Here is a 144,179-nt window from a genome sequence, read left to right on the forward strand (position 1 = left end):
GGAGGAAACCAGAGCACTCGGAGGAAACCCATACAGACATGGGGAGAACATGCAAACTCCACACAGATAGTGACCCAAGCTGGGAATTGAACCCGGATTCCTGGCGCTGTGACTTGCAGTGGTAATTGAATCAGAAGAAGTCAACGATTTCAATGGAAAATTGCATTGGGCTCTTGTGGAAGATACATTTACAAGGCTGTGGGGAATGTGACTGACTGGTTTACTCCACAAAACGCTGGCGATGGACCAAATTATCTCCTTCTGCGATGTTACCAACTTTAGGAAGGGGGGTGGGATCTTACCAAAAAATTCCTAAGTCTCGAATAGCGTGAACATGGGAAAGTTTCAGATCCATTTTGTCAGCAAAGACGCAAGTCCAATTTTACGCCGATCTGTTAAAAAAAATGCAAAATCTGTTTTCCATCAGCAGGGAGGACGAGGTGATGTTTAAACTCACCAGAAAGGTGAAAGCTCACAGTAGAGGGCACTATTGCGCAGGTTTAGGTCTCTCTATCACTGCCTTCCCTCCTGGGATCACTGGCTGATCGCACCTCCTATCCCCTCCCCCCCACTATCGCTAGCCTCCAATGGCCGATCGCACCCAACCCCACCCCACTGCCGCTGACATCCACGGCCGACAGCTCCCCCCACCAGGCACTGCCTGGCCCAATCAATTGCCAGCTCTCGGTCAATTGCTGGTTGCTGAGTGCGCAGCATCCCTCTGCCTGCCTCCCCTTAGGTCCCACCCCCTTGGCACTGTTCAGTGCATGGTGGGTACTGCCATGGTGCCAGGCTGGCAACACCCTAGGGATACTGCCCTCTGCCCCCAACCTTCCTAGGGCCTCAATGGCCTCCAGTCTTACCGATGAGGCCATCACAACAGATCCCTGTTGATGGGAACAATATTTGAGCCTCACTGGTGAGAACTTTCATCAATGAGGTCGCTGAAGCAAGCGTGGCCGGATGATAGCGCCCTGGGTTCATTTATTATATTTAAATCAAACTTAAATTTAATTAAAATATTGAAATCAGCTTCTTAGCAGATATCCAGGCCTTGTGAGATCGTGATAGGTGAAAAATTGGGTGCGAACCCGATTTTATGGGCATCTCGCGATCTTACTGGCTCATCCTGCCCCACCGACTGGCAGAACAAGGAAGCAAGATCACCCCCTACGACTATAAGTGGGCTGACAGGATATAAATGAGGCCCTAGAATTTAAAAAAAATCCTGGGAATTTCTGGAGTGATGGATGATCCAGTTCACTTCACTATCATTCTAATCAAAACTCAAACAGAGTTAAAAATCAGGGATGTCGAGTTTCATAAAACCAGTAGCCAATAATAGCTTACAAAATATTTTGACTATCTCAAGCATGCTGCAGTAAGTCTCCAGTTTATACCAAGTATGGCGTTTTAGCAAAAAATACAGCTTGCATTTCACCAAGTTCAGTAAGAGGTCAACAGAGAATTTCACATTATCAATCAAAAATGTAGCATTTTTGTTAATGTGCTTGTGTTGTGCCCAAAGTTCAATGTTTCCCTCGTTAGTCAAACATTTATCTGCAGTACCAGTCTATAAAGGTCCATTTGTCTAATTGAGACATTGCCATACAATGTTTGGACTAAAAGTCTAGTTGGCAGTCATTTTGGGCACAAGGGTCACAATTTGAGATGCTAGCGCCCGTTCACATTGGGGCAGACAGCGGGTAAACTTGGTGCTGAGTCCTTACTTAAGTGATTGCAACATTGGGTTAAGTGAGGTTCACAATGGTGGTTGCCTCAGCCCCTCTTAAAAGGGATGGGGGGGTAGGGAGGGTTATGGCAGGGGATGTACTCAGTAAAAGGAACTTGCTACAGGCTATCTATATTGAAAATGGTTACAAGTAGGAGTTGCAGCAATGGAGTATCATAGAGGAAAGCACACTCATTGGATACCTTATTGGTGGAGGGCCACAGAAGGGTAGATGTCAAGTTTCCAAGGAAGTGGCATGCAGCAGGGAATGAGGCCTCAAAGCTGGATTTCCATGGCTCAGAAGAAATAGGAGCAGGAGTAGACTGTGAGCAATAGGTAAAGATGTTGTTAACACATATACTTGTAGAGCATAGAGAAATAGCTTAAAGTTAAATAGATTGGATATAGTTAGGCATATTGATAATCCACTTTATGGAAACAACTGTGAGTTTAGTCACAAACATAGGACATAAGGTTCGATGCTGCTAACACAGCAATACTTAGGGATAATAAAAAGACTGCCTGTAATGTAGAGATAACATCAGAGATGTGATGTGCAGTGAAGCATACACCACATCCTGCAGGAATGTAAGAGGCCCACGTTATAAAAAGTAAATGGTCTGCAAGATGTGTTGTTTATACAACTAAGCATAAAAGGGGGAAGGGGTCACTGAGATAGTCGGGACAGCAGTGATTAAGTTGGCAAAGGATTGATTACTGCCAATCTGAACTGGACATGTAACAGTATTGGATAAGATGGATGAGTTTGCTAATGCACTCTTGTGATAACAGGAGACATTGTTAGATGGGAAGTAGAGGTGATAGGAACTTAGGGCACCTTGAGCCAATAGGAGAATGTCAACACACAGATGGGACAGGGACCACCAATTAGGAGAGAACATCACATTGCAAAGCCATCACAATGCTTGTAAAAAAGGTATAAAATGTGCTGCAAATCTATGTGAGGTGTGCCTATTTCGCTAGACACCCGGTCTTGCAAGAACGTCAAATAAAATCTTGCTCATTCAGAACTTGACTTGACTAAATTGTTTAACTGTGAGCTGTGTTTCTCACATAGACCATTCAGTCCTTCAAATTCACTCCGCCCACCATTCAGTGAAATAATGGCTGACCTTCTACGTCAACACCATTTTCCTACACTATCCCCGTATCCCGTGATATTTTTAATACGTTGAAAACCAACAGTCTTGAACATACTCAATGACGGAGCCTTCACTGTTCTTTGGGGTAGAGATTTCTAAAGAGTCACCATCCTCTGTGTGAAGAAATTCTCCCTCACCTCATTTCTAAATGGCCTGCCTCTTATTGTGAGAGTCAATCCCCTAGTTCTAGGCATCCCCAGAACATTAGCTGAGTTGGTAGATTAATAGTCTAGTGATAACACCACTAAGCCATCACCTCCCCTGGTCTGTGTTATAGTTCCTCATAGGACAATGCCTCCATCCCAGGAATTAGTTCAGTGAAACTCTGTTGCACTCCATCAATGGCAAGTATATATTTCCTCAGGTAAAGAGACACAAAATTGCACACAATACTTCAGGTGTAGTCTCACCAAGGCTCTATATAATTGCAGTAAGATATCTTTACTCCTATGCACTCAAATAAGCCTATGATAAGGCAGTAAATGCTACATTACCTTCTTAATTGCTTGCTGTGGCTGCACATTAGCTTTCAGCAATACACGAACAAGTTCCTTTGAAGTCCTTACCAGTCTTTAAGAATTACTCTGTTTTTCCGACAGAAGTGGATAACCTCTCATTTCTCCACAGTGTATTCCATCAACTAAACTCAGTAAGCTTTGCCAAAATCCCCCTCGAAGCATCTATACATCCTCTTCGCTCAGAGGTCAAAAACCCAGCACATGGTTCATTTTGCTTTATTGCAAGGTAATTATGAGTTTCTTCTCCCTCCCACCCCATTATATTTGCAAGAGCTCATCAGTCTATTTTCCACCTACTTCACAGGATTCCAAATATTGTTGAAAAGAGAGATGTGTGCTGAAGCTTGGACTCATCAGGACAAACACAAGAATGCCAAAAACAACCCATAACCATTTATAAACACAGGAGAAAAGGGTGCAGATAGGTTGGCGTGCTGACTGATTCTCCATGGCAATGCCTCAGCCAAAGCAGGAGGGAACTATAGGCTGTCCAAGTTGAGAATTATAAATAGAGACATCTAAATGAAATATATAGGAATACAGGGGCAGGAGAAGACAATTCAACCCATTATGACTGCTCTGCCATTTAATGCCATCATGGCCAAATATCCACTTTTGATGTCCCCCCCCAATTCCTCATATCTTTGTCATTTTCCATTTTAAGTGTACTTAATGGTGGGCGTTTCCTCACATCCCACCCCATGTTTTATGGCCGGTGGCAGGATTCGCTAGTTGTTGTCAATGAGGTTTCCTGTTGAATGTGCTGCCCATCACTGGGAAAACCAGAGCGAGGGTATGTTGTTGGTAGAAAGTGAAGATCTATTGTAATGTTCTATGGTTCTATCATGGATGAGAGGGGTGTGGACGGATATAGTCCAGGTGCAGGTCAGTGGGACTAGGCAAGAATAAGGTCAAAAGGGCCAAAAGGCCTGTTTCTGTGCTGTAATGTTCTATGGTTCTATCCCACTGGCATGAATGGCTGGAAAATTCTGGCCAATGACTGTGTTCCCACAGGCCACTGAGCTGGAGAATTTCAAAGATTCACAACCCTCTGAATAGAAAAATAAATCTCAACTCATTCCTAAGTGGCTTCCCTTTTAGTTTAAGCTAATATTTCTTGGTTCTAGACTCACCAGCCAGAGGAAAACATCTTATCTGCATCTACCCTGTCCTAAATATTTTGCAAGTTTCAATGAAATCATCACTCATTCTTCAAAACGAGAGAATGCAGACTGACTTTTCCTGAATCTCTTTTCATAGGATAAAGAAAATAAACAATAGGAGAGAACTTAAGATCTGAAGCAAGACAGAGCTATAATCCATCACACCAGAAATATGCCTTTTTAGCAATGCCTATCACACAATATGTAAACTCTGCCACACAGGAATGCTAAAACTTTGCCTTAGAAAGCCATGTGTTTGTATAGCATTCTTGTTCTCTACATGGTGATAAAACACAAAAAAAATGATGTACCCAAAGTACTTGTCCCTTTGCCAGAGCAAGCTTTGACAATAAGAATTCCTATTACTATGGAAGCCTGCAAGAAAATTACTTTCTTGCTGGGTGGTGAGCACCTTAATACAGGCAGAAATCATCACAGCATAATCTTCTTAGAATCATTACAGTGCAGAATGAGGCCACTTGGCCCATCAAGTCTGCACCAACCACAATCCCACCCAGGCCCTATCCCCATAATCCCACTTACATACCCTTCTAACCCCTTGACACTAAGAGTCAATTTAGCATGGCCCATCAACCTAACCCGCACATCTTCACAGTGTGGGGGAAACCAGAACACCCGGAGGAAACCCACACAGACACAGGGAGAATGTGCAAACTCCACACAGGCAGTAACCCGATGCTGGAATTGAACTCGGGATCCTGGCACTGTGAGGCAGCAGTGCTAACTACTGTGCCACCCATCTTGCTGCTTAGGAAAGGATTAAAGACAAGTGCTGATGGAACCATTGAGTTAGAACTTCTAGCAAGTTCAGTTCAGGAATAGGTCGCATGAAGTCAATGCAAATTAATACCATGTGGAGGAATGAGTGCAACTTAAAAAAAAATACCATTCGACAAAGGCAGAATTCTTTTGTAATCTGTAATGAAGCCAGTAGCTTTCCAATACACGGCTCAGCCAGTTGGGACAGTGATTCACTGAGTAAAACAAAATAGATCCAGTATAATTCCAGTTTATGGCAAGTTACTTGCAGGACAGTGGCAAGGGGACTACAAATGGCCTCGAGTACCCCTGGGCTCATAGGGAAGGAGGAAAAGGAAAAATAAAACAGAAAAGTTCCTGCTGCTGATAATTACCCAACACACCCAAACTCTAGTTTAGTGTATTTATTAGTGTCACAAGTAGGTTTACATTAACACTGCAATGAATTTACTGTGAAAATAGCCTAGTCTCCACATTCCAGTGCCTGTTCGGAGGGGGACTTTAGCCAATCCACCAAACCAGCACATCTTTGGGACTGTGGGAGAAAACCAGAGCACCCGGTGGAAGCCCACGTAGACACGAGGAGAATGTGCAGACTCCAAACAGAGTGGCCCAAGCTGGGAATCAAATTCGGGTCCCTGAAGCTGTGAGGCAGCAGCGTTAACCACTGTGCTGCCCTACAACATGCCAGGTAGGAAGAGTGGCATACTGGTTACATTGATTGGCATCCTCTCAGAGTTGATGTAGACATGAGATTATCTGACGACTGAACAAGTCAATTCTGGAAAGGCAATATTTGCCATGCTTGAAGTGGTCTCTTCCTGGTGGGTGCAGGGTGATCTCTGGGGCTTCCGAATCCACGGGAGGAATTTTCCCCTCTCTCCCTCCACCGGAATTGGTGGACAGATTATGCAAAGGTCTATTGACCTCGGGCAGAATTTTCCAGTTTTGGGATGAGTACAGCTGGAAAATCTTGCCCCACACGTCATGGTGACAAATTGCTGCCCACATCTGGTGTTGTCATTTGGTCATCTCGCGTTTCCCTGCAAGTAAGGTCGAAGGTTTTCACATCACGGAGTTTTGGGTGCCCAGCTGGTCTTAGAGCATGGGCTACCTCTTTGTACAGCATTTCCCCAAAGATTGGTCATCTTTCATCCTGTGTAACTGCCCAAAGCAACAAAGCCTTCTTTGCTTGATTAGCGCCAGAGAGCTTGGCACGTTTGCCCTGCAATGGATTGCTTCACTAGTGGCCATCTATGCAGTTGCATTAATTACTGCATTTGTAATCCAGAAACCCTGCTTTCTAACAAAAGACACCTGGAATAAAAACCACAGGAGACCACGTTCAAAAAAAAAGATTTTTTTTTGAAATGACTGTTTATTAAATTTGATTCATACAAGTCCATATGGAACCTTTAGAGAATCGCCTGACAGATTATTTCCCATACTAGAAAATAGACTGCAAATACTGTTATCCCACATAAATCTGAACTCAAACGATCATCTATTTGTGTAACATTTGGAAAGACATTAATAAATAGGTTACACTGGAAATTGTGCAGACAGTTTAAAACACAAATAAACTAAGTGATGAAAGAAATTGATCATATTTAAGCGCGCTGCATATTGGGTCACCCATGGTAGAGTGCCATTTTCTTGAGCTGGGAGAGCATGCCGCAAAAGGTGTAGTGCTCCTTTATCCATTCTGCCCAGGGAGGCAATTTAAATTAAAATCAACTCAATACTGCATACAAACCAATGCAAGATCAGTATCATCATACACGACACACCATATTCATAAGTCAAGTCTTCAACATAGCCCTTTAAGAGTAACATTTATAGACAGACGATGATAACTGTCAGTTAGTCCTGGCAATACATCATTGCACAAGATACAATTAACAAGTTATGGCACAGAATAAAGTTTTTGCATTAGAGTATTACAATAGACTGGAGGTACCTTTGTGTACAGAACAATGAAAAAAGGTCCCAAGATTGAATTCAAACCATGGCTCCACCAACTTGGGCACTCCCAACTCATCAGAGCCCTAATTAATACTTCCACATCACATTAAAGAGAAAAGATAAGAGAAGTTAAGAGATCCCAGATTCAGAGATCACCTGAAATCAGGAATAAAAGGCAGCAGACGAAGCTTGACAAGATTGTGCGTCTGGTCCCAACCAAAGGTTGATTTTAAATATATGATAAATTTCAGAAGCAACAATGAGCTACTTATAATGTTGGTCCCCACAATTTAGTGTTGTTCCACAGCAATGCTTGCAGACCAATATGAATTTTATATTGGAACCTTCCACAGATTAATTAAAATCACACTGGATTTTAAGATGCGGAAACAAAATTAAAGTGGGATAATGCACTGGTCTATCAGAAGGAGATGACAGTTTTAATGAAAGATGTACACACGAGGCTTTGTTAAGGCAAAGAGCTCTTATCTCACGTCGCTTTAGCTGTCCGAGATTCTAGCCGGCAGTTGCTTCCTGTCCTTGTAGGCCAAGTGGTATTACTGTTGACACAGTAACAGCATTAAGAAGTCAGTCTCAAGTTGCTTTACAATAGGGAGCAGTAGGTGTTACATCCTCCACGCTGTGATGTGGCGTCATTTAATTTCAGAGATTTATTCTGTCCCTCGGCCTCCCATAGCCCTGGCGTTTGGAGAATTTTTTCCACCACCTCTTCAAATGCACACTCCACTCCATCACAGGTTTTAGCACTGGCCTCTGAGAGAGAAAGAAAACATAAATGAGGGATCTCACAATCAAGAACCAAATCTATTAAGAAAGATGGTTTTTATTACAGGCACCAAAACATCAAGTCTTTTCTAAGCAGTCTGCAAGGCATACTGTTCATCTATTCCCTAGCAATGGAAAAGCAGGAAGAGGACTGTAGTCTGTAGGTCTTAATTCAGAAAAATTAGGCTCCTTAAGGTGAAACAAGTAATGTCCAAGAGCTCACAATTGCCCAAGAGTCACCATTATCCTTGCCATTCTTAAAAGTTTATTTATTAGTGTCACAAGTAGGCATTCACTAACACTACAATGAAGTTACTGTGAAAAGCCCCAAGTCGCCAACTCTGGCACCTGCTTGGGTACATTGAAGGAGAATTTAGCATGGCCAAATGCACTTAACCAGCACCTCTTTAGACTGTGGGAGGAAGGTGGAGCACCTGGAGGAAACCCACACAGACACAGGAAGAATGTGCAGACTCCACACAAACAATGACCCATGTCAGGAATTGAACCCTGGGCCCCTCTTGCTGCGAGGCAGCAGTGCTGTGCCACTGTGCTGCCCCATTCTCATGCTCGACTTGGGAAGGAGGTAGAAGAAATAACAGATTAACCAAACAAGAAACACACCCCAGCCCAAAGAACACTGTTCACATTGCTCCGTACAATCTGAATCAGGCTTAACCAATATGCATTCCAAGGCTGAATGTGGCCCTGAAAGCCCCAGGGAGTGTTTTCAAAGTGTCATTCAAACAGGTCAACTTGGGTAGCACAGTGGTTAGTCCTGCTGCCAAATGACACTAGAGACCCAGGTTCAATTCTGGCCTTGGTTCTGTGCAGAGTTTGTGCGTTCTCCCTACGTCTGCATAGGTTTCCTCCCATATTCCAAAGATTAGGTGAATTGGCCATGCTAAATTGCCCCTTAGCATCCCAAGATGTATAGGTTAGATGGATTAGCCATGTTAAATATGTTGGTTTACAGGGTGGAGGGTGGGGGAGTGGGCCTGGGTGGGATTCTCAGTTGGGGAGGCAGTGCAGACTTGATGGGCCGAGTGGCCTCTTCTGCACTGTTGGGATTCTATGATTGCAAGAATCTTTCCCCATGTTCATTAATGAGCCTATCAGCAGCAAGTATGGGAGGCAAACAATCTATGATTGGAGGGGACACCAGCTATGGCGAATTCAGGCACTGGGAGGCTGTGAGGGGTGAGGGAGGAGAACAAGGGAGCGGCAATGCCAGGATGTGAGTGCCAGATGGACCAGAGTGAAGCATTAGGCAACAGGAGCTGGGTCCACTGACATCTGAGTGGCTGGAACATGGAGCTGTACGGATGGGCATGGGGTCCGGCGGAGGGGGTATAGGGGTAGGAGGGCAGCCAGTCTCCAATAGCACCTGTGTTTCACACTGCATGCCCCCTCCCACTACCAACAGTTGTAACTCAGTCCCACAAATGCCACGGCCCCTCTTGCCAAGAGGGCGGATAGCTTTTTGGTGGAAGGGCTCCAAGCAAACTTCTCAAGTCAGAGGGCACAGGGAATACGATGCCCTGTAAAATCTAGCTCCAGGGCAACTTTGCACCCAGCTTGATCCTCCTATTCTTCCTTATTAAGACAGACTGTGCTCGCGTACAACCCAGGAAAATCATGTTAATGCCAGACAAATACAGGATTCAGTTTAACTTTAATGCCAACAATGGCCTTCTTCCACCTTCAAATAATGCAGTAGTCATCACCTGGGCTTTACATCTGAAGATCAGACTAGAGGGTGCCCGGACTCATGTGAAAAGTGACATTGAGACAGCATGGTAACACCGTTGTTAGCACTGTTTCTTCACAGCACCACGGACCTGGGTTCGATTCCTGGCTTGGGTGACTGTGTGTGGAGTTTGCGCATTCTCCCTGAATCTGACTGCATTCCCTCTGGGTGCTCTGGTTTCCTCCCATAGTCTGAAAGATGTGCTGGTTAGATGCATTGACCATACTAAATTCTCTGTGTACCTGAACAGGCGCCAGCACATGGCGACTAGGGGATTTTCACAGTAACTTGCAGCGTAAGAACATAAGAACATAAGAACATAAGAAATAGGAGCAGGAGTAGGCCATCCAGCCCTTCGAGCCTGCCCCGCCATTCAATAAGACCATGGCTGATCTGTCGTGGCTCAGTTCCACTTTCCCGCCCTCTCCCCATAACCCTTAATCCCCTCTCCTATCAAAAACCCATCAACCCGCGTCTTAAAAATATTTAGCGAGGCAGCCTCCACCACTTCAAGCCTACTTGTGTCACTTATAAATCAACTTATTTCAAGGGACTCAATGTCATGGGGACAATAGGAAAAAGTAAATTGGCAGCAAACAAAAAACTGCAATGGGGATGGGGAAAAAAATAAAAGCATAAAAACAACTTACCGATAAACAGCATTGAGTGTTTTCTGGCAAATCTCAGTCCTTCATTGCGGTCGATTTCACGGTTTTTCTTTAAAAAGAAAAGTTTTTTTTGGTCACTTTTATAACTATCGATGTACCATACATTTATCACGTGGCAATATGTTTACACCATTTTTAACACCGGGGATTCATTACAAATATTACAGAGCATCAAGACTTATAAATGAAAAAGGTACAATGGGAGAACAAGGACACACATTCTTTTGCTGCTATTATTTTCTGATCTTACTAAAGTAACCAATGTCATTCTGGCCAGCGTGGAAGACCTCATACCCAACTCTTATTTCATCAGATAAAGATAAAATACTGTGCAGATGCTAGAATCTCTGACGAAAGGCCATCCTGACTCAAAACGTTGGCGCGATTCTTTCTTTGCAGCTGCTGTCAGACCTGCCAAGATTTTCTAACATTTTCTGGTTTTTTTTTATTTCAGCAGATCAGGTACAAGATCACGATTAAAACCAAGTTTCTTACTTCTGCTCCCATTGCACTAATAGAACTTTCTAACTATCTTTACTTCTGTAAATCCACTCAGGTAATCATCCATTAGAGTTAGTAGGGTAGTAAATGAAAGTTCTGCAGATTTTCTCCAATCCCTTCAGCCGTCCATCGTCAAAGTTATCTGCAAATTAGCCTCGTTTAAAATTTTAGATACAAAAGCCAGCTCTGAAAACGAGAAAGCTGATCTTCTTTTAAAGAAAGCCTCAATTCTATTTCTTTCAAAGCTTCAATAATGCCATCCTATATTCATTCTACACTGCTCATTATAATCACTTCTTTAATCTTCGATCCCAATTAAATCCACAAATTTGCTATGCAAGAAACAAAACAATCAAGCTTTTCATTAAAAAAAAAATCGTTCATGGGATGCGGGCTTCTGCTTTCCTTGGCCAGCATTTATTGCCCATCCCCAACTGCCCTCACGGAGGAGGAGGAGAGTGAATTCTAGAACCATTGCAGTCCTGGAACTCCCTCTCTACAGTGTTCTAAGGGAGGGAGTTCCAGATTTTGACCCATCGAGTGTGAAGGATTGGCATTATATTTCCAAATTAGGATGGTGTGTGACTTGGGAGGGGAACTTGCAGGTGGTGGTTCTAGATATCTGCTATCCTTGTCCGACTGAATAGGAGCTGATTGCCTTTTGGAGGCTATTTACATTTCTTTTTCACAATAATTCTTTAAAACACGGGTTTTCAAACTTCTCAGATGACCACTTTAACCAAATAGTTTACCCTACAACTTAATCATTTGCAGGCTGTTCACCAGAGGTATAGATTATAGACTCCCTACAGTTCTCGAGGAGGCCATTTGGCCCATCAAGCCTGCACCGACAACAATCCCATCCAGGCCCAAACCCCGTGATCCCATGTATTTATTTACCCTGCTAGGCCCCCTGATGCTAAGGAGCAATTTAGCATGGCCAAATCAACCTAACCAGCATATCAGGAGCACCCCAAGGAAACCCACACAGACACGGGGAGTACATGCAAACTTCAAACAGACAGTCACCCAAGGCTGGAATTAAAACTGGGTCCCTGGCGCTGTGAGGTAGCAGTGCTAACCACTGTGCTGCCTAATCAACATCCTGGCACTCCCTTTATAATTAGCACAAGCGCTGCTCTGTCCTGTTGTGGACTTGGCACAGCAGCTGAAGTTCTCTCTGGCAGGTTCAGATTGGAGATTCTTGCTGGTAAGTTTATCAGCTACTGGTGTCCCTGGCCCTCTCTTTTGGATGGAAAAACGATGCACGGATTACATGCTGTTTGGCATTACACGTGTAGCATAGAAAGGGAGGAAGAATACTGGTGGCAATTGCACATCCAGGGCGCACTGGCCTGTTCGTTGCCTCATATGCCATACTGTGTTATTGCAGAGAAAATATATAATTATCCACCAGGGAATCTTTGCAAAAATCAGTTGTTTCGGTGACCCAATTTTTTTAAACATCCCACAACTCACCCGGGGAGGATTGTGATTCCCATTTTGAAAACCATTGCCTTTAAGGAAGAGTCATTGAAATGTTGGCTCTACTCTCTCCATAGATGCTGTCAAACCTACTGAGATTATCCAGTGCCTTTGTTTTTGTTTCAGATTCCAGCGGTCACAGTATTTTGCCTTTCCTCACTGTTTCTTCAGTTTCGATGACGACGATGAGAGGTCAATCCTCCCCCACACCCTCCCCCTCAGCACCCCCCAACATGTTCTTAAAGCTGAAGTTCACAAAACACCAAATTTAAAAATCAGGTTTTTGCCAAATAATGCAACATACGATTAAAAACTAATGATACATAAAAAAATGACATTCATGCTTTACAGTCCAGCATTTTGTTTATGCTTGTGCTGCAGATTGGACTGTGGGAAGGAACCGGAGCACTCAGAGGAAACCCATACAGACGGAGAACGAGCAGGCTCCACAGTGCTAACCACGATGCCACTGTGCCATTGGCTACTCTAAATTCCAAGTGCTCCAGTAGGACAGTGGTTAGCACTACTGTCTCACAGTGCCAGGGAACTGGGTTCAATTCCCGGCTTGGGTCACTGTTTATACAGAGTCTGCATGTTCTCTCTGTCTGCCTGGGTTTCCTCCGGGTGCTTTGGTTGTCTCCCACAGTCTGAAAGACGTGCTGGTTAGGTGCATTAGTCATGCTAAACTCCCCCTCAGTGTACCCGAACAGGTGCAACTAGTAACAGTAACTTCATTGCAGTGTTAATGTAAGCCTACTTGTAACACTAATAAATAAACTGTAAAAAAAAGTTTTAAAACATACCATATCAATCTTGTTTCCAACCAGCATCTTTACAATTCCATGCTTTGTGCTGAAGGTTTCCAATTCGCTCAGCCAATTGTCGAGTTTCCCAAAGGTTTCTCTCCTTGTGACATCGTACACTGTAACGAAATTCAAAATTAAACCTTCAGAAGGAACAGAATAAAGTGACTATGAGCCTAATACATCATTGCAATGCCTGAAAAGCTTCCCTTCAAAATTACTGAGCTAACATAATTACGGCTACTTTCAAAACAATGCGCAGAAATTATGCAAATATGTCCACAAATTTGCATTGCTCAATTAGTGTGAAGGGGAATGCTAAAAATAAATTTTACTTTTCGCAATCTAAAATTTTACAATAATCTAAAACTTTACACAAGTAAATATGGGGGGCACAGTCTCAAGTACGGAATTGATATTTTAGGACTGAGTTGATAGGGTGGCGTGGTAGCACAGTGGTTAGCACTACTGCCTCGATTTCCAGCTTGGGTCACTGTCTGTGTGGAGTTTGCACGTTCTCCCTGTGTCTGCGTGGGTTTCCTCTGTGTGCTCCGGTTTCTAGCAGTTGGCAGGTTTGATGAGGGTCCAAGTTCTTTCTGCTGCCACCAGCTTGATGGCAGACAGCACATACAGTTGTCTGGAGTTCTGTTTGAGATCAAACTCACCTGAAGAAGAAGCAGCGTGCCAAAAGCTCATGCTACCAAATAAATCTGTTGGACTTTAACCTGGTACTCTGAGACTTCTTACTGTGCTTACCCCAGTTCAAATCTGGCATCTCCACATTGTAAGTACTGGTGCAGCTTGTTGGGATGTGTTTGCGCGTGTGCATTGACACGTCTCCCACCATCACTCCTCAATGAGTATATTCCTGTGGCTGGAATCCCAGAACTTTAATTGGAGTCAGGATTCCTTTTGTTCTGGAAGACCGATTCTTTAAACAAGGCTCTCATGTTGAAATCATTGCATTAGAACAGAACAGTTAATGCTTCAGCCATCATCAGCACCATCATGGGAGATGCAGTCTTGCGAAGGCTTGCCTTTGTTGAAAGATGGCTGGAACAGGCCCATAATCTGTGGGGTCATTGTGCTAGCTGGGTTGGAATGTTTATGTTAGGCTAGGGGTGTTGCATTCTCGATGTTTGAACCCTTTGCCTTTGTTAACTTGGAAACTGCTGGATACCAGAAGTGACCAGCTGGAGATATCCCGTCAGCTCAGCAATTGTCCATTTTATAAAGTTATTTTTTGTGCTTTTCAAAGTAGTCCAGCTGATGAAAAATATATAGTTTTTTTTCTTGATTTCTTGACCATGACACTAGATAAGCATTTCAGGAAAAAAATAACTAGAAGAGCATGTTAATAGAATTAAAGTTAAGGATGGGGAAGGGAAGAAGGAGACTCAAATGGAGCATAAATGTTGTCATTGACTATTTGGGCCGAGTGGCCTGTTTCTGTGCTGTACATTCTATGCTATGTTGTAGACAGTGTCATTTTGGATACCAGTTTTACACAACCAGCATCAATATAAACGCAGTAACAGGGACATTTCAGTTGTCAGTTTCATTGCACTGGGCTAGGTTACACAGATTGCTATTGGCGACGAGGAATCCCAGCATTTGAAGCAAGAAGTCCTGATAGCCAGGAACTCTGACTTACAGCTTTTAAATGCCAGATTGCTCCAAAGTGTACATCATGAGTTACTGCTAGTGTTCATCTACTAAGTACACTGCACAGCAGTCTTCCCCTTAAACTAAAATTACAAAAGTGCACCAACCACACAGAAGAACATGGCAAACATGCCACTACACTAAACTTGGTATGGCTCCGTCAAGACTGCAATAAGCTACAAAGGGTCACAAACGAAGCCCAGTCCATCACTCAAAGAAGCCTCCCATCCATTGACACTGTTTACATTTCCCATTGCCTTGGAAAAGCAGCCAGCAAAATTAAGGATCCCACGCACCCAGAACATTCTCTCTTCCACCTTCTTCCATTGGGAAAAAGATAGAAAAGTCTGAGGACATGTAACAACTGACTCAAATACAGCTTCTTCCACGCTGCCATCAGACTTTTGAATGGATTTACCTTATATTAAGTTGATCTTTCTCTACACCCTAGCTATGACTGTAACACTACATTCTGCACACTCCCTTTCCTTCCCTATGAACGGTATGTTTTGTCTGTTTAGCACACAAGAAACAATACTTTTACAGTATACTAATACATGTGACAATAATAAATCAAATCGAAATCAACACTATTCAAGGTGGGGTTACTTGCAAAGCAGTTTGGGATTCAGAACTCTTTCTGTAGATTCAGCATCAAGAAGCAGAGCGGGAACAATTGGGGAATTTCACAGTAACTTCATTGCAGCATTAATGTAAGAACATAGAACATAAGAACATAAGAAATAGGAGCAGGAGTAGGCCATCTAGCCCTTCGAGCCTGCCCCGCCATTCAATAAGATCATGGCTGATCTGTCGTGGCTCAGTTCCACTTTCCCGCCCTCTCCCCATAACCCTTAATCCCCTCTCTTATCAAGAACCCATCAACCTGCTTCTTAAAAATATTTAGCGAGGCAGCCTCCACCACTTCAACAGGCAGAGAATTCCAGAGATTCACCACCCTTTGAGTGAAGAAGTTCCTCCTCAACTCCGTTCTAAACCGCCTCCCCTTTATCTTGAGGCTGTGCCCCCTAGTCCTACTGTCTTTTTTGAGCGGGAAGAGTCTCTCCACCTCTATCCTATCCATCCCATTCATCATCTTATACGTCTCAATGAGATCTCCCCTCATTCTTCTAAACTCTAACGAGTACAAGCCTAGTTTATTCAGCCTCTCCTCGTAGCTCAATCCCCTCAACTCCGGTATCAGCCTAGTAAACCTCCTCTGCACTCCCTCCAAGGCCAAAATATCCTTGCGCAGGTGCGGCGCCCAAAACTGCACACAGTACTCCAGCTGCGGCCTCACCAATGCCCTATACAGCTGCAGCAAGACCTCCCTACTTTTATATTCAATCCCCCTCGCTATGAAGGCCAGCATCCCATTCGCCTTCCTGACCACCTGCTGCACCTGCAAGCTGGGTTTTTGCGACTCATGCACAAGGACCCCGAGGTCCCTCTGCACCGTCGCCTGCTGCAGTTTTTCGCCACGTAAGTAATAGTCCTTCCTACCATTCTTCCTACCAAAGTGGACCACCTCACACTTGCCAACATTAAATTCCATTTGCCATTTCCTAGCCCATTCGCCCAGCCTATCTAGATCCTTCTGCAGACTCTCCACACCCTCCGCACAATTTGCCTTTCCCCCAATCTTGGTGTCATCAGCAAATTTCGACACCCTGCACTCGGTTCCCTCCTCCAGATCATCTATATAAATGGTAAATAGCTGAGGCCCCAGCACCGACCCCTGGGGCACCCCACTAGTCACCAACCGCCAATCCGAATAGCACCCATTGACCCCCACTCTCTGCCTCCTATTTGACAACCAATCCTCTATCCACGCTAACACCCTACCCCCAACTCCATGTCCCCTGACCTTCTGCAATAACCTCTTGTGAGGTACCTTGTCAAACGCCTTCTGAAAATCCAGAAAGACCACATCCACCGGCTCTCCTCTATCCACTGCCCTAGACACATCCTCATAGAACTCCAGTAAATTTGTCAGACACGACTTCCCTTTAATGAAACCGTGTTGCGTCTGCCCTATCAAGCAATTCCCTTCAAGATGCCTCGCAATTTCCTCCTTAATGACGGATTCCAACATTTTACCTACCACAGACGTTAAACTAACCGGCCTATAATTCCCTGCCTTTTGCCTGGCACCCTTCTTAAACAACGGCGTAACATTAGCCGTTTTCCAATCTTCCGGCACTTCCCCGGAATCCAGCGACGTCTGGAAAATAACCACCAAGGCATCCACTATAACCTCCGCCATTTCTTTCAGAACCCTCGGATGCATTCCATCCGGTCCTGGGGACTTGTCCACAATCAGCCTTACCTGCGACTAATAAATAAACTTTAATCCAGCCAAACAATCTTCCCTAGCAAGACGGAATTTTTGATGACATGGGACTTCCAATGGCAAGTGGATAACAGCAACTTCCTTACCTAAAATAACACCCTGAGCACCTCTGTAATAACTTGGTGTCAATGTCCGGAATCGCTCCTGTCCAGCCGTATCCTGTCAAAGCAATACACTATCTGATTATCAAAGCTGAAGACATTTCCAATCCCATTGTACAATCGTTGAAATAAAGCAAAGGTGTGGTAAGATCATGTTAGTGTGAGCAAATAATAAATCAAACACACACATGCCATTCAAAGGTGGACTTGACTAATCAAGACGATTCCTGCTTTAAAGCTTTTCATTTACAGTACTGAGACACGTATTTCAGAATTTAAACTGCTGAATGGGATTTTCAGCGCACCCAAATTTTTAACTAAACGCATAGCAACTTTCTCAAAGCGGCAATCAGACTGCCGCTATGTAGCAACTTACTTGCATTTACTTGTAAAGTGCCTGCCTTGGATAATCATCCTGACTCATGCAGTGGGGCACAACCCCGTCCCCGGTGGCAAAGGGCAAAAGAAGTGGAGCAAAGGACTTGTCCCCTTTTTATAGGACTAACTACGTTAAGCAGGTCAGTTTAAAGGTCCCATTGAAAGGGAGAAGGCATGTTTCTAAGGTAAATGACTGGAACGTGGGGATTCAGATTTGGACGTCAGCGGGGTGGAGATTCGGACAAGGGAATGGGAGTGTAAGGGGTGTCCCATGCGGGGCTCAGTCTGTATCTTTAAAATCATAGAATCCCTACAGTGCAGAAGAGGCCAGTCAGCCCATCAAGTCTGTAACAACTCTGACAGAGCATCTCACCCAAGCCTTCTCCCCCACCTTGTCCCCATAACCCCACACATTTACCATGGTTAATCCATCTAAACCAGACATCTTGGATTACTAAGGGGCAATTTAGCATGGCCAATTCACATAAATTATTCATCTTTAGTGTGTGGGAGGAAACCAGAGCACCCAGAGAAAACCCACACAGACACTGGGAGAATGTGCAAGCTCCACATAGACAGTTAACCAAGTCCAGAGTTGAACCCAGGTCCCTGGAGCTGTGAGGCCAAGTGTTAATCACTGTGCCAATTACTCTGAAGTTAGAAGTGCTTTTTTTCCCTTCTAGTTCTTTCAGAGTAACTATGAGGGTAAAACTAGCAGAATCATCTGAAGTCTGCGATTAAAAAAAAAAGTGTAATTATCCAGGGGAAGTCAGCACTTCTGGACAATTGCCAGGTAAACCCTTTCTGGGAAGTTCCCAGAGAGATTCCCTAATGCATCTTTTGGGGTGCCAAGTACAACATTGTGGAGCCTGGAAGTTAGAGCCCTTTAAATATTTTGGCCAGAAATCACACAAGTTTTAAGATGTCGATGGCCTTTTCACTAAGTGCTTAGAACAGCCTCAGTAAAGTTGGAAAGCGTGAAGGAGAGAGAGGGGAAGAAAGAGAAAAAGAGATCAGGAAATGATGCTTAAGAAGACAAACCTGGGAGTTCAATGCTTAATAGATGGAGGAAAAGCAAAGTGATGTTAAGGTGCATAGCTTTAAGATTTTAGTAAATCGCCAGTTTAGTAAAACATAAATGGGAGATAATCACATCTCTCCCATTTGATTTCACCATTACACATTTTCTTCAGCAAGATAGAGACAGGGTCTGGTGTAACTTACCCAATGTGAGCTACAGTAGCTGGAGAGATTCTGGGCCTGACTCACTTTGTGGAGTGATTTACTCACAGACACAAAAGTGAACCAAAGGCAAATTCATATTTTAATTCACAAAGGAGATCCTTCAATCTCCCCCATTCAATTATGTGAAAATAACCTGAAAGCAATGACCCAACAGTTACAATGCTCATAAGAGTTGGAAAGAAGAATTTGGAAAGCTAGCGTTACATTATTCATTCAAATGGCCAACCCCATGTGTTGCACACATCTTGTAGGGGCAATGGTTACAACATTAATAACAAGAGGCCCCAAAAAGAGAGCTGGCCTCATTATATAGGCAGCTTAAATGTGACAAAACAGATCACTTTAAGAATCACGTATCTGACTTACCCAGATTGCAAGCTTAACATTGTTTCCATCAGATTTCATGGTTTTCACTTTAAAGTCAACCCCTAAAAGGAAAGATTGCATTAAAATCACTTACCATCTACACACAGCAACACTGGTTTTCATACATCTTCTGAGGTATTATGGTAAAATAACAAAAATTAAATCTCACCAATAGTTGAACCAATTTCAGAGTCAAACGTTCCATCTGTGAACCTCAGTAGAAGGCTAAAAACAAAAAGGTTTTTATTAGTATTTATGAAAAGTGTTTTGCTGCATTTGTCAGCTGGAAGACCTAAAGCACCAATTTGAGATTTTTAAAAATCAGTGCAAGCTACTGGGCTATTGGCCGGCTGCAGGAAGGTGGGATTAGGAAGGGCACAATGGCTAGCATTGCTGCCTCACAGCGCCAGGGACCCAGGTTCAATTCCCAGCTTGGGACACTGCAGAGTCTGTACATTCTCCCCGTGTCCTCGTGGGTTTCCTCCGGATGTTCTGGTTTCCTCTCAGTCCGAAAGGCGTGTTGATTAGGTGCACTGGCCCTGCTAAATTCTCCCTCAGTGTACCCGAACAGACACTGGAGTGTGGCAACCAGGAGATTTTCACAGTAACTTCATTGTTGATATAAGCCTACTTATGACTAATAAATAAACTTTACTTTTTATTTTGGTATCCTTGCACTGGCATGGACAAGATGGGTCAAATGGCCTCCTTCTGTGCTGTAACTTTGGTTTTAAGCGACATCTACACTTAATACAAAGAGGACATTCTGTCACTGTAGAGATACATCCCAATTACTCAAGTTCAAGTTCAAGTTCAGAACATCAAGGCTTAAAGTCCACCACCACCCAAATTATCAGAGGTAGTGTCGGAGCTTAATCTGTTACACACTGCATCAGTTCTAAGACCTGCTTTGACTGATTCGGATTACTGTACTGATTGAAGCAATAATGTACAGAGTTGTCCACAGCAGAAACTTGAATCATTAATAGAACTGGAGGGTGCAGGGATGGCATATAAGTCAGGCGAGCTTGTCAACAATTAACAATGGTCTGGAGTGTTTCAGAAATATGTCAAAATCAGAGCCTTGTGGTAAAAGCAAGTTACTGCGGCTGCTGAAACCTGAAACAAAAATAGAAATATTGGAAAATCTCAGCTGTCCCAAAGGTCATCCAGACTCAATGTTGGCTCTACTCTCATCCCACAAATGCTGATAGACCTGCTGAGATTTTCCATCATTTTCTGCTTTTCTTTCAGATTCCAGCATCCACAGTAATTTGCTTTTATCTTAAGTGTTTAATTCACTTCCACTTCTCTTCCAGGTATGCCTCCCCTGAAGAAGTACTGTTCTTCTTTAATTCATTTGTGGGGCATGGGCATCGCTGACTGGCCAGCATTTATTGCCCTACTCTAATTGTCTTTTGGTGGGGGGGGGGGGGGGGGGGAGGGAACACAGTAGAGAGTCAACCACATTGCTGTGGCTCTGGAGTCACATATAGGCCAGACCAGATAAGGACAGCAGATTTCCTTCCCTAGGAGGACATTAGTGAACCAGATGGTTTTTCCAACAATCAACAATGGTTTCATGGTCATCAGTAGATTCTCAAATCCTGATTTTTTTTTTCCTGAATTCAAATTCCACCATCGCCCATCGCAGGACTCGAACCCAAATCAGCAGAACATTAGCTGTGTTTCTGGATTAATATACTAGTGATAACAACAATAGCTGAATCTCACAACAATTATTGCTGGTTTAGGCAAAAAGTGGCTTTTCAGAGTCTGGGTCAGTTCCACCAGGCTTTCCAGGATGAAGAAGGCCCTGTCGCAATGTAGGGATTTTACGCATACAAAGGAAAATAACAAGTTTAAATTCATCCGGTATCTTGTTTGTTGCAAGATAACATCAAAATCTCTCTTTGTAAGCATTCCAGGTTTCCACACTTTCCCCAAAATTGAAGTTACTGATTCTTAGATTGTAGGCAATTTCAATTTTTCCTTTGCTCTTATTTCTTAAATCATAGAATGCTACAGTGCAGGAGGCGGCCATTTGGCCCATTGGGTCTGCATCGACCACAATCGCACCCAGGCCATAACTCCATGCATCTACCCTACTTAGTCCCCCTGATACTAAGGGACAATTTTAGCATGGCCAATCCACCTAACCCACACATCCTTGGGCGGTGGGAGGAAACTGGAGCACCTGTAGGAAACCCACGCAGACACGGGGAGAACATGCAAACTCCACAGACAGTGACCCAAGCTGGGAATAAAACCCGGGTCCATGGCGCTTTGAGGCTGTAGTGCTAACCACTGGCTGTTGTGTCTGATTCTGTTATGTCTTTAAATTATTTCTTGGCTGGATTGGTGAGGTTTAAGAGAATTTTTTTTAAAGTTTTTTTTTAAATAGTAAACACCGACCTGCCTTTAAGCCTGAAGATTTAAAATTTAAATTCTGATTTGTCTTGGTTATGTTTTTGTTGGAGCACTCTCTTTTCCAAAAGCAGGTTTTCTCTCTCTCTCTCTCTCTCACTGGAGATACAGTACCCAGTGCTGCAGGCTGCTACATGTACATGCCCGCAGCTGGAAGAGACTGTCCAGATTGATAAGTAAAATTAGTTTTTGGTTCATTTCCTTTTTAAACATGATTTGCTTGTTTTCTAGGAAGTTTTGAGCCCAATTTCTTACATTAAAGTGGTATTGCCGCTCTTTTCATTGATGATTACTTTTCCTGCACTCCAATTTGTCGGGCCACCACGAGGTCACATCGAATTGCCCTTTTATTTTGTTCATTTGTGGGACATGGGCATCGCTGGCTGGGCCAGCATTTATTGCCTACCCGAGGACAGTTGGGAGTCAACCACATTGCTGTGGCCCTGGAGTCATATGTAGGAGGCCAGACTGGGTAAGGAAAGCAGATTTCTAGACTACTTTTACCAACATAAAAGTTAATATTCACCCCCAGCAAATACTACAAATCCATTTCCACAGCTAAATTTACCACACTGAGTGATGGTGCATGGTCCCCTAGTGGCAACGTGCAGAGTCTGCATGTTCTCCCCGTGTCTGCGTGGGTTTCGTCTGGGTACTCTGGTTTCCTCCCACAGTCTGAAAGACATGCTGGTTCAATACATTGGCCATGCTAAATTCTCCTTCAATGTACCCAACAGACACCGGAATATGGCAACTGGGCGATTTTCACAGTAACTTCATTGCAGTGTTAATGCAAGCCTACTTGTGACACTAATAAATAAACTAAGAAAAAAAAGAATCAACTTTTGACTCAGAAGTTCAGATTAGTTATTTCTTCTGTTTTCCATTGGAAAATGACACCTCATTGCAATTTTTACTTAAAATCTTTATTTAAGCACTTTGTTCTGACAATTCTTCTAAAAAATATCCTTGTCGCCAGTCTTATTACTTACTGTTTTTTGGGGGGTAGACAACGAGAAGAAAATAGGTTACCAAACTGTAGTAATTCAGCCAGTTCCCTGTCAACAACACCCTTTATTGTGAACCAAAGGAAAGAACCATGCGTATGGCTAACAATCAGATAATCTCCACCTCAGCATGTACAATAACGATCAGGGTAGAATAACAGGATTAAAAAAACCCCACTGGCTGCTTCCCATTGGGAGTTTGATTGATGATCCCTAATGGTTTTCGTAACACACACTGTGGATTTTTTTTAAACCACCAGGTCAGGAGTTTATTGAGACAAGTGTTGCTTCAGCACAGTCTAAGATGCCTTTAACCAATTTAATTATTGAACCAATAATTATTAACCAATTTAATTATTAAACCAATTAATTTGCCTTTAACCAATAACGTACATTAGAACATTTGGGTAACTGAGCAAAATGCCTAAAATGCCTTTATGATTGCGTGTAGGTGAAATGTTTGTGTGAAAGTGCTCTCTGTCACACCATCACCACCCTCATACGACATGTCAGGGTACTCATCCCTTTGCAAATGATGGATGCATTAGATTACAATACATAACGCAAACTTACTGTGCAAATGCCCATTTTACTTCTACGCAGGCATATTAACAGCCCTCTTTGTGCATTCCCTTTTTCCCCAATTTGGGTCCTTGTGGAATCACAGAATCCATACAGCGCGGGAGAAGGCCATTCGGCTTATCAATCCCATACCAACAACAATCCCACCCAGGCCTTATCCCCATAACCTCTGACTAAGAGGAATTTTAGTATGACCAATCAACCTAACTTTACCTGTACATCTTTGGATACTAAGAGGCAATCTACCTAACCTGCACATCTTTGGAGTGTGGGAGGAAACCGGAGCATCTGGAGGAAACCCACACAGACACAGGGAAGATGTGCAGACTCCACACAGACAGTCCCCGAGGCTGTAATTGAACCTGAGTCCCTGAGACAGCAGTGCTAAACACTGTGCCACCATGTTGCAGAAGAATGCAGAAGCCATAGCTCACCAGTAAAACACTCTGAGACCTTGGTACCTCTTTCACCTTTAACTGAAGGAAGTTAAAGAAAAAGGGTAAGCAAATAAGATGGCACAGGTCACCTTTAACAAAATCAGTGTCCAATAATGTAATGCTTTGACAAAGGATCATCTGGGCTCGAAACATCAGCTCTTTTCTCTCCTTACAGATGCTGTCAGACTTGCTCAGATTTTCCAGCATTTACTTTTTTGGTTTCAGATTCCAGCATCAGCAGTAATTTGCCTTTAACCAATAACGTACATTAGAACATTTGGGTAACTGAGCAAAATGCCTAAAATGCCTTTATGATTGCATGTAGGTGAAATGTTTGTGTGAAAGTGCTCTCTGTCACACCATCACCACCCTCATACGACATGTCAGGGTACTCATCCCTTTGCAAATGAGTAAGCTTCTTTTCTTTTGAATAATGAATACTAATCAAACAGCGCTTGCAAAAAAAAAGTACTTCCAGAATAAAAAATCCAAGGTTATCCTGAGGAACTCCATCCATGTAACTGAAGACATGAAATTGTCTACTGTTGCAGATTCAATCTTGCTACTCTCTCCCCATTGAGACTCTCTTGTCTACCTTCATGTAGATCTCAGAACTAGAAAACATACACCCTATCCATGAGATCTGTATGGGGTAGTGGCCCAGGGGTAGGGGGAGGGGTTGAGCACATTTAAGACAGGGATAGGTAGGTTCTTGACTGGTAAAGTGGTCAAGGGTTACCAGGAAAAAGCAGGTTGAGAAACTTATCAGCCACGATTGAATGGCAGAGCAGACTCGACGGGCCAAATGGCCCAATTCTGCTCCAGTATCTTACGGTTTTAAATGCCTCTGACGCTAATGAACAAAATACAAGAGAGGTTTCCTTCAGCTTTATAGTGTTCTGCAGATCTCGCTAAAGCCACAACCTGTCCTATCTTTTGGTCAAGATGTAGCTTACAGAATGGGAAGCTCGGACCTTATGTAGTTCTCACAGGTAATCTTGGGAATGCTCTAATGTCTAGTTTTTGCTTGTCCGTTGTTAGATTCCTATCTTTCTCAGTTGCAGGTCATTAGTTCAGCTGCAATAAAATAAAATATAAATTTCTGCAATCATTGTATAATTTACCAGAGAAGGCAATGGCAGCACAGTGGTTCACACTGCTGCCTCAGCGCCAGGGACCAGGATTCAATTCCAGTCTTGGATCACTGCTTGTGTGGAGTTTGCACATCCTCCCTGTATCTGCGTGGGTTTCCTCCAGACACTCCGATTTCCTCCCACAGTGCAAAGATATACAGGTTAGGTGAATTGGCCACTCTAAGTTCTCCCGAGTGTCAGTTTGGAGGGGTGGGGGTGGGGGGGGGGGGGGAGGAGGGGTGGAATTAGAGGGATAAATGTGTGGGGTTGCGGGGATGAGCAGGGGGTAGACCTGAGTAAGACGCTTTGTCGGAGAGTTGGTGCAGATCTGATGGGACAAGTGGCCTTCTTTTGCACTGCAGGGATTCTTTGCTTCTAATTGTCTTTCAGAACTCGGGTGGGAAGGCCAGGGAACCCCCAAGAGTACGTTATTAACCAGGAGCTCTCGACAAAGGAAGGTTTGAAAAAATATTTGCACAAAGGTGAACTCGAATATCTTATTAAAACAACAGGCTAAATGAAAACCAGCATCCCCCCCCCATCCCATTTTAATAATACCATTTAAGAATCTCCTTGTGAAGGCACTAATTCTTGCTGTACAGTCCCACAGCCAAACACCCGACTTTGTGAGCCTTCCATGAAATTATAGAAGGTATGGACTGTTCAACAGTGTTGGCACATCACAGCACCACCATTTGCTGCATGGACCATTCCCTGGATGTACCTGGGTGTTTTCTCTTCACCCAACTACCCTATACTGCCACTCAACTGGCATTAAAACTGAATTGGCAAGAAGCAACTGCTTATTGCCTTAGTATTGGAGGTTGAGGGGGTGGGGGTGGGTGGAGGTGATTGCACATTTGAAAAAAGCATCACCTGGAACTCCCTTCCTTTCTAAAAAGACAAGTTCCACAGCCAACAAGATGCTGTTCATTGAATCCCGATGGTGCAGAAGAGGCCATTCGGCCCATTGAATCTACACCCACTTTCTGACAGAGCATCTTACCCAGGCCCTCTCCCCTGCCCTATCCCGTAACCCCACAAATTTCCCCTGGTTAATCCATCTAACCTACACATCTTTGGAAACTAAGGAGCAATTTAGCGTGGCCCATTGTTGAAGCAAAGTCACTCATTATATGGAGAGACATGATAATCAATATGCGTACATCAAAAGTGATCAATTATCTGATAATTAGTTGAGCATTAATTATTGGCTAGGACATTGGACAACATTATGAAGCGAGCGAACAAGATGTTTCATTTGCTCTTAAGGTGGCAGACAAGATCTCAGTTTAATATCCCATTCAAAAGATTGCACCAACAGTGAAGCACTCCCAAGTGTCAACTGAAATGGGCACTCAACTCTTTAGAACGGAATTTGAAGCCATACTTTCTAATTCAAGAGCTGAGGGTGCTACCATGCTCCTAAAGATAGCTCCTTGGGAAATGTATCACAAATGTAGTTAGTGCTATTGAACAACTAACCAATAGATCAACGAAAGTTGCAAACTTCAGCTTTGACAAAGGATCATCTGGACTCGAAACATCAGCTCTTTTCTCTCCTTACAGATGCTGCCAGACTTGCTGAGATTTTCCAGTGTTCTCTCTTTTGGAACGGAAGTTGCGAGTTTCCCAATTATTTAGGGGTGTCACGGCGAGACAGTGGTTAACACTGCTGCCTCTCAGTGCTAGGGACCTGGGTTCAATTCCAGCCTTGGTAACTGTCAATGTGGAGTCTGCACCTTCTCCCCATGTCTGTGTGGGTTTCCTTCGGTTTCCTCCCACACTCCAAAGATCTGCAAATTAGGTTGACTGACCATGCTAAATTGCCCCTTTACGTCAGAGGAATTGACAAGGTGAATGCATGGGGTTGCTGGGGTGGTGCAGTCTCAATAAGCCGAATGGCCTCCTTCTGCACCATAGGGATTCTATGATCCAAACCGTTCATGCTCTGGGCATTTACTAGGATCAACTGCATGAGACAAGTTCTCTTCTACATCCAATGCATGTTATCGGAGTTTGTTCAATTCTTCTTTCGGTGTGGATGAAAAAGATAAATTAGCTCAAGATCCAAGTTAGCTAGATTCAACCTCTAATCAGACTGTTTAACATGGAGTAAATGCAGATATTCACCAATGCACTGTGCATTGAATGTAGACTCGGAGCTAAAAATGTAGTTTGTCAGTTATATTCCGACCAAAGTTAAATCTGGGACAACACATCCTGTCCCAGTGTAGATACAAACAGTGCTGGAACAATGTGTAAGTGGCAACTTGAGAATGTTACATTAGGAGCTCGACAAAAAAAGTTAAAATTAGCTTCATATAGAGATAACGTTAGAACCTAAACAATGCTTCCAGGCCTTTCCTGTCACTTGGGTTATGTAAGCAATTGGGCAATGTCAATGCTACAGTGGATTCTTTGAGGAGACTGACCCAAGTTCATTGTCGCAACAGTATGAAATCTGTTGCATTAAAATAAAATTAAAGCTGCTTCCCTTCTGTCCCAAATGGGATTAGATTCATTGGATTACAGTCTTGAATAACAACCTACTTCGCACCAAATCCTATAAAGGAAGGCAGACACAGATCCCCTTCCAACACACTAGCCAATGTTCAGAATGCATATGTAAGTTGTCATTGGAAAAGAATTTGGAATGACGCTGCAATATGTGCAAGGTTCACATCTGGAACAGTTTGTTCACAAACTCTTAGAATAGGAAAGAAAAGACACAAGGCTGGGAAATTTATCTTAGCAGAATTATCCAGAACCAATCGGAACAACCCACACCAACACCCTGCAAAATACATGGGGGGAGGGGAAGGAAGTGAGAAATGGGGAGGATTTTCCTTCACTCTTTGATAATTATGCTGCAATATCCTCTTGATCTATAAGTATTAAAAGTCTCCTCTAATGAATTTTCTTCCATGAAATTAGATCATTGATGCATGATTAATTTCAAAACTAATTCTTAATTAGTGAGCAGAAGCTAGTTTGTGGAACATTGCTTTCTAATCACAGAATCCCTACAATGCAGAAGATTCTGCACCAACTCTCTGACCCAGTATCTTATCCAGGCTGTCTTCCCTGCCCCATTCCTATAACTAAACACAAATATATTTCCCACAGCTACTCCATCTAACCTGCACATTTTGGGACATTAAGGGACAATTCAGCATGGCCAATCCACCTAACTTGCACATCTTTGGACTGTATGAGGAAACCAGAGCACCCAGAGGAAACCCACACAGATATGGGGAGAATGTGCAAACTCCATTCAGACAATGACCTGGGGCCAGAATTGAAGCCAGGTCCCTGGAGCTTTGAGGCCAGTGCTAACCAATGAGCCATCGTGCTGCCCAAGGCGAAGTCAAAATGAAGCAAGATATAAAAGCAACGGAGAAAAATGTAGCTTAGATTTAAGAAGATGTTAACTGTTGTGGGGCTGCTATGAAGAAAATTGAGAACATAGGAACAGGAGGAGGCCACTGAAACCAACAATCCTGTTCCACCACTCAGTGAGAATGCAGTTGATCTGTATCACAACTCCATCCTCCAGCTTTGGTTGTGTGGTGGCACTGTGGCACAGTGGTTAGCACTGCTGCCTCACGGGTTCCATTCCCAGCTTGGGTCACTGTCTGTGTGGAGTCTGCACATTCTGCCTGTGTCTGTGTGGGTTTCCTCTAGGTGCTCTGGTTTCCTCCTACAGTCCAAAAGACGTGCTGGTTAGGTGCAATGGCCATGCTAAATTCTCCCTCACTGTATCCAAACAGGCGTCAGAGTATGGCGACTAGGGGATTTTCAAAGTAACTTCACTGCAGTGTTAATGTAAGCCTACTTGTGACACTAATAAATAAAAAAGTACTCATTATTCACAAGCACAAATCTAGGGCAGGATTTTCCACGGGTCTCACAGCATGTTTCATGATGGTAAAGGCTGCCCGCCACTTGCCTCTGATCCCACTTTTGACAATGGGGTTTCCTGTTTTATGCAGCCCCTGCCACTGGGAAACCTGCGGTGGGGGAGTTTGTTATCAGTAGGATGAAAAGATCTACTAGTGAGAATGAAAATTCCATCCCTAATTTTGAATTCAATGTTAGTAATTAAGAACTGGCATATGCTGCTTCCTGCGGGAGTTTGCTATACTGCCTACTGTGTGAAAGAATATTTCCTAACTCCTCTCCTCGATGGTCTGGCTCTGATTTTGAGATTGTGTCCCCTTGTCTTAGGCTACCCATTAGCAATAAAAATTCTGAATGGTTCTAACCAATCAACTCCTCCAACAATTCCCCAAAACAATCAAATTAATTGTAATCTTGAAGGAAATGCAATAATTTCTCCACATAGTCTAACTTATGGCAACAATTGCATCATAAAATAATGGAATCCCTATAGTACAGAAGGAGGCTATTCAGCCCATCAAGTCAGCGCTGATCACAATCCCACCCAGGCGTTGTTCCTGTAACCCCACATATTTACCCTAGTAACCCCTCCAATACTAAGGGGCAATTCAGCATGGCCTATCAACCTAACCTTATATCTTTCGACTAACAGAGGAAACCCGAGCACACAGAGGAAACCCATGCAGACACAGGGAGAATGTGCAAAGTCACCCGAGGCCAGAATTGAACCCAGTCTCTGCCACTTTGAGTCAGCAGTGCTAACCACTGTGCCACCTCTAATGAATCTGCATTGCATTCTTTCAGAGGCCTCTATAATACTGAAGTGTGGTACCCATGGCTGTACACACAATTCCAGATAAAAACAAATTACTGCAAATGCTGGAATCTGAAACAAAACCAAACAGAAAATGTTAGAAAATTTCAGCAGGCCTGACAGCATCTGTGGAGGGAGAATAGAGCCAAAGTTTTGAGTCTGGATGACACTCCATCTGTATTCCAAATGTGGTCTAACCAGGGCTTTGTCCAGCTGCAACAATGCTTTCTGCCCCTTCTGTTATACACTCTAATTATAAGGCTAACATTCCATCAGTATTTTTGACTAGTTGTTGTATCTGACATTTTACAGGATTTAGGAAAGTTGTCCACTTGAGCTAGGATTAAGGAGGTGTCTGGATAATTATCTCTATGACAATAATGGATGGATGAATTACAAAGTGCCATTTTTGGTCATAAACAGTTTCATGATGTGCACTGTAATCTTGCTACATGCCACACTCCCTACCACACTCCTCTCCCACAGATCCCTGGATGGAGGCATTAATATTTACTGCTGTCTTGGTAGATACATCTCTCCCCTCTTGCTCCAATCATCATTTCCTACTCCTAACAGCTAATTTCTCATTATTGGTTATGGTCAAGGCGTGAGAAAGAGAGAGTGGATCTGAGGGCATAGCCTCACAGTAAAGGGATGATCCTTTAGAATTGAGATGAGAAGGAATTTCTTCAGCCAGAGGGTGATGAATCTGTAGAATTCATTGCCACAGAAGACTGTGAAGGCCAAGTTATTGCCACAGAAGACTGTGGAGGCCAAGTCATTGCATGTATTTATGGCAGAGACAGATAGGTTCTTGATTGGTAAAGGGATCAAACGTTACAAGTAAAAGACAGGAGAATTGGGGTTGAGAAACTTATCAGCCATGATCGAATGGTGGAGAAAAATCAATGGGCTGAATGACTTAATTCTGCTCCTATGTCTTATGGTCTTAAAAAAAAGTGATTTTGAACTTGAACTATTTCAAAATGATGGACCGTGTTCCAGGGACCTTGAAACTAAGTTATCCTGAATCTATATGTTCTTAACTTGCCCAAGTTCTCCTCAATTCCCTTCCAACACTTTAGAATCAATGTGTCCCTGACAACTGCCCTCTCAAATGAAACTAGATCCTTCCTATCCTCGTTTAATCATAGCCCCTCATACTTGTATCCACCTCAATTAAGACTTCATTCAGTCTCTCCTCTATTCCAAGAAAACAGTTCCTAGCCATTCTCCCTTTCCTCTTTATTAAAATTCATCAGTCCCTTGTAAATCTCCTCTGCTCTTTTTCTAGTGCATGCGGTGACCAGAAGTGCATGCTGTACTCTAGCCAGAGCTGAGTTAGTGTTTTATACATTTCAAGCATAGCCTCCCTGCTCTTAAGATTCTGAGCCTTGGCTAATAAGGAAATAACAAGGCTAATAAGCATCCTCTGTACCTAACCCTCCACCTTCAGGGATTGTGAACATGCACTTTCTTCCGTTTCTTTACACTTCATAGTATTATACCATTTATTGTCTATTCCCTCGCCTTGTGCGCTCTCCTCAAATGCCTTACCTCATATTCCTACAGATGAAGACATTTTCTGCCCACTGATCGGTCAGTCAAAATTGACCTTATCGATGGGGTGGTCAGTTTAGCTCAGTTGGCTGGGCGGCTGATTCATGATGCCAAGGGCACACGTTCAATTCCTGCACTGGCTGAGGTTGTTCCCACCTTCTCCACCTTACCCGACATCTGATTTGAATTGAATAAATAATAATCTACATCTTTCTTCCTCATTATCAACCACACAACCATTTTTTTGTATCACATCATGTCCTCTACACTCAAGTCTAAAACACTGATCAATACCACAAAAATCAAGATACCTAATCCTCGTTTTTTTTATTCATTTGTGGATCATGGGTGTCACTGGCTAGGTGAGCATTTATTGCCCATCTCTAGTTGCCCTTGAGAAGGTGCTGATGAGCTGACTTCTTAAATCACTGCAGTCCACGTGCTGTGGGTTGACCAACAAGCCATCAGGGAAGGAATTTCAGGATTCTGACCCAGTGACTGCGAAGAAACAGTGATATATTTCCAAGTCAGGATGGTGAGTGGCTTGGAGAGGAACTTGCAGGTGGTGGTGTTGCCATGTATCTGCTGCCATTGTCTTTCTAATACTAGCCTTGCCAAACTCAGCAGGAAACCCTGCAGTCACAATAACCAGCCATCAAGACTTTGTCTCCTATCATTGAATTAACATGGGATTCAATTTGCCCTTAGATACCATAGCTTTTACATTCCTGACCAATCTGCCATGTGGAGTTTTATATAAAGTTTTGCTAAAATCCATGTAGACTGCATCAGACATATTACCCTCATCAATACTCCTTATTACTTCCTCTCTCAGAATGTTTATCTAATCCTATATTTCACATTTCTGTTCAACTACAATCTTTATATCCTTCCCCCTCTTTACTTCAATCTTCTTTTAAGAAGAGGGACGCCGAGAATCCATTAAGAGAGAGTCCCATTTGGGTTGCCAGCCTTCCAGGATTTGCCTCGAGTCTCCAAGAATTGAAGATTAATCTCCAGAACACTGTACTGTGCAATCCCAGAGAAATAATGGCGGCATTAAAAAAGGATTTTTTTTAGTAATTTGCTTTGAACATTTTATATAAAAATATAAAAATATTGAAAATGAGTTTTTAAAAAAAAAGACAGTTTGGTCAGCAGTCAAGCATCATCCAACTGGATAATCAGTCCTTTTGCTTTCCCATTCACGTAGGAAGGCAGTGCATCAGGAAGATGGATCAATTGACACCACTGGGGACCCCGGTTCGATTCCCGCTGTGGGTCACTGTCTGTGTGGAGGCTGCATGTTCTCCCGGTGTCTGCATGGGTTTCCTCCGGGTGCTCTGGTTTTTCCCCCACAGTCCAAAAGACGTGCTGGTTAGGTGCATTAGCTATGCTATATTCTCCCTCAGTGTACCCAAACAGGCGCCACAGTGTGGCGACTAGGGGATTTTCACAGTAACTTCATTGCATTGTTAATGTAAACCTAGTTGTGACATTAATAAGTAGAATTTTAAAACTAATGGCTGGGCCCAGCTTTGTGAAGAATCTTCCAAGAATGCAATTAATCACAGTTGACATAGGCCCAATTCTTACCCTTACACTCACAGAAGGCCTTTTGGTCTCCATTAGATCTTACTGTTTATATATTTATAACACATTTTTGGATTTTCCCGACAATATTTCAGCATCAAGGGGAAGGGCGGGGGAAGAGCAGGAGTATACCGTTGAGATAGTGGATCAGCCAGGATTGCATTGAATGTCAGAGGAGGCTTGATGGGCTGAATGGCCTACTCTTGCTCTTATTTTTCTATATTTCTAAATTTCTGCATCCCATTTCTTTGCTTTCCCAATTTCCTTTAATTTCACTCTTACACAGTGAATGGTTTTCTCAGCTTTCAGCAATATCAAATTCTCAGTGCCTGAAACCAGCCTCCCTTCTATGTCTCATCCTTCCTTGTAACTATATATACTCCTTGACAACCGAGGGACTGGAGATCTGGAAATCCCACCCTTTTCCTTGATCTGGGAATATCAGTTTTGAACACCTCCCCTCCTCTGCAATGCCTCTGACGCTCATATAAAAAGAGGGGTAAATTAAAACACATTCGGCTTTAAATGAATTCGACATACGCAAGAAAGAGTTAAAAATAAAAACTGGGCAAACCCATTTCATTCTCAGAACAAATGAGTAAAAAAAAACAGGCAGCCATTACCCGAGACCGAAACAACAACACAAAAAAAGGAAATTTGCAGCGGCCAAATCGCAAGCAATTCCACCTCTACTAGTCCAGTAGCTTATAAAGGCTATAAATGTGTTGACTACATTTGAAATTAAAACACTCTCTGGCTCAGACAATACATAGGTGGATTGACGTCTGCCAACCTTTTGCCAGGTCGAGTCTGGTCTAACCCCCAACTACCAGTTAATTTCAGGAAGTCAGAAATTGACATGCTGTCTGTTGCTTTCCCCTCCCCTTTCTTTACCTGGACTTGCCCACTCCGCTCTCCCCAATGATCAAAATCTTCAATGTAGCGAGAATCTCCTCTTCCATTGTCTCAATGTATCAAGATTCCAAACAGCACAAAGGCGGCGCGTCAGCTGTTCACCCAATTGTTACTTTCACTTGTTACAGGAATGTTGCAGCAGGGAGATGACGCAACTTCTTCACACGTGTCCTTAACCTTTTACATTCCCCCTCTCTCATTCTAGTCCTTGTTCAGGGAGTCTTTGCCTTGTGAGGCAGACAGATGAACCAATTAAATCGCTGGCTGTGAAGAAAAAGACCGCCTTAAGTAGAAATAACTCTTCAAAAAAAACTATGTTTTAATTGTAACCCATAAAAAAGGCTTGCAGCAGACAATTTGTTTTAATAAGAAGTGCTTTTAATTGTAATGCATAGTAGCAGAATCCCTAAACTAAGTTGATTTCGTTTATTTGGTTGGACGCAAAAAGATGTCCATGAAAGCAGACGATTTATTTTAGAATGATTCATTATAGTCCTTAATAGTTCCAAGGCGGCAGGCTACTTATTTTGGAATAAATTACAATCCATAAGGCTCAGGGCAAACATTCTTTTAATAATTCAGTTGCAGTGCAAAATTGTGAATGGTTTGATTTCTCTCTAACGTGAAGTATGCAGTAAGTTAATGTAGTGATAAGCTGGGTGTTACAGTTAATGCAGATCTGGCAGTCGGAAAGGCTACTGAGGCAATCTTGGAAGAGGTCGCTGTAATGTCTGCAATTCAAAAATTCCAAAGATTTTGTGTGGCCTTCCAATTTTGTTTTGTGCTTCAGATTTTAAGTTATTCTGAATCATGATTCACTCAGCTCCTTGGATAATATGTCAGAAACAGTAAGACTTTCTGATGTAAAGAGCATGTGACCAGAAAGGACAGGTCAAAAGTATCAGTTGCAAGTAATAGATAGCTTACTGAGGAAAATATATTTAATTAGGCTAGACTGCTGGTGTGTGTATTATAGAATCATAAAATCCTGGCAGTATAGAAGGAGGTCGTTCAGCCCACAATTCCACCCTGGCCCTACACTCCCATAACCTCAGGCATTTATCCTGTTAATCCCCCTGTCAATTTAGCATAGCCAATCAACTTAAACCACACATCTTTGGAGTGTGGGAGGAAACCAGAGTACCTGGAGGAAACCCACACAGACACATGGAGAATGTGCAAACTCCACACAGTGACCCAAGGCCAGGATGGAATCTTGGACCCTGGAGCTATGAGGCAGCAGTGTTAACCACTGTGGCACCCATATTTAGGGTATTAAAATGCTGCCAGAAATTCCAGATATTGAGCCAGCTTGTTGCACATCACAAATATCACTGTGCCACTGATATTTTGAACATTTGAGTAGTGGCTATGGAATATTTCTGGTTTCAAAATTTAATTTAAAGGGAACAGGGTTCAATTGGTAGCATGCTTGTCTCTGAGTCAGAAACTTGTGGGTTTCGGGCTTCACCCGGAGCATGAGCATGAGTTTTCATTAAACATAATGAGTGGGATTTTACAGCCTCACTTGCCCCAAAACCAGAAAATCCTCCCCACCTTTCCATGGTCCACCCTTCACCTGCACCTATTCCCATGGGGTGGGATGGTGAAATTCACCCCATTTGGTGTAAGTGACCATTCAGCACTGAATTTTAAAAAAGTTTAAAAATTCATTTATTAGCGTCACAAGTAGGCTTACCTTAACACTGCAATGAAAATCCCCTAGTCGTCACATTGGGGCTCCTTTCTGATTGAAGAAAGACAGGATCAAAAGCAGAAAATCTCACCAGGTCTGACAGCATTTGTGGGAAATGTTGGCTCTACTAGCAAAGTAAGGTTTATTTATTAGTCACATCTTGGCTTACATTAACACTGCAATGAAGTTACTGTGAAAATCCCCTAGTTGCCACACTCTGGCACCTGTTAGGGAAAATTTAGCATGGTCAATGCACCTAACCAGCACATTTTTGGGCTGTGGGAGGAACCGGAGCAAACCCATGCAGACACAGGGAGAGTGTGCAAACTCCACACAGACAGTGACCCAAGTCGGGAATCAAACCTGGTCCCTGGCACTATGAGGCAGCAGTGTTAACCACTGTGTCACTGTGTCACCCCCAGTGGTGAAACCATGGTCAGGCAGGGGATGAGACTAGCCCATTGCATTGGGGTATGTTGTTGGAGCTGCACTTATCCCAGAAAGTGGACAGTATTCCATCACATTCCTGACTTGTGCTTTGTACATAGTGGACAGATATTGAGGAGTCAGGGGGTGAATTACTTGTCTCAAAGTTCCATGCTCCAAAATGTTGCCTCACACAACCTTTCAACTTTATCTTTGCAACTCATGTACACTTGTACCTAAATCACTTAGATAAGATGCAATGCAAAAAGTAAAATCTTGCCACATTCACATTTTCTCTGGTTCATGCATCAAAAGATTAATGCCATTGTATGATTCACGGCCATCTATTTTCACATAAGTTGGACATACTGGTCATTAGCCTTTTTTGTTTCACTGAATCAGCTGAAAAGTTCTTTTCAATATAACATGGTGATATGAAATTTAACGCATAAAGTTCCAATTGGACAATGAATCATAAATCACAGTTCTTAACTGCCTCAGTTGAGCCCACGCTGTATATCCTGACATCTCAGAACATAGAGCAAGTAGAGAAAGATTACACAGCAGATCTTCCACAAACTACAGTGCACAGTCACAATGCCCTTATAGATTGCCTCTCATTGAAATTTAGGACATTTAGCCCCTCTAACCTCTTTTATGATGTTCAATGAGATCATGGTTGATCTGAATCTCCAGATAAGGACTTTTACCCATATTGCTCAATACATTTGACTAACACAAAGCTACCAATCTCAGTTTTTAAAAATAACAATTAACTTAGTACCAGATGACATTTGCAGAAGAGAATTCCAAAATTCTATCACACTTTGCATGTAAAAGTCTTTCCTAACTCCAAAAGACATGCTGGTTAGGTGCATTGGCCATGCTAAATTCTTCCTCAGTGTACCCGAACAGGCACCGGAGTGTGGAGATTTTCACAGTAACTTCATTGCAGTGTTAATGTAAGCCTACTTGTGACCCTAATAAGTAAACTAAACTAGAGGTTAGGTGTGTTGGGTAATTATCAGCAGCAGGAACTTTCTCTGTTTTATCTTTTTCTTTTTCTCCTTCTCATCCTTTCCTACGAGCCCAGGGACACTCAAGGCTATTTGTAGTTCCCTTGCCACTGTCCTGGGTGGCTGCAGCTAACTTGGCCATAGCTGGAATTGCACTGTGATCTACTTTGGTTTACTCACTGAATCACCATCCCAACTAGCTGAGCCATGTATTGGAAACCTATTGACTTCATTACAAATTACAAAAGAATTCTGCCTTTGTCAAAGTTCACAGTAACTTCATTGCATTGTTAACGTAAGACTACTTGTGTCACAAATAAATAAACTTTAATCTGACTTGTGAAAGTCTGATTTTAATTTTTAAACTCCATCCTGCAGTGGCACGGTAGCACAGTGGTTAGTACTGCTGCTTCACAGCTCCAGGGTCCTGGGTTTGATTCCTGGCTTGGGTCACTGTCTGTGTGGAGTTTGCAAATTCTCCTTGTTGTCTGTGTGGGTTTCCTCCGAGTGCTCCGGTTTCCTCCCACAGTCCAAAGATGTGGGGGTTAGGTTGATTGGCCATGCTAAGAAATTGCCCCTGGGATGTGTAGGTTAGAGGGATTAGTGGGTATGATATGGGGGTAGGGCCTGGGTGGGATTGTGTTAGGTACAGACTCAATGGGCCGAAGGGCCTCTTTCTGCACTGTAGGGTTCTATGATATGATAACTTCCCAACTAGCATTACTAGTTTCTCTCTGCACACTTAATCTCTTAAAAATAGCAATCAAATCATATCTTTATCCTTCTAACTTCCAGAGCAAGAAGCATAATTTGTTTGATCTCTCCTTTTATATGAATAATTGGAGTTCGAATCTCATACTTTTAATCCTTTCAATGGACATTGGTGTCACAGGCTAGACCATCATTTACTGCCCATCTCTAACTGCCCTTGAGAATCATAGAGTGGAATCACAGAATCTCTACAGTGCAGAAGAGGCCATTCAGCCCATCAAGCCTGCACCAACTCTCTGACAGAATATCTCCCCCTCTCCCCCACCCTATTCATATAACCTCCACACATTTACCATGGCTAATCTATCTAAGCTACAGATCTTGAGACTCTAAAGGAGAATTTAGAATGGTCAGTCCATCTAACCTGCAAATCTTTGGACGATGGGAAGAAACTGGAACACCAAAGGAAATCTACACAGACACTGGAAGAATGTGCAAAGTCCTCACAGTTACCCAAACCCGGAATCAAACCCGGGTCCCTGGAGCTGTGAGGTAGCAGTGTTCTTGAACTGCTGCAGTCCATGTGGTGTAGAAACACTCACAATACGGAAGGGAGTTCCAGGCATTTAGCCTCTGCCAAATCATGAGCTTGTTCATGCAACCCACCACCATGCATTTGCAATGGGATTTTACAGTAAAACAAGGCCAACCCTGGACCTCAACAATGGCTCCAAAGCATTTGATTTTTAAAAATTTCTTAAGGAAAATGTTCTTTCAGAACATTAAAAATCAGGCATGCTGAGGTCTGTGCCAGAATCACCAATCTGCATGTCCCTGAGGCTTGACTCCATGTTGAGAACATGTCGTTGTGGTGCTTTATTGATGATTAGACTAACTAGGTCAAACACCAGTCATTGCTGTAGTGTACTACTGACTAGGTACAAGCAGCCTGTGAACTGTCATACTCAATTAATATTGGTGATTCACAGAGCTAGCTTTACAGCCTAAATAGGCACCTTACATTTTTCAATGTATAAAGAGGAAGACTTGGCAGACTCAAGACTGACTATTGGCAAGACACTCACGCATCCATTTCAAGGATATTGACAAGACAAACAATCTACATTAAATATTATTACACGACTTTCACATTATCTCACTGGTGACAGTCAATTACTCATGTCTTTTAGCGAATAAGGTGCATTACTCATAAGTGACTTGGGAACGTCTTCTCAAAAATAAGGAAAGCTCTCACATTTTCACTGGCATTGCAGAGATGGTCCACGTGAAGAGAAGGTGCCATATTAACAATATTGTTATGGAAAACCAGTACAGCTATCAGTAATTCAACCACAACTTATTTTTACTGGGACAAATTATGATTCCAATGATGAACACTTACTGACTCATAATTCTAACCAGAGGTGAGAAAGAATTCAAGGGAAAAAAATTGCAAGACCATTTTTTGAAGACTGAAGATTTATGAAAAGCATAAGAAACATACACCTAATTGCAAGGATACAATTTTATCATAGAATCCCTACAGTGCAGAAGAGGCCATTCGGCCCATTGAGTCTTCACCAACTCTCTTCACCAACCCTCTGACAGAATATCTCCCCTGCTTTCTCTATAACGCCACATATTTACCACGACTAATCCATCTCACCTACAGATCTTGGGACACTAAGTGGCAATTTAGCGTGGTCAGTCCTCCTAACCTGCACATCGTTGACCTATGGGAGGAAACCGGAGCACCTGGAGGAAATCCACACAAACACTGGGAGAAATCCTCACAGACAGTGACCCAAAGCCAGAATCAAATCTGGGTCCCTAGCGCTGTGAGACAACAGTGTTAACCACTGTGTACCCTTGAATTAAACCTTGTAGAGAGTGTTGTTTTTCCTATTAACTTTAATCCAATTAGCACAAAAATCTTTAAAATTTATTCACAAACAAGACCTATATGACAATCTAACTGAAGTCTCAGAAATAACTATCTTTACTCGAAACTGCCTACTCCTTATTCATCAAAGGATGAAACTAAGTATTGCTGAAAAAGAGGCATTTTTTAATAAGAACATAAAAACAAGAAATAGGAGCAGGAGTAGGCCATCTAGCCCCTCGAGCCCGTCCCGCCATTCAGTAAGATCATGGCTGATCTGAAGTGGCCCAGTTCCACTTTCCCGCTTTCTCCCCATAACCCTTAATCCCCTTGCCTACCAAAAACCTATCTACCCGTGTCTTAAATATATTTAGCGAGGTAGCCTCCACCACTTCAACAGGCAGAGAATTCCAGAGATTCACCACCCTTTGAGTGAAGAAGTTCCTTCTCAACTCTGTTCTAAACTGCACCCCCCCCCCCCTTATCTTGAGGCTGTGCCCTCTGGTCCTGCTGTCCTTTCTGAGCGGGAAGAACCTCTCAACCTCTACCCTATTCATCCCCTTCATCATCTTATACGTCTCAATAAGATCCCCCCTCATCCTTCTAAACTCCAACGAGTACAAGCCCAGTCTATTCAGCCTCTCTTCATAGTTCAACCCCCTCAACTCCGGTATCAGCCTAGTGAACCTCCTCTGCACTCCCTCCAAGGCTAAAATATCCTTGCGCAAGTGCGGCAACCAAAACTGCACACAGTACTCCAGCTGCGGCCTCACCAGTGCCCTGTACAGTTGCAGCAAGACCTCCCTACTTTTATATTCAATCCCCCTCGCTGTGAAGGCCAGCATCCCATTTGCCTTCCTGATCACCTGCTGCACCTGTAGGCTGGGTTTTTGCGACTCATGCACAAGGACCCCCAGGTCTTTTTATGGTATCTGGCCTCAAGTTATTACAATTATCCTTTTGTACTCAAAGGACATTCACAAGAATACAATGTAAGGAAATCAACAAATTTATACCGTATGAGAAGAGAGTGTTGGTTGTTTGGCAAGTGGACTCTGATTTGTGGAGGCATTGCCAAAGAGAATGCACCAGTTGAAGATGACTGACTGTTACCTGCTAAACATTGGTTGAAATTTATATCAGGCAGCTTGACTCTGACTGTTCATGACATCTCTCTGAGGAATGAGTCCATGACTGTTGTTAATTTGCTCAGCTGAACAGGCACAATGGGACAAATTTCCTGTCCTGCCCGCCATGGGAATCAGAGCAGGTGAGGGGGGGGGGTGGTGGTGGTGGGGGACAATGGAAAGGTCTGTTGACCTCAGGCAAGATTTTTCAATTTTGGAGTGAGCGAGGCTGGAAAATCCTATCTAATGTGTGTACATGTTCTTTCTGTTTGCAAGAAACAGGGCCTATATGTTAATAAACATAAGAACATAAAAACATAAGAACTAGGAGCAGTAGTAAGACATCTGGCCCCTCAAGCCTGCTCTGCCATTCAATAAGATCATGGCCGATCTTTTTATGGACTCAGCTACACATATCCACCCGCTCACCATAACCCTTAATTTCTTTATTCTTCAAAAATCTTTGCCTTAAAACATTCAACGAAATAGCCTAAACTGCTAATATAAAGTAACTTTCAGTAGCATGCAAATGTGTTATCTTGTGAGCATAACTGACAATCTTAAATTGGCAATTCTTCACACGCTGAAGAATATTTAGTAAATATTGCAGAATCGTGAAATCACACCTAATGTTGGACACTATGTTTTGAATGATTGTAAGTATGGGCTGTTTGGGTGTGGTCTGTATCCTGTCCGTTGAGAACAGCAGAAATGACATGATGTTTAATATGATCCACCAGTCTTTGGGATGTATGATCTACTTGTCTGGAATAACCCTAATGAACTGAAATACATATACCACATTGCTCATTCGTGTAATGACAGCGGAATCCTGTTAATGGTGAACACCGCTTCTGTTACTACTACATAGTAGCAGTATGAAATAGCTTCCTTCACCTGATGTTCAAATTTTTGTCCTTCTAGGGTAATCTGAGGTCGAGTGCACATTTTTCAGCGCCGAAAGTGATGCCCTTAGGCTTGTTCATGAGTTTGCACAATTGCACAAAATGATCGGATTGGGGTAGCCATTAGCCCACAGGAATCATAAAAATAGAGTCATAGAATCATACTGTGCAGAAGCGGCCCCTCAGCCCATTGAGTCCACCCCGACATTACAAACACCTGAACTCCCACTTAATCCCATAGCATTTAGCCCATAGCCCTGAATGTTGTGATGTGCCAAGTGCTTATAATACTTTTTAAAGGATGTGAGGCAACCTGCCTCTGTCACTCTCACAGGCAGCACATTCCAGACTATCACCCACCCTCTGGGTAAAAAAGATTTCCCTCACATTCCTCCAAAACCTACTGCCACTCAACTTGAACCTATGGCCCTTCACGACTGATTCTTCAACTAAGGGGATCAGCTGTTCCTTATCCACCATGTCCATGTCTCTAATAATCTTGAACACCTCAATCAGGTCGCCCCTCAGTGTTTTCTGTTCCAACGAAAACAACCCAAGCCTATGCAACCACATTTCATAACTTAAATGTTCCATCCTAGGAACCCTTTGATACGTCCTGTTCCAACATCAAGCTTGCATGGTGAACAAATGGTTCAGCCCCTATTTCCAAGGTTGTTGATAAGACCAATCTTATAATGTGTTGAACTGTAGGAATCCCAATACATGGATTGACTACAAGCCTACTGAAGGTAGGCTTGTAGTAGAGAACACCCTGGCAGATTTTTCTACTAGTATACGAGAGTTCTTTTGACTGCTCCATTCCAAAGGTGAATTTGAGTGCAGAATGGCGCGCATTAAAACATGTAAGGAAATGATTAGATGCAGCTGTGGATTTAAATATAGCAAATGTATCATCCATATACCGGAAATATGCAAGGGCAGGAGACGGTTGTCATCCCACCAAAGACACATTTCTCATGGAACCCAACAAAGATGTTTGCAAGATCTGGACCTGAATCTGGATCTGGACCAAGATCTGGACCTGGGATTCCATAGCAACAACATCTGTTTAATGAGTCATTAAAATTAAACTCAACTCTGTGAGTTGCCGAGTTAATAAGTTAGGTGAATATTGATTCGCGCAATGGTGGCAAGTCCAGGCCACCATGATATAGTGCTGCACAAGCATCTGTGATTTCCTTAAGTGGAACATTGGTGAATAGGCTAGTAATGTCAAATGAGCACGTGGACACAGAATTGCTACAATGTATTAGTCCTCTATGGTCATCACAACTGTACATATGAGAAACTTGTTCAAGATTTGCTGTAACAGTACACCCAACCATTGGCTGACTCATGTTGTGCAGAAGCAGCCATTGATATGATGGAGCATAAAGAGCGTTACTTCTGTGAGCGTTTGGCAGCGCAAAAATATTTGAGTAACAGCTGAAACTTGTGGTTTTACGCTGCCACTATGTGGTAACTAAAGGAGTGAAATCCTCCATGAACAGGATGCTGTCCCTAAGTCAAAAAGACTTTCTGCCTATCACATAAATGAATAATGTAGTATATGATTTCAGTGCCGCTATGATTCTAGGTATGCTGGCTGTACATCCAAAAGGCAGATTGATTTTAACAAACAGCATGGTCCTTCCGCTGTTTGCAAAGGGCAAGGTAGATTGTATCCAACCAGCCAGTGCTCTCATACACAATGTCCAACATCAGGTATGATTCTGCAATTGGATAATGTTTGCTAAATAATCCTCAGTGTGTTAAGAAGTGCGCTGACAGCTAATTTAAGATTGTTAGTCAAGCTCAAATTCGCATGTACTGGAAGTTACATATATTAATACAAAGGGTCTTGTGGTTGGCAGACAGAAGTAACAGATACACACATTGCAGCTATTTCAGCCAAACAAAATAAGTGACAGTCCTTCACTGGTTAATTCCTCAGGGCAATATCTTGACAAATCAGGGTCAAACTGCCTGGTTTAAATTTAAAGCAAGGCTTGGCTGTTAACTGTTGGTTACTTTCAACTAGTGCATTCTCCATGGGCAGTCCATCCACCCACCAATCATTGTCCACATGCTAGCCAATTAGCCTTTCTCATACAGTATAAATCTGTTGATTTCTCTTACATTGTATGCTTGGTGAGCGCAAGACAAGAAGCTTTGACAAAATATATTTCCCCTTTTCTGTTCTACCAAATGATTAAAATAATGAACTCTCTGGCTGGAAGCTGTTATGCAGCAGGAAGGTAAGTGAATTCAGAAAACGGAGATCTCTTTTCACATAAATAGTTTAGATTGGCCAATGTTTTAACATACTTGAATCAAATTGATCTATTACCTACAGATTTGGGCGCCGTACTTACGCAAGGGTATTTTGGCCTCGGAGGGAGTGCAGAGGAGGTTTACTAGGCTGATGCCGGAGTTGAGGGGGTTGAGCTATGAGGAGAGGCTGAATAAACTAGGCTTGTACTCGTTAGAGTTTTGAAGAATGAGGGGAGATCTCATTGAGACATATAAGATGATGAATGGGATGGATAGGATAGAGGTGGAGAGACTCTTCCTGCTCAGAAAGGACAGTAGGACTAGGGGGCACAGCCTCAAAATAAAGGGGGGCGGTTTAGAACGGAGTTGAGGAAGAACTTCTTCACTCAAAGGGTGGTGAATCTCTGGAATTCTCTGCCCGTTGAAGTGGTGGAGGCTACCTCGCTAAATATTTTTAAGACGCGGGTTGATGGGTTCTTGATAAGAGAGGGGATTAAGGGTTATGGGGAGAGGGCGGGAATGTGGAACTGAGCCACGACAGATCAGCCATGATCTTATTGAATGGCGGGGCAGGCTCAAAGGGCCAGATGGCCTACACCTGCTCCTATTTCTTATGTTCTTATGTTCTTATGTTCTTATTATAACTAAGATCTTAAAGCACTCTCAGCTGGAACTGTGATGCAATAACACATCCAAAATCAGAGATGTATCAAGGATTATCACTGCTCCTACTCTGATAGAGATCAAAGAAAGTCGCAAACCAGCCTCCCATCCATTGATACTCTCTACACTTCCCGCTGCCTCAGAAAAGCAGCCAGCACAATCTAGGATCCCTTGCACCGTGTCAGGAAAAAGATACAAAACTCTGAGATCACGTACCAACCGATTCAAGAACAACTTCTTCCCTGCTGCCATCTGACATTTGAAGGATCTACATTATTAAGCTGATCTTTCCTTGTGCCCTAGCTTTGACTGTAACACCAAATTATGCAACCTCTCCTTTCCTTCTCCACTATTTATTCAATGAATGGTATGTATTTTCTGTATAGTGCGCATGAAACAATGATTTGCACTGTGTCCCAATACATGTGACAATAATAAATCAAATCAAATCAGAGGTAAGCTCAAATTTGAAACAAAAATATACACATAGTTGAAGACAGTTGTCTTGTTGTCTCTGTGGGAATGTGACCAAATGCATTCTAATAGAAATCATGCTGAATTGGTTAAAGAAATCTCTGGAAGCCACCGAACTACATACAATCCATTTAAAGAATGAAATTCTTACGTAAATTTTCAAAGTCTTACTTGCTGGTATCGTTTTGAACACACCTTCTCCTCAGCAAAGCAAATGTGAGAATTTAAAAATTATGTCATTTGAAATCGGTGTATTTAAATTATTTTTTCACCAAATTCATTTTGACTTTTCAGAGATGGATCGATTTCTATCCTAGTGCAAATATGAAGTGCAATAAATAAACATTGAATAATCCTGATTTTTAGAATCAATGCTACTAATAATACAGAGCAGCACGGTGTCACAGTGGTTAGCACCCTGCCCTTTCCTTCTCCCCTATGTACTTTATGAATGGTATGCATTTTCTGTAGAGTGCCACACAGTACAAGGGACCTGTATTCAATTATGGCCTTAGGTGACCGTCTGTGTGGAGTTTGCACGTTCTCCCTGTGTTTGCATGGGTTTTCTCTGGGTGCTCTGGTTTCCTCCCACAGTCTAAAGATGTGCAGATTAGGTGAATTGGTTATGCTAGATTGCCCCTTAATGTCCCAAGACATGAAGGTTAGATGGATTAGCCACGGTAAACATGGAGGGTTTTGGGGATGAGAGGGAGGGAGTCTGCCTGAGAGTTGATGTAGACTTGATGGGCCAAATGGCCTCCTTCAACACAGTAGGGAATTCTGTGATTCAATAATAGTACTGATTCATCAACTGAAACTGTCCCAGTTACAAATATGTTTTTTTTTTAAAAGATATTCAATGATTCTGTTGCTGGTTTTGTTAATGGATTGTCAGTGATGCACCATGTCTTTACTCCAATGTTGTGGGCTATTTCAATAAATGTACCCTTTTGGAGCATATTGCCTCTATAAGCACGGCCTTTGAAACTGCCTAGTCAACTGGCTTGGCCACGAAGAGACCAGCCAAGAATTGAGCATCCTATCAAGTGAATTAGAATCATGTCATGGATTCTACCAAATGTCTTTCAAATGAGTTTTTGTGTTCCTCTTCTGCAAAATTGTGCTAATAAATCCATCAACCCACGTGTAGCGAAGAATTAGTCGACTGGCTGGAAGCTGTACTGTCACAGGCGAGAGTCATTTAGCCATTTATTCCATCGGACTCTCAGAACTTCAGCCTTTGGACCTGAACTGTATCAGATTGTTGATTCATTTTACTATTTGTAGTTCCATATCCCGTCTTAAGCTTTGTAAGTTTTAGATTTTTATCTAATATTTGGTTTGATTTATTGTCACATGTACTGGGATACAGTGAAAAGTATTGTCTCCTTTTTTCTGTGAAACAGAATTAAAGACAAAAAAATCATGGTCTGCAGCTGACAACAGCAGAAGTGGGAAATCTGATGCAGAATCTGGAGTCACTCAGAATGTCCGAACTCTTTCACATAGAGTCAAGGTGAGCTGAAGGTCATCACCACTGGACTTTTGTGTTTTATAAAGAGAAGCGTGACCCTCGAGAACAGACCCTCAAAGACAGCAGCCTCTAGGGATTCTCTGTTCAGGAGTTGCCCTGCTGCAGAGTCACCTTCAAGAACAGACTCTCAGGAATTTCTTGCATGCTCTACAGGCAAAACATACCACTCATGAAGTACAGAGAGGGAAAAGAAAAGGAGACGGTGCAAAAGTGTTGCAGCAACAGTTTGATTGAAGAGAAGAATCAGCTTAATATTTGACAGGAATGTTCAAAAGCAAGGAAGAATATGGAGTTTGAAGCAGTGGATGATGTAGGTTCATGTGCAGAATGGGGCAGGAAGATTGGTTTTGAGTTGCAGTAGTCATGAGCATAAGAGGAGTGGATCCTAATTGCCTCCTTCTGCGCTGTAATCCCTGGTTCTGTCAATAATAACGTGCATTTATATAAATCATCTCTAACATAGCTAGACATTTCACAGGAGCATTTTTCAAACAAATTAGACACTGTGCCAGATAAGGAGATATTAGGACAAATGATCAAAAGCATCATCAAAGTTGTATGGTTTAAGGAGCATCTTAAAGGAAAAACATAGAGGTGGAGAGGGTTAAGAAGGGAAGCCCAGAGATTAAAGTCTAAACGTGGCCACCAATGGTGGAACAATGAATATCGAAGATGTGAATGAGATCAGAATTGAAGGTGCCTGAAGACCTCGGATGTTTGTAGGGTGATAAAGATAGGGAGGGGGCAAGGCCATGAAAGGATTTGAGCACAAGGATGAGAAGTTTAAAATGGAGGTGTTGCCAAATTAGTAGTCTTGATGTACAGGAGCAATGGGCGAGCCAAGTTTTATACGAGTTATAGGATATGGGCAGCACAGTTGTGGATGAACTCAAGTTTAGGAAGAATGGGGGAGAGGTGAGAGAGCAAAGGGCAGTGAAGAGAGAGTTGGAATTGTCAACTTGTGGGTTAACAAAGGCATGGGTGAGGGTTTCAGCTTTAGATGAGCTGGGGCAGTGGGGAGATGGATGAATATTCAGAAGTAGAAATAGACAGATTGAATAATGGTGTGGACACATACCCGAAACAAAAGCACCAAGAGAAGCAATCGAAAGCGCAAAAAAAAACACACCTGCTGCTCTAGAACACACACACACACACACATGTATAAATTAATAAATGTGGGTGGCATGGTAGCACAGTGGTTAGCACTGCTGCCTCACAGCATCAGGGATCTGGGTTCAATTCCAATCTGTCTGTGTAGAGTTTGCACATTCTCCCTGTATCTGCATGGATTTCCTCTGGGTGCTCTGTTTTCCCCCCACACTAAAGATGTGTGGAGTAGGTGGATTGTTCAAGCTAAGTTGACCCTTAGTGTCAGGTCATCTTTCTGTACACCCTAGCTATGTCTGTAACATTACATTCTGCACCCTCTCCTTTTTTTCTCCTCTTGTACTCTATGAAAGGTACGCTTTGTTTTTACAGTAGCAAGAAACAATACTTTTCAATGTATACCAATAAATTTGGCAATAAATCAAATTAAATCAAGGGGACTAGCACGGTAAATACATGGATTTATGGGTATAGGGTCGGATTGTTGCAGACTCGATGGGCTGAATAGCCTCCTTCTGCACTATAGGGATTCTGTGATTCTATGAAATCCTTCCCCTTCACTGCTGCCTCACAGAGCCAGGGAACTGAATTTGATTCCCTGCCTGGGCCTGTGCATTTTCTCTGTGTCTGCGTTTGTTTCCTCTGGGTGCTCTGGTTTCCCTCCCACAGTCCGAAAGATATGCTGGTTAGAGGCATTGGCCATGCTAAATTCTCCCTCAGTGTAGCCAAATAGGCCCCAGAGTGTGGAAACTTGGGGATTTTCACAGTAACTTCATTGCAGTGTTAATGTAAGTCTACTTGTGACACTAATAAATAAAAATGCTTAATAAATATTTAAATGATGTTTTCACAGTAAAATCATTGCAGTGTTAATGCAAGCCTATTTTTGACACTAATAAATAAATACATTTAAGTAGTACTTAAATGATGTTCTCATAGTAACTTCATTGTGGTGTTAATGTAAGCCTACTTGTGACACTAATAAATACATATGCTTGATAAATACTTAAATGATGTTCGCAATTATTTCATTGCAGTGTTAATGTAAGCCTACTTGTGACACTAATAAATAACTACGCTCAACAAATACTTAAATTATGTTCTCATTGCAGTGTTAATGTAAGCCTATTTTTGACACTAATAAATAAATACATTTAAGAAATACTTAAATGATGTTCTCATAGTAACTTCATTGTGGTGTTAATGTAAGCCTACTTGTGACACTAATAAATATGCTTAATAAATACTTAAATGATGTTCGCAATTATTTCATTGCAGTGTTAATGTAAGCCTACTTGTGACACTAATAAATAACTACGCTCAACAAATAGTTAAATTATGTTCTCATTGCGGTGTTAATGTAAGCCTACTTAAGAACATAAGAACATAAGAAATAGGAGCAGGAGTAGGCCATCTGGCCCTTCGAGCCTGCCCCGCCATTCAATAAGATCATGGCTGATCTGTCGTGGCTCAGTTCCACTTTCCCGCCCTCTCCCCATAACCCTTAATCCCCTCTCTTATCAAAAACCCATCAACCCGCTTCTTAAAAATATTTAGCGAGGCAGCCTCCACCACTTCAACGGGCAGAGAATTCCAGAGATTCACCACCCTTTGAGTGAAGAAGTTCCTCCTCAACTCCGTTCTGAACCGCCCCCCCTTTATCTTGAGGCTGTGCCCCCTAGTCCTACTGTCTTTTTTGAGCGGGAAGAGTCTCTCCACCTCTATCCTATCCATCCCATTCATCATCTTATACGTCTCAATGAGATCTCCCCTCATTCTTCTAAACTCTAACGAGTACAAGCCTAGTTTATTCAGCCTCTCCTCATAGCTCAACCCCCTCAACTCCGGTATCAGCCTAGTAAACCTCCTCTGCACTCCCTCCAAGGCCAAAATATCCTTGCGCAGGTGCGGCGCCCAAAACTGCACACAGTACTCCAGCTGCGGCCTCACCAATGCCCTATACAGCTGCAGCAAGACCTCCCTACTTTTATATTCAATCCCCCTCGCTATGAAGGCCAGCATCCCATTCGCCTTCCTGACCACCTGCTGCACCTGCAGGCTGGGTTTTTGCGACTCATGCACAAGGACCCCGAGGTCCCTCTGCACCGTCGCCTGCTGCAGTTTTTCGCCACGTAAGTAATAGTCCTTCCTACCATTCTTCCTACCAAAGTGGACCACCTCACACTTGCCAACATTAAATTCCATTTGCCATTTCCTGGCCCATTCGCCCAGCCTATCTAGATCCTTCTGCAGACTCTCCACACCCTCCGCACAATTTGCCTTTCCCCCAATCTTGGTGTCATCAGCAAATTTCGACACCCTACACTCGGTTCCCTCCTCCAGATCATCTATATAAATGGTAAATAGCTGAGGCCCCAGCACCGACCCCTGGGGCACCCCACTAGTCACCAACCGCCAATCCGAATAGCACCCATTGACCCCCACTCTCTGCCTCCTATTTGACAACCAATCCTCTATCCACACTAACACCCTACCCCCAACTCCATGTCCTCTGACCTTCTGCAGTAACCTCTTGTGAGGTACCTTATCAAACGCCTTCTGAAAATCCAGAAAGACCACATCCACCGGCTCTCCTCTATCCACCGCCCTAGACACATCCTCATAGAACTCCAGTAAATTTGTCAGACACGACTTCCCTTTAATGAAACCGTGTTGTGTCTGCCCTATCAAGCAATTCCCTTCAAGATGCCTCGCAATTTCCTCCTTAATGACGGATTCTAACATTTTACCTACCACAGACGTTAAACTAACCGGCCTGTAATTCCCCGCCTTTTGCCTGGCACCCTTCTTAAACAACGGCGTAACATTAGCCGTTTTCCAATCCTCCGGCACTTCCCCGGAATCCAGCGACGTCTGGAAAATAACCACCAAGGCATCCACTATCACCTCCGCCATTTCTTTCAGAACCCTCGGATGCATTCCATCCGGTCCTGGGGACTTGTCCACAATCAGCCCCTCCAGTCTGTCGCGCACCACCTCTCTAGTAACAGTAATGTCATTAAGACCCTCCAGTCCTACCACCTTTCCATCGCTAACACCCGGCAAATTATTCACGTCCTCCTCCGTGAAGACAGAAACAAAAAAGTTATTCAAGACCTTAGCCATATCCCCATCCCCTACCACTAGGTCCCCTTTCTCATCCGCTAAGGGACCAACGTTCACCCTAGCCAGCCTCTTCCTTTTTATATATTTATAAAAACTCTTGCTATCCTTTTTTATATTAAGCGCTAGCCCAGCTTCATAGCTTCTTCTACCCTCCTTTATCAACTTTTTTGTCAATCTTTGTTGACATTTAAACCTTTCCCAATCCTCTTCTCGCCCACTGCTCTTAGCTACTCTAAATTCCTCCGCTTTTAATTTAACACTTTCCTTCACCTCCTTCGTTATCCACGGCTTATTACCTCTCTTCCTACTGTCCTTTTTAACCATCGGAATAAATTTCTGCTGAGCACCAAGAAAGATCTCCTTAAAGATCCTCCACTGCTCCTCAGCAGACCTACCTTCCAACGCGCTCCCCCAGTCCACATTCGCCAATTCTTCTCTCATCCTACCATACTCCCCTCTATTCAAACAAAGGACACGTGTCCGGGAACCCACTTTCTCCTCCTCCATCTGCAACAGAAACTCCACCATACAATGATCACTCTCTCCAAGAGGATCCTTCACCTCAAGGTCCCTAATTCTACCCGCCTCATTACATAGCACCAGATCCAAGATAGCTCGCTCCCTCGTCGGCTCCAACACACACTGTTCCAGGAAACTATCCCGGCAGCATTCCAAGAACTCCTCCTCGAGCCCACCTCGTCCAACATGGGTCGACCAATCAATATGCAGATTGAAATCCCCCATAACTACTGCCGTCCCATTCCTGCACGCCGCACTTATTTGCGCGTTAACAGCCCGCCCCACCTCCAGATCATTATTCGGGGGCCTATAGACGACACCCACCAGCGTCTTCCTCCCTTTGCTGTTCCTAATCTCCACCCACAACGATTCCACTTTCTGCTCTTTGGCTCCGATATCATCCCTTGCTACCACCTTGATGCTGTCCTTAATCAGCAGAGCTACGCCACCCCCTCTTTCCTCCTGCCTATCCTTCCTAAACACTTGATAGCCCTGTACATTCATCTCCCAGTCCCTGTCACCTTGCAGCCACGTCTCTGTAATGGCCACCAGATCGTATCCATTTGTGTCGATCTGCGCCACCAGCTCATCCACTTTATTCCGAATGCTTCGTGCATTCAGATAAAGCGCTTTCATCCCAGCCTTCTTCTGGACCCTATTTGCCGTAACGCCACCACTTGGGACATCCTCAGCCTCTTCCCTTACCTGTACCCTATCCTTAACTGTAGACCTCCTAACATCACCTACCCTCGCACCCTCCCCCCCCCTAATTAGTTTAAAGCCCTGTCTACAGTCCTCTTTACTCGATTCGCCAGCACTCTGGTCCCAGCACGATTCAGACCAACCCCATCCCGCCCGAACAAGTCCCACCTACCCCAATACTGGTGCCAATGCCCCATAAATTCGATCCCATTCCTCCCACACCAATCTCTGAGCCACCCATTCACTTCCTTTATCCTGTCAACCCTACGCCCGTCTGCACTCGGTTCAGGCAGTAGCCCAGAGAAGACCACCTTGTCGGTTCTACTTTTTAATTCCATTCCCAGCTTCTCATACTCCCTCCCCAGATCCTCAGTCCGCACTTTGCCTACGTCGCTGGCACCCACATGTACCACCACAACTGGGTTCTCACCCTCCCACTCCAGGTTCCTCTGCAGCCCAGCTGTGACATCCTGTACCCGAGCACCAGGCAGACAACACACCCTTCTGTGCACTTTGTCATTGTGACAAAGGACAGTGTCAATACCCTTCACCCCACTATCTCCAATCACTACTACGTTCCTTTTCCCCTTCTCTTTGCCTATGTCCTGCTGCATCACTGTACCGTGTGCAGTTTGCTCACCAACCTCACCTGCCTCGTCCTCTTCCAGACTGGAAGCAAGAACCTCAAACCTGTTATGCAGATTAAGAGGCTGAGGCCTCCGCTCCTCACCCCCCTTCCTCCTCCCAGCAGCCCCCTTTTGTTCCTGACCCTTAGATTTAGACAGTCTAGGGGGGGTGGATGTCACTTGCACCCCATTGACAATGACACCCTCTCTCCCCCTGATGAGCCTCAGTGTCTGTAGCTCAGAGGCCAGCTCATCCACCTTGAGCTGGAGCTCCTCCAGCAACCTGCACTTACTGCAGACATGGCCACTGGGAAGGACCCTGGGGTCCACCAGTTCCCACATCATACAGGAACCGCACATCACATGCCCCTCCATTATTCAATATAATTTGTTGTGGGAAAAAATTTTTTCCTTGTTTTTTGCTGTAGTAGTTTTGAAAAAAAAATTTTTTTTTTTCCTTGTTCTTTCCACCTGGCCTTTTTACCTTCCAGCCCTTTTTGATATTAAGCCCTAATAGCTCACTCTGCTTCCCTCTCACTCCGCTGCCCGCTCCGACGCTGCCCGCTATCTACACCAGGCCTCCTTTTAAACTTGGCGCTGATTTAAAGCTGATGGGCCACAACTGCCTGATAATCACTCCCTCACAATTCTTAAAGCAGTAAATACAATAAGTAAATGCTTTAAACAGTTCTACAAAGAACAAAGTGCTTTAAACTTATTTTAAACAGGTTTTTAACAGGTAAAGTCTTAGCTTTCTCTCTGATGCTCCTTCCTCGTCTGCTCCAGCAAACAATTTGTGACACTAATAAATAAACTTAAATGGTGTTCTCACAGTAACTTCATTGCAGTGTTAATGTAAGCTTACTTGTGACACTAATAAATAGCTTAATAAGTACTTAAGTATTTATGTTCTGACAATCTGCCCCATTGATTTCATCTAGTGTCAACCCCACACTACAAAGTTTGAGGGGAGGGAGTGGAGAGTGAGCAGCAACTGTTGAGTGTTGTTGGATGGGGAGGGAGAGGGAGCTGAGTGTTGCAGTTTGGAATGGATACATTGCTGATTGGTATGTGAGGCTTGTGTGTCTCTGAGTGAGTGAGTAAGTGTGTGTGAGTGCTGGGGTGACTGCCGTCTGCCGGAGAAGGGCGTTGTTGCTGTTGTGGCTGGCAACAGCTGATCATCTCTTTGATTTTTTTTCCTCTCCCCACCACCACCCCCCCCTCCCCGTCCTTCCCTTCAGGGGGGTGGGTGTGGGGTGATCTGCCTTTCGTCTGAAGCCGGAGATGCGGGAACTTTAACGCAACATTCCCCAACACCCAGACACACACACACTCCCGGAGCAGCACTGTTTTTTCTCTCTCTGTCTCTTGTCTGTCTCTGTCTCTCTGCCACCGAGAACCAGCCGCAGACGCTGAACATGTCAGAGCACCGCTTGATGGTGGAGGAACTGAACGAGCTCTTGGCGAACGACAGCGGCTTCTACAGCCTCCCATCCCAGCACTGCAATGAAGTTTACTCTAGGATCTATGTGGGCAATGCGTAAGTGTTGCATTTCCAGTTTGCTCCATGCAGAAGCCGCCACTGCCTGCTGTGAAATCATCTCAGCAAATCGATTGAATCTTGACAGTAAGCTCCTGTACCTCTGACTGTGCTTGAGTACATTTTTCTAATGTTCGGAATAACCTTATTTCCTTATAAGTTCCTTATCCCAGCACTTAACTCGAACAAGAATGTTTGTCATTCTTTGAAAATAGTGTTGACTTTGAGGCTACAAGTGACCTTTTTGGCCGGATTGTTAAGTTTCTGTTTATCTCTGATGTACATAGATTTGTTCATTGGGAATGTATTCGCTCAGAGGCCAATTGTACAGAAGGGTTTAGTTTGCATCCTGCCCTGTTGCTCTACAGAAGCGGTAGTCAGGGGCTGGAGTTCTTTGCCTAGAAGCAAAAGATTTGATTTGATTTATTATTGTCACATTGTATTAGTATACTGTGAAAAGCATTGTCTGTTGCGTTCTGTACAGATAAAACATACCATTCATAGAGAAGGAAAGGAGAGGGTACAAGATGTAATGTTACTCTTGCCTACAGGTGTGGGGATGATTTCACAGTCCACCTGGGGCCTCATGCAAAGATCTGATTGCCACGTTGAAATATATCTGCAATAAAATATAAATATTATATTGTATATGTGTGTGTGTGAGCAATAAAGCACAAATTTGTTTGTGTAGAAAGCTGAGAGGCCTTGAGGTCACTGGGTGATAAACATTTAGGCTGAAGTCTTGGGTTGGGCTGATCTGGGGTGGTGTGATTGTCCTCCTGAGTGTGGAAGAGAGGGGCTCCCACTACAGATTACTACAGTCAGGTAGTGATTCTCCTGCAAAATGGACAAGTGTGCAAAGGAGGTACAGATAGGATGGATGTTTTACCCATCACAGCCAGATAACCTACCCATTTAAATTAATGTTCGTATTGGAAGAGTGGCCACTTTGGTGAGATAATAAGGACTGTATATATCACCTTCTGGTTCAGGGCTTTAAATGATATTTTACTGAGCATCTACCAGAGATTGATCCTTAGTACAACTCTGTGCAGTGAAAGGGGGTCATCTTGATTTGTGAAATTATTTAACGTTTATTTATTTATTAGTGTCACAAGTAGGCTTACATTAACACCACAATGAAGTTACTGTGAAAATCCCCCAGTCGCCAATCGTCCCTTAATATCAAAGGATCAGGGGACTGGCATAATCTGTTGCACTCACAGCCTTTCCATGTGCTGAGCTCCTCATCTCAGTTATATTATAGCACTGAATCACAAGATACAGTGCCACACTGAGGCTGGACAGCTAGAGAAAGAACCATCCTTGCTTGACCTTGGGTGAGGACCTGGCACCAGGCTGTCCAATGTTTGCCTGTTGATGGTGTGTCAAAAAGAACCCCATAGGACAACCCCAGAGACATGCACCATGGCTCTGGATTATAGAATCCACTGTATTTTTTTTGTAGTAATTATTTTAAACCATTTTTTAAAATGAACTTGGACGGTTTTACACATGCTAAGTAGTAGTTAGTATCTTTGAGGACTGATTAACTGTATGGTTTATTGGTGTCAGGTTAAAGGTAGCAAGTACTGGAGGTGCTGGAGTGTTAAAGCACTCAACATTTTCTGAAAGAGTAGAAAAACCCATGCTAAAAATTTAGATCATTTATTTTCAACTTATGAAATAGTTTTGAATTTTCACTTTTAATTTAAGTTAAATTTGAATTGAACGTTTTATGTTTAAGTTATTACTGCGGGAGCTCCTGAGAGTTTGGTGATGTAATTTTTTTTAAGATATGGACCAATAAAATTTCAGTCAGAGAATTTCAAATTAAAATCCTACGGTACAAGGTCTTAAAGGGTTAAATTAGAAGGGTTGGTTACAGAACGTTCACATGTTTCATAGAAACCCTACAGTGCAGAAAGAGGCCATTTGGCCCTTCGAGTCTGCTCTGACCACAATTCCACCCAGGCCTAACCCCATATCCCGGCAGATTTACCTGCTAGTTCCTCTAACCTACACATCTCAGGACACTAAGGGGTAATTTTAGCACAGCCAACCACCTAACCCACACATCTTTGGACTGTGGGAGGAAACCCGAGCACCTGGAGGATGTGCAAACTCCGCACAGACAGTGACCCAAGCTGGGAATCGAACCCAGGTCCCTGGAGCTGTGAAGCAGCAGTGCTAACCACTGGGCTACCGTACCGTCCTTTCATGGAGAAAGTAGAAGGTTTGGGGGTGATCTAATTAAAATCTTTAGAATGATAAAGTCATTTAATTGAGAGTAGAAATATTTCCTCTGGAGGGGAATCTAGAACAAGAGAGCTTAATATTATTAGATATTATATCCAGCTCTGACAAAGGTTTATCCAGACCTGAAATGTTGGCTCTATTCTCATGCTGTCAGACCTGCTGAGTTTCTCCAGCATTTTCTGCTTCTGTTTCAGATTCCAGCTTCCACGGTATTTTGCCTTTAACCTAATATGATTAGAGTTAGTCAGCATTTAGGAATGAAATCAGGCAACATGTTTCATGCAGACGATACGGAAAACCTCTCCTCTTCAAAAGGCACTGGATGCAGGGTCAAAATCTTGGAATTTCCTCCCCAACAGCACCATGGGTGCACCTGCGCTTCAGAAGACATCTCACCTTCTCAAGGGCATCTAAGGATGGGCAATAAACACTGGCCTAGCCAGTGACAACCACATCCCATAAATTAATAAAAAGAAAAAAGGAAAATTTTGAAGATGGAGATTGATAGATCTTTATTAGGTAAGGATATCATGAAGTACAGAACAAAGGTGGGTGAATGGAATTGAGTCATAATCCAAGTGAATAGTAAAACAAGGGGTTTGTGTGCATTCCGCCCTTTCTTTAGTCATAGAAATCTATTTACTGATCTTGTGGCATTTAGACTGCATTTTATACTCAAAGGAGATTTATGGTAAGCTCAACTGACATTTATTCCCAACCACTGTAAAGGAAGATGCATTTACAGTAGCAGTTCGCAGTTTACCCTTACTTCACAGATTAATGCTATGAAGCTGCTGATATGATGTAGTATGCAGTAAAACAGCAAAGAGTAGATTCCACATTTCTATAATTGCTATATTGTATGTGTCTGCCGTCCCAATCCCAGATCATTGCTGCTGTAGAACGGACGGCAATGACTCATGTAAAGTAATAATTTCTTAAGACATGAGCGTTGCTAATAATTGTTGGAGTGAGCTCACGGTACCTTTATTTAATTTTGGATGTTCTCAAGGTAAAGCAGCTGAATGCTGAAAGGTCATGGAGAGTGCAACACACTGAAGGGCAGCTAGCCTGTGGACACATTGCATTTTTATTTTAGCTGTAGGCAGTCACAGCTGATTTACTGTGTTGGGCTGTCTGCAAGAGGTAAAAATAGGCTCAAAAATACTTATGTTTGCAAATTTCGTCTCCACGTTTCTCCAATAGTTATGACATTGGGGAAAAGCTATCTTGGGATATATGGGCACTGCCCATCAGACCAAGACTGCAAGGCAGCATCCAGAACTCTAAACCTGAAATGTTAATTATAGTTGGTTTATTAAGTTTTACTTATTAGTGCCACAAAGTAGGCTTATATTAAAACTGCAGTAAGTTACTATGAAAATCCCTGAGCTGCCACACTCCGGCCCCTGTTCGGGTACACTGAGGGAGAATTTAGCACAGACAGTGCATCTAACCAGCATATCTTTCATACACTGGGAAGAAACCGGAGCACCTAGAGGAAACCCACACAGAAATAGGGAGGATGTATAGACTCTGCACGGACGGTGACCCAAGCCAGAAATTGAACCCGGGTTCCTGGCGCTGTAAGGCAGCAGTGCTAACCATCAGCGACCCACTTAGCCTATCAATTGCCCTTCCATTGTTGCGCCCAATATCATCCTGATGTATTACCAGATCACTCTCAGCCAAGGGCAGGATACGAACTAAATAGCAAGCTCCGTTCAAAAGTACTTCAGCCTCTGATAAAGTACTGAGATACAGGGCTGGTTTGTGTAACAATGCCTTTACAAAAATAATTATGTCAGTAAATACTGGGTTCGTGCATGGTACAGTTCTGTTCATAACAGCAGTTTGAATGACGTGCAATTGTGCATTAGGGAAATTCGATGACATAGGTATGCACAGTTGAAAGTGGTGAAACAAATAGAGTATTCCAGTCGCATAGCAATTTGAAAAATCATTTATGGACTGTGGGTGTTGCTGGCTCGACCAGTATATATCGCCCATCCATCATTGCCCTTGAGAAGGAGGGAAACATAGCTATGGATTGGAGGGATCCCCCTTGCAGCATGGTTGGTGTCAGGGAAAGAAGATTTCTTTGAGATTGGAAGCATACTTGGTCAAGAGATGATTCCAGTGACTCATTGACCCCCAGATACAATAACCGGAATTCTACCACCCCACCCGCCACGGAATCCGAATGGGTGAGAGGTGGACAACGGAAATGTCCATTGACCTAGGGCAGGTATTTCTGGTCTCGCCCAAGCGAGGCTGTAAAATCCCACTCAAAGGCCTTTCTTTTTTGGTGTAATATTTGCCAATTCTTGTATTTTTGTTTCTTTTTTTCTTTTCCCGTTTTCCTGGACCTCTTCACATTTTGCACCATGACGCACAAAATTCAAGTGGGTGCTGTCAATCTCCCAGCTGCAGTTTAATACCCATCACATTTCTCCCTCTCAGTCCTGATGAAGAGTCAAACGGACTGGTCCGGATGGGATCTACCCTAGGATTCTCTGGGAGGCTAGAGAGGTGATTGCAGAGCCTCTGGCTCAGATCTTCAGGTCGTCATTGGTCTCTGGTGTAGTCCCGGAGGATTGGAGGATAGCGAATGTTGTCCCATTGTTTAAGAAGGGGAACAGAGACTTTGCCGGGAATTATAGACCGGTGAGTCTTACTTCTGTTGTGGGCAAGGTTTTAGAAAAAATTATTAGGGATAGGATTTATAGTTATTTGGAGTGTAATGAATTGATTAGAAATAGTCAGCATGGTTTTGTAGCGGGTAGGTCGTGCCTTACTAACCTTATTGAGTTTTTTGAGAAGGTGACCAAAGAGGTGGATGGGGGTAAGGCAGTTGACGTGGTATACATGGATTTTAGTAAGGCGTTCGATAAGGTTCACCATGGTAGGCTTCTGCAGAAAATGCAGATGTATGGGATTGTGGGTAATCTAGGAAGTTGGATCAGGAATTGGCTATCAGATAGGAGACAGAGGGTGGTGGTGGATGGTAAATATTCATCATGGAGTGCAGTTACGAGTGGTGTGCCTCAGGGATCTGTTTTGGGGCCACTGTTGTTTGTAATTTTTATTAATGATCTGGATGAGGGTATAGTTGGGTGGATTAGTAAATTTGCTGATGACACCAAAGTTGGAGGTGTGGTAGATTGTGAGGAAGGGTGTCATAGTCTGCAGGGAGACTTAGATAGGTTGCAGAGCTGGGCCGAGAGGTGGCGGATGGAATTTAATGCGGAGAAGTGTGAGGTAATTCACTTTGGTAGGAGCAACAGATGTGTCGAGTATAGGGCTAACGGGAGGACTTTGAATAGTGTGGATGAACAGAGGGATCTAGGTGTGTGTGTACATAGATCCCTGAAAGTTGGGAATCAAGTAGATAAGGTTGTCAAGAAGGCGTACGGTGTCTTGGCGTTTATTGGTAGGGGGATTGAATTTAGGAGTCGCAGTGTAATGTTGCAACTGTACACTACTCTGGTGCGGCCGCACTTGGAGTACTGTGTGCAGTTCTGGTCCCCGCATTACAAGAAGGATGTGGAGGCGTTGGAGAGGGTGCAGAGGAGGTTTACTAGGATGTTGCCTGGTATGGTGGGGAGGTCCTATGAGGAGAGACTGAGGGATCTAGGGTTGTTTTCGTTGGAAAGAAGGCGGCTAAGAGGGGATCTTATTGAAACATATAAGATGATTAGAGGTTTAGATAGGGTGGATAGTGATAGCCTTTTTCCTCGGATGGAGAAAGCTAGCACGAGGGGGCATGGCTTTAAATTAAGGGGGGGTAGCTATAGGACGGATGTCAGGGGTAGGTTCTTTACCCAGCGGGTGGTGAGGGATTGGAATGCCCTGCCTGCTGCAGTTGTAAATGCGTCTAGTTTGGGGGCGTTTAAGAGATCTCTGGATAGGTTTATGGACGAAAAGGGATTGGTATAGGCTAGTGGGTCATTGTTTTTGTAACTGGTCGGCGCGACATCGTGGGCCGAAGGGCCTGTTCTGCGCTGTAATGTTCTATGTTCTATGTTCTATGAAACGTTAAGATCAAAGCAAATTACTGTGGATGCTGTGATCTGAAACAAAAAAAACAGACAACGCTGGAAAATCTCAGCAGGTCTGACAGCATCTGTGGAGAGAGAATAATGCTAGCATTTTGAGTCTGGATGAACCTTCCAGACTTGTGGGCTGGGATTTTACCGGAATGCCCGCGCCGATTCCGGGTACGGGTGAGGCTTGGAGAATGGCATTCTCCGTTGGCCTCAGGAGGGATCGTATGAACCTCGGGCGGACTTGCCATTAAAATTCCACATAAAATGTTGACTGTATTCCCTCTCAACAGATACTGTCAGTCTTGTTGAGTTTTTCCAGCATTTTCTGATCTTGTTTCATGATTCTAACTGATATCAGTCAGTGCTGTGCTTATGTGTGTTTGTGTGTGCGTGTGTGTGTCTGTGTGTGTGCACTTGTCCTTTGGTGACTTGCTTTCTGTTCCTCACACCCCATGAGAAAGCGCCCATAGCTATCATCCAGCCTCTTTTCCTATTCCTGATGGGGCTGGTGGGATGGCAATTGCAGGCATGCATCTCCCATCCTTCGTCTGGCAGGCTGCTTTAACAGTGTGTTTCCCCATCCATCAACCTCGGCAATCAAACTGCCTGCTGATGCTCGGGGAACATTGTAAGGCCGAGGCCAATTGATTCTGCAAGTGGGACGAGAAAAGAGAAACAGAGAATAACTCCAGGCTGGTGAAATCTGTGAAAGACTGACAACTCGTAATGAGACATCATACTGCCGTGGTCTGATTAAAAACCTTGACGGGAATGACTGTATCTGAGGCTAGTGTTTTTTTTAATCATCCATGGGGCATGGGCATTGCTGGCTGGCCAGCATTTATTGCCCATCCCTAGCTGCCTGAGGGCACTTGAGAGTCAACCACATTGTTGTGACTCTGGAGTCACATGTAGGCCAGACCAGGTAAGGATGACAGATTTCCTTCCCTAAAGGACATTAGTGAACCCCAGATGGGTTTTTTCTGATCATCGACAATGGTTTCATGGTCATCAGTAGATTCTTAATTCCAGATTTTCTTTCATTGAATTCAAATTCCGCCATCTGCTGTGGTGGGATTCGAACCCAGGTCCCCAGAACATTAGCTGAGTTTCTGGATTAATAGTCTAGCGATAATAAACGATAGCTACACTATTAATCCAGAAACCCCTTTTATATGTGGGCCAACCATTTGCAAGACTTTTGTAGAAGACTTGACAATGTTTGGTTCGTTCTGAGCTTCGTTAATTAATTAGGGTGGCACGGTGACACAGTGCTTACCTCACAGCTCCAGGTTTGATTCCTGGCCTGGATTACTGTCAGTGTGGAGTCTGCATATTCTCCCCGTGTTTGCATGTGTTTCATCCGGGTGCTCTGGTTTCATCCCAAATTGTGAAAGACGTGCTGGTTAGGTGCACTGGCCGTGCTAAATTCTCCCTCAGTGTACCCGAACAGATGCCGGAGTGTGGCGACTAAGGGATTTTCACAATAACTTCATTGTAGTATTAATGTAATCTGCTTGTGACACTAATGAATAAACTTGAACTTTAAATTATAGAATTTTTAGCCTGAAATGGTGCAACGCTGCAGGTTGTACATATATCTAAACTTCATCACTGCAGAATACCTCCAACTAAGTAAATGCATTTATTTTTAACAATAATATGGCCCAAGCAAAATGATACATCTGCCAGGAGCACAGAGCTAATTATAGACATCACGTCAGTTCACAGTGGTAGACAGCTGCCTGCTTGCTGCACTACTTGAGGAAGTTCAGGCAACTTGGTGAATAGTCAGTCAGATCATCCTCAGAGAGACTGTTAAAGACGCTTGGGGTTTTTTTTGCCTTAAGGACTCTTCAAGTTTTGTACGATTTATAAACGAAAATCTTTGGATAAGATTGGCGGCAGAGTGGCACAGTGGTTAGTACTACTGCCTCACAGCGCCAGAGTCCCAGGTTCAATTCCACCCTTGGGTAACTGTGTGGAATTTGCACATTCTCCTCATGTATGCGTGGGTTTTTTCCAGGTACTCCAGTTTCCTCCCACACTCCAAAGTTATGTGGGTTAGATGGATTGGCCGTGCTAAATTGCCCCAAAGTGTGAGGGTTAGATGGACTAGCTATTGGAAATGTGTGGGTTTACGAGGATAGACTGGAGGAGAGAGCCTGGGTAAGATGCTGTTTTGGAGAGTCAGCATAGGCCCGATGGGCTGAATTGCCTCTTCTGTACTGTACGGATTCTATGTAAAGTCCCCTTTGAGAAACTCTGAATAAAATCCTGTTGCTAATTTCTAAGCATGAAAAGTTACAAACTATCCCAAAGGAGATGAGGCATTTTACTCTCCTACTGCTGCCAGGCACTACCTGAATGGAATTGATTTGATTTATTGTTGTCAGATATATTGGGATACAGTGACAAGTATTGTTCTTTGCGAGCTAGGCAGACAAAACATACCGTTCATAGAGTACATAGGAAAGAAGGAAAGGATAGGGTGCAGAATATAAAGTTACAGCTACCGACAGGGTGAAGAGAAAGATCAGCTTAATATGGATATTAGGGGGAGATGGTGGCCTACATAAGAACATAAGAACATAAGAAATAGGAGCAGGAGTAGGCCATCTAGCCCTTCGAGCCTGCCCCGCCTTTCAGTAAGATCATGACTGATCTGTCGTGGCTCAGTTCCACTTTCCCGCCCTCTCCCCATAACCCTTAATCCCCTCGCTTATCAAAAACCCATCAACCCGCGTCATAAAAATATTTAGCGAGGCAGCCTCCACCATACTAACCAGAAACTCAGCTAAAAGGTGGAATTTAAATGCAATAAAAAGTACCTGGAATTAAGAATCTACTGATGACCATGTAACGATTGTTGGAAAAAGCTATCTGATTCACTAATGTCCTTCAGGTAAGGAAATCTGCCACCCTTACCTGGTCTGGTCACAGCAATGTGGTTGACTCTCAACTGCCCTCCAAGGGCAACTAGGAATGGGCAATACATGTTGGCCAGCCAGCGACGCCCATGTCCCACGAATGAATAAAAAAGTGTGATAAGACCATTCAAAAGTCTGAGTCTTCGGAGTCCGGAGAATCGCCAAATCTATAAGAGATTTAAAAAGAGCATTGTTAGAAAGTTCAAAAGAGAAGAGTACAGTTTTAAGAGTGTAGAACGAGAGTAAAAGATAGAATTAGAGGGTATGCTGGGGACAGCTTGCAAGAAGTCGCCATGCTAGGGTGCCATCTTGATCTCTCTGTATATTGAAACGAAAAGCTTTTAATAAACTTCGCAATCTTTTATTTTCCTTTTTTTATTTTGGTGATTTAGTTATGATTTGAAAAGAAAAAAGGCGATTTAATCCCTCCTGGCGCCTTAGCTAGTAAGAACATTATCTGTTGGGGAATTGAGTCAAACAGGCCAGCAAAGCCATAGACACCAGCCAGTTCTTGGAATTGCTGCTAGCTGACAGTTTCAACTCCCACGTCAGTTGCAGAAGCTGCCTACGCACATACTTCCAAATGAAGAAGGGCCCTTTGGGCTTCTGCCCTCCTATGAGTCACTGCCTGCAGAAGAGAAAATGATGAAATTTTTAATAACGGATGAAATTACGTGAATGAAATCGTCATTTTTTTACAAGGAAGGAATGCTTACTTTCAGCTTCGAGATCAAAGTCTTTATTGGAAAGTAGTTAGAATAGAATCATGGAATTCCCTACAGGAGGCGTTTTGGCCTGTCGAGTCTGCACCAACTCTTCAAATGAGCTCCCCACCCAGGCCCTCCCCCATAATCCTAGGCATTTAGCATGGCCAATCCACCTAACCTGCACATCTTTTGGATTGTGGGAGGAAACTGGAGCACCCAGAGGAAACCCACACAGACATGGGGAGAGCATGCAAACTCCACATAGTCAGTCACCCAAGGCTCTGGTGCTGGGAGGTAGCAATGCTAACCACTGTGCCACCAGCGTTGCATGCTGTTGCTATGGTGAATGTAGGTGTACCTTTCAATTCCTTTTAATAATTGGGGATTCTTTCTCCCCATTGAAATGGAAATGACATTGAGAATGAAAAGGAATTCACAAAGAAACACCAAGGCATTCAAGGCTACGGACTATGTTCTGAAAAATGGGATTAGAATAGATAGGTGCTTGATACCCAGCGCTAACACAAATGTGCTGCAAAACTCTATGACTCCATGACTATAACAAGGCCTTAAAAGTAATGTTCAATCTTACATTGTTGGAGAAATTAGTGCAGTGTTCCTGTGTGTGTACACTGAATAGGTGGACTCTGAGTTCGATATACATTTTCATTCCATTCAAATTCAGAATGACTTCTCCTTCTTTCTAATTGAGAGGTGAGAATTACCTGAAAATTGCTTTGCAACTAACCAACAAAAGATGCAAGTATTTGTGCTGGGAGTGTGGGACCGGTTTGATAAGTTTTACTTTGCCTTCTTTTGTGATAAGGAATCCACAACACCAACTACTATTGAACCTGAAGGTGACACGGTGGCACAATGGTTAGCACTGCTGCCCCTTGGTGCTAGGGACCTGGTTTCAATTCCGGCCTTGGTTGATCGCATGTGTGGAGTTCGCATGTTCTCCCCGTGTCAGTACGGGTTTCCTCCAGGTGCTCCGGTTTCCTCCCATTGTCCAAAGATGTGCAGGCTAGGTGGACTAGCTAAATGGACCCTGAGGGCAGAATTTTCCAGCACAAACTGGGGGGTGGGATGGATTTTCCGATCTCGAGGTGAGCTCAGCCAGAAAATCCCGCCCTTACTATCCCAAGATGTGTGGGTTAGGGGATTTGCGAGGTAAATACACGGGGTTATGGGGATTGGATCTGGGAGGGATGCTCTGTTGGGGAGTTGGTGCAGGCTCAAGGGCCCAAATGGCCTCCTCCTGCACTGTAGGGATTCTATTCTGTGAAACCTCTCCTAATGAAGGGCACCAAATCGTAATGTGTGTCAAGGATTGGATTTGAACTCTGACCTTTGGAGACTAAATTCACCTTTTTGCTTCACTTCAGCATGATTTCTCTGTTTGTTTAAAAGCATTGCTACACGTAAAAAAAAAACTATGGACTTTTATTAACCTGGTTAATTAGATTTGGTTCTTGGAAAGGGCCAAGTAGATCAAGTGTCAATGGGGGAACATTTAGCAGCAGTAACCATTGTATCATAAGGTTTCAAATGACTGTAGAAAAAGACAGAAAACAGTCTAGAGTGAAGGTAATTAATTGGGAGAAAGCCAACTTCAATGGATCTGGGCTGAATAAATTGGAACCAAAAGCTGGCAGGAGAAGTGGTAAGTGAATAATCAGCCACCATCAAGGAAGAGATGGTTCAATGTATATTGCCTTAAAAGGGAATGTTAGAGCCAACACACCCAGAGTGCTTTGATGATAAAGGAGATAGTAATGAAGAAAAAGTGCTTATGACAGGTGTCAGCATGGGAGGCAGATTGGCTCAGCGGCACCGTGGTTAGCACTGCTGCCACACAGCGCCAGGGACCGGGGTTCAATTCCTGGCTTTGGTCACTGTCCGTGCGGACTCCGCACGTTCTGTGTGGGTTTCCTGCAAATGCTCTGGTTGCCTCCTACAGTCTAAAAGACATGCTGGTTAATTGCTAAATTCTCCCTCCGTGTACCCAAATAGGTGCTGGACTGTGGTGACTAGGGGATTTTCACAGTAGCTTCATTGCAGCGTTAATGTAAGCTTATCTGTGACTAATAAATAAATAAACTTTAAATTAAAAAAAATACAATTGAGAAGCAGGTTGAAATCAGAAGGTTCAGAGGGGAGGGGAATAAGCAAATTGAAGCAAAGAGGGAAAATGAAAAGAGACTGGCAGCTAACATAAAAGGAAACCCCAAAGTTTTCTATAAGCACATGAATGGTAAATGGGTGATAAAAGGAGAAGTAGGGGCATTAAGGGACCAAAAAAGGGAATTTATACATAGAGGCAGGGACATGGCTATGGTATTAAATGAATATTTTGCATCTAATCTTTGCCCAAGAAAGAACCTGTCACCCATGCTTTGGTGAAAGAGGAGGAAGTGTGAGTCGCTAGAAGGGCTTAAAATTGATAAGGAGGAGGTATTAGAGTTAGCTGTCTTACTCAAAGTGGATAAGGCCCCAGGGCTCGAAGAGGTGTAGCCAAGGATCTTGAGGGTTCAATGAAAATGGAAATTGTGGGCAGCATGGTGGCACAGTGGTTAACACTGCTACCTCACAGCTCCAAGGACCATGTTCAGTTTCATCTTGGGTGACTGAGAGTTTCCTCCGGGTGTTCCAGTTTTCTCCCACAGTTCAAAGATATGCAGGTTAGGTGGATTGGCCATGCTGTATTGCCCTTTAGCATCCCAAGACATTATGTAGGTTAGATGGATTAGTCATGGTAAGCATCCGAGGTTACAGGGATAGGGTGGAGGAGATGGCCTGGTTAAGATTCTCTGTCGGTGCAGACTCGATGGGCCGAATGATCTCGTCTGCACTGTAGGTATTCTATGATTCTACTCTGTGAAATTGTAATGATTCTGGATTGACCATTATCTAAGACTGCATTACACATTTTGAAATAGAGATGGAGATCTATATTGTAGCATGTAAATTGCAATTCTATCTTAATTATTGTAAAGTAAAGCAGTGGAGTCGAATGTCTTCATGGAGGTTTCATCACCCAACATGCTCTGCCCCATTCTCCTGCCATTGGCCACTCAACACATCCATCCTCATGGCGCCATCTCCAGAAGCCAATAGGAAAGTCTCTTTATTATCCTATGGTGTGATTCTTGACTGCCAGTCAAACAACCTTTTTTCCCCCATATCCAATTTTTTTGTAACTAACAGATCATAACAAAAAGGAAAACTGACAGTTATATAGCACCTTTCATGACATCATGGCACAGTAATTAGCACTGCTGCCTCACAGTACCAGGGACCTGCGTTTGATTCCGTCCTTGGATGACTGTGTGAAGTTTGCATGTTCTCTCCATGTTTGCGTGGGTTTCTTTCGGGTGCTCCAGTTTCCTGCCCAGTGCCAAAGATGTGCAGGTTAGATGGATTAGCCATGGTAAACGCTCGGGGTTATGGAGGTAAGGCAGAGGGGAGGGCCTGAGTGGGATGCCCTTTCGGAGAGCCGATACAGACTCAGTGGGCCGGATGGCCTCTGACTGCACTGTAGGGATTCTGTGGACCTGAGAATGTCCAAAAGGCTTTACAGTCACTTTTGTAATGTATGAAACACATACAGCACAGAAGGAGGTCACCCACCCACCAGCTCTTTGAAAGAACAATTCAATTTGACTCAGTCCCGGCTCATTCCCTATAGCCCTGCATTTATTTTAATCTCAACTTGTTGTCTGATTCCCTTTTGAAAGTTATCATTGATTTTGCACCACTTCAGACAGTGCATTTCATACATAGCCACTTGCAAAAACAGAAATGTCCAAAGTAAATAGGGAAAAGAATAACAACTTGCTTTTGAATGACCTTATCTTTTTCCAGGGTTGCTTTGCTGGACATTAATCTTCAATTCCTGGTGTCCCTATGCCAACCTTCCAACCTCCAAGGCAACCCTGTTTGAGGGTGTGGAACAGAAATGAATAACTTTCAGTCCTTGAAGGTGTTTAATCTTTTATTTTGCAGATTCGTTGCACAAAACCTTATGAGATTAGAGCGTTTGGGGATAACGCATGTATTAAACAGTGCAGAAGGAAACTCGTTCATGCATGTTAATACCAACGCTGAGTTCTACGCAGGGTCAGGAATCGTCTACCATGGAATTAAGGCCAATGACACAGAAGCATTCAATCTCAGTGCCTATTTTGAAGAAGCTGCGGACTTCATTGACAAGTCATTAGCCCAGAAAGACGGTAAGCGGAAATGCTACACTTGTTGTTAATTTAGTTTATCGACAATTGTGCAATCTCACCCACAACCCTGTGGGCATATTGTTTTATTTATTTATTAGTCACAAGCAAGGCTTCTGTTAATGCTGCAGTGAAGTTACTGTGAAATTCCCCTGGTCGCCACACTCTGGCGCCTGTTTGGGTCAATGCACCCAACCAGCATGTCTTTCAGACTGTGGGAGGAAACTGGAGCACCTGGAGGAAACCCACGCAGACACGGAGAGAACGTGCAAACTCCACGCAGACAGTGACCTAAGCCAGGAATTGAACCCGGGCCCCTCGCACTGGGAAGCAGCTGTGCCACTGTGCCACCCATTATTTGACTCACTGTGTCATGCATTGGTAAAATGCATGTTGGCCTGACAGGCAGAAAGTTGTCAATGCCAGCAGACACAAGGTGGGCATGCACCAAGAAGATAAAATAAAGTATGTCCTTTTATGGAGTTAGATTTGGTGGACATATGCTTCAATAATGTTTTAAACTCAAATTATTTCTATTTTGACACAGTTGGTACTAATTGGTCGTACTTAGAATTTTTGTTGTGTGATCTCATGAGAAGAATTGGCTACATGAATGCAACTGTAAATATTTATAGCAAAATTCAAAACCTCAAAACTGAACTGTGGGAGTGTATAAAGCTCCTGTTTGCAAGGATAATGACAGAATGTTCTGATTTTAGAGGGTGCGAATGGACCATGTGAGTGTCTTATTAATTACATTTTTAAGGATTAATGGCAGTTACGTTGTTAAACAGTGATAGGTATTTATACATCTATCAATGGGGATAGGTCCCTGGAGAGGGAATATATCACCGACATACTCAAGGTCTTCTGTGATCGATGGGCACTGCGGGGGTTGATGGGATGTGTTATTGACCCCCCCTAGTCACATTTGGGTATTATAAACCTCCTTTGAGATTTAGGCTGGAATTTGCTGGCCTTGCCTGTGGCTAGGATTCTCCAGTCCTGCGGCTGGGGTTGTCCAGTCCTGCGGCTGGGATTCTTCAGTCCTGCGGCTGGGATTCTCCAGTCCCGCACTGTGAATGGAGTTTTAGCTGAGCACCAAACTCTCTGTTCTCACTAGCAGTGGTGCACAGGGCAAACAAAATCGGAGAATCCAGGCTTTGGTTTTCGTTTGTTGCAGTTCACCTTAAAGGGGCTGCCATTTCAATTTTACCCTTCCATTTGTTCATTTAGTTTAATGCAGGATGAGAACCTGAAACCTAAAAATGGTTCACCCCAAAAATAGTATAAATAGGGATAGTCCCTAGAGAGGGAGCACCCAATGCCACTGTGTGCCTGAGGCCTTCTGTGCTGAGTGAGCACTGCAGAGTCCGGGATTCGTTGTTGATCCCCAGAACCACATTCTGATTTAAATTTTGCTAAGTTCCCTTTCGTAGTTTTGCTTTTAGTTACAGTGTCCCTTTAAGGGGCCACTCTCTTTATTGGTTCACTTAGTTTTTTGTTAATTTGCCCTCTTTATTTGTTAATTTGATTTTCCCCAGGCGTATAAATGCGGATAGCTGGGACGCTGGGGACGGAATTCTCCCATCCAGCCCACCATGGGAATCATAGCGGGTGGGACACAGACCATGCAAAGGTCCATTGATTCCGGGTGGGATTTTCCAGCCTTGGGGCGAACGTGGCAGAAAATCCTGGGAGTTGTGTTGTGTTATCTGTGAACTATATCAATAAGCTCTCTCCAGCAAAGATAGCAGCTGTAATAGTTTTAACTTCATCAGATGGTATGGATCCGATTAACAGGCCAATTTCACTAACATTTTGCATACAAATTGTACCAAGGGAAGATTGTATAGATGTTTCCTCCTACAGCAGGGTATGGTAGTGCTATGATAGTGTTGACTCATGAAGAATAGTCTCTTGGTCATGATGCTGCTATGGTAATCCAGAAGCCTCCACTGATAATGTATAAAATGTAAATTCAATTCCCATTATTTCTATTTGAGAATTTAAATTCAGTTAAAACAAAATCTAGCAGTAAAAATTTGGTATCATTTGAAGTGATCATGAAGCTATAAGCTTGTTGTAAAATTTCAACAGATTCGCATTGTGGGTCAAACCACAGCACACAGACTGCAGCGATTCAAGAAGGCAGCTAACACCACCTTCTCTTGGGATGGGCAATAAATGCTGGCCCAGCCAGTGACACCCATGTCCCACAAATAAATTAAAAAAAAACTCTTTGGGAGAGGAAACCTGTCATCCTTACCTGGTCCGGTCTACATGTAACTCCACATCTCACACCAATCTGTTTGCCTCTTAACACACGAAACAGTATTAATGTATTAATCAATACAAAGGCAAATCACTACCTTCACAACTTGTGACGGACAATAAATCTCAATCTTGTGATGCCTGAAAGCTGTTGAGAAGCAATTTCTTTTACGTTGTCGATAGCCGAGTAGTCTTTTGGAATGGTGCTATGTATAGGGAAGGTAGGAGAGCTAGTAGCCATTCTGCAGCAACTGGATTTAGCAGCAGCTTAGTGTAAGATTGGGATTGAGACACATGCCTTGCATGCCTGCAGTCAGCAGCTATTGAATGGTGTGGGGAACTCGAAAAGCAGGACAACCAGAAACAATATTCCAACAATACATTATCATTGATCAATAGCTATGAAAACCATTCCTCCCAATTGACACCAGGATGGATACCTGCTCTAAACCTTTATACTTAAATAAAAGGAATTCATTTAGACATGGCTACTCTAATGAACATGTTTTTAGAAACATAGAAAATAGAAGCAGGTCTAGGCCATTTGGCCCTTTGAGTCTCCTCTGACATTCATTCTGATCATAACTGACCATCAAAATCAATTTTCTGATCCTGCCTTTCCCCCATATCCCTTGATCCCTTTAGCCACCGCCGCCACCCCCCCCCCCCCCCCCCCCCCCACCACCACCCACCCAAGAGCTATATCTAATTTCTTCTTCAAATCACACAATGTTTTGGCCTCAACTATTTTCTGTGGTAGTGAATTCCACACATTCACCACCCTCAGGGTGAAAAGATTTCTCCTCACCTCAGTCCTCAGCACAGTGGTTAGCACAACTGCCTCACCGCACCAGGGACCCAGGTTCAGTTATGGCTTTGGGTCACTGTCTGTGCAGAGTCTGAATATCCTCCCTGTGTCTGCGTGGGTTTCCTCTGGGTGATCTGATTTCCTCCCACAGTCAAAAAAATGTGCTGGTTTGGTGAATTGGCCATGCTAAATTCTCCCTCGGTGTACCCAGACAGGCACCAGAGTGTGTGACGAAGGGATTTTCATTACAGTGTTAGTGTAAGCCTACTTGTGACACTGATAAATAAACTAAATTTAAAAGTTTATCCCTTATCCTCAAACTGTGATCCCTAGTTCTGGACTCCCCCACCATTCAGAACATTCTTTCTGAATCTACTGTTTAATCATGTTAGAATTTTAAAAGTTTCTATGAAATCCCCTCTCACCTTTCTAAATTCCAACATATGCAATTCTAACCGACTTAGTATCTCATTATGTGACAGACGTGCTATCCCAGGAATCAGCCTGATAAACCTTTGCTGCACTCCCCCTATAGCAAGGACATCCTTCCTCAGATAAGAACACCAAAACTCATTTCTAGCTTGTAAGTAGCTTTGATTAAGATCAAATCACCAGTGTCAACACTGACAACTTGTACTTGCTACAAGATTTGATGGACAAATTGGTTTGATGTTTAACTAAGCAACAATGAGGAATTGACTTTAAAATGGAACCATAAGCAATGATATAATTGTGATATATCTGTATGCATTTTAGGTGATCTCTGCCCTGTGCAGCTACAAATCTTTCCAAGTTATGACTAGGAGTTAACATTGCAGTTTCTCATCACTCATCATCAGTGAATCTGGATCAAAAGTAATTTTAGTTCCAGCTCCCTAGTTCCTTCCATTAAAAAAAATCTATTAATATTTGGCATAAAATGGCAAAATCCTATGAGGTAATTAATAAAACATTAGAGTGCCAATATTTTGTATATTGAAGCAGCACCATATAGATGTGTTTGCACAGTTCCACTCAAAATTGTGTGTAAAACATAGCGTGCAGTAGAAATAATTGGATAATAGCATGAGGGAATCATAAATCGGAAAGCTGTAGGTCACCAGTAATTTTTAACGAATACTAAATTATTAGAAAATAATGGAGATTAATGTTAGCTATTGAATTCTGAACTATGACCTTGTAATGACCCAGACATTCTGATGTGCCATTAATGAAGCACTTCCTGTAGATAAAAAATTGGAAGGGCGATGTGTTCTGAAAAGTTGATTGGGTAATGAAAGAAGCCAACATCCCTCATCCCTGTCAGAGCTGAATTTCCTTGTTCTCAAGGACTTTTGATCTTATCAAAGACCTAAGTGCAAATAATAAAGGCACAACTTAAAAATAAACAATAACAGCTTAACAATAAATAATAGGAAGAAATCAGAGAGGTAAAACTTTAGCTGGCCTTCTAGAAACTTTGCGAATATAATGATGCAAAATACTATAACATTAATCCCAGAATCGTGCTGTGAGCTTACTAGTAGAATAGAACAGTTTTCACTGTACCAATATTTTACATTGAAGCATTGAAACTAGAAGCAGGAGTAGGCCATTCGGCCCTTTGAGTCTGCTCTGCCATTCATTATGATCTTGGCTGATCATCAAATTCAATATCCCCCTTCTCCCCCCCCCATATCCTTTGATCCCTTTATCCCCAAGAGCTATATCTACTTTGCCTGATTTCAAGAAGAATGTTTTGGCCTCAACTACTTTCTGTGGGAGTGAATTCCACACATTCACCACTCTCTGGGTGAAGAAATTTCTCCTCACCTCAGTTCTGAAAGGTTTACCTCTTATCCACAAACTGCATCCCCTAGTTCTGGACTCCACTACCATCAGGAACATTCTTTCTGAATGTACCCTGTCTAACTCTGTCAGAATTTTATATGTTTCTTGGTGATAGGTTTAGGAATAATGACCTTTAGCCTTTAGACCCAGGCAGGATTTTTATTAAAATGGAAGAAAGGTGTAACTTCACGCCTTTAGACTTCCAGATATGTTCTGAGAAAGCCACAGTTTATGAGCATGTTTAATTTTCCAGATCCTTTCTCATTTTTCTGCATCAGAGCTAGCGCTGTGAACTTGGGAAGATTAAGTAGGCACAGGATAGGAAATATAGTTAGAATGCTTGCATTGCACTCCCAGTCATTTGGGTTGACAGTTACATGGCCAAGTGCTCTATTTCATCTTGTGCTGCAACACTGATTTGCTAACTCACAACTTCACTTTCATAATTAAATATCCAGTCTACCCCACAAAGGTACAAGATGAAGGAGTTGTTTTATAAAGGACAGGTTGGGACTGTCTGTTGGAGTTTAGAAGAACAAGAGATGATCCTACTGAATAGTATAAGATCCTGAGGGCACTTGACAGGATAGATGCCGAAAGGATATTTCCCCTTCTGGGAGAGGCCAGAAGTAGGGGACACATTAAAAATCTCCCATTTAAGATAAAAGTGAAGAGAAATCTTTTTCTCTTCGAGGGCTGTTAATCTGTGGAATCCTCTTCCCCAGAGAACAGTAGATTCTTGACTGACAAGTGAGTCGAAGGGCACGTGGACAGGAAATCAAGGGCCACTAAGATAAAAGCAAAACACTGCGGATGCTGGAATCTGAAACAAAAACAGAAAATGCTGGAAAACCTAAACAGGTCTGACAACAGCTGTGGAGAGAGAATAGAGCCAACATTTCGAGCCTGGGTGACCCTTTGTCAGAGAGGGTATTTGATGGGTTCATCAGGAACTGACAAAGGATCACCCTGACTCGAAACCTTGGATCTCTCTCCATAGGTGCTGTCAGACCTGCTGAGATTTTCCAGCATTTTCTGCTTTTGTTAAAGTAAAGGCCACAATCAGATCAACCATTATTCTTATCAAATGGCAGAGCAGGTGTGAGGGGCCAAATGGCCTATTCCTGTCCCTAGTTTGTATGAGTGTAGAGTAGGCAAGGAGGACACATATATACCCAGTAATACAAATGAGGGAGTGTCTCCAATAAATATTCAATAATTCATAGCCGATAGTCTTCTTTATTGTACTAAAGAAATATATGGTTTGAATGTTCCAAACATGATGAACAAGATAACGCATCAGAAATGTAATTCAGAAGTAACATCTTGGTTACTAATGATTAGAAATTTGAATTAGTTCAGATGCTTGTGCACTCTAGATTGGTCTTGGTTGTGATGCATCTTTGTCAATATTAAGCAGTGAACCTTCCAAGTAAATGTGCCTCCAATGATTAGATTAATGACAGTGGTCTTAATTGGGCGTAATGGGTCTGAAAAGTAATTTATATTCATGGATTATATGCCAAATTATAGACATTAAATCTTTCAAATGGTTTTGGAGCAGAAAATAGACTGAGATTACCGTATTTATTGGACCATAAAATTCACTTGTTCTCTGGGAGATGGTTGCGTAAAATTGATGTGTGCTGAAGGTAATGTCCAAATATTGCCGAAGCTTTTCCTCTTAAAACCCTGTATGTCTTATGGTCTGGCAAACTTGAAGGGTGGGAGTTTTCAGCCATGCTCACCCTGAAACCAGAAAATCTCGCCCGTGGTTATAGAATCATAATATCCCGACAGAAGGAGGCCATTGAGTCTGCACCGACCACAATTCCACCCAGGCCCTATCCCCATAACCCCGCATAGTTACCCTGCTAATCTCCCTGACACTAAGGGGCAATTTAGCATGGCCAATCCACCTATCCTGCACATCTTTGGACTGTGGAAGGAAACCGGAGCACCCGGAGGAAACCCACACAGGCGCAGGGAGAACGTGTAGACTCCACACAAACAGTGACCCAAGGCTGGAATTGAACCTGGGTCCCTGGTGCTGTGAAGCAGCAGTGCTAACCACTGTGCCACCCAAATAGGTCAACGGACCTTTCCTTGGTCTGCCCTATGCCTGTAACAATTCCCGTGGTGGGCGGAACAGTAAGATTCGCCCTGATTTTTCATTGTGTTCTTGAGCTATTTGCTGCAGTTCCAGTAAGCCCATCATAAAAGCGAGATTACTGACAAATCCAGGGATTCCCAATGCTGTCTAACATCTCCCATGTCCTGACTTGCGCTGAAAGACAAAAATGTTGAATGAGTTTGATCGCATTGAAGTCAGCCCAAAAGTGACAATGCATAAAGACCATTCTGAGCCTAACTTGCAGCTAGCTGATCACGCAACCCTTTTTGAAACTCTGCGAACGATTTGAGCAATGCTGGTTTTGACAAAAAAAGACAAATGGCGTGACCTCAGGATTAACCCGACTGAAGAGGTTCCAGCGTTCGACCTCCCTTGAAAACAGCAGCCTACACGCCACAGGATCCGCAGTCTCCGTAACTGCAAGGACATCCCACTTGTTCCGGAACTTGAATTGGAAGAGCGGTCTGGTTTGCATCTGTGGTTGCCCAGATCACACTGTTCAGCACATTAGACAGAATTTTCCCTTCCAGCACTCACTCCTGTAGTGGGGTCAAGTACAGGGAGTGCTTCCCACCACAGAGAGCACTGGAAATTGGTGCCAATTGACATGTGCCTGAAGATAATGTCCAAATATTTCCCAAGTATTTCCTCTTAAAATCCTGTTATGTCTTATGGTCTGGCAAACATGATGGGTGAGATTTTCTGGCCTCATTAATTATGCAGTTGGGAGTTTCCCCATGCTTTTCGTAGCAGTTTGGATTGGATGGCACATTCCCCGCCGTCATGCAGGGGCTCCATCTTTAAAAGATACCGAGGCAGCAACTTACCCACCACCCCGATTGAGGAGATAGCCAGAAGAGGATACGGAGCTCTGGTGTCTAATCTTCCTGAGCGTCTTCTCGAACAAGTGGAGGCCAGGAGGGATATCCCCTTTAACAGCAGATGGGAGGAGAAGGTCGGGCAGGGAGATGAACCCTGTGTGAGAGAAAGTCTCCGGGACAGGTAGTTCCCAGGGCCCCCAGCGGAGGACTGCCCTCCAATGTTGGAAGAGAGTGAACTGCCTCATCCGCTTCACCAAGACAAGCAAACCTTCAACTGCTCACCCACTGAATAGGTGCCTGAGCCTCAGTGACACCGTGATAAGGTCATGCTTCATAGCCCCACTGCAGTCCATCCACTCAGCAGGTGGAGAGACCACTCTGGGCCTCTGACCGTAACACACACGTAGCCATCTGGGAGGTGGGAGGAGTCAGTCAGGCTTTGTGGGCAGCAGTAAGCACTGTTAATGACATGCCTCTCTGAGCCTTATATCCTTATATCTGCATGGACACAACATCCTGGAAGATGCTGCCTTACAAGTGTCTCTACTTTATCAGGAGACTAAAGAAACTTGACATGTTTGCCACAATTATCACCAACTTCTACAGATGCACCATAGAAAGCATTCTTTCTGATTGTATCACAGCTCGGTATAAGCTCCTGCGCTGCCCAAGACCGCAAGGAACTACAAAAGGTCATGAACGAAGCCCAGTCCATCACTCAAACCAGCCTCCCGTCCATTGACTCTGTCTGCACTTCCTGCTGCCTCGAGAAAGCATAATCAAGGACCCCGCGCACCCTGGAGGTGTTCTCTTCCACCTTATTCCATCGGGAAAAAGATACAAAAGTCCGAGGCCACGCACCAACCGACTCGAACAGCTTCTTCCCTGCTGCCATAAGATTTTTGAATGGACTTACCTTGCATTAAGTTGATCTTTCTCGACACTCTAGCTATGACTGTAATGCTACACTCTGCACCCTCTCCTGTGGATCGAGGTCTCCATGGGGAAGGTGAAGAGACTCCATGGGGAACTTGGTCCAGCAGACTTTGCGGGAGATACATGCGGACCTGCCTTCCATCATGGTCGCCATGAGTGAGCATCAGCAATAGCTACACGAGGGGGGACTCTTCCTCCAGGTACCCCCTCCCCCTCAAGTCAGGCTGGAGCCCTTGGACACCAAGAGGGAGGAAGATCGGCAAATGGACACTCCTGGGAGCTCCACCCAGGACTCTCTGGGGTTTTCCAATTTCCCTTTGTCTGTGACCCCTTCAATCTTGTCTCTGTCGTCACAGCAGCTGTCCCACAACAGGTCAGTCAGAGTAAGCCAGGGCCTTCCAGGTCTCCAGAGGATGGCCCCAAGGTCATCCAAGGCAACAGGGCCAACAGACCAGCAGGGTGCCTTCACCCCTGCTGCGGATAACGGGGAACACCTGGAAATAAAAGGGAAGGAGATGTTCTGAATTTGCGAATGATTGCACGGGTGCATTATGATTGTCACACATATCAAACGTTGTTAAATATATTCACTTGCTTGTCAATCATGTGTCAACTGGTGTTTTTGCGATTGTCCTTAAGCCTTTGCACTCTCTCACTCACTCACCACCTCCTCCCCACCCACCCTCCACCACCACCTTCATCTTCCCTGGGACACCTCCATGTCACCCGGATTGAGGCACGAACAGGAAAGCAAAGATCTTTGCCAGGATCCTTGTGAGCCACATGCAGGCACTCTCCCACACAAGCCGAGCCTTTGCCCTTCACACTCCCATCTGTCCCAAGGCCGTGGCAGTGTCAGTACGACATGCTAGGGTTCCCTTTCCATTCTCCAGTTCTGCAGACCTGCATCTCCAGACACCCCTGCTGACCCAACTCCCGTGCAGCATCTCGAGATCTCCCAGGCGTCTCTGCATAGTTGCAATCAGCCATGCTGTTAGTAATGTTTGAGCTGCAGTCTAACATCTTTTCCCTCACCACCCCACCCTCCTCCATTGACTACACTGACTCCTCCCTGTGAACCCCTTTCCCCGCAGAAGCACCCCCCCCAATGTACATCCACACTCTTGCATAAGCCCCCATGCCTTGTGATATCTGCACAAGCCCATCTCTGCCCGCAATACAACAGGGTCCTTTGTGCCCTCCCAGTCCTTACCCGTTGCGAAACTCCCTTCAAATATTCCTCTTCTCCGATAACCCCAACAGCCCCCACACCCATTCCACTGCTTCATTTCTTTCCTCCCTGTCTTTTGCCACCCATCCTCCATGCCCTCACCTCCACCAGCTACCCTTGGCCTTCTTAGGGTAAGTGCCCGCTGTTACAAGCCAAGTTGTTCCAGCATGATTTTCTGTTGACATTGCGGATGATCTGGAATGGCAGTGTGATTCCGGTCTGGCCTTCATTTGCATCCCAGTTGTGGGATGCAAAGCGGTTTCGTGCCAGTATCTGGTGGAAGTGGTGATGGACCACTTCCACAAAGCAGGAAATCCCACCACCATTTTATGCCAACGGGCAATCAATTTTTTTTGGCTGCCACTGCATTGCCCCCCCGCTTGCCGTTAAACCTGTCATGAGAAGACTGGGTAATTCCACCCATTGTGATGTGGTTTATAAAAATTTGCCACTGGATTCAAGGCAACACAGCTAGTGCTTTGATTTGATTTGATTTATTATTGTCATATGCATTGATATACATTGAAAGGTATTGTTTCTTACACTCTATACAGACAGACATTCTGTTCATACAGTACATAGCGGAAAAGGAAAGGAGATGATGCAGAATATAGTGTTACAGTCATTGCTAAGATGTAAAGAAAGATCAACTTTAGATAGGGTGGATCCGTTCTAAAGTCTGATGGCATCAGGGAAGAAGCTGTCCTTTAGTAGGTTGGTACATGATCTCAGACTTGGTGTCTTTCTCCCGATGGAAGAAGAAGAAAGAGAGTATGTCCAGGGTGCGTGGCGTCCTTGATTATACTGGCTGCTTTTCTGAGGCAGCAGGAAATGTAGATGGAGTCAGTGGATGGGAGGCTGGTTTGAGTGATGGACTGAGCTACGTTCACAACCCTTTGTAGTTGATTGCAGTCTTGGTCAGAGCAGGAACCGTACCAAGCTGTGATACATCCGGAAAGGATGCTTTCTATGGCGCATCCACAAAAATTGATGAGATCCAGTGGACATGCCAAATTTCCTTAGCCTCCTGAGAAAGTAGAGACAGTGGCGGGCTTTCCTAACAATAGCGTTGGTGTGGAGATAACTGAACAGGTTGTTGGTGATCTAGACACCTAGAAACTTGAAGCTCTCGATCATTTCCACTTCATCCCCCTTAATGTAGACAGGGGCATGTCCTGCACTACATTTCATGAAGTCGATGACTAGCTTCTATATTTTACTGACATTGAGGGAGAGATTATTGTTGCTGCACAAGTTCGCCAGATTCTCTATCTGACTCCTCATACTCTGTCTCGTCATTGTTTGAAATTGACCGACAACAGTAGTGTCATCAGCAAACTTGAAAATCGAGTTGGAGCAGGGTTTATCCACACAATCATAAGTGTATAAAGACCATAGTATGAGGACATGGCCTTGCAAGGTACCAGTGTTGAGGATAATCGTGAAGGAGGTGTCGTTGCCTGTCCTTACCAATTGTGTTCTGTGGGTTAGGAAGCCTAGGATCCAGTTATAGAGGGAGGAATCGAGCCATAAGCCATGGAGTTTGAAAATGAGTTTTGTAGGAATAATGGTGCTGAAGGCTGAGTTGTAGTCAATAGAAAGGAGTCTGACATAAGTGTCTTTGTTATCCAAGTATTCCAGGGTCGAATGTAGGGCCAGGGAGATTGTGCACCTGTTGCGGTGATAGGCAAACTGTAATGGATTGATGCAATCTGGGAGACCTGGAGTTGATCTGTACCAATACTAACCTTTCGAAACAGTCCATAATATTGGATGTCAGAGCCACCAGTCATTAAGGCACATTGCCTGGTTTTCATTTGGTATAGGGAAGCAGGTAGAGACCTCAGATTGGTGTAAGGAGAGGTTAAAGATATCTGCACATACCCGCACTAGTTGGTCCGTGCAGGATCTCAGTGCTTGTCTGGGTACCCCATCTGAACCAGCTGCTTTCTGTGGGTTGACTGTCAAGAAAACTGATCTGACATTTGCGATATTGACTGATGCAGCCGAGGCGAAAGGCGTCCTCTCGCTGTCCTCATGCTCAAAACAGGCATAAAATACGTGTAGCTCACGGGGGAGGGGGCATTATTGCCGGCGATTCTACACGCTGTGACTTGGCTTCCATCTTGTACATTGACTTGTAAAGCTACTGGATATCAAAACACAAAAAGAAGAAGCATAGAGTTTTAGACAAAAATCCAGCCTTTTCTTTGGAGGGCATGACTCCAAGACAAAAATGGAAAGTGATCCGAGTTTGGAAAGGTTGGATGAAAATGCAAGCTTGGGTCACGGTAGCCTCACTTGACAGGTAATTTGGATCTAAATCAGGTTTTTTTTTGATTTGTTTTGGTTGAGAGTGAGTAGGTTTGAACCAGAGCCGCAATGTTTGTGTCAGGATTAGTCGATTTGTGCCAGTATTGAATGGCTGTGCACGAGACAAACTAAAGCCTATTCAGTTATTTCCAAGCTCTTTACAAAGTGCACTCTCATAATGAGCAAGTTTTTTCACATTACACCTAAGATTTCTTTCTTAGTCCCATGATTTTTTCCCAATAATCCTCAGGACTTTATAAATCAGTAAGGAAAATGATTTCAAGATTAAGATTATGAAGTTGCTGAGAGGCTAATTTTTATTTATCTCCAAATTAATTATATTTTTGATTCTCGAATAACTATATATTATATATCCTACAATGCAGAAAGAGGCCATCCGGCCCACTGAGTCTGCACCAATTTCCTAGGTTGTCCACTCTGCCCTACGTCCGCACAATTGCCATGGTTAATCCACCTAATCTACACACCTTTGGATACTAAGGGGTAATTTAGCTAATCTACCTAACCCACACATCTTTAGACTTTGGGAGGAAACCAGAGCAACTGGAGGAAACCCATACAGACACAGGGAGGACATGCAAACTCCACACAATCACCCAAGGCCAGAACTGAACCTGGGTCCCTGGTATTCTGCGGCAGCAGTGCTAACCATTTGTGCCACCTATAATATCCATAGCCCACATTGATTTTCTGAGAATGGGGGAAATGGGGACAGGCCATATTGCTGACAGGTAATGCCAATCAAAATCAATGACGGTAGCCACTGAAAGACAACAGTAGCTACCTTCCCACAAGAAATGTTCTCTGCTGAGTGTGTTGATCCATCTACTGCTATTTCATACAAAGATCCTGATGATTTCAATCAACCTTTCCCTATTCCTCCGAGGGAAGTTTGGTTCAGTGGATATTATTGTACCAGCTTGAGTTCGTCAGCTGTACTTCAAAGCACAGCTCTTGGATTCAGATTATACTAATATGTCCAATGAAGTAAGGTTCTGTTCTAATAAATATCGTTGATGTCTGAAATATTTGAATAATTCAAGCTATGCTCCAATCCCACCCGAAAATTCCTGACACTTTTGACATGTATCCAAGTATCTATATATATGCCCCATTGTGTTTATTTTGTGAAGAGGCTGTCTATTTCCGCCCCTGTAACATTGCCTGATTCTGGCTCTTCCTTAGCTCAGGCACTGCTGAAAGACTCCTCAATTGTCCTTTATCCATTCATGGGATGTGGGCACCATGGGCAAGCATTCATGGCCAATCCCGAATTACTCTTGAATTGAATGGCTTGCTCAGCCATTTCAGAGGGCAGTCAAGATTCAACCACATTGCTGTGGACTTAGAGTCACATGTAGGCCAGACCTAGTAATGATAGCAGATTTCCTAGTGCATTAGTGAACCTGGTGGATTTTTACGACAATCACATGCAAAGATAATTTCACAGTCAACATTACTGAGATTTTAATTCCAAACTTAGTTATTGAATTTAAAGCCTTTAACCTGCCATTGCGGGATTCAAACCCATGTCCACCAGAGAATTAACCTGAGCCTCTGGACAACCAAAAGAGAAAATGCTGGAAAGTCTCAGCAGGTCCGACAGCATCTGTAAGAAGAGAAAAGAGCTGACAATTCAAGTCCAGATGATCCTTTGTCAAAGTTTTGATTTGGGCTTTGAGGAGGGTCATCTGGACTCGAAACATTAGCTCTTTTCCCTCCTTACAGATGCCGCCAGACCTGCTGAGATTTCCCAGCATTTTCTCTTTTGATTTCAGATTCCAGCATCTGCAGTAATTTGCTTTTAATTAGCTCTGGTGACAGTACCACTATGCCACCCTCTCCCCTTTGTTACTTCTAGACTGCTACACGGTGGCACAGTGGTTGCCCCACGGCGCCGGGGACCCAGGTTCAATTCTTGCCTCAGGTGACTGTCTGGGTGGAGTTTGCACATTCTCCCTGTGTCTGTGTGGGTTTCCTCTGGGTGCTCTGGTTTCCTCCTACAGTTCAAAGATTCAAGTTTAGTTCAAAGGTTAGGTGGATTGGCCATAATAAATTGTACCTTATTGGCTAAAGATGTGTAGGTTAGGTAGATGTGTAGGTTAGGTGGATTAGCCATGGTAAGTGCGTAATATTACAGAATAGGGTGAAGGGTGGGCTTGTGCAAAATGTTCTTTCACAGAGTCGGTGCAGACGCGATGGGCCAAATGTCCTCCTTTAATGTGGGGAGTTTTATGATTCTATGTTCTATCCTAATGCACTCCTGCCCTGCCTGCCACTACCTTCTGTAAACTTGAGGTCATCCAAAGGCCTTCTGCATGTATCCTTACTCATACCAGCTCCCACTCTCCCATCCCCAATGCTGTTGACCAATATCAGCTTCCAGTAAAGCCCTAATTTTATAATTCTCATCCTTGTTCTTCAAGTCCCAATAAAAGGTCTCGCTCTTCCCTAGCTCTGTAATCTTGGTTAGGAGAGCATGGTGGCACAATGGTTCGCACAGTTGCCTCCCAGTGCCAGGGGCATGGGTCTGATTCCTTGCTGGGGTCACTGTTGGTGCGGAGTTTGCATGTTCTCTTCATGTCTGCGTGGGTTTCCTCCAGGTGTTCTGGTTTCCTCCCACAGTCCAAAGATGTGTGGGTTAGATGGATTGGCCATGCTAAATTGACCCTTAGTGTTAGGGGGGCTAGCTCAGGTAAATGAATGGGGTTATGGGGATAGGGCCTGTGTGGCATTGTGGTCAGTGCAGATGCGATGGGCTGAATGACCCCCTTCTGCATTGGAAGATTCTATGATTCCATGTCCTCCAGGGGCAATAAAGGATGGGTAATAAATGCTGGCCAGCCAGTGATGTGCCATGTCCCACCAATGAATAAAAAAAAATCTCCTCCCATCCCAAAACCATTTGCGGCTTCATAGAATCCCTACAGTGCAGAAGGAGGCCATTCAGCCCATCATGTTTATTCTGGCCTCTTGACCATTCTTGGCTTTAATCAATGCTATTGTTGGCTGAACTGTCACATGCTCAGGTCTTGGGTCCTGGAATTCTCTCTTTAACCTTCACCGGAGTCTTCTCTTTCCTGTTTTCAGATGCTGCTTTAAATTTACCTCTTTGACCAAAAGTTTAGGTCAACAGCTGTAAAATCAATTTTTGTGGCTCAGTGTCATATCTTTCTTTATAATGCTCCTGTGGATTGCTTTCAGGCATTTCATTAAAGTTTAAAAGTTTATTTATTGTCACAAGTAGGCTTACATTAACACTGCAATGAGGTTACTGTGAAAATCCCCTTGTTGCCACACTCCGGCACCAGTTCGGATACACTGAGGGAGAATTTTCCATGGCCAATACATCTAACCAGCATGTTTATCAGACTGCGGGAGCAAACCAGAGAAAGCCCATGCAGACATGGGGAGAATGTGCAAACTCCACACAGACAGTGATCCAAACGAGGAATTGAACCTGGGTCTCTGGTGCTGTGAGGCAGCAGTGCTAACCACTGTGCCACCGTGCCACCCTTACATCTAAGACACCACACAAATATGATTTGCTGTTGTTAAAATGTCAAAACCTGTGACATATCACGAAAAACAATGAAACGATCCACAAAATACTGGGCGATATCTTTTTTACATGCAGTTGCAGATGAAGAATAATGCAGGAAAATTGAAAGGTTAGAAACAGTGACATTTCTGCCTGTCTGATCCACCTGGCTGTCCAGCAGAGTTATTGAGGCAGGCAGTTGTTTGTTCTATTTCACTGGCTAATCCTATGCCGTTCTGTTTCCCCAGGCCGGGTATTCGTGCACTGCCGAGAAGGGTACAGCCGATCGCCTACACTAGTCATCGCTTACCTCATGCTGCGACACAAGATGGATGTCAAAACGGCCCTCCTGACTGTCCGCCAGAAAAGAGAGATTGGGCCGAACGATGGATTTCTGCGACAACTCTGTCAATTAAACGAGAAACTGGTCAAGGAGGGTAAAATTAAATCTTAAGTAACCATTTTGGAAGTAGCCAGCGCCTGGTGTGAATTTACAGATGCCTGAGATTTTATTGTACCACATGTTGCGTGTTGACGTTCAGGGTGAGGACAAAGTTTCAATCTTTCAATTATTTCTTCAGTGGGATCAGTTTTGTTTTGAAGTACAGTCCTTTCATATCTTTAAAAAGGCCAGATCGAAGTGATTTTAAATAGACCTCTTTCATTGCTTCCAAATTCATTGGACCTTTTAAATCTGATGGAGACACATTGTGATTTAGAACTTTAGTGTCTTGGACCCTGACCAATAAACATTGTCAATCCAAATAAAGAAAGCGGACTAGTAGAGATTGTGTAAGTGGTTGAGTGCACAGCTTCTGCACTGAACGCATTTACTTCCGATGACAGTGGCAGCTAAGGGTGCTAACTGAACGCAGTGAACATGTTAAACCTTGGATGCTGAGCTCACACTCTTGATAAGTTAGCCCCTTTTGGAAATAAATATCAACCCCTGCATTTAGTCACTCTTAGATCTGCAGACAGCTGGAATTTTACCATCCCTCCTGCCGGGATTCCAGGGTGGGCGAGGCTCGCAGAACGGAATTCTCCATTGCCCTCGGATGGGAGTTTACTAGCCTCGCCTGAGCGAGGTCTCATCTTTCCCTGATTCAGGGTTCATTTCCCTCCTCGTATGAATGGGCACAAATCTAGCCTGTAATGTGAACAACAGGCAAATAATTGATGCCCATTAGCTCCTAAAAGGGGGGACAAAATACAACACGTTTAACATCTTGCCCAAATCTGCAGGATGTTTTCCTCCCGACTTGCATAAATCCTAAAATCTATCAAAGTAGCTTTAACATACGGAAACTTAAAAAAAATGTCCCTATCATCACAAAAGCACAGTCAGGTTGTTCAGACTGTTTGTCCTTTTGCTGTTTTTATCTTCTCTGAGGGGTTTGAGCTCCTTAAGCTGAAAGTGATTGACTGCCATACCAATGTAATGAGCTTGTTAACCAGCGAGCAGCTGTTACAGCCCAGTGCTTGTGACATTTTTCTTCAGTGCTCGATCTGCTACCCAGCCCCCCAGTTTGATGTATTGTGAGATGTGACGGTTTAAAAGTCATAGAAACCTCAGCGTAACTACTGGTCAATCTGGCTGGTTCATTATAGCAAAGCCCACAACATCCTTGTATGTTTTAGAAAGCTGTGTTTTGGGTGGAATAAATTGTACAATGAGGGAGGTGGGAGGTGGAGGCAGGGTATTTGAAGAGCCTTCTGAGGAAAGTTGAAAAGTAGCTTTAGTCCTTGCCCTATTTAACTAATTTTGAGTTTGTGAGGTATTGTAATTATTCATATTTCTGGAAGGTGTGTGCCATTAGGAGCGTAGCAATCGGATGCCGTTTCATATTGCCAATCGTTCAAATATTTTCTGATTATAACTGTCTTTTTAGCCACCTGTGAACTGGAGAGAAATCACCTGAGCGCTGAATGAACTACAAATGTTTATTCTTTCTGAACTTTGCTGGCTCAGTGGAAACCTGGCTAAATTTTGGGCTGAGACGTTCAGTGATTTTGATGTCTAGATAAGTCGAGAGCTGTTTGTGTGTTAAAAGTTTGGGTCTACCTGATAGTTGACCGTGTTCAAGATGGTGTAGTGCTGAGTCTCACAGACTAGAAAGGTTCCAAATTTCCAGGATCCAGGTGTAGGTCAAGTTGACTTAGCTGGAAATTATCATTAGTCTCCATATTCTGGGAAGGGGAATGATCAACAACAATCCCCCACTACTGGTTGATATCTGGGACGCATGTTGGAGAGTATCATGTGTAGATGTCAAGTGAGTACAAAATCCAACTCAGCTATGATGCAGTCCATGGTCAACTAGGCTGCTGACTGCCATTGCCCTGAACCTCACAGATGAAGAATAGTTATTTGAACAATGTACCAGGGAACTGTACCCTAGAGCGACTGCTTCCAAGAGGGAAAGAGAATATTTTTGGGTGGGGTGTGGTGGGGGGGTTTATACAAATGTGGCTCGAGCCGGGAATCGAATCTGAGTGCTATAAGGCAGTAGTGCGAACCATTGTGCCACCGTGCCACCCCTAGACAGTCTGAATAGTGGGGTTTTTACTGTAACTAGTTTTATATTTTAGAAGTGGTGTTCGGGTGTGATTTAGTGCACACAGAGCAAATTTGTAGCTGATTTTGTTTTGCTAGTTTGTAAGCTTTTTTTGCATTTCAAACCAAGCAACACAGAAAACAAATCTCCCAAAAGATTCTGCACTGTTGCTCTTTTGAACTTCATTAGCAAGAAGATCGAGCAGGGTGGAAAATTAGCTGCCGATATCTGTCAGATACAAAACAGTTTCACTCCCCTTGTGTGTTTTTTCAAATTTAAAGTTTATTTATTAGTAAAAAGTAAGGCTTATATTAACACTGAAATGAAGTTACTGTGAAAAACCCCGAGTCGCCACAGTCTGTCACCTGTTTGGGTACATTGAGGGAGAATTTAGTACGGCCAGTGCACCTAACCAGCACATCTTTTGCATTGTGGGAGGAAACCAGAGCACCCGGAGGAAACCCACACAGCACAGAGAGAACATGCAGACCCTGCACAGACAGTGACCCAAGTTGGGAATTGAACCCGTTTCCATGATGCTCTGAGGCAGCAGTGCTAAACACTGTTCAACATTAAATGGTGATTTATTTCTTGGAGGCATTATTTAGGGAATAAGATACCTGATGTGTGTATTTAATTTTTAGAAAGTAACTTATTTAAAGTAAGATTTGTATTGTAATGGCCTGAAAACTGAGACAGGGTAAGAAGCTGCTATAAAGTTGCCTCCATATTTTCATTTTTGAGAACTGATATTAAATAGAATCAGATAAAATTAGAGCACACTTAAGATGCTTCAATAGACTGAGCTACCATGGTAGCACAGTGGTTAGCATTGCTGCCTCACAGCGCCGGGGACCTGGGTTCGATTCCTGGCTTGGGTCACTATCTGCAGAGTCTGTGTGTTCTTCCTGAGTCTGCGAGGGTTTCCTCCAGGTGCTCTGGTTTCCTCCCACAGTCCAAAAGATGTGCTGGTTGGCTGCATTGGCCATGCTAAATTCTCCCTCAGTGTACCTGAATAGAGTATGGCTACTAGGGAATTTTCACAGTAACTTCACTGCAGTGTTAAACTAATAAATAAGCTTAAATGTACAAAATTCTAGTGCTCCCTGTCACTCAAACCAAGGCCTCAAGAGCTTTCCTTGAACAGTGAAGCATTTTGATCTGATTTCGTAGCTCACATGTGGTGCTTTGGAATAGCAGTGCACTAGGAAGGATTATTCACTGGGGTAAGCCAAATTGCCCAGGTAGTGTAAGAAGATAAAGTTTATTTATTAGTGTCACAAACATGCTTACATTAACACTGCAATGAAGTTACTGTGAAAATCCTCTAGTGGCCACACTCTAGCACCTGTTTGAGGGAGCATGGTCAATGCTCCTAACCAGCACGTCTTTTGAACTGTGGGAGGAAACCAGAGCATCTGGAGGAAACCTACACAGACATGGGGAGAGCATACAGAATCCACACAGACAGTGACTCAAGCGGGGAATCAAACCCAGGTTTCTGGTGCTGTGAGACAGCAGTGCTAACCACTGTGCCACTGTGCGTCAATGTTTTGCACCCATACCATACTCAGTTGCTGCATTACACATTATTGTTTGCTGCAACTTCTAATGTTTTGATTTATGTTGTTATGGTCAACTGCAACACATATTTATAGCCTGTAAATCAGATTAGTGCAGAAGGCATGTATTTCACCAGCATTGTGGCATTAAGCAGATAACAATTCAGTGGCTGGTTCAATACATAACATAATTATTATAATTAATGTACTTATAAATATGCTTGCTAAGTACAGTTGAAAGAAATACTTCAGTTGTAATCTATAGATAGCGCTTGATTTTGTGGATGCCAAAAATTGTTTAAAGTTTAAAAACGTTTGATTTTATTTCAAGTATCTGTCAGTATAAATGTTCATCTTCTATTTTTACCGGCTGTATGTGAACCATTTTGTATATCCCTTATTTTGCCAGCTATTTCCTGTAACATAGTCTATCTAAAGTGCTTTTTGATGTGGGAAAATGCAGGCCTTGAACTCAAGATCTGAAAATATTAGTGTGTGAATACTTAAAACATTGGTTCTTTTATCTTGATGGAGTGGGGGGGGTGGTTATTTTAAGTTGGTTAACAATTCTCTAAAATAGAAGACAAAAAAATCTTGCAAATATTCCTATGTTAGTGCTATGTCAAAGGTGTTATTCTCAGTATCATGAAATTTAGGGGTGGCACAGTGGTTAGCATTGCTGCCTCATGCCAGGGAACTGGGTTTGATTCCCAGCTTGGGTCACTGACTGTGTAGAGTTTGCACTTTCTCCCCATGTCTGTGTGGGTTTCCTCCGGGTGCTCCAGTTTCCTCCCACATTCCAAAAGACATGCTAGTTAGGCGCATTGGCCATGCTAAATTCTCCCTTAGTGTATCCGAACAGGTGCTGGAGTGTTGCGACTAGGGGATTTTCACACTAACATCATTGCAGTATTAATGTAAGCCTACTTCTGTGATGAAAAAATAAACTTTAGAAATTAGACCCTTGCCACAATTGCAAACCGGATCTGTTTGTGGGAGTTGGCGTGTGTTAGTTGGTGATCTCTTTTCTTACATTACAACAGTCATTGCATATCAGACAACAGTTCTTCGTTGGCTGCAGAGTGGTTTGGGAGGTCCAGTGTTAATGAAGGGTGCTATATAAAAAGCAGGGGCTTTCCTCTTTCGAATCGGCCAGATTCATGTGTTCTTATCAAAGAACCAAAGCAAATTACTTGGCAGAGAAGTTTAGAAAGCGGCAGACTCTTCTGACTCAGGCATTCCGAAATAAATGTCAATTAGTGGATTTGGGTTAGGCCTCACGATCGCGATGGTTTTCTTGGTGCAGCCTCATAACGTGGAGGAATCTCAAGCTAGTCATATTTAAATATCACTGGATTTGGTGGATTATTATCAGTTTAATTATAAACTTACAGACGAGGATCAGCGGGGGAGAAATTAGTGACCCATTTTCAGGAGCACACACTTTGAACCTTTGAATTGATTGTTGATTTTTTGAAAAAGATATGCATGGTCAAATCATATCAAGATTTGATTAGTTTTGTAGGCTTCTTTCTGAGTGAATGCACCCTCCATTTACATAACCTTGTACGATTGGCAATAGTTGGAATTGTTACCGTGGTAGCACTTCTTTAGTTGGTAACTGCAGTACCCATTGTGCAACTCAGCCTTATAGTCCTGCAGGGTCCTAGGTTCTGCGCTGAGTTAATATATCTCAGCCAAGGGGGCAATGAGCTTCTACAGCGGACCTCTGGTCCAGAGAGGGGCCAACAAAATCAAGTTCCTTCTCTTGATCCACATCCAATGGCAGTTGTATTGGAGCATGACCAGGACCCTCTGGTCTTGCATGCCCAGCTACTGCTGCCAGCGAGAACAGAGAATTTGGCACTTAACCAAATCCCCATTCACTGCAGCAGGACCGGAGAATTTTAGCTGCGGGCAAGGTCGGAGAATTCCAGCTCACAGGTGTGTGGCCATCAGGAGACGTTGGTCTAGTTGTGACTCAGCACTCACCTTGGATAATTGGACAAGGTACCAGTGTCCATCCGTAAAACAGTCGCCTCGGATGAGGCAGCATTCCCAGGGGGGATGAAAAACTATTGAACTGAGCAGTGATTCCTGCATAGGGGTGGCACGGTGGCACAGTGGTTAGCACTGTTTAGTTTATTTATGGAGTCCTTAATTGCCACAGTCCTACAACGTGGCACACAGATTATCCAGAAATGTAATACTGTATGATGTATTTGAAAATATACGTGAATATGTTTTACATTTGTTTGACTTTTAATGAACAGAGAGAAACAATTGCCTTCCCTTGTTAATGTTTGTTAATACTGTAACTGTAAACTGACAAATATACTAAAACTATATTCCTTCATCAAAAGAAAAGGAAAAAGTCTTTTTATTCTGAGTGACTGGAACAAAGCAAAATCACTCTGAGATCCATAAAACTATCAGTGCAGACAGTGACTGAGGTAATTGGACATTTTGGTCATTCTTGTGTTTTTTTTATTGTCCTCTGTTACCCGCTGACAAGTTGTAGATGGCTGTTAATCCATAAAATGCTACTCAGTCAGACTATTGCAGACTGGTTTAGCAGGATAAGGGAGCAGTGTTGAAATGCCAGAACAAACCCCTAAAGTGAAGAGAGGGTGGCAAGGTGTCACAGTGATTAGCACTGCTGCCCCACAACGCCAGGGGCCCAGGTTCAATTCCTGGCTTGGGTCACTGTCTGCACGTTCTCCCCATATCTACGTGGGCATCCTCCAGGTGCTCCAGTTTCCTCCCACAGACCAAAGACGTGCTGGTTAGGTGCATTGGCTGTGCTAAATTCTCCCTCAGTTTACCTGAACAGGTGCTGGAATATGGCGACTAGAGGATTTTCACAGTAACTTCATTGCAGTGTTAATGTAAGCCTGCTTGTGACATTATTAAATAACCTTTAAAGAGATGATGGAATAATTGGTTACAAATCGCTGATTAAAAACTTATAAATTTTTTTTAACATGTACATCATTTTAATAATGAATATTGCTGCTCTGAGTCAAGAATGCACTCACTTCTGATGTTTGTTGAAAGCAGACCATTCAAAGTCATGTTAGTATTTGTCAGTTTACAATTCAAGCCATTATTCCTGTCTTTACTCTTCCTAGTTTTTGGTAACATTGAAAATATTAACCGTGTGCACTTTGTAATAGAAATAACATTTTTCCAATATACTGTCATTACGGACGCACTTAAGACCCTTTGGCCATTGAAGGGAAACTCAACCATTGATTGAAATCACTCATAGGACACTGATGGGGATAGTCTAAAATTGGCCACACTCTGTCTTACTATGCTTGAAAAGTTAAGCAAAGAATCTTCAGCAAATTGCTGTCATTGTAGCTTTGTCAGCAAAAAGAGTCTGCTCCCTACTTTGACAACCAAAGACATTAATCCTACGTGTTATGTGAATGATGTGGCCCAACTATAAAATTCTTAAACTAACTGCTGATACCTTAACCTTTTTGATTTGTTAGCAGTTTTCCCCCTTTTTCTCATAATAAACAGAATAGAGAATGCATAGGCCTCTCTTGAAGAACAGAAGGCACAGTGGTTAGCACTGCTGTCTCCCTGTGGGTTTGATTTCAGCCTTGGGTCATTGTCTGTGTGGAATTTGCACATTCTCCCCATGTCTGTGTGGGTTACCTCTGGGTGCTCCGCTTTCCTCCCACACTCCAAAGATGTACAAGTTAGGTGGATTGGCCATGCTAAATTGTGCCTTAGTGTCCCAAGATGTGTAGGTTAGGAGGATTGATGAGGTAAGTAGATGGGATTATGGGGATAGAGCCAGGGTAAGTTGCTCTGTTGGAAAGTCAGTGCAAACTCAATGGGCTGAATGTCCTCCTTCTGCACTGTAAGGATTCTATAGTTCTGTGATCCCAGTGAATAGATCCTCATTGATTTGCATTAAATTTAAGCAAACATTGTTCCCATTTATTTGCTGATTCCATTGTTTTGTTTGACGGGAATGCATATTTTGGGAAGAGAAATGTTAACTCTAGGATTAACATTCCATTTACCATTTGTAATTTTCTCTCTGGTGTCCCGATTGAAAATTGTCCATGGTCAACAGCTCCACCTAATTGGCATCAGGTTAATTTCCTGTTTACAGCAGTGTTTGGCTTACAGTGCAATGAGATCATCATTTAACAGATGTTAAAATAAGTACATGGAAGTAGATGCTGAGAACATAAGAAATGGAGCAGGAACAGGCACAGCCCTTTGAGTCGGCTCCACCATTCAGTAAGATTATGGCTGATCTAATCTTGGCCTCCATGTTACTTCCCTACTGTTCCCTACAACCCTTGACTCCCCCATTGTTCAAGCTTCTAAGCAATTCTGCCTTGAATATATTCACTGAATCAGTCTCCATAGTTTCTTTGGGGAAGAGCATTCCAAAGATACACAGAAATGTACAGGACATATCACTGGTCCCTCCCCCCTTTCCCTATAAATCAATTGAAGAATGAGTTGATAATTTGGCACAGTGGTTAGCACCACTGCCCCACACTGCCAGGGACCCAGGTTCAATTCCGGCCTTGGATGACCATGTGCGGAGTTTGCACATTCTCCCCCTGTCAATGTGGATTTCCTGTGGATGTTCTGGTTTCCTCCCGCAATCTAAAGATGTGCGGGTTAGGTTGATTGGCTGTACCAAATTGCCCTTTAGTGTCAGGAGGATTAACGGGTTAAATATGTGAGATTACGGGGTAGGGTCTGGGTGGGATTGTTATTGGTGTAAGCTTGATTGGCCAAAATGCCTCCTTCTGCACTATAGGGAGTCTATGATTATAACTAATAAAAATGAAAGGCTGCAAGTGAAATGGTCAGTTCTTGCCTAAATAATATTCTGCTACAGAGCTATGTTGCCAATGATAATCGTTAATTTACACGACAAAGTTTTACACACAAAAGCAATGGGCGGGATTTTATGGACCTCACACATCCTGAAACCGTAAAATCCCACCCCAAGTCAATGGACCTTTCCATCATCTGCCCCATGCCTGCTCTGATTCCCATGGCGTGTGGGATGGTAAAATTCTGACCAACATCTTTGGAACTGTTGAGGTGATTGCTTTTGTGGATGTTACTTTGGAATTCAAGTCTGGTATCTCAGTCTATCCTATTATCTTGAATTAAATACATGAAGGAATTTCTGACTGGATGGTTAAATGTTTTGGTTAATTCCATCACCATTGATATTAGCAATAATGTTGGACATCAATTCAGCACCAGAGAAACTGAGATTTATGTTCATCATGAGAAAAAGGAATGGTGATATGGACTTTAGGAAAGCGATGAATCAACTGAGCAGATAGATTTATCTAAAAAAAAAGCAAAACCTTGTCAATGCTGAAAAACTGAAATTAACACAGAGAATGCTGGGAGCATAAGGGAAAAGAGATCCTGTTTCAGGTTATCGAATGCTGGAAATACGCAGCAGGTCTGGAAACATCTGCAGAGAAATAAAAACAGAGTTAATGGCCGCTGCAAATTTCCACCCAAAATCAGTGGACCTTTGGCTGATCTGCTAAACTTTTCCCTCCTACCTGTGATGATTCCCGCCACAGGAAGGACAGGAAAATACCAGCTTATGTTTCACTTACGCTGACCTCTCATCAAAACTGGAATGGGAAAGGTCGCTGTTTCTGTCTCCACAGATGCTGCCAGGCCTGCTCAGTATTCCCAGCGTTTTCTGATTCAGGTTACTGATCTTTGTGAAGAAGCGTGTTTACATGTTTGGGTGGGCTCATTAGGAAGAGTAATGAATGCGCAAGAATCACCATCCATAACATTTCAATCGTTATCAGGGCAGTTCAAAAACATGGGATGCCATTTGGAAATCAGATGAACTAAATTTCAGAATTCATTAAAGTTTCATTATCCATTTCATAGAATTTCACAGTGCAGAAGGAGGCCATTTGGCCCATTAAGTCTGCGCCAATCACAATCCCACCCAGGCCCTATCCCCATAATACCATGTATTTACCCTAGCTAGCACCCTTGACACAAAGGGGCATCTTTGGACTGTGGGAGGAAACCTACGCAGACATGGGGAGAACGTGCAGATTCTGCAGTGACCCAAGCCAGGAATCGAACCCAGGTCCCTGGCACTGTGAGGCAGCAGTGTTAGCCACCACGCCACCCTGCCCTAAATGTTAGGTAAAAGCATCTAAATGAAAATCCAACATTGAGTTCCCCTTTGGTGCCAATGAGGTGAGAATGGTAATGGATCAGCATATTCATGATACTCCTTATCTACATTCTGCACATGGCCATGGATAAGACATACAGGCATTAGTGATACCACTGACACTTTTGAAGCCAATACGAATATCTCTGGTAAAGCAGAGAGATGCCCCAACAGTGGCTTAGGCCAGAGCTAGATAAGATGCTGGCGGTGAAGATGTGATATGTGGTGATGTGAGTTGAATTCTGGAGGAGCAAGTGGGGAGAATTTCCTTCTAAGTTGCTGCCTTGCAGCCTCAAGGTAACTTCAATTGGTCAGTTCTGCAAAGGAGATATTGAACTCCTTTGGAAGCATTGCTGATGGTCAAATGTCTCAGAAGACCCTTAACTGCGTCAACCAACAACTGTGCAGCGATAGAGCCAAACCCACTCGGGGCAAAGTTTCATTTCTTTTTAAAAAGAACAATAAATGCCAATGTATTTGTGCTGCAGCCAATGAACTGCCTGCTGTAGAACCAATCTATTCCCCCACATCTCTGGGCAGATTTCCAGAATAGACATAATAGAAAATAACACGGGGCGGCACAATGGCACAATGATTAACACTGCTGTTTCACAGCTAGAGGGACCTGAGTTCAATTCCCAGCTTGGGCCAGTGTCTGTGCAGAGTCTGCATGTTCTCCCCATGTCTGTGTGAATTTCCTCCCACAGTTTGAAATACACGTCGGTTAGATGCATTGGCTAAATTCTCCCTCAGTGTACCCGAACAGGCACCAGAGCATGGCGCCAAGAGAAATTTCACAGTAACTTCATTGTAGTGTTAACGTAAGCCTGCTGGTGACAATAACAAATAAACTTCCCCTCCTTGGAGAAGCAACTTATTATGGAGCTAAGCAATGGTTTGAATGCTGAGGTCAAAATATGAGGAACTTTTCTTTTGGAACATAAATGATAAAACCTGGGTGCAAGCCCCACCTCACCCATACTCTTTCTCCTTTCCCTCAGTAAGAAGTCTCACAACACCAGGTTAAAGTCCAACAGGTTTATTTGGAATCATGAGCTTTCGGAGCCCTGCTCCTTCATCAGTGAGTGATGATGACCTGATGAAGGAGCAGTGCTCCGAAAGTTCTTTCACCTGGAATTGTGAGACTTTTAACTGTGCTCGCCCCAGACCAACACCAGCATCTCCAAATGATCCTCTCCCTCAGATTAGGAACATTTTTTTGTTAAAAAGGAATTGTTACACTTGTCCTGGATCCAGTGCATCTTTATTTTCGACGTGTAGTTTTGTGTAGCATTGTTCGTCATACATGCAAAGAAAAAATAAATTTTTCCCAGGCTCAACTATCTTCCATAGCACCTCACTGTGCGTTGATGTGAGTGAAGAATAAATCCTGTCTTTCATGCATTAAGGAAGATATCCTTCTGACTTGTAACTGGGAGGAAATCCGAGGATTGGCCTTAGTTGTTGTTTAATCAAGCCTTGAGTGAAATTCCCAGAACCAGTCTGCTGATTCTCTTCCAATTTTCCACACAGCCACATTTGACAGGCAGAAAATCTCTTTCATTTCCATTTAATACTTGGGGCTGTGCAGGATTGTAGTCTATCCAGCAATCCGCCAGGATTCTTGTGCGTGGAAGGGAATTGTTTCTTAATCTGCATCTCTCTGTCTTATTTTTTCAAGTGGCTACCATATCAACCATTGCACCAATTTCCACTTGGGTTCATACTCCCTTTCAGGTCACTTTGAGAAATTACTGAACTGTTATCTTCTGGACCTGTGTGAATAAGATCTATATAACCATCCATCTGGATGGCACGGTGGCATAGTGGTTAGCACAGCCGCTCACAGCGCCAGGGACCAGGGTTCAATTCTGGCCTTGGGTGACTGTGCAGACTCTGCACATTCTCCCCGTGTCTGTGTGGGTTTCCTCCAGGTGCTCCAGCTTCTTCCCACAGTCCAAAGATGTGCGGGTTAGGTTGATTGGCCATGCTATATCGCCCCTCAGTGTCTCAAGATGTGTCGGTTAGGGGATTAGCAGGGATGTGGGGTGACGGAGGAAGGAGCTGGGTGGGATTGTTGTCAGTGCAGGCTTGATGGGCCAAATGGCCTCCTGCTACACTGTAGGAATTCTATGATGCGGTAATCAGGACTTTGTTTGGCTTTGCAGGTCAGGTAAATTTCATAAGGTTAAGGTATAAGCAATTCGCCAGCTCCCTGAATGATTTGTAACAATAGTCAATGTAATCCCAACACATGTTACGTAAGTCTGAAGTATATGCATTCTGCAAACAAGCTATCACTTCTTGACATTGGGAAGTTATTTATTGTTCTATCCTTATCTAGATCTCTTATCTTGGCGGCTGCATGGTGGTTAGCACTGCTGCCTCACAACATCAGGGATCCGGGTTTGATTCCCAGCTTGGGCCACTGTCTGTGTGGAGTCAATGCATTCTCCCCATGTCTGCATGAGTTTCCTCCGGATGCTCTGGTTTCCTCCCACAGTCCAAACAGTTTGTTGCTTAGGCACATTGGCCATGCTAAATTCTCCCTCAGTGTACCCGAACAGGCACTGAAGTGTGGCGACTAGGGGATTTTCAGGGTAACTTCACTGCGCTGTTAATGTAAGCCTAATTGTGACACCAATAAGTAAACTTTAAACTTTCAAACCGGAATTTTCCCCATCCAATACAAGAGTAAGCAGTGACAACTTGAGTATATGCATGGCTGGCTTTACTTGTATGTTGTTGAACGCATGTGGTATGAAGAACTTTTCAGGCCAATTAAGACAGAGATCTTGAGCGACCCAGCTGAGATTTACATTCCCAGCCTATTCACGGCCCATTAAGCTAGTGCCTGGATGCAAACCACTGAATTTTCGCAGCCAAATAAATGGGTTTGAAGGAAGCTTGGTGCAGTGGCAAGGTTCTTAGTGCAGGCTGCTATGACTTATTGACAAAACTGAAGGTTTTCAAGTAAGACCCGGCTGAAAAATAATGCAGCTCTGTCACCGGAATAACTGAGGGCGAGGGCGGGTGGGGAGACATTTCAAGCTCAAGATGATATCATTTGTAAGTTAAGTGGGCCAATCATTGTAGAACTTCATGAGTAAGACAAGCTTATTGGAATGTCTCGATTCCAAGTTTATATCAGCATATATAAATGACAGCTTCCATCTTGAATATGTAGGCCGGAATATATTTATCTCTTTATGTAGGCAGCAAGCAGAGACTAGGTGCTGCCATATTAAAATCTATTTTAAAGAAACTAGGTTTATATGCCCCTGAGGCCTTACACTTGAACAAATCCTGTATATATTACTGAGTTTGTGTATTTATTTCTGAATTTAAGAAGTATGTTTAAGAAGTACGCCGAAATCTATTGCAATTGTACTTGACTGGAGATTTGTCTTTTGTTTCTTTTCCCTGTAATGTTTTCCTGTTTAAAAATAAAAAGGCAAAATTCTGGCTATTTGCGTCTATGGTTTTGTTATCAGGAGAGGTATGTCTCTGAAATAAGAAACAAACTGCTCAACACCAGCCCCTCTGTAATAGTTCCTCGGAGGCAGAAGTCTCTTCACCAGAATCCCTTTATTTACAAGTCCGACAGCAGCATACAGAGTGCTTTCAGTGAGCAGCCTACACTCGGAGTCCCAGAGGAACTGACACGCCTGATTAGGTACAAAGCAAGAGGCTTCCTGACTGGCCCATCAATTTAGCCCTTAACCAGGGATTTCTTCTGTTTATTACAAATACATTATTACAAAAACAGTTACAAATATTCAAAGTACGAATATGAAAGATACATTACCAATGGCTAACCCATTCATTTATCAATAACCTACAATCACTATCTTCTTTTTAGGAAGGATTCATAGGTTATAGTTTTCCAGGGAATTGCCCTTAAATACACCTCAATTTGCAAATCTATAACCAGTACAACACAGCAAACTAACTGTACACAACGAAAATTAACATTGAAGCATATCCACTGTCCTCCAGGTCACTGCCTCCTGGATTTTCCCACTGCTGGGGGGGCTGTGGGGAAGTGTGGACCCTCCAGACGTACTTATGTCCGGGGGTTACACCTTACGGATGTTCGTCCAGAAAGGGGAAGGAGGGGAGGCCGCCCCCCCCTCCCCCCACGGACCTACTCTGTCCAGACCCTCCCTTCCAGATTGCCCTTAATCAGAGAGTTCATATTCTAACAGGTCAACCTCAATTGCCTGATTACAGTAATTACCCCTGCCACCAGCCCCCCCACCCCCCACCGCCATTACCACCTTCATCTCCCAAGTGGCCCCATCAAATGCATTCACGAATTTCTGTTCCTGTTCCATCATTCTTGTGCCACCCAACTCCTCCAAACGGTGAAGTTCCTGAAACAGTTAATATATTCCGCTCAAGATATTTAGAACGGCTCAAACTGTTCAACGTGGATCCTTTATCATCATCTCTTCCTAGCCGACTCCCTCTGCTGGTGCATGTACGTATGGTGGCCTCAAGTGGCTAAAATACACAATGCTAATTTCAATACACCACAAACACCAAAAGGGAAAAGAGTGAGGTGCGAAGGAAAGCAGGGGATCAAGAAGAAAAATAAGGAGCAAAAAAACAGCAGTGGTCAGAAGGAGAGAAACAGCATGGTGAAAGGGGTTAGTTAGAGGGAAATCATTTTTTCTAATTTATCATGCCAGATTGCAGGAGATTGATCAATATGTTATTGAAAGAATTGCCCTGCTGTGCACTTACTTCTTGTGTCTTATCTATTTCATGAATTTAAAGGAGAGAGGAAGAGAGCGAAGAGCAGGACAGCAAAGAAAAGCAGCAACATAAACAGACACCGAGTAATGCTATGGGAGATCCCCGAGTTTTCTTAAAAATCTTCAGATTTGTTTTCTTACTGTTTGTTACAGTCAGGATGTGGAGATGCTGGCATTAGATTGGGGTGGGCACGGTAAGAAGTCTCACGACAACAGGTTAAAGTCCAACAGATTTATTTGGAATCGCGTGTTTTCAGAGCACTGCTCCTTCATCAGGTGAGTCAGGTGATAGAAACGCTCAAGACAAGGTCCACAAATTTCTCAATAACTCACTCAGGTGCCAGTGAACACGGTGAGTCAACGGATCTCATTGAAACTCCCTCTCATAAGGGATTCTACTCTTCAGCTTTGAAGATCTAGCCTGAGAGTTCTCTCCAAACCTTGCTTGGACTTTGCACGTTGTGAGACTTCTTACAGTTACAGTCAGAATAGAGAGTGGTAGGTAGGAGAAAAGACCATCACCAAATTGTAGCCAAACTCCCCATTTGCATGAACTATTTGGAACAACATCTTGTTACGATCTTGGATCAGACCCCCATGTTTTTGGGAATATCTGGTTTAGGACGAATGTTTTGATTAAGTAGTCATGATGTGGATATGCCGGCGTTGGACTGGGGTAAACGCAGTAAGAAGTCTGACAACACCAGGTTTAAGTCCAACCAATTTATTTGATAGTAAACTCACTAGCTTTTTAGGTTTCCCTCTTCTTCAGGTGAATGGGCTTCATTCAGAAGAGGGAAACCTCGAAAGCTGGTGAGTTTATGTTGATTAAGTAGGCCATGTTTAAGATTTGAGACATTTGCTCAGTATACAAAGCCACAAGATTTCACAGGTTTTGAACAAACAAAAATAGACTACTATAATAAGGTCAGAAAGATAAAACAATTTGCAAATCTTATTACCTAACCTTCAGGGTAAATACGAGGCACATTGACTTTACAAGCAAAGAATAGTTGAACACATCAAACTACACAATAAATGGCAGAAGCACCCTAGACAGAGTCCACAAATTTCTCAATAACTCACTCAGATGTCAGTGAACACAGTGAGGCAATGAATCTCACTGAAGCTCTCTCACAAGGGATCCTAGTCTTCAGCTTTGAAGATCTAATCTGAGAATCGTCTCCAAATCTTGCTCCCACAGCATCAGTAAAGGGTAATGTGGTAGGGTTTCCATCTCGATTCTGTTCTGGATGCCTGACTATGTGCTCAAGCACCAACTCAGAAGCACAACTTCAGTTCTTAGGCTGTGCCAAACAGGATGCTACCAGTCCAAAGGGGCACCTTCACCGCCAACGCTTCGCAGCACAGAGTCACCAACCTTTTGCAGTCTTTTTGGACCTTCAGGGCTTTCCCCGAATCCTCTTAGAGTCTGCTGCTCACCATCTTTTTCCTCTTTTTGCCTGTTTCTCAGCTCCTCCCTTTTTCTTCTCAACTTTACTGGGATCAGCCTCTGTCCCCTACCTGGGACTTCTCATTGGGATCTCCTCCTGTCCCATACCTGTGTTCCATGGAGCTCCACTCTGGATCACTCGACACAAATATTTGCACTAGTTTCTTCAAGCACATTGCTGGGCCTAAAGAATGTAAAAATTGCAGAACTGTGCATGTGCAGCCCGCTCTCAATCTTCACAATTAGGGTGGCACAGTGGTTAGCACTGCTGCCTCACAGCGCCAAGGACCCGGGTTCGACTCTGGCCTCGGATCACTGTCTGTGTGGAGTTTGCACATCCTCCCCGTGTTTGCGTGGGGTTGCTCTGGTTTCCTCCTACAGTCCAAAGATGTGTGGATTAGGTAGATTGGTCAGGCTAGATTAACCCTAGTTTTAGAGGGATTGGCAGGGTAAATATGAGGGGCTACGGGAATAGGGTCTGGGTGGGATTGTGGTCAGTACAGACTCGATGGGACAAATGGCCTCCTTCTGCACTGTCAGTAGTCACTAGGCGTTAAAGTTCCTGATATCAGATATCCGCTCTCAATGAAGTTTGTATAGTTTTCATTACCCCAAATCCTTTGGAAGAAAATAAGTTTCGCTGCAGTGAAGGTTTCTTTATGAAGACTTTATAGTTTCCTCACAAGAAATACTTAACATCATAAACGTCTAATCAACAGCCTGGTATATACTGCGCAGATAAACTTTCAGTTTGTTCCACAACTATTCATGTTGTGTTGTAAAATTACAAAGATTTAGCCAAAATTAAAGCCAATACATGTAACAAGAAGCATTAGTAGGATTTCAAAAATAATAGATTCATCATTTCTCAGTCTGACTTTCTTTTTCCTGCACCAATTCTTTAAACTCTGATGAGAACACCAACAATTACATTTTTTTATATTAATTTCCAGGACCTGAGGATGTTGGGCTGGCCGGCCAGCATTTATTGCCCATCCCTATTTGGCCAAGGACATTTGTGAGTCAACCACATTGCTGTGGCCCTGGAGTCACATGTAGGCCAGACCAGGTAAGGACGACAGATTTCCTTTTCTAAAGGGCATTAGTGAACCAGATGGATTTTTCCGACAATTGACAATGGTTTCATGGTCATCGTCAGGCTTTTTAATGTCAGACCTTTTATTGAATCCGAATTTCACCATCTACCATGGTGGGATTCGAACCCAGGTCCCCAGAGGATTACCTTGGATCTCTGGATTACTAGACCAGTGACAATACCACCATGTCACTGCCTTCCATAACATTATAAAAATTCATCACTATTTTCTTCACCATCTACCGTGGTGGAATTTGAGCCCCGGTCACCAGAGAGTGGCCTAGGTCTCTGGATTACTAGTATATTGGCTGTGCCACTGCCTCCCCCGTTTGGCCAGAATCTTGTTATGGTCAGCCAAAGTTGGTGAAGACTCACTCTGACCAACTTATATCTCTATGTTATATTTGGGTTTTCAGCATTATTGGTGTAACTACAAACAGCAAACCAATATTCCAGTGTGGGTGCTTATTGGACATACTGAGTGGTATCCTACCATGGACCGGATTCTCCGACCTTTCCCATAGCTGCGATTCTCCAGTCCCGCTGTACTGAACAGAGATTTGACTAAGCGGCAATTTCTCTGTCCTCGCTGGCAGTGGTGGTAGGACACGAACGGCCGGAGAATCCTGTTCTCAAGCGGGCTGATTTTACCATTTTGATTCTAAGTGCTGAATCTGGGAATGATCCAGGTCCGGCTTGTTCTCCGGGCGCCCCCGTACGCACTCTGCCTGAAAAAAAAGCAGCCATTCTGAATCGCACTGCAGAAGCCTATGGAAGGGTCTTATCGCACCTGAAACCCTGCAGCTCCGATCAGAGCCTTCAACTGCACACGCGCAGAGAAAAAAAGAAAAACGTTCCCCTGCCACATCGCTCCCGGGCTCGATAATGCCCTCCCCCTGGGCCCCCACACAAATTGCCCCACCACCACAATATAACTGTCTCCCTTATCCACCCAAACCCCCAGCTACCCAGACTGATCGCAACTCCCTGCCCCCTTTTCCCCCTCACTGATCTCATGCAGAGTGGCAGCGATCCCCCTACCCCCCCACCCCCGCACCAGAGAACCATCTGGCCCTCCTTCCTCCTCCTCCTCCCCCCCCATTAGAAAACGATCAGGTCTGCCTTCTTCACCCTCTCGCCCCCACCACTGATCTGCGTCAGAGTACTGTTGGAAGCTTTGAATTTTCCCCTTCAGAAGCTGGAGCGCCCGAAACAGACCTTTGCCGAACATGTCTGTCTCGCATCGAATTTGGACAGGTGCACGTGATGGTAAAGTTTGGGCATCCAGCTCATTAAGTGAATTTAAATGCATGCAAATTCATGTAAGTTGACATGGTGCCCATTTCAGGCATGGTGCCAATCACGGCCATTTTGGATACTTGGTAAAGGGGGAACGGGTGCGGAGGCAGTTGCAGAATGTGCTACCCACCTCACGCCCAACTTTACCGAGTTTCTGCGCTTGAAATGGGCGCAACTTGTTGGTAAGATTGGGCCCAAGGCTTCTGGCTCTGACTGAAAACTGCCATGTAACTCTCCAGCTACACTGCTGGGTTTTTAGTTCAGTTCTCGAGCCTCCTTAAAAACGTAATGAGTGGGTGGGGTTTTCACCATCAGTCTGGTGGGGTGGGGCCTGATAGATATGACAAGGCTGGCTCCATAGAGATCGGGGCGCCATCTTTAAAGGACATCCCAATCAATGCTGGAGTGCAGTTCTCCCCTCCTCCCCGCACAATCTCTGGGGGCTCTTCCCCTCTCCCCTCTCTCATGGCCGAATATTGGAGAGTCTCTCCTCCCCATCCCAATGGTCAAATAATTGGGAGGCACCCCCTTACCCACACGATCATCGAGGGTTATCTCCATCCATCCCGTTCCCACTACCCCACCACCACTGCAGAAGTATTGCCAGCATTTTCCCCCAACTACCTGCCTCCCCCGTGGCAGCAAGTTCCCCCTTCAATGGCCTCAATGCTTTTCCCCTACTCCTACCATACAAAATGCCCCCTCCCCCCACAACATGGCTCCCCAGAGATCCCACCCCAGCACTGGCCCTGGCAATCCCCCCAGCAGGTTGGCACTGCCAGATTGGCACTAAATAATGCAGAAGAACATGGGGTTTTTCCTTTCTCTCTGTTACTGGAAACACTTCTCCAGTGTGTCCCTTAAGCTGGCAACGGAAAGCGTATAAATCTGATTGGAAACCAGCTTCAAACTTATCCTCCTTAATCACTTCTCCCATAACAGACTTTCTCTTTTCATTATTTCGATCAGCACCTGATCAATGAGCTTGCACTGAGGGAGCATTTCTCTATCTTTTTATACCTTATCCAAGAGATATGTGACAGCACACATTTACCTTCTTCTCATTCATCTTCAACCTTCACCTCCACTTCTTTCGCCATTTCATCCAAATATTTGTTGACTCTCTTATTTTCCAATTCTTTTCCAGCTTCTTAATCTTTCCATTCAGCTCAACAACTACTCTGGTGAGGTCAAGTTGTCTTTGGGAGGAATTTTCCTGTCCCTTCCTCAGTCGTCAAAATCACCAGCCCCACATTTATTTTTCCCTAGCAAATTTTACAAAATATTTTGTTGAGTCTTTCCTTTACAGTCTGAAATTTCAACTGATAGGTTTCAGGACAAGTTCATCAGCATTATTTAGCTCCATTGCGATACAGAGTGAGCGGGTTTGAGTCCCATACTTGCTGAGGTTATTCATGAAGGCTCTGCCTTCTCGATCTTGCCCCTCGCCTGAGGTGCAGTGATCCTCAGGTTAAATCTCCACCAGCCAGCTCTCATCCTCAAAGGGGGAAGCGAACCTATGGTGACTTTACCTTAAATTTATCATAATCTGAGGATTGTTCCTCTGAAAGGGCAGAATACACATCCACAGCCTTCCTTGCCAAAACGTTTCGCAAATGAGAGCCTGCGTGGCCTTTGGCCATTTTAACCACCTTTTCAGATGAGACAAAAAGAACTCTCACCCTGTCTTCAGTAGGCAACTGCTGAAGATGCTTTGTTATATCAAATCTCGAATGAGACTCAATTCCTCATTGGGATGACAAGACTCAGCCCGACACCTACACTTTGCTCTGGGCACTTCCTGCACTTTGATTTCTTTATTTAAAATTCTCTTTCCCTTTCCTTATTTCCTTCTAATCGCTCTCTCTGGAGTTCAAGTCCAACTATTTGCATTTTCTTTTCCAATTTGAGCTTTTTCATTTCTTTTTCAAACTTTGCCTTATCTCTATTTCTTCCTATCTCAAGCCACCATTCTGCGCTGGTATACAATCCCTATAGTGCAGAGGAGGCCATTCAGCCCATTGTGTCAGCACCGACCACAATCCTACCAGGCCCTATTCCTGTAACCCACATATTTACCCTGCTAACCATCCTGACACTAAATTAGCATGGCCAACGGAGCTAACCTGCACATCTTTGGACTGTGGGAGGAAACCAGAGAACCCAGAGAAAATCCACGCAGACACAGGAGAATGTGCAAACTCCATACAGTCACCCAAGGCCGGAGCTGAACCCGTGTCCCTGGTGCGGTGAGGCAGCAGTGCTAACCACTGTGCCAGTAATGGAGGGAGCGAATGTTTAAAATGGTGGATGGGATGCCAATCAAACAGGATGTTTTGACTCGAATGGTGTTGAGCTTCCTAAGTGTCACTGAAGTTGCAATCATCCAGACAAGTAGCCAGTATTCACTTACAATCATGACTTGTATCTTCTGGATGGTTGAAATCTCTGAGGAGTCAGGAGGTGAGTTACTTGCCATGGATTGTCCAACAGACGTATTCTTTTCCACCTTCTTCCGTCGGGAAAAAGATACAAAAGTCTGAGGTCACGTACCAACTGACTCAAGAACAGCTTCTTCCCTGCTGCTGTCAGACTTTTGAATGGGCCTACCTTGCACTAAGTTGATCTTTCGCTACACCCTAGCTATGACTGTAACACTACATTCTGCACTCTCTCCTTCCCTTCTCTATGAACTTTGTCTGTATAGCAAAAAAAACAATGCTTTTTGCTCTACACTAATACTTATGACAATAATAAATCAAATCAAAAGCATTTCACAGCAATGCTAAGGCCTGACTTTACATCAGGATAAAATAGAATAGGACACCTTTGAGGGGGAAGCTCTTTTGAAGTCAGTTTATTCCTTCACACTCACGTAGTTTATTAGCATTGGTACAAGGTCATTTTGGCTTCTCCCGACTCTTGTGGATTTTGAGGATGTTGAACAGCTGGGGGCGCTGTTGTCTACATCTTTGAAAGGTTTCCAACTCATGCATTTTGTCTGCAGTTGCAAGATTTACATGCAGTATATATAGAACCATAGAACCATAGAACATTGCTTTCAAAAAAACATGGCACATGACAGATAAGAATGGATGATAAAAAAAACTTGAGGACAATAAAAGATAATAAATCCATGAGACAAGCATATGAGGGAAGAAGGTAATTGAAGGTCACAGTGATAGATTTAGATGGGGAAAGATGGGAGGAGGCTCAAGTCGTGAACTGGTTGGGCTGAATAGCCTATTTCACATGGTACATCCTATGTAATCTTAGCTAAGTAAAGAGGAGCTTTACACTGCAAGTCCTCTTGTTAAAGTAGACCTGTGTTTAAGGGATACGCTGAATCAGGCCAAATGTCTACTCCAAGTATTTGCATATTGAGGACAGTTGCTTCTGATGAAAGAGGTTTAGAATGGAATAGAATCCCTACAGTGCAGAGGAGGCCATTCTGCCTGTCAAGCCTGCACCGACAACAATCCCACCCTATCCCTGTAACCCCATGTATTAACCCTATTGACCACCCTGGCACTAAGGGGCAATTTAGACAGCTGATCAACCTAACCTGCACATCTTTGGATTGTGGGAGAAAACCGGAACACCCGGAGGAAACCCACAAAGGGAGAACGTGCAAACCCCACACAGACAGTGAGTGACACACTCACATGCACACACATTCACATACATTCACACATAGACACACACAGATACACTCACATGCACACACACATTCAATCACAGGGTCACACTCACATACACACTCACACAGATACACACTCACGTGCACACAGACTCAAAGTGATCATTCCTCATATTTGAGCAAAAACACTGGATTATGTGGGATGTAAGGGACAGAAACAAGCCTTTCAACACAGCCACTCCATGGTGCCATTTATGTTCTATTGACCCTCCTCCTGTCTTTCATCATCTAAATCTACTATCATAACTATCTCTCTTTTCCCTCATATGCTTCAGATTCCCCTGAAATGTATGTATACTATTCACTTCAACCTGTGGGAGTGAGTTCCACATTCTTACCATTCCCTGGAGAATGAAATCTCTCCAGAATTTCCCACTATTTTGTTTTTAATACTGACAACCTCTAGTTTTACTTTTCCCCACAAGAAGAAACAATCTCTCTGCATCCATTCTATCAAAACCTTAACCTTGATGAGTGTTGCTGCCTCCTCGCCTGATCCATTCCCTCACCTGACACCCACTCTCTGTAGCACAGGACAATAATCAGGAACAGGGGGATTGGTTGATGCCCCCCCACCCGAGGATGCTCAGGCCAACTGTAAGATCACAACTGTTGCCTCAGCTGAGATCAATCGACTTGGCATTAATTGGCAATTGAATCTGAGTGTCTCTGATCCTCATGGCTCAACCACACACTGAGTTAACCAGCTAAGCTACTGAACGAACATGTGCAAATTGCCCATATTCCTTAACAAGGAACTGGTTGGCTCAGTTGACTAGACAGTTGCAGAGTGATGCCAACCGCACGGATTCAATTCTTGTACCAGCTGAGGTTATTCTCAACCTTGCCCCTCGCCTGAAGTGTGGTGAACCTCAGGTTAAATCACCACCAGTCAGCTCTGCCCCTCAAAAGAAGGAGCAGCCTATGGTCATCTGGGACTAGAACTATTTTCCTTTGATATCTTGATAGACACATGAACAGGAGGTGAACAAGGGGATAGAAACCACAAATTAGTGGAGGCATGTTGGGTCAAAAGGCTTGTTCCTGTGCTGCATTGTTCTTATTGTTATTTGGGAATCAAGTAGATAAGGTTGTTAAGAAGGCATATGGTGTCTTGGCGTTTATTGGTAGGGGGATTGAATTTAGGAGTCGCAGCGTCATGATGCAACTGTACACAACTCTGGTGCGGCCGCACTTGGAGTATTGTGTGCAGTTCTGGTCCCCACATTACAGGAAGGATGTAGAGGCTTTGGAGAGGGTGCAGAGGAGGTTTACCAGGATGTTGCCTGGTATGGAGGGGAGATCCTACGAGGAGAGACTGAGAGATTTGGGGTTGTTTTCGCTGGAAAGAAGGCGGCTAAGAGGGGACCTTATTGAAACATATAAGATGATTAGAGGTTTAGACAGGGTGGATAGTGATAGCCTTTTTCCTAGGATGGAGAAAGCTAGCACGAGGGGGCACGGCTTTAAATTAAGGGGGGGTAGTTATAGGACTGATGTCAGGGGTAGGATCTTTACCCAGAGGGTGGTGAGGGACTGGAATGCCCTGCCAGCTGCAGTTGTAAATGCGCCTAGTTTGGGGGCGTTTAAGAGATCTGTGGATAGGTTTATGGACGAAATGGGATTGGTTTAGATTAGTGGGTTAGTGTTGTTTTTTTTTAAAAGCTGGTCGGCGCAACATCGTGGGCCGAAGGGCCTGTTCTGCGCTGTAATGTTCTATGTTCTATGTTATTTATCCGGCTTATTGTGAGAACTTTCCAGATTTCTAATAAGTTGTAATTTTATGTAGTCCAGTTTCAGATGCTTTTCCCATCTCATAGAATCCTATACAGCAGAAGGAGGCCATTTGGCCCATTGAGTCTACACCGACCACAATCCCATCCAGGCCCTATCCCCATAACCCTATGCTTTTACCTTAGCTAATTCCCTGACACCAAAGGACAATTTATCATGGTCAATCCACCTAACCTGCACATCCTTGGATTGTGGGAGGAAAAGTGATCACTGGGAGGAAACTCAAGCAGAAACGGGGAGAATGTGCAAACTTCACACAGACAGTGATCCAAGCCAGGGATTGAACCCAGATCCCTGGCACTGTGAGGCAGCAGTGCTAACCACTATGCCACCCTGTTATTATTTTGCACATACCTTTGAAAGGATCACCAGCTAATCAAAAACAACCCTTTATATCTTGGGGAAAATTTCCTCAAAACTCCAACATTTCAGACAAATGAGGAGGTGGCAGGGGGTGGTGTGGGGAATCAAATTCTAGCTGGACTAGACAGGGTAGATACAGGAAGGATGCTCCTGATGGTGGGGGAGTCCAGAACCAGGGGTCACAGTCTGAGGATTCTGGGTAGACTATTTGGGACGGAGCTGAGGAGACAGTTCTTCACCCAAAGAGTGGTGAGCCCGTGGAATTCATTACTACAGGAAGTAGTTGGTGCCAAAACATTGAATGTATTGAAGAGGCAGCTAGATGTAGCACTTGCAGTGAACAAGATCCAAGGTTATGGGGAGAAAGCAGGATCAGTTGGACGATCAGCCATGATCGTGATGAATGGCACAGCAGGCTCTAAGGGCCGAATGGTCTCCTCCTGCTCCTATCTTCTATGTTTCTGTGTTTCTATTTCCTGTAAAAGTAATTGCCTTTTTCAGGGAAGTCAGAATCCCAGTATTGTGGCATTGATGACAAGTTGAAACTGACAACAGGAATCTACTTCGGTATTTTCTTCACTTAATTTCAGGGTCATTCTGAGATACGAGGTCAGACAGGTCATGACCTCCTTACATCTCAAGTGTGCAAATATTTAATGCTGCCAGTGGACCCTGTGCTGCAACACAAGTTAATTAGTGACAGGCGCTGAACTAAAACCCTTCAGCTGACAATCCCGTTATGTGAATCCAGATAGTCTGTATATTTGCGGCTACGCTCTAACATTGGCTTAATTAGAAAAAACAATGTCTTAGGTTTAATTTTAAGGCCTTTATTTGCTTGTCCTCATCAGTAACGATTTGCAGTTCTCACTATAAGGACAACCAAACATAAACAAGGTGAATAATAGGAAAACAAAGAGATTTTCTGATTAAGACTACTTCAACATCCAACAGTTTTTGCTTCTGTCCTTCCCTAATATTAACTCACTGAATCACTGGGGAAGATGGTGACGTACTGGGAAAGTCACTGGACTGGTAATCCAATTCATGGTCTGGTGGGCAAGGGTTCAAATCCCACCATGGTAATTGGTGGAAGCGGTATTAAGATGTAGAAGTAGGCCATTTGGCCCATTGAATTTGCTCTACCATTCAATGAGATTGTGACTGCTCTGATGTGATAACCTTCAACTCCACTTTTCTGCTTTATCCCCATAACCCTCGAGTCCCTTACTGATTAAAAATCTGCCGATCTTGGCCTTGAACATACTTAAAGGCCCAGCCTCTACAGCCCTCTGTGGTAAAGAATTCAACAGATTCACTACCCTCTGAGAGAAGAAATTCCTCCTCATCTGTCTTAAATGGATAACCTCTTACTCTGAAGTTATACCCATCTGGTCCTAGACTCTCCCACAATGGGAAACAACCTCTCAGCATCTACGCTGTCAAACGCCCTGAGAATCCGATATTTCTAAATGTTTTAATTCTGAACTCCAATGAGTACAGGCCTGACCTTGCTCATAAGAAAATCCTTCCATAGTAAACCTGCTCTACCAGTGCTAGTAATAATTCAAGTGATAATCTGGAGCATAAAGCTAAATTTTAAGTTTATTTATTAGTGTCACAAGTTGGGCTTACATTAACACTGCAGTGAAGTTACTATGAAAATCCCCTAGTTGCCGCATTCTGGCACCTGTTCAGGTACACTGAGGGAGAATTTAGCATGGCCAATGCACTTAACCACTGTGCTACCACGCTGCTCATTTGTTGCTCATTCCTAATTATTCTTGAACTGAGTGGCTTACTACACTATTTCAGAGGGTAATTAAGTGCCAACTGCATTACTGTGGGCCTGGAGTCATACACAAGCTGGATGGGTAAGGATGGCAGATTTCTTTCCCTAAAGGACGTTAGGGAAACAGATAGGCGCCATGGTGGCACAGTGGTTAGCACTGCTGCCTCACAGCCCCAAAGATCTGGTTTCAATTCCCAGCTTGGGTCACTGTCTGTGTGGAGATTGCACATTCTCCCTACCTCTGCGTGGATTTCCTCCCACAGTCCAAAGATATGCGGGTTAGGTTGCGTGACCTTGCTAAGTTGCTCCTTGGTGTCCCCAGCTGTGTAGATTACAGGGATTATCGAGGTAAATATGTGGGGCTACGGCGATAAGGACCTGGATTGTCAGTGCAGACTCGATGGGCTGAATGGCCTCCTTCTGCACTGTAGAAATTTTATGGTTCTATAGATTCAATACAACACTTGACAATGGTTCATGGTCACCATCTCTGAGACTGCAGGATGGTACAGTGGGTTAGCACTGCTGCTTCACAGCACCAGGGACCTGGGTTCAATTCCCAGCTTGGGTCAATATCTGTGTGAAGTTTGCACATTCTCCTTGTGTCTGCGCGGGTTTCCTCCAGGTGCTCTGGTTTCCTCCCACAGTCCAAAGATGTGCAGGTTAGGTGGATTGGCTGTGCTAACAATTGTCCCTTAGAGTTCTGAGATGTGTAGGTTGGAGGGATTAGTGGGTAAATATGTAGGGATATGGAGGTAGGGCCTGGGTGGGATTGTGGTCGGTGCAGACTCGATGGGCCGAATGGCCTCCTTCTGCAATGTGGAGTTTCTATGATTCTTTCTATGAAATGCTGGCCTTAGTAGTGATGCCCACATCCCATGAAAGAATGACTATTACAATTGAAACACAGAAGACTATTCAGCTCACTGAGCCTGTGCTGATGCCGACTCCACTAGAAGTAGCTATTTAAATCCATTTGAAATATTCAGATGAAAGTACAGTACTACATGCCCACAAAAACCAAGCCAGGCTTCAGGCTACCTGTCTCCCATCTGTTATGGGGTGGGGGAGATGTGCAGCTCTGAATTGAGTCAGTTATTTTGTTATTTTTGTCCGGTGCCTGGAGTCAAGTCTTCCATCACTACCTCTGATTATCCCATTAGCTTGCTGGGGCAGAGAGGCTGGGAAGGAAGAGACTGTCAGAGACAATAATTCACCAGAAAAATCGTGAGGAAATTATAATCTGACTTAAAATGTTCATTCACAGCACAAGATACGTGGGGGTCTTTAACTCCTCACTTCATCTTAAATATAAGAATTACAATGTTCAATCCCACCCCCTGTTTGTATGCGTGTGTGTGTGTGTGTGTGTGTGAAGATACTGATACTGCCACCCTGGTTTTATCTCCAGACTGTGTAACAGTAGTCTGGGAATAGTTGAGACCCTCCTTGGCTATAGTCTCCCGAAGGTAAACCAGGCATAATGGCCAAGGTTCCTGTTTCTGATAGATGTCCAGTGAGCCATGCTGGAAGTAGGTGAACAGAGAGGCAGGATCAGTGTCAGCTTCAACTGCGATGCCACTCATAGTCAAAGTGCATCCAATCTCTCGCCTGAAAATGGACACATAGCCAAAGTATTGGATAACACCTACTTCCCACAGAACCGAATGGGTGTGTTTTTTTTTCATTCACAGGACATGGGCGTCGCTGGCTGGCCAGCATTTATTGCCCATCCCTAGATGCCCAACGGCAGCTAAGATTCAACTACATTACTGTGGCTCTGGAATCATATGTAGGCCAGGCCAGGTAAGGATGGCAGATTTCCTTTCCTAAAGGACATTAGTGAATCAGATGGGTTTTTCTAACAATTGACAATGGTTTCGTGGTCATCTGTAGATTTTTAATTCCAGATATTTTTATTGAATTCAAATTCAAATGTGCCATGGCAGGATTTGAACCCAGGTCTTCAGAACATTAGCTGAGTTTCTGGATTAATAATCTAGCAATAATACCACTAGCCCATCACCTCCCTCTAAGGGAGTCAGTGCCCAAAGGTAAAGTGTTATAGGAGCAATAATGGGGAATTGGGGGCAACAGCAAAACAGTTGGTAGGTGAAAAAATACTTCTATGTATGCTTGTGCTTCCTTTGGTTAACCAAATAAACTAAATTATTGGGATAAATTAAAATGCAGTTCCATAAAGGGGTAAAGGCAAAATATTGTGGATGCTGGAAAACGTCAGCAGGTCCGACGGCATCTGTGGAGAGAGAGAATAGGGCCAATGTTTTGAGTCAGGATCTGACAAAGGCTCAGCAAGACTCAAAATGTTGACTCTATTCTCTCTCCTCAGACGCTGTCAGACTGGCTGAGATTTTCTGTTTTGGTTTCCGTAAAGGGATACCGCATCAAAGTAAACGGAATCACAAAGGGGAAGCAAAACAGAATGTGACTAAAGGGCTTGATAATGCATTCCAATCCCTGAGGTGACCACTGGGTATGGAAAGTCTCCCTGGTGCCCACAGGCACCCATGTGCTTCCTCTTTAGGGACGCCCGGCAGCGAACATTGACATGGAAGAGGGGCAGACAGTCAGGATGAATGAACCCCGCACCTCTCCTTCCCCAGCACCCCCCAACCCCTACCCCCTCGACCGCCCACTGCCTGAATCGACTAATGGCCAGCTCAACTAAACCCAGGAGCAGGCCCACCATGAGGCCCTCTTCACTCTCTCGTGCACCGGGTATGTATGTGTGCGTGTATGTGTGCTCCCGGGGGATAATGATTGGGAACAAGCCCTTCGTATGGGAGACAGAAGGGTTAATTATCCTGTTTGATTTATGATAATGTTGTGACTTTGACACGCCAGATTTCCACATCAAGGCCATGTCTTTCTGCGGGCTACAGTCATCAAGTGGTTATTATCCCAAAGTGTTCAGGAAGTAGTTAAAGGGAGAGAATTGCTGCCTTTGTCACTGTTTATTTAATAAAACATCGCCTTGTCGAGGGAAAGGGAAGCAGCAGCGCTGGAGTTCCACACAAACGCTGCTTCAAAACCCTCCTTATCAATGTGACCAAGAACCACTGACCGAAAGAAAGAACTCAGAGTCACGCTTGAAGTGGAGACTGAAATGAGACCGATCTATTTACCAGAATAATATCAGGCATTCATTGGGGGATGAGAGTGTTTACCTCGGATTTAAGACGCCACTGTGTTTGGCCGAGATTGTCAGAATTAAAACCTTCAGGCGTGATCCCTAGCTCCAAATAATTACTCATATCATTTTCTTTTTGTTTAAAGATTGAACTGCTCTTGCACATTGAACCCTGCAGTTAGTTGACTCACGCTGTGATTATCCCACAGCTCTGATACTTTTGAAGGACAAGGCAAGGCAGCTCTCAGTCAGTTGAGGGGAGGTCGAAATATTTTTCTTCCTCCCAAAAAAACCTGAGCTGATCTTGAAGGGCGTGAGGCCGGTGAGATGAAGTTGTTCAGACCCCAATGTGTAAACAGCAGCACAACAACCATCCTGCTGGGCTCCCTGATGGAAAGGGAGACATTAAGGCAAATGCAACACTCACTGCATTAGTGACTGACTTCCCAACCAATGGCTTAACTTAACCCAGCCAACTGTGTCAGTGTAACAGTGTGAAGGAGTGTGAGTATGTGTATGTGTGTGTGTGTGTGTGTGTGTGTTTGTGTGTGTGTGTGAGAGTGAAGGGGTATGAGTATATGTGTGTGAGAGTGAAGGAGTGTGAGTATATGTGTGTTAGTGAAGGATTGTGAGTATATGTGTGCGCGCATATGTTTTAGAGTGAAGGAATATGAGTAAATGTGTGTGAGTGAAGGGGTATGAGTATATGTGTGTATGAGTGAAGCAGTGTGAGTATATGTGTGTGTTAGTGAAGGATTGTGAATGTATGTGTGCGCGCGTGTGTTTTAGAGTGAAGGAGTGTGAGTATATGCGTGTGTGCATACATGAATGCACGTGTGTGTGAGTATATGTGTGTGCATGGTAATGAAGGAGTGTGAGTATATGGAAGTGATCTTACCTTCTTGCCCACCCGATGGGTGGGTTGAGCAGGTAAGATTGTGAGAGAGCAGGTCCGCGCCTGATTTCTTGCCTCTCACAATCTTATTGACACTGGATATCCAGTGAGGTCAGCCTCATGCATCAAATAGGTAATATTTTAAATATTACAAGTGAACTTGGGACTCAATCACCGGGCACGCTTGCCTTAGCGGCGTCTCCGGTGAAAGTCCTCAGCAGTGAGGATCACATGTGATCCTCATCAACGGGGGCCTGTCACGATGGTCTCACTGGTAAGACAGGAGGCCACTGAGGCCACCCCCCCAAGAAGTTTGGGGGCAAGGGAATGCACTGTGGGCAGCGTCAACCTGGCACCCTGGCATTGGGCATCATTGTACTGCCAGCTTGGCACACTGGACACTGGGCAACACCGGGGGTTAGGCTATGATGGGGCAGGGCCTGATGGGGCAGGCCTTAATGCGGAGCTGGGTGGGGGTTGCTGCACACTCTGCAACCAGGATCAGGGCAGGGGGAACACTCCGTGCTCTACAACTGGCAATCAGCCACTCTGTGTGGGGGAGAATGATTGATTTGTATGGGACTGGGGCAATTGGACAGCTCATGCAGGTAGTGGTGGACAACCATCCAGTCCGTGCAGGGCGGGGGAAGGGGGGGGAATCAGCCATGGAGGGCAACAATAGTTGGGGGGGGAAGCACAGTCAGCTGTGGAGGTCGGCTACAACTGGAGGAAGGCAGTGACAAATTTGTCTGTTATGTGCAATAGCACAGAACAGAGAGATGTGTGCATGTGCAATGGTACCCTCTGCTGCAAAACCACCCTTCCCCCTGCTGGCAGGAAACACATCTTGCTTCATTCTTTCCTCAAAGTGTGGTAAGATTGGATGTTAACTTGCTCAAAAATCAGTGCGATTCTCTCCTGTTTTCACATTCATTCGGTACTTAGAATTTTTGGGGGTAGATTGTCCTCTATGCCTGTATTTGTGAGTGTAGGAGTGTGAATATATGTGTGTGTGAGAGAGATAAGTGTGAGCATATGTGTGTGTGTGTGAGAGAAAAGGAGTGTGAGTATGAAGTAATTTTGTTAGTCACGAGTAAGGCTTACATCAATACTGCAATGAAGTTCATGTGAAATTCCCCTAGTTGCCATAGTTCAGTGCCTGTTCGGGTCAAATTGATCGCAAGTCCCTGGCGCTGTGAGGCAACAATGCTAACCACTGAGCTACTGTGTGTGTGAGAGAAAAAGTATGTGTGTGAGAGAGTGAAGAAATGTGAGTGTGTGTGTGTGAGTATATGTGTGTGCGAGAGTATGTATATCAGAAAGTGCAGTGTGAATATATGCGTGTGTGAGAGAGAGTGACGGAGTGTGAGCATATGTGTGTGAGAGAGAGTGACGGAGTGTGAGTATGTGTGTGTGAGAGAGAGTGACGGAGTGTGAGCATATGTGTGTGAGAGAGAGTGACGGAGTGTGAGCATATGTGTGTCAGAGAGAGTGACGGAGTGTGAGTATGTGTGTGTGAGAGAACGTGATGGAGTGTGAATATACATGTGTGTGAGAGAGTGAAGGAAGGTGAGTATATGTGTGTGAGAGAGTATGTATATGAGAAAGTGTAGTGTGAATATATGCGTGTGTGAGAGAGAGTGACGGAGTGTGAATATACATGTGTGTGAGAGAAAGAGTGACAGAGTGTGAGTATGTGTGTGTGAGAGAGAGTGGCGGTGTGAGTATATGTTTGTGTATGAGAGAGGAGCGTGAATATCGTGTGTGTGTCTCAGTTCCCCTTTGTGAAACTAAATTAAACGCTTATTCTGCTTCATTGCTCTCAGTGACTAAACACAGGTTGCGGAACTTTGCATTTATCGATTAACAATTAAAATTCAGCCCCCGCCCCCGCCTCCCCCATAAAGTTGCTGCATTCATTCCTCACAGTTTGTTTTTGTAAGTAAAATTAACACAATTATGATATAATCATCATTAGCACCGGCATCTGTGGCAGTGTGTGTGAATAACCTCTCAGAATAACCTCTCCATTAAGGGGAGAATACCTCCAGTGGGTTTCTCTGATAAAACAGACACGGGTTGGGAAGAAATTGATCTTTTATCATTCTGATTTGACTTGGTGTCAGCCTTCCTTCTTTCTGAATGAATGTTGATTTGGGCTGCTGTACATGTTGAAGAGGCTGGGAAGTGAAGTGGAAAGGCAGCTCCTTGGGAATGTGGAAGTTTATAAGTTTGTTTTCCCTGGAGGGGAGGGGGGCTCCCAGCCACGCCTCTCCATGTCACTCAGCATCCTGTCTGAAGATTGGTGTGAAGGAACTGGAGGCAGCTCCTTTTCCCCCCTCGATGATGATGAGTGGTCGCTGCCCCTATAAAGGGGGATGTCTGGAGTGAGGTGGAGGGGTGGATGTGCTGCTCAGGTCGGCCACAGAGCAGGAGGGTGGAACTTGGCTTTGCTCAAGAGAGGAAGGGTGCGCGCACAGATGACCATGGGACCCCTGGGGTACGTTCAGCCCTGCCTGGCCGCCGCCTGCCTCTGCCTTCTGGTCCGGGGCAGCAGCCTGAGCCGAGCCGAAGGCTGGGGCTCTCTGAAGAACGATGCTACGGAAATCATCCCCGAGTACCCGGTGATTCCCACCGAGATGAGAAACCACAGCGTTAACCAGGCGAAACACGGGGGCAGGCGGAGAAGCCAGTCCCTGCAAGTGAGGGGTAAGGAGGCAAATCATCCTTCAAACCATTAGATAATGAAATATGGAATATCACTGCTAGTTACAGGTGATAAAGAAGCTTTGAGATATTCTGAGATAGTGAAAGCGGCTATATAATGTACAATATAAATCCAAACGATGCAAATAAGAAAGTTAAATAAAACTTCAAATGAAAATCTCAATTTCATATACAATATCAATCCATAATATGCATTAAAGAAGAAAAAGTTTATTAAAATTACATTTAAAAAATTAAAATCCCAATTTCGCATACAATATCCATCCAAATTATGCAGTAAATAAGAAAGTTTATTAAAATAAAATTTAAAATATAATCCCAATTTTGTATACTATATCCATCCAAATTATGCATTAAATAAGAAAAAGTTTACTAAATTAAATTTAAAAATGTAATCCCAATTTTGCGTACAACACCAATCCAAAACATGCCTTAAATATGTAAAAGTTTATTAAATTAAACTTTAAAAGAATTAAAATTCCATTTCTAGCATTCACTTTGTTTCTCCTTCCCACTCTTGTGTATATTTATTTCTGGGGATTGTGTAAGAAATCTGTTTCTCTTAATTTTCTTATCATCTTTAAGAATGGCGCGCCTGCCGTGTTGTAGCCAGTAGTAGCACTGTCAGATATTAAAGTGCAGGAACGTATTTTATTTAGGTTTGTCTTGCAGCTCTTGTTTCGTTACACACCCTGAAATCAGTCAGCATTCCCTGGTTCTCTTCCCTGTTAGTTTCTGCCTCACTCCCTCTGGCTGCTTGTTAATGATTGTGGCAAAGTCTTTGGCAATTTGTGCATGGTAAAAACAGGGATGTTGCAGTAACATTTCAACGTGAAGGTATCTGTGATTCTGTATCAAGCATGCATCCGTCACAAAGCAGAGTTCTCCCGTCAGACTCACTGCTTGTCACAGATGTAAAATGACCTGGGAAAATATTGAAGAGCTCTGAATGGGTTTTTGTAACTTCTCAATGGAAGTGGGCAGTTTCCGCAAGGAGAGGTTTATGTCAAAGCTGCAGGTTGAAAATCCATGTATTCATCTGGAACCTAACAGTTACGAACAGAATCCCTCTGGTGAATCTTAGCAGTTTATAACGAGAAACAGAAAATGCTGGAAGGTCTCAGCAGGTCTGACATCATTTGTGGAGAGAGAATAGAGCCAACGTTTGGGGTCTGGTTGATCCTTCATCGGAGCTCTTTTGTAGGCGCTATTCCCTCTCCCCAGATGCTGTCAGACCTGCTGAGTTTCCCCTGCATTTTCTGTTTTTGTTTCAGATTCCAACATCCACAGCATTTTGCCTTTATCTTTCCAGTTTATAGCTACTGTGTCTAGATCGCCTGAATTTTTCTATGTAGCCCAGCAATCTTAAAGACTCTGTCCCAGTTACCAACACCAACCAAGATATACGCCAGACTAAGGCAATGCCATGGGCGCTCCATCAGTGCCACAAAAAAACCATCAGTTGTTCATCTTCCTGTTTTTTTTTCATTACATTTGATGGTATTTTGTTTTAGATTTTCATGAGCACAGCATAAGGTGCAGTGTAAACTTTTCTGCATTGGATTTGTATAGGTTCTGTACTAAGTTACTGTTATATGGTCACGTGCCAGGGCTAGTTCAGTCAAGGTGTGTGTGTGTATCTGATGTTGAAGTGCACTCAACCTGGATTCAGCCAGCAGTTTGCTCAGCTTGAAAAGGGACTGAGAAGCCAGTTTGTATGAAAGCAAACACACTAGAACATTAGTTCCAAAGCATTCAGCGACTGCCAGGTGACATAGCTTTTATGTAGTTTGTTAACTAAACAGTGAGGTTTCCACAGTCTTCCCAATATTCAGTGGAACTGTGCTCCCACAGCAGCCAAGTCATTCAATATAGGTCTCCACTCTATGCTTATTCTGTCTGTTCAGATGGTTAGCACTGCTGCTTCATAGCACCAGGGACTCGGGTTTGATTCCTGGCTTGGGTCACTGTTTATGCGAAGTCTGCACGTTCTCCCCGTGTCAGCGTGGGTTTCCTGAATGCTCCAGTTTCCTTCCACAGTCTGAAAAAAGTTAGGTGCATTAACCATGCTAAATTCTCCCTCAGTGTACCTGAACAGGTGCCGGAGTGTGAGTGTTGGGTGCAGACAGGGTCAGGGCAGCAACTGTGGCTTTTTCCCCTTGACCTGTCAGCCTGCCTGCTTACACTTACTCTGCCAGTTCACAAACAGGACTATGTGCTGAAGGATGCACTAACATCTGGAGCAGGTGCTGCAGTCGTTCAAGGGGAAGGGTCACTGTCTAAGGCTTTTCAGCCATAGTACCCTGGGGGTTGGAAAGTTAATAGAAGCCTCCTTGGTCTGTATGCCGAACATTGAATATACATACAAAAATATTGAAATTGCATGCAGGCAACTAAAGAGAGGAATGTACCATGTAGAGGAAAGTTGAATTCTATTGTACTTTTGATAATTTTTCAATCTGAAATGTTTTGGCCCAAGGTTATGTACCTAATATGAAATGTACACTGAAAATATCATAAGAATTACTAGCCATATAGCAGTCTCTAAGAGTGGACGTAGTGAATGGAGACAAGTCGAGTTTTGTAGCACTTTCAGTATGTTTCAGGCTGGAACATTTTGCAATGTACTTGTACAAATTTTATGAATAAAAAATATTTGGGAGTGTGGGGGGTATGGAAAGCCTGTTTATAAACAAGGAATGTAAAGTTTATTTATTAGTGTCACAAGTAGGCTTACATTAAAACTGCAACCCCCTAGTCTGTAGGCCCAATAAGGATTACAGATTTCCTTCCCTAAAGGGCATTAGCAAACCAGATGGGCTTTTCTAACAATGGTTTCATGGTTATCAGTAGAGCCTTTATTCCAGATTTCTTTTTAATTGAATTTAAATTCCACCATTTGCTGTGGTGGGATTTGAACCCAAGTCTCCAGAACATTAGCTGAGTTTCTAGATTAATAGTCTAGTGACAATACCACTAGGCCGTTGCCTCTGCCTGATTGTCAGTGATGATGCTTTTGTCTATTATACGCGTAACCGTTTTTCCAGTGTCTTTGTACTAATCAATGTCTCATGTCTCTCCCTCTGTAGGTGCAACAGAATTGAGCTGCAGAGAGCTTCGATCCACCAGGTATATATCAGATGGCACATGCCGCAGTGTGAAGCCAGTGAGAGAGCTGATTTGCTCCGGTCAGTGTTTGCCAGCTCACCTCCTCCCCAATTCCATTGGCCGGGTTAGGTGGTGGAGCCGACATCAGACCTCCGACTACCGGTGTGTGCCGGCCCACTCACGCACCCAGCGTGTCCGGCTAGAGTGCCAGAACCAGCAGACTAGGACCTACAAAATCCAGGTGGTGACTTCCTGCAAGTGCAAAAGGTACTCCCGCCACCACAACCAGTCGGATAATAAGCAGTTCGGGAAGGGAGCTGTCTCAAGGCGGAGAAAGAGCAAGAAGAAAGCTACACCCGCCAAACACAGAGGCAAAGGCAACCACCACGATCAAGCTGACCAATATTAGAACTTAATATCATGTTTCATACAATGCTTCACTTTACCGAAAGTCAGTGGTGGATAAAAAGTCAATATAGTTCCATTTTCTAAAGCACTTATTCTAATGTGCATCTCACCCAGCATGTAGTAATGATTCTTTAAAATCTGCAGGAGCTTTGCACTCCCTACTTAGTCTGGGGTTAAGTATTTACAAACTGAATAAAATGTCCTGACAAAAGTGTATTATTGTCATAGAATGCTTCACTTACTTTTTGAAACAAATTCAACATGTTTTATGGAGAGCCTAAGAATACTACAGTCTGTTACTATATCTATCTGGGTGTATTCCTTGCTTTTATACAGTATTTAATTTGGAATGAACGTTGGCACTGTTTGCAAGCATAGGTGTATTTACGGATTTGGAAAAAAGGCTCTACGTCATTTGAGCTGGTAACAGCTCAACTCCAGATTAAACACCGAGAGAGGCTAATGTAAGTGGAGAGTCTAAATTAGTTCCATAGACCTCTATTTGCTGATATGGTAGAACAAATTTCCTAATTCTCAAACAGAAGATCGTTGATACTGAAAATTTGAAATAAAACCAGCAAATGCTGGAAATGTTCAACAGATCAGGCAGATCAGAAGAATTAATTTTTGAGTCACTTGCCTGACCACCTTAGTTACGTTTCTGTCTGAATAGAAACTGATTGATTGTCTGATTATTTCCATCTTTTCCAGCTTTCTACCCTGTTCACAAGCAACGGGCACTAATGTAAATTTGTAAATGTGTACCCTTGCCCCTGCATCTCTCCTTAACCCCACGTCTTGCTGTAGTATGAGCAGGGACATTGAACTAAGGTTAGGCCCAAAACTGACCTGTAATTTCACAGGGAAATAGAAACTCAACTATCTGTGTACCGGACATGTTGACTGCAGGGCTAGGAATTGGAATCCCACTCCCAGCTGATTCCTATCCATCCATGATAACCATCAAGGGTACATTCCATAGACCAAAGCTACCAACCCTCGCGAATGGGAGGAGATGCACTCATCAGGGGGAAGAGAGGAAGGTAGAAAAAAATAATCATCCAGGAACAACTTGTAAATTCTTATTTGATGTATATATCAGATATTTGGTACTTAAGATTTACACAGCAATTTCTGAAAAACCTAGGCTTCTGAAGTAGTTGTGTGTAAGGGACATGCATACAATCTTTGAACCTCTGCTCCTATGATAAACAGTCTTTACAATTTTTCTTTGTGAATATTTTTACCCACTACATTTATTATAATTTTTATTGCTTTAGTGTCTGCTTCTTCCAATGTTGCCAACCTGTGATAATAAATGGTAATTCACTGTACACATCTCAAAGTGTTACACATTGTTCATTAATTTAATAGGACATGCAATCCACACCAATGGCTATTTCGTGAAGTTGTGTTTCTGAGCTGTTTGTATGAAGTTTTATGTGTAATATTTCCACTGTGTGCTTGAAAATGGGACAAGAAACATTGTAGCCTCTTAAAGGGATTTTGAGATAAGTGGCCAAAGTGGGTAGACACAAGTAATTGTTTAAAACAAATGAATCATATTTATTTTTCTCATTTAAATTATTTATACCGCCATGTTTCATGTAGATGTGTGAGAACTATTCTTGCCATATAAAGTATTGTATTATTGCAGACTTTTAAATGTCATCAAAATAAAGTAGCCAAAACTGACATAAACTATGTCCTTGTCATGTTTTATGCAACATTAGTCATCCCAATTGCTTAAACTAAATAAGTTATTGTTAGCTGGCAGAGAGAGTACATCGAGCAACAGAAAGACTAGACGAAGCCTGTTCTGTACGTCAACTATAGAGCACCATGTGACCATATATGGCATCATGGATGGTAAACAGATACTGTGTGATTCTCTCACATAGGGGAAGAGATAGCCTATTCATATTATCGCTAGACTATTAACCCAGGAACTCAGCTAATGTTCTGGGAATATGGGTTCGAATCCCCACCAGGGCAGATGGTGAAAGTGGAATTAAATAAAAGAATATCTGGAATTAAGTACCTACCATTGTCAATTGTCAGAAAAGCCCATCCTTGATTCATTAATGTCCTTCAGGGAAGGAAATCTTCTGTCCTTACCTGGTCTGGCCTGCATGTGCCTATAGACCACAACAATGTGGTTGACTCTCAATTACCCTCTAAAATGACCTAGCAAGTCACTCAATTCAAGGACGACTAAGGACAAGCAATAAATGTTGGTCAGCTAACAACACCCATGTCCTACGAATGAATAACAATAAAACCCTTCAGAATCAATCAGTTTGCATGAATTTCCAGTGTCTGTATGGGATTCCTTCAGGTGTTCCAGTTTCCTCCCACAGTCCAAAGGATGTGAGGGTTAGGTTGATTGGCCGTGAAAATTGCCTCTTCATGTCAAGGGTCTAGCAGGGTAAATATGTGGAGTTACAGGGATGGGGTCTGGGTGGTATTGTTGGTGCAGGCTAGATGGGCCAACTGACCTCCTGCACTGTGGGGATTCTATGAACCTATGATTTTGAAGCATAGAGACTTTTTAACAGCAGTCAACTTGCAACAACGAGTCCCATAAGCAACAATATAAATTACCTGATTATCTGTCTTTAATTGCTTGTTGGGTTTTATTCCCTGGAGCGTAGAAGCATGAGGGGAGGTTTGATAGAGGTGTATAAGATTTTGATGGGTATAGATAGAGTGAATGCAAGCAGGCTATTTCCACTGAGGGTGGGGGAGAAAAAAACCAGAGGGCATGAGTTAAGGGTGAAAGGAGAAAAGTTTAAAGGGAATATTAGGAGGGGCTTCTTCACACAGAGAGTGGTGGGAGTGTGGAATGAGCTGCCAGATAAAGTGGTAAATGCAGGGTCACTTTTAACATTTAAGAAGAATTTGGACGGGTTCATGGATGAGAGGGGTGTGGAGGGATATGGTCCAAGTGCAGGTCAGTGGGACTAGGCAAAAAATGGTTCGGCACAGACAAGAGGGGCCAAAAGGCCTGTTTCTGAGCTGTAATTTTCTATGGTTTTCTATGGTTTCTATGGGTAAATGTGGGCAAGGAGAGGTCCCCTTTTCTAATCTGTCCTGTGAGTGTATGGTTGGATGTGACACAATCCAAAATTGGCCAAGCAAGCCACTCAGTTCAAGGGTGACTAGGGATGGGTAATAAATGCTGGCCAGCTAGTGATACCCATGTCCCACAAATAAAAAAAAGTCATGTGTTCAGTTAGATTTGAGGTGGTACTCCAAAGAGAAAATATTGAAAATATATTGGGGTTAAGGGTGAAAGGAACAATAGTTTGCTGGGAGTTCGTGGATTATGTGATCCTTTTGGGATGCTTATGTGATGAGTACATGGGACTTAATAGGATTGCGGGTTATAGGTAAGCCTAGTAGGTAGGGATATGATCAACGCAACTTGTGGGCCGAAGGGCCTGTTTGTGCTGTAGTTTTTCTATGTTTCTATGTTTCTTTCACAGAGACCATGATAGCTTTTTAAAAGCCTCAAAACTACTGAATTGTTTTCCCCAATAGTTTCAGTTATGGGAATTAGGATCGTATTCTCCAATAGATAGCAGAAGCATTGGTCAGCCTTCTATCCACCTGTTCATTGACCAGAACAATATAATTCTTAAGATGTGTTGTTGCTATGTATTGAGTTCCTAACCATTGCTATGCTGTGTTACATAGTGGAATACATTACTGAGGATATCAGATGGATTTACCTTGGGATTCCTTCTTGTTTACATAGTACAACTATAATATTTACATTATTCAGCTAAATTAGAATGGGAGCATAACTCTCTCTAAGTATTTGTGAAGTGCTATTTCTCTCACTAAGGTGGAAATATTGAAAACAATATTTTAAACAGTTACAGATATTGCAGCGCAGAAACACAAATTAGATCAAATTGAAATCAAACATTAATACACATGCATTATATTTCTATAAATTAATATGGTGACACAGTGGTTAGCAATGCTGCCTCACAGCGCAAGGGACCCAGGTTCAATACTGGCCTCAGGTACTGTGTGGAGTTTGCATGTTCTCCCCATGTCTGCGTGGGTTTCCTCCTGGTTCTCCAATTTCCTCCCACAGTGCAAAGATGTGCAGATTACGATGATCAGCCATGCCAAATTGCCCCTTAGTGTCAGGGTGACTAGCAGAGCAAATATGTGGGGTTACAGGAATGGGTGGGATTGTTGTCTTGATAGGACGAAAGGCCTCCTTCTTCATTATGATTCTACGAAGGGTAAAACTATTCTTTTTGCTGTTTTTACAATCTTTTGATATTTTTATCGATCATCAGGAAAATAGACCGTTGTACTATTAATATGGTACAGAAGCTGAAAAAAAGTGCTGGGTTATGAGCTTCTTGACTCATTGTTATTTTTAAAAGATTGAACGGGTTGTGAAGGAGAAACTATTTCCATTTCATCTCGTCTTTCAATTAGGCATGTTACAGCCCTCAGGACTCAACATTGAGTCAATGATTTTAGTCTGTGATCGTTTTGCTCCATCTTTCCATATCCCATACATTTCTTGTCTCAATGCACTAGCCCTTCCTACCTCTTCCCCCCTCCCGCCCCTCTTTCCCACACCAGGCCTTCTGTCACATTCTCCTAAGATTGCTACATCTTGTTGTAATCTCTCACAGCTCCAGTTTAATATCCAACACATTTCTCCCTCTATTTAGTTCTGATGAAGAGTCAGATGGACTCAAAATGTTAAGTGCTTTCTCTCCCTTAAGATGCTGTCAGATCTGTGGAGATTTTCCATCATTCTCTGTAACTGTTTCCATTGTCTGGAGGTGTAAGGACACAGCTCCCACAGTCCAAAAATGTACAGGTTAGGTGGATTGCCCATGCTAAATTGCCCCTTAGTATCAGGGGGATTAGCAGGGTAAGTGTGGGGTTACAGGCATAGGGTCTAGGTGGGATTGCTGTTGGTACAGGCTCGATGGGCTGAATGGCCACCTTCTACACTATAGTGATTCGATGATTCTATGATTTAAGATATTTGGCAAATCAGATTAAGGCAGGATTTTTTTTTTACACTGTCCACAATCACAATCCAGAATGTTTGGTGGAAGATTAGCTTTCATAGGGGAATTAGATAGATACTTGTAATGGAAGAGCGTGCAGTGCAATGGGGCAAAGAATGTTGTGGCCCTAACCCAATATCTCTTACAGAGAGCCAGTAAAGACATGACGGGCTGAATGACTTTCTTCTGTAAGTCTGTGAATCCATTCTCTCTAATTCAGCTTTCGCATTAGAAGCATTCAGAAATTATTTTGTTCATTGCTACCTGATGTGAAATGCAGATGTTTTGAAAGCGGCCAATGATTTCAGTTTTCAGAACCCAACACTTATCAACTGTGAACAGATTCAGAGTTTGTTGGAACAAAACATTTCTTTGTGTAATTTCCATTTTCAATTGCACTTCTCACCACCTAATATCTGACACATTTCAGTTATTGTGACATTGAGTAGCACTACATAGATATTGCTGAAAGAGTGGCTAGTACTCCTGCCTCACAGCGACAGGGACCTGGGTTCAATTCCTGGATTGGGTCACTGTCTGTGTGGAGTATGCACGTTCTCCTCGTATCTGCGTGGGTTTCCTCCAGGTGGTCCAGTTTCCTCCCACAGTCTAAAAGACGTGCTGGTTAGGTGCATTGGCCATGTTAAATTTTCACTCAGTGTGCCGAACAGGTGGCAGAGTGTGGCGACCAGGGGATTTTAACAATAACTTCATTGCAGTGTTAATGTAAGCCTACTTGTGACACGAGTAAATAAACTTAAAAATGCCACCTTTAAAACAGAATGTCGGTCTCTGAAATGTGCACTTCATGTGCGTGCGACAGAACAGAAACAAGTCCAGAAGAAAGGTCTCCTGTGGTGGACATACAGGAACTACGGAATCAATTTCACCCCAGCTTAACATTTTCTTTGGCTCCATGAGGCATACACAGAGTTACCTAGATTGGCTTCCAAATAATCTCTGGAGCTACTCACATGTTCAGTTTAGAGTTAAAGTAATTTCCCCTGAGTGCTGACAATCGCACTTCTTTATAACTGAAGCTAGCATTGAAGAAAGCAGCCTCACGGATCAAAAAACCATCAGAGCATCAAGCAAGGGTTCAGTTTGACCCACTGCAGTCAATTTGCAAAGTCCTTTGGAGCACAAGATTAAAAGGGTGTTGATGTGATCAAACACCTTTGGGCCCAGTTGCGGTCCAATAGTAATAATTATATACTAGTTTGTTCACTAATTGTATTGCATGGTCTCTGAATCTTTGCGTCCATCTTGGAAGAGTAGATGTTCTGGGAGAAGGTGAATTCCTGTGCAATAACATGTTTACTCCCCATCAACGGATGAGTGCGTCCTTAAACTGTTTATCAACAATTTCATCTACTGATGTCATAGAAACCCTACAGTACAGAAGGAGGCCATTTGGCCCATCTGTACCAAATCTCCAAAAGAACATCTTATTCAGGTCCATGCCCTAACTCCGGAACCCCACACATTTACCATGGCAAATCCCTCTAATCTACACTCCTTTAGACACTGAGGAGCAATTTAGCACCTAACCTACACATTTTTGGAGTGTGGGAGGAAACTGGAGCACCCGGAGGAAATCCATTCAGACACGGGGAGAATGTACAACTCCACACAGACAGTCATCCAATGCCGGAATCAAACCTGGGTCCCTGGCGCTGTGAGGAAGCAGTGCTAAATATTGTGCCACTATGCCACCTATTCTTATTTCTCCAGTTTGATAAACATTTATTTATTTATTTTAGTCAGCTCTTCCTGGAAATCAAAAAAGAAAATCCAATTGTATCAGTCTTCCAATAAAGTTATCCTAGGACACTTCAGAGTATCCCCTTCTCCGAAGAGAGGCAGAACTCTGCAGGGCAGACCTGCAACCAGAACTATTGTGTGGAAAAACTTCATGAGAAGGGAAACTGAATAGCCAGGAATTTATGGAAGTATAAGTACATACTATACATAATGCTTACTCCTACTCCAATATTCCTCTATTTATGAGACTAGCTCCAGGGTGACTGTGGAACTAAGTAATAATTGCTTGACTCCAGCCATAATTTTATTCAACACAACAGACATATGGAGAATACATTCAATTCTTGCCCACTTGTAAATGTTCGGTATTTTAAGTAACGATTTGCTCCATGAATTTCACAACAGTAACTGATAAGATGCTAGAATTAGGAATTTTGAGATCTATTTGTCCAATGTAAACTGAGCCAACAGGCAATTAAAATTGTTCGCGTGTAGTAACCGACTCTGAAATTGCCAGGCACCAGTTTGTAACCTGAGTCTGCTCAATGGGACAGGCAACGGGGATAGCTACCTTTAGCCAACTTAGGTCATTTTTACATAGCTGTTATTGACACTGGTTTGTTTGGTGACCTAAGCAGGGGGCAATGTAAGTTTCTCACTGGGTGAAACTAGCGGAGAGGTGAATGGGAGCAGGAAGAGGCCCCCAAAAGTATATTTCTGATACTCTCCCTATGGTGTTTAAGTAATAAAATAATTTCGTTGGGCAGATACAGAGAAGCTATTTCATCTGGTGGGGCTGTGTGGAATCCACAATCTTAAATCGGAATTTTGCAGCCCTTCACACCCTGATGTCACTGCAAGTGAGGTTGGAGGTATTTGGCACTTAGCCAAATCTCTGCCCACTGCTCTACCCCACCTCACCTCGACCCCTTTGTTTTTGTTTTATTTAATTTTGTACTGTTCTCTACCTTTATTTCTTTATTGTCTTTCTTTATTTTTCTTCCCCCCCCACCCTTTACCCCTATTTTATCCCCCCTTTTCTCCCCCTTTGCTTTGCCCTTCTCCCTTTTTCTCAATTTTACCTCTCTCTCACCAAGTGCATCCCTCAGCCTCCACCTCCAACTGTCGCAGTTTACCCTCTGATTTCTGTATCTCTGCCGTTAGGCCATTCACTCCTATTCTCTCTATGGACTGCCATTAGCAGCCTTTCTCCTTGCTTTTAATGCTAAGACCCATCTTTCATTCCTTCACCCCACAGCATAAATATATAAATATCTCCCACTTTCTATGCCTTTTAGCTTTGATAAAGGATCATTTAGACTCAAAATGTCAGCTCTTTTTTCTCCTTGCAGATGCTGCCAGACCTGCTGAGATTTTCCAGCATTTTCTCTTTTGGTTTCAGGTTCAAGCATCCACAGTTAATTTGCTTTTATCTCTATTCACTGCAGCGGGACCAGGTAATCCCACTGGCTTGAATGGCTGGACAATTTACCCATTAGTCTACACTTAAAATTAGAACTAGTGAACTTCCAGGAATGAAAGCAGGAAATGGTTAGTCATACAAAGTGCCATTAAATATGGAATTTTCTCCCCTAAAAAGCAAGTGCACCTTTGTTCAAATGAAATGCCCAATACTGAGTTGATAGATAGATTTTTATTAGGTGAGGAGAGTTTTCAAGAAAAGGCAGGTAAGAGTTAAGGTACAGATCAATCGTGAGGAAATTCCCAATGGATAGGTAATCTTATGGGACATGTTAATCACCACACTGTCTATTTTGCTGAAAGAAGACATTTTGTCAAAGCTTTTCCTCTTGCATTCATCAGGGCAATCAGAAGAATACCAGTGTCATTTACACTGTGCGATAAGAGAGTGCTGATTGGTTGGCAAGTGAACTCTGATAGGTAGAAATGTCACCATGGAGAATGCACCAGTTAATGGTGACTGACAGTTAACTGCGAAGCATTGTTTAAAAAATTAACTCGGCAGCTTGACTCTGATTGGTCAAAGCATTGCTCTGAGGAATGAACCAACAAATAGTTATCATTCATTTTGTTTAGCTGAAACAGGCACAATGTGTGTACAATATTCTGTTTGTTTGCAAAATTATATATTAATACACAGGGCTCTATTTGTAAGTTTACAAGAATGACTCCAAGAGTGAGAAACCGTAGTTTATGAGGGCAGATTGACGAAGTTGAGACAGTTCTCCTTGGAGAGAACTTGGCTGAGAGGAGATTTGATAGAGACGTTCACAATATGTTGGGGCTGGACAGACTAGATAGGGAGAAACTGCTCCCTCTCATAAAAGAACAAAAAATGAGAGGGCACAGATTTAAAGTGATTTGCAAAAGAAGCAAGTGTGATATAAGAAAAATCTTTTTCACATGATTCATTTGGGTCTGTAACACACTGCCTGGATGTGTAATGGAGGCAGGTTCAATTGAAACATTCAAGAATGTATTAGATGATTACTTGAATATAAAGAACGTGCAGGGGTACAGGGAAAAGGCAGGAAAATGGCACTAAGTCATAATGCTTGTTTGAAAAGCCGGTGCAGAATTGATGCGCCAAGTGGCCCCCATCTGTGCCGTAACAATTCTGTGAGTCTGTGATTCTGGTATAACCATTCGCTGGTTCATTTCTCATGGTAATGTCTTACCAAATCAGATTCAAGCTAACTGGTTTAAGTTTTCAAACAATGCTTGGCAGTTATCAGTCTGTCACCATTAACTGGTGCATTCTCCAAGGCAACAACTCCACCAATCAGAGCCCGCTTGCCAACTAATCAGTACTCTCTTTTTGTATAGTGTAAAGTTGTTGTTTCCCCTGACATTAGCACTCTTGAGGTTGTCCCGCTGATTACAAGAAGAAAAGCTTTGACAAAGTGTATTTTTTCAACAATACCCAGGCTTTGTACACGTTAGCACAGTGGTTAGCATTATTCCCTCACAGTGCCAGGGATTTGGGCTCAATTCTAGCCTCGGGTGACTGTGTGGAGTTTTCACATTCTACCCCTGTCTGTGTGTTTCCTCCAGGTGCTCCGGTTTCCTCCCAGACTCCAAATATGTGCAGGTTGGGTGGATTGGCCGTATTGAATTGCCCCTTCGTGTCAGGAGAATTAGGTAAATAAGTGGGGTTATGCATTTAGGGTCTGGATGGGATTGTTGTCAGTGCAGGCTTGATGGGCTAAATGACCTCCTTCTGAACTGTAGCGATTCTATGATTCTATGAAACACTGACACTGAAAGCAGAGTAAAAAGTCTCACAACGCTGGGTTAAAGTCTCTGATGAGTGAATCATCTGATGAAGGAGCAGTGCTCCGAAAGCTTGTGATTCCAAATAAAGCTGTTGGACTTTAACCTGGTGGTGTGAGACTTCTTACTGTGCCCACCCCAGACCAACGCCGGCATCTCCACATCACTGAAAGCAGAAGTCACTTTGCCCTTTACTGAGAAAGAAGCTTGTGCCCCTAATTAGATTCCCAATGTTTAAATAAACTATCCCAAAGGAGAAGCACATAAGTAAATTAAATGATCTTAATGACAGGCCTTTCTACCAATTAAATCTTAAGAAGGGGGTCTTATAGATGAAATTTCTGAAATTGTTTTGTTCAAACCTAAAACATGATTATAGTTATAACACCCCTATTTTAAAAATGGTTTATGATTTTTCAAAGGCTTTGTGGACAGTAAGCAGCTATACACATTCTGAGGAGGATCATTTTGACTAGGAAGAGGCACACATAGTCAATAGGGTGATCATTAGAATACAAAGCAAAGATTCTCTACTCAAAACAGCACTCCTATCTTTCCTAATTCCCATGACATTTCAGGAAATACCATAAACCCACAAAGTGTTAATTACGTTATTGTGGAATATGATGGTTTGGATAATTGTGGTGGTGTTAACCACATATCACAGGTCCTAATTTTCTTACCATTATAAGGGTTGATTTTTTTTTTGAAGCGATGAGCCTGATGTAAGAAGGATCATACACAGCTACAGCTCTGGTAAATACTGATATATCTCAGGTTTGATCTTACTGACTGTGTACTGAAGTACGGGAAAGGAACCCTGTAACTGGTCCAGGGCCCATGGTTCGTCTAGTGGGCAAACACTACAGGCATTATGGAGGAACATAGAGTCATAGAGCAATACCGCATGGAAACAGGCCCTTTGGCCCAACTAATCCAGGCTGGCCATGGTGCCCTCCCAGCTGGTCCCAAATTCCTCTAACCCTTTCCCATCCAAGTACTTATCCAAATGCTTTTTAAATCTTGCTATTGAACCTGCCTCAACCACTTTCACTGGCAGCTCATTCCATATACGCACCACCCTCTGTGTGAAGAGGCTGCCCCTCAGGTCTCCTTTAAATCTTTCCCCCGTCACCTTAAACCAATGCCCTCTACTTTTCAATTCCCCTACCCTGGGAAATAGACTGTGCTTGTGTTCGTCCTATCTATGCCCTGTGGGCATGGCCTCAGCTTGGAACCATTCAAAGATTCAATTTTTGAACAATTATGAAATTGAAAAGCGAACTAAACTGAGGCTACAATCTTACCACACGTTCACACCGTGTTCCCACTCCATCAAAGATGGAGAATTTGGTGGCCAGCCTAATCTCTGTTCACTGCGGCGAGATGGGAAAATCCACTAGCATGAACAGTAGTAAGATTCCGGCCTGAATATTCAAATTTATTAAGCTCATGTGATCTCATAGAAACTTATAACATTCTAACAGGATTAGACTGGGTAGCCTCAGTTCCCAATGGTGGGGGAGTCCTGAACTAGGGGCCATAGTTTGAGGGCCTTTTAGAACTGAGGTAAAGATAATTTTCTTCACCCAGAGGGTGTGAATGCATGGAATTCACTACCACTGAATGTAGTTGAGGCCAAAATATTGTCTGATTTCAAGAAGAAATTAGATATAGTTCTGAAAGCCAAAGGGATCAAGAGATGTGGGGTGAGAGGAGAATCAGGATATTGAATTTGATGATTTGTCATGATCAAAATGAATGGCAGGGAAGGCTTGAATGGCCAAATGGCCTACTCCTGCTTCTAGTTTCTATGTTTCTATGACATAGCATTGAAATCCTGACTATATAGGAACATTGAACTAATGAGGCAATGCAAGCTTACTCTGAGAACATGCAAAACACTAGTGTTAAATATACGATACAGGAACGCAATAAAGAGAAATGAGCCCTGACAGATGTGCAAAGTAAATATTCCTGTATAATTTAAGTGATTGCAAAGAAGATGAAAAGAGTAATTAAACTGAATGAAATTAGATGGAGCATATCTTGTTCTAATTGCAGACAGCCGGAAATTCTTGAGATATATAATAACTTATCGTGTCTGCATTGAGGGGATGTGAGTAAATAAAGTAATAGATCTAGTAGAATGTTTAATGGGCTAATATCAAACTGGGTTTTTGTTGGATTAAACTGAATCTTGATATCTCAATTTGATGAGAATATCTGACAATTAAGCAAGAGATATTCGTCAAATTTATTAATCATGCGACAAGTAGATAAAAAGCCAAATAGTTTCTCTTCACACGAGGACAATAATGATCATGGAATGCCAGAGGTCTCAAACTGATATCTTCCCAATGCATATTTTGCTTTTTCCGCATTAGGTTATTGCACAGTGCTAGCATGACTTAATGTAACAAAATGGCAGTGGATGCTCTGACCAATTCCAACCTAATTTGTCTGTCATGGGATGTGGGCATCGTTGGCTGGGCCAGTATTTGTTGCCCATCCCCAATTGCCCTTGAACTGAGTGACTTTCTAGGACATTCCAGGGGATACATAAGAGACAACTGCATTGTTGTGGACCTGGAGTCATATGGGGGCCAGACCAGGGAAGGATGACAGGTTTACTTCACTGAAGTATATTAATGTTATGTTTGTTGGGACATGCCCCTATAAGAGAATGGGTCAAGTGACCCGGAACTCAAGCTCCACCTGGGTGGAGCTTACCTAGCCAATCTCGTGCTGACTGTGCTAGAATAAAGACATATTAATAAACTGTTCTATGGTTTACTGCCGCTGACCTCGTGGCCTTTTATTAGTCTCAATATCAGATCCTACACATAATAGAGAATCAAGTTTATTTTTACGGTAATTAGTGATAGTTTCATGGCCACTATGGGTGGCACGGTGGCATTGTGGTTAGCATTGCTGCCTCACAATGTCAGGGGCCTGGGTTTGATTCCCGGCTTGGGTTACTGTCTGTGTGGAATTTGTACATTCTCCCCATGTTTGCATGCCTTTCCTCTGGGTGCTCCGGTTTCCTCCCACAGTCCGCAAGGCCGTGCTAAATTCTCTCCCTCAGTGTATCCAAACAGATGCCTGGGTGTGGTGAATAAGGGATTTTCACAGCAACTTCATTGCAGTGTTAATGTAAGCCTACTTATTACACTAATAAATAAATTTAAACTTTATGGTAGTTGGTATTCCACAAGATGTAAAGCACTGAAGGTTTATAACACAACGTATTCAGGTTAATTAGAAATGGTTATGACAGCTACTTAACACCATGGTGTCCAGAGCTCATAGGATTCATTTATTATTCTCCCAAGTTTTAACACTCCTAAACGACACGTCTTCTTGCAACCATAGTCCAGTTCAAGTGACTATGAATATAGTCTGGCAAACAAGAATCGGGAATCCCACCCCAAGAACATGGTCAGGATTGTTGACTATTAGGCGTGGTTTGGGATTAACTCCGCCACAAAGTTTACTCAGGACTCCAGAAAGTTTATCTAGCTGCTTTTGCGCCTTGGCGAAATTTATTTAAACCCTGTAAGCCTTGCAGAGAATATACAGGATGCAGATTATGTTGAAACCAGCTGCGACAATGAAAGCATTTCCAATAGGGTGTTGACAATTCTTTAAGATTCACATTTCAGTAGAGTCTGGGTGTGGAATGAATCTGTCAGTGTGTTTTTAAAGGATTACAAAACTTGAGAATGAAGCGGATGCTTCACTGTTTTTCATGGGTGCACTTATACACATACAAGGAGAGTGTGTTGGCTTTGCCTGAATAAATAGATGAAGTAAGCTGCTGTCAAATAGCAAGATGCCCTGGAGAAAGAGACACAAAGAAAGTTCTGTACATGAATTGTCAAATATCTTCATCAAGTTTGCTAGTTTATTCTAACAAATTTTTGATTTGATTTATTATTGTCACATGTATTAGTACACAGTGAAAAGTATTGCTTCTCATGCGCTATACAGACAATTCATACCATTCATAGAGAAGGAAAGGAGAGGATGCAGAATGTCGTGTTATAGCCATAGCTAGGGTGTATAGAGATATCATAATCTAAGGTAGGTCCATTCAAAAGTCTGAAAGCAGCAAGGAAGAAGCTGTTCTTGAGTTGGTTGATATATTACCTCAGACTTTTGTATCATTTTCCCAACTGGAGAAGGTGGAAGAGAGTACATTCGGGGGAGGGGTGTGGAGTCCTAGATTATGCTGACTGCTTTTCCAAGTAGGAAATGTAGACAGTTAATGGATGAGAGGCTGGTTTGAGTGATGGACTAGGCTTCGTTCACAGCCCTTTGTAGTTACTTTTCCTGCTGCTCATTGACACCTTTCTCTTTCATTTCCTCACTCGTCGGTCTTTCTTTGCCATTTGTCTTTCCTCTGTTCCCAGAAAAAAGGCTTCAAACCCACATTAAAAAGGTGACTTTTAATTGCCCTCCAAGGTGGCCTGGAAAGCGACATGTTTGTATCAAACTACTACATGTGAAGCAGGTCAAAAAGGTGGCCCGCAATGACCTTCTCAAGGCCAACTACGATTAGGCAACAAATGATGTTCTCACCAATGATATCCACATCCTGAGAACAAAAACCAAATTAGACTGGTCAGCTTAGGTCTCATTGATCTGCTGGTGACAGCAATTTGTGACTTGTCACATTCTCCATTCGGCTCAGAGATTTAGCACAAAATCCAGGTTATTATTCCTGTTCCAATCAGGGGGAGCACTGCACTGTTGGAGGTGCCATCTTCCAGATGAGAGGTTAAACCCAGGCTCTGTCTTCCACCTCAAAGGAGCATACAGTCTAAAAGAGGGCAGGGGAGTGGGCAATATTTGCCCTTCAGCTGTCATTGTCTAAAAAAAAATTGTCATAAAAACAGAAATGTTGAATAAATTCAGCAGATCTGGCTGCATCTGTGAAGAGAGAAACATGGTTAATTTTTCAAGTCCATTGGACCCAACTACAGGTTATCTGTCATTATTGATTTTATTGGAACTTATTATCTGGGAAACAACAGCCCCAAGGATTCACTGAATGATGTAGTTACTAACCTAACAATACTTTCTCAAACAACATCGTCAACATCTATCATAGTACATGGGGGTTTTAATCACAGAATGCAGAAGGAGGCCATTTGGCCCATCATGTTTGCACCAGCTCCCTGAACGAGCATTTCACCCAACGCTATTCTCCTGCCCCCTCTTCATAATTCTATAGATCACATCCTTTCAAATTACCATCCAATTCCTTTTAGAGTGGCTCGATTGAACCTGCCTCCATCGCATTCTCTGCCAGTGCATTCCAGACCCTAAACCCTTGCTGTGTGGGAAAGATTTTCTCATACAGTTTTTGCTACTTCTGTCTATTACTTTCAATCTGAGCCCTCTCATTCTCGATCATTTTGTGTGTGGGAGTAGTTTATTCCTATGTACTCTGTCCAGGTCCTTCGTGATTTTGCATCCTTTCTGTCATATGTCCTCTCAGCGTTCTTTTATCCAAGGGAAAGAGACCCCCAATTTCTTAATCTGTCTTCCTACCTTAAATTTCTCACTCCTGGAACTATTCTCATAAACCCCCTGAACTCTCTCCAATGTCTTTGCATCCTCCTGGAAGTGCCACACCCAGAAAAGGATACGATATTCCAGCTAAAGTCTAACTAGTGTACTTCAACATAACCTCCTTGCTCTTGTACTCAGCGCCACTATTAATAAAGCCAAAGATACTGTATGTCTTATTAACAGCTCCCTCCTGCCACCTATAAGGCTTATGCACATATACAGCCAGGTCTCTCTGCTCCAGACTTGTACCCATTATTTTATATTGTCTCTCCACTGGTACTACCAACCAAAATATATCGCTTCACATTTCTTCACATTGACATTCATTTACCACCTATCTGCCCATTCCACCAACTTGGCTATGCTGTTTGGAAGTCCAACTCTGTTCTCACAGTACATAACGCTTCCAAGTTTCACATTGTCTGGAAATTTTGAAATTGTTCCCTGTACGCCAAGATCTAGATCATCAAGAAAAGCAACGGTTCCAATACCGACCCCTGGGAAATTCCACTACAAACATTCCATCAGTCAGAAACCCATCAACTAACCATTACCCTGTGTCCTGCCACTTAGCCAATTTTGTATCCATGTTGCTATGGTCCCTTTTATTCCATGAACAATAACTTTTCTCACAAGTCTGTTATGTGGCACTGTATCAAATGTCTTTTTGATTTTGTGATTTATATTTTGCCCTCATCAATCCACTTTGTTACCTCTTCAGAAAACTCTCGCAAGTTAATTAAGACAATAGGTGGGATTTTCCAGCCGTTTGCTGGTTTTTGGGACTTTCTGGCCACATTTTCCCCTGCCCGTGAGTTTCCCAGTGGTGTAGCATGCTTCAATAGAAATCCCATTGATGACTGCGGGACCAGAGAATCCTGCCACCAGCGAGTAGTGCACCACCTCCCATCACTGAGAAACACATGGCTACGAGGCTGGAGAATCTCACCCTATTTTCCCTTCTGAAATCCATGGTAGCTCTCCTTAATTAACCGGCATTTGTCCGGGTGACTATTAATTCTGTTACAGATTATAGTTTTGAGATCGATCTCTACCACTAAAGTTAACTGATTGGACTGTAGATACTGGGCTGATCCTTACACCCTTATTTGAACTAATGTTTGCAATTCTCCGGTCCTCTGGCTTCACTGCTAAGTTGAAAGAAGTCTGAAAAATTAAGGCCAGTGCCTCTGCAATTTCCATCCTCACTGATCGCTCAGTATCCTTGGATAAATCTCAACCGGTCGCAGCACCATGTCAATTTTATGACCTACCCAATACCTCCTCCTTATCAATTTTAAACACTTCTAGTGACTAAATATCCTCCTCTTTCACCATAATCTGTAAGGCATCTTCTTCCTTGGTAGAGACAGATGCAAAGTATTCATTTAATATCAGCCATGTCCTCTGCCTCCATGTATAAGTGCCCTTTTGTGAGTTGTGAAATAGAATCATAGAATCTCTATCTGCAGAAGGAAGCTATTCAGCCCATTGAGTCTACACCAACAACAATCCCCATAACCCCACATATATATGTTACTAATCCCCCTGACACTAAGGAGCAATTTAGCATGGCCAATCAACCTAACCTGCACACCTTTGGGCTGCAGGAGGAAACTGGACCACCAGGAGGAAACCCACGCAGATATGGGGAGAATGTGCAAATTCCACACAGACAGTTACCTGAGGCCAGAATTGAATCTGGGACTCTGGCAGGGTGAGGCAGCAGTGCTAACCACTGTGTCACTGTTCCGCCTGGTCCTTATTGTCCGTAATCGATCCAACTCCTCTTTTTAACATCACTTTGCAATTTATATGCCTATAGAAGACTTTGGGATTCCCTTTTATGTTAGCTGTCAGTCCCTTTTCAAACTCCTGATTTGCTTCCCTTATTTGCCTTTCACCTCTCCTTTGAACCTTCTGTATTCAGCCTAATTCTCAATTGTAATTTCTACCTGACATCAGGTATAAGCACAGTTTTTAATTCATGGCCCCACTGTAATCCAGGGGAATCTGTATTTGTTCATGCTACCTTTCAGTTTTGAGGGAACGTACCTTGACTGCACCCATTGTTCAGCTACCATCTTTCCTCCCAACATTTAGCTCCAATTCACTTGGCCAAGGTTCTTCCTTACCCCATTGAAGTTGGCTATTCTCTAGTTAACAGTTCTTACTCTGACTTTTTCATTGTCTTTTTCCATCGTCACCCTAAACCTTATGATACAATAATCCCTGTCCCCGATCTTACTTGGAATCAAGATCACTTCCAATATGCAACAAACCCAGTTCAGGAAAGATTAATAAATGTGATTAATAGCCACTTGTTAATGTAGATGGTTAACTTTACTATTAGAAAGCATATCAATGGAACTGTATTTACCAGGACTCTTTGGTGTCTCAAAGGTGTTTTTCATGTCTGCGTGGTTTTCCTCCAAGTTCTCCAATTTCCTCCCACAGTCCAAAGATGTGTGGGTTAGGTTGATTGGTCATGCTAAATTGTCCCTAGTGTCAGGAGAATTAGCAAAGTAAACAAGAGGTGTTATGGGAATAGGGTCTGGGTGGGATTGTGCAGGCTCAATGAGCTGAATGGCCTCCTTCTGCACTGCAGTGATTCTATGATTCTCAGCGGCAGGAGATGGCGCACCATAAGCCAGTGGCGGGTTATTCTGGTTCCGCTGCTGTCAATGGAATTTCCCATTAATTTCATTGCTGGAACCGGAAGATCCTGCTGGTGTGAAGAGTCAGAGGATTGCACACATAGGGCATGACCTTATCTGCTGTTCAGGCCACGCTCCCATTGCAGCGAAGTCATAGAATTTGGTGGCCAGCCAAATCTCCATTCACTGTGACAGGATGGGCAATCCCGCCAGTGTGAATGGTGGTAAGATTCTGGCCATTAAATCCTCCTCTCATATTGATGAGATGTGTCAGGTCCCGGACTGGGGCCACTCAGTGTATTGGGTGAGTACTGCACTGAGGCACCATTGCACTGAAACCCATTGAGGAGAGTGCCACATTGGAGGATATCAGTATTGACGTCTTTGAGAGACAAACTGCAAAGATGACGGAACAGTTTTTCAGCATTGGACCAACACAGTGGACAAGATCTGGAAGGTGCTTACGCAATGTGTAAGTCATGTAAATCTACATGTTTGTCACAAAATCTATTCTGGAGAGAGGAGTACTCCAAGGTTTGCATTCTATTTCAAAAAGAAAGTCTGCAAGGAGGAGAAACTATATACATGCACTAAAAATCCTAGGTAGTACGACAATCAGACTGTGAATCATACAATGCAGCAGAGCCCCTTCGGCCCATTGAGTCTACACTGGCACGCAAGAAACTCCTGACCTCCCACCTAACCCCATTTACCAGCACTTGGCCCCTTAAATGTTATGACGTGCCAGTTGCTCATCCAAATACTCTTTAAAGGAAGTGAGGCAACCCGCCTCTACCAATCTCCCAGGCAGCGCATCACTGTCACCACCCTCTGGATAAAATAGTTGTTCTTCTTGCCCAGAATCATAGAATCATTACAATGCAGAAGATGGCCATTCAGCTCTTTGAGACTGCACCAACAACAATCCCACCCAGGCCCTATACTACTAACCCTACATATTTACCCTGCTAATCCCGCTGACACCAAGGGGCAATTTATCATGGCCAATCAACCTAACCTGCACATCTTTGGACAGTGGGAGGAAACCAGAGCACCCAGAGGAAACCCACACGGACACAGGGAGAACGTGCAAACTTCATGCAGACAATTACCCGAGGATGGAATCGAACCTGGATCCCTGGTGCTGTGAGGTAGCAGTGCCTTGAAGGAGAGGAATCCTGGATCAGGTTTGATCAGTACCAAACTGTAGCCAACAAGAAGATTCGATATGCTAAGCATAAATATGAAGTTGAATTGGCTAGCACAAAAATGCCAGGAAATTCTGGATGTATATTAAATCAAAATGAAGGGATAATAGTGGAATTCCATATTTGCATGTAGGGGATAAGTTACTATTCGATGACAAGGTAAGAGCTGAAATCTAAAACTTGCAGTTCTAAAGAATCTTCAAGGAAAAAAATCAGAGAACCTGAGTACAAATCTGTAATACAAGGGAAGTCTTATAAGAGCTTGTCTGGTGATATCATAATGAAAGCTGTTGAGGAATTCCTCCATTACATTGATCCATCTAAAGCTTGTGAACCTGATATCCCAAAATATGCACTTAAAACTGCAGCAGGTGAATTTGCACCAATGTTGCAGAACATTTGTCAGCAGTCCATATACACAGGAGTATTACTCATTGACTGACCACAAAATAACATCCCTCCAACTTACCGTGGGCAGCACAGTAGCACAGTGGGCAGCACGGTAGCACAGTGGTTAGCACTGCTGCTTCACAGCTCCTGGCTTGGGTCACTGTCTGTGTGGAGTTTGCACATTCTTCACGAGTCTGTGTGGGTTTCCTCCGGGTGCTCTGGTTTCCTCCCACAATCCAAAGATGTGTGGGTTAGGTTAATTGGCAATGCTAAATTGCCCCAGGATGCGTAGTTAGAGGGATTAGTGGGTAAATATATGTGATTAGGGCCTGGGTGGGATTGTGGTCGGTGTAGACTTGATGGGCCAAATGGCTTCTTTCTACACTGTAGGGTTTCTATGATTTCTTCTATGATTTTACAGGAAAATATCCCTACCCATCCAGTAATCGACCAACCTATTTACTGATGTTTATTGTATGCAGTTTTGGTCTCCTTTTCTGAGGAAGAATGTTCTTGCTCTCGAGGGAGTCCAGCAAAGGTTTACCAGGCTGATTCCGGGGATGGTGGGACTGATGTATGAGGAGAGATTGACTCGGTTAGGATTGTTTTTGCTGGAATTCAGACAAATGAGGGGGATCTCATAGAGACTTATAGAATTCTAATAGGACTAGACAAGATAGATGAAGGAAGGATGTTTTCAATGGTGGGGTGTCCAGAACCTGAGGTCACAGTCTGAGGATACAAGGTAGACCATTTAGGGTGGAGATGAGGAGACATTTCTTCACCCAAAGAGTGGTGAGCCTGTGGAATTCATTACCAGAGGAAGTAGTTGATGCCAAAACATTGAATGTATTCAAGAGGCAGCTAGATGTAGCGCTTGGGGTGAATGGGATCAAAGGTCATTGGGAGAAAGCAGAATCAGGCTATTGAGTTGGACGATCAGCCATGATTGTGATAAGTAGTGGAGCAGGCTCGAAGGGCAAAATGGCCTCCTCCTGCTCCCATCTTCTATGTTTCTATGTTTCAAACAGCAACAAAGAATCACTGTGAATGGGGAAGCCTCAAACCGGAAATCAGTTTTAAGTGGTTTGCCTCAAGATATCATTGTAGACTCACATTGTTTCTCTCTTTATAAATGACATCCAGGATGGAAAATCAAGCCAGATCAGACTCTTTGCAGATGAGGTCTAAAGTATAGAACAACTACAAAGCAGCAGATGAGGCCAGTCTGCAGGAAGATTGAACTACCCTCATCAAATAAACCAATATATGGAGAATAAACTGCATCATAGAGAAGTGCAACATCGTGCGAGTCACCAGTACTTGATATCAACCAATATCCAGCGAAACAATGTATGATTTTTATGGTGGTGACAATGTTTTATCACGGTCAACTAATAATGAGCCAAACAAACCCTGATGATTAATTTAAAAATGGCAGGCGCAATGCCAATCTTGATTCCCACCCACCTGCCCCTGTATTATGGTGGAGAGTGGGGGAGTGGGTGGGATAGACACCCACCCTTTTTTACATGCCCTCCGTGCCTCTGTCCCCCCCAAGTAAAAACATTTGCATTGGGCATGTAAAATTCAGCCCATTGTTCGAAATTCAGCAGAGGATGTAAATCCATTTATTTTAAGGATTAAATTCTCAGTAAAGCATTTCCATGATTCTCTCACACAGTGAAGTAGAAATATAGGTTTCACCATTCATCGTTCAACAAATAGTCACGTTCGATGCTTTATTCCACTTTTTCTTCAGTAGCAGAAAATGAATCTCTAATATAAATAAATAGGTGTGAAGAGAGTGCCTCGAAATGCCTAGCACTTTATTTTCCTGAATTCTCTGACATCTTGAACTTTTACTCTTTAGGTTATTGCTTTCCCAATATATTCGTAATGCAGGTGGCTTCTCTCACACAAGAAAATGAGAAAAAAAAATAAGAGAAAGCTTGGGACAAAGAAAGATCCATGGGCTCATTGAACTTTGCATAAAATGCAAATTACACATATCTTTTGTTTGGGACTGTTACTATAAACAAATAATGCAACACAATACAATCATTGTGGCCAGACAGACATTGCTTAAATGTCCTGTAGCTATTCTATAATTGTATAATTGAGAAACTTCCAGTGCCAACTATTCTACAAATCACAGCAGCATCAGATAGAGTCAAGAGTTTATGGAAGATATGTCACAAACTATTTCTCTAGCAAAATTCCTTGTAATTTACATTTTTAACCCAAATAAGGTTGCAAAAACCTCTAGGTTGGCTCCTTTTAGTCCGGGCCGTGTCTATGACTTGTTGTTGCAGTTATCAGCGTGTTTGTGCAGCAGCACTTTGTTTACCGACCTGTGGAAAATATGAGTTTACAGTTCACAGAATCATAGAATCGCTACAGTGCAGAAGGCAGCCATTCACCACATTGAGCCTGCACCAGCCACAATCCCACCCAGGCCCTATCCCCATAGACACCACATATTTACCCTGCTAATCCTGCTGACACTAATGATCAATTTAGCATGGTCAATCAACCTAACCTGCACAACTTTGGACTGCAGGAGGAAACTGGAGCACCAGGAGGAAGCCCACACAGACATGGGGAGACTGTGCAAACTCCACACAGAAGTGGTTGAGGCAGATATGTTAGCCGCTTTTAAAACTTATATGGATAGGCGCATGAACAGGCAGGGCATAAAGTAAAGTTTATTTATTAGTCACCAGTAAGGCTTACATTAACATTGCACTGAAGTCACTGTGAAAATTCCCTAGCTGCCACATTCCAGCACCTGTTCGGGTCAATGCACCTAACTATCATGTCTTTCAGACTGTGAAAGGAAACCGGAGCATCCAGAGGAAACCCACGCAGACATGGGGAGAAAGTGCAAACTCCACATAGACAATGACCTTGGGCCGGAATTGAACCTGGGTCCTTGGTGCTTTGAGGCAGCAGTGCTCACTCTATGCCGGTCTTGTTGGTTATGCCAAAATATTCATCCTGTGATTGATACCATTACAATGGAGTGAACAACTTGATCCAGAGAAAAATTGATCTACACGAAGATATCACTATGTGTGGAATGGAATCCTCCAACCTCACCCGCAGCTGAGATATCCGGTCCCGCTGCTATGAGCAGAGATGTGGCTGAGTGCCAAATTTTCCGTTCTCACTGGCA

General features: G+C 43.4%; 3 protein-coding genes across 3 annotated transcripts; 2 read left to right on the forward strand and 1 right to left on the reverse strand.

Moving 5' to 3' along the window:
* Window positions 1-6,704: 6,704 nt before the first annotated feature.
* LOC145359164 (ras-related protein Rab-18-like) lies at window positions 6,705-33,931 on the reverse strand. Its single transcript, XM_080213595.1, has 7 exons — window positions 33,773-33,931; window positions 19,592-19,647; window positions 19,423-19,484; window positions 17,419-17,491; window positions 13,315-13,433; window positions 10,508-10,574; window positions 6,705-8,095 (listed from the first exon to the last, which is right to left on the reverse strand). The coding sequence occupies exons 1-7, from the start codon at window positions 33,838-33,840 to the stop codon at window positions 7,926-7,928; spliced, it is 615 nt and encodes a 204-aa protein (XP_080069721.1). The 5' UTR covers window positions 33,841-33,931; the 3' UTR covers window positions 6,705-7,925.
* A 19,849-nt stretch (window positions 33,932-53,780) lies between these two features.
* On the forward strand, window positions 53,781-86,628 carry dusp3a (dual specificity phosphatase 3a). The gene is made up of 3 exons (XM_080213944.1): window positions 53,781-54,124; window positions 68,078-68,304; window positions 84,459-86,628. The coding sequence occupies exons 1-3, from the start codon at window positions 54,003-54,005 to the stop codon at window positions 84,662-84,664; spliced, it is 555 nt and encodes a 184-aa protein (XP_080070070.1). The 5' UTR covers window positions 53,781-54,002; the 3' UTR covers window positions 84,665-86,628.
* Window positions 86,629-117,134: 30,506 nt separating this feature from the next.
* Window positions 117,135-122,776, forward strand: sost (sclerostin). The gene is made up of 2 exons (XM_080213735.1): window positions 117,135-117,559; window positions 120,667-122,776. The coding sequence occupies exons 1-2, from the start codon at window positions 117,229-117,231 to the stop codon at window positions 121,092-121,094; spliced, it is 759 nt and encodes a 252-aa protein (XP_080069861.1). The 5' UTR covers window positions 117,135-117,228; the 3' UTR covers window positions 121,095-122,776.
* Window positions 122,777-144,179: the final 21,403 nt, after the last annotated feature.

Source organism: Carcharhinus amblyrhynchos, chromosome 27 (assembly GCF_965287045.1).
Source record: "Carcharhinus amblyrhynchos chromosome 27, sCarAmb.v2.hapA, whole genome shotgun sequence".
NCBI classification, from domain to species: domain Eukaryota; kingdom Metazoa; phylum Chordata; class Chondrichthyes; order Carcharhiniformes; family Carcharhinidae; genus Carcharhinus; species Carcharhinus amblyrhynchos.

Excerpts from the sequence above, each read along its gene's own strand:
- sost (XM_080213735.1), top strand. The coding sequence starts at position 117,229 with ATGTCTGGAGTGAGGTGGAGGGGTGGATGTGCTGCTCAGGTCGGCCAC. Across the intron at positions 117,560-120,666 it reads CCAGTCCCTGCAAGTGAGGG|GTGCAACAGAATTGAGCTGC; the intron begins GTAAGGAGGCAA and ends CTCCCTCTGTAG.
- dusp3a (XM_080213944.1), top strand. The coding sequence starts at position 54,003 with ATGTCAGAGCACCGCTTGATGGTGGAGGAACTGAACGAGCTCTTGGCG. Across the intron at positions 54,125-68,077 it reads AGGATCTATGTGGGCAATGC|ATTCGTTGCACAAAACCTTA; the intron begins GTAAGTGTTGCA and ends TTTATTTTGCAG. Across the intron at positions 68,305-84,458 it reads GTCATTAGCCCAGAAAGACG|GCCGGGTATTCGTGCACTGC; the intron begins GTAAGCGGAAAT and ends CTGTTTCCCCAG.
- LOC145359164 (XM_080213595.1), bottom strand. The coding sequence starts at position 33,840 with ATGGAAGAGGAGATTCTCGCTACATTGAAGATTTTGATCATTGGGGAG. Across the intron at positions 17,492-19,422 it reads ATGTTAAGCTTGCAATCTGG|GATACGGCTGGACAGGAGCG; the intron begins GTAAGTCAGATA and ends TTGCTTTGACAG. Across the intron at positions 8,096-10,507 it reads ACACTCAATGCTGTTTATCG|AGGCCAGTGCTAAAACCTGT; the intron begins GTAAGTTGTTTT and ends TTTCTCTCTCAG.